Source organism: Saccopteryx bilineata, chromosome 6 (assembly GCF_036850765.1).
Source record: "Saccopteryx bilineata isolate mSacBil1 chromosome 6, mSacBil1_pri_phased_curated, whole genome shotgun sequence".
Lineage (NCBI taxonomy): Eukaryota > Metazoa > Chordata > Mammalia > Chiroptera > Emballonuridae > Saccopteryx > Saccopteryx bilineata.
In genome coordinates, this window is record NC_089495.1 from 110057183 (window position 1) to 110201361 (window position 144179).

At 42.2% G+C, this 144179-nt stretch overlaps 1 protein-coding gene across 1 annotated transcript; it reads left to right on the forward strand.

Moving 5' to 3' along the window:
- The first annotated feature begins 20513 nt into the window (after positions 1–20513).
- On the forward strand, positions 20514–117195 carry FOXO1 (forkhead box O1). The gene is made up of 3 exons (XM_066234275.1): positions 20514–21575; positions 112199–113554; positions 114007–117195. The coding sequence occupies exons 1-2, from the start codon at positions 20943–20945 to the stop codon at positions 113534–113536; spliced, it is 1971 nt and encodes a 656-aa protein (XP_066090372.1). The 5' UTR covers positions 20514–20942; the 3' UTR covers positions 113537–113554; positions 114007–117195.
- The last annotated feature ends 26984 nt before the right edge of the window (positions 117196–144179 follow it).

Genomic DNA, 144179 nt, shown 5'->3' on the forward strand with positions numbered 1-144179 from the left:
CAAACAACAAAAATCAGTTTCCTCACAGTTGTGGAGGCTAGAAGTCCAAGATCAAGGTGTCAGCAGGGTTTTTCCCCCCCTGAGGTCTCTCTTCTTGGTTGGCAGATGGCTACCTTCTTGGGTTCTGACACCATCTTTCCTCTCTGTATGTACTCTTGCCCTTGGTACCTCCATTCTTTACAATTTCCTTTTATCAGGACACCAGTGAGATTGGATTAGGGCCCACCCTAATCTTACTGCCCCCTATTTTAACTTAATCACATCTTTAAAGACCCTATTTCCAAACACAGTCACATTCTGTGGTTCTGGGAATTCAATACATGAATTTGGTAGTGGGGGTGTGTGTGTGTGCACATTTCAGTCCCTAAAAGTCAAGCCCCTCAGTCAAAAAAATCTAGATGTTGCCTGACCTGTGGTGGCGCAGGGGATAAAGCACGACCCGGAACGCTGAGGTTGCTGGTTCAAAACCCCGAGCTTGCCTGGTCAAGGCACATATGGGAGTTGATGCTTCCTGCTCCTCCTCCCGCTTCTCTCTCTCTCTCTCTCTCTCTTTCTCTCCCTTCTCCAAAATGAATACATGAAATCTTTTTTTTTTTTTTTTTTTTTTTTTACAGGGACAGAGAGAGAGTCAGAGAGAGGGATAGGCAGGGACAGACAGAAAGGAACGGAGAGAGATGAGAAGCATCAATCACCAGTTTTTCGTTGCGAGACCTTAGTTGTTCATTGATTGCTTTCTCATATGTGCCTTGACCGTGGGGCTTCAGCAGACTGAGTAACCCCTTGCTTGAGCCAGCGACCTTGGGTCCAAGCTGGTGAGCTTTTGCTCAAACCAGATGAGCCCGTGCTCAAGCTGGTGACCTCGGGGTCTTGAACCTGGGTCCTCCGCATTTCAGTCCGACACTCTATCCACTGCGCCACCACCTGGTCAGGCAATACATGAAATCTTAAAAGAAAAAATCTAGATACACTAACATCAAAGAAAATGCAACAGGTACCATTTCAAGGGAGAGGCTAAGAGCTTGGGAACAGTCTGATGGTGCGTACTAGCGGGAGTGCCCTCATATGACTGTGGGTGTGTATGGGTATCAAAGTACACTCAGGATTTTAAATTGAGTAAGATTTTGTGATTTAAAAATTTCCTCTAGTTTCTCCCTCCTGCTGTTGTCCTCAGCTGTCTACAAAAAGGGGGAAATGAAGGGAAGTGAGTGTAGGCTGAGGAGTCACTCCAGGACCACTGATGTCCCCCGACCCGGGACTAACTCAAGAAAGGTTTGTGAATCTCTGGGAAACCAAAGGAAGCATTTTACTCATTATGATTACTTTAATGATTTCTCTATTATGAGCCATTTAAAAATATTTTTTACCATTATGACTGCTTTTCTGATCATAAAGAAAAGGAATTTATCAGCAAAGTTAGCTAAGAAGATCCTTGGTAATACAAAAAACTTTTCCACTTTTAAATGTTTTTTTGGTAACATTTATGTTATAAATTCTTACCTTGACTGTGTAATTTTAGCAACTTCTTTTTTTTTTTTTAATTTCAGGTCCTCCTGACTTCTAATTTAAGAGGTTTCTATAGTTCTTATCAATTTTGTTAGTGACTAAATTTGTTGCAAATTTTAATTGGGCTGTGAAAATAAGGTGAATCTATGATATTTTCATAAAATCCTGGTGTGTAAACATAGAAACATGAGGGCATGTGCACCAAAGTGTGTCTGTGCACGCAGACACACACACACTCACACACACACACAAATGGACACATGGTTTTACAGTACAACTGCCAAGAATAACTAATCTAGGAATGACCATAGAATCTGATAATACACGTGGTTTCATGTATAAATAATTGATCTACACGAACAGACATGAATCTTTTTTAAATTATTTTTTATTTATTATTTATTTTTAGATTTTTTTTATTAATTTTAGAGAGAGGAGACAGAGAGAGAAGGGAGGGAGGAGCAGGAAGCATCAACTCCCATATGTGCCTTGACCAGGGAAGCCCAGGGTTTTGAACCAGCGACCTCAGTGTTCCAGGTCGATGCTTTTACCCACTGCGCCACCACAGGTCAGGCAGACATGAATCTTTTAAAAAAAAAAAAAAAAAAAGAGTTTTTTATCTGCCTGACCAGATGGTGATGCAGTGCATACAATGTCAGACTGGGATGCGGAGGACCCAGGTTCAAAACCCTGAGGTCACCCGCTTGAATGTGGGCTCATCCAGCTTGAGTGCAGGCTCACCAGCTTGAGCATAGGCTCAACAGCTTGAGCGTGAGGTCGTTGGCCTGACCATGGGATCATAGATGTTACTCAATGGTGGCTAGCTTGAGCCCAAAGGTCGTCTGGCTTAAGCGAGGGGTCACTTGCTCTGCTATAGCCCCCGGTCAAGGCACATATAAGAGCAACTAATGAACAACTAAGGAGCCTCAACAAAGAATTAATGCTTCTCATGGCTTTCCCTTCCTGTCTATCTGTCCCTATCTGTTCATCTCTCTGACTCTTATCTCTGTCTCTGTCAAAAAAAAAAAGGTTTTTTATGTATTGATTTTAAAGAGAGAGAGGAAGGAAGGGAGAAAGAGAGAGAAACATCAGTTTGTTGTTCCACTTATTTATGCATTCATTTGTTGATTCTTGTAGGTGCTCTGACCAGAACGGAACCCACAACTTTGGCAAATCAGGACAATACTCTACCAACTGAGCTACCTGGCCAGGTCCAGACATAAATTCTTTTTAATTTCAAAAGTGAATATTAAAATTAAGCTTTAGCTTCCTTCCTAAATAAATGTTTAAGTCATTTTTCTTTTTTTTTTAAAAACCAAACCTACAAAACAATAGATCCAGGATTTAGAAGTCATTATATTCTAATTATCTTTAAATGGAATACTTATTGTTGTTTCTATTGTCTGTATGTTTTGCATTGTTTTTAATTTTTTGTAGAACTTTATGTTTTCTCTTCATAAGGAAGTCACTTGTCTCCAATTTTTATGTTTTTGGAAGGCAACACATAACTCTTGTAAGACATGTTGGGGTGTCTGAGTGGGTTTAGTTCTTAAGAATTTCACCCAAAAGAAAAATCACAGAAAAACCAAAGAATACATTGTATCAATTCTCTTTTGCAATTGTTTTAGAGAAATTTGCTCTCTTGTTAAAAAGTTGTTGTGCTGCTTTCTATGATAACATTATCTGTTAAATTGAAGCTGTCAGTAACATCATTAGCTAAACTCCCCAAATGAGTAAGCTAACTTTATTTTTAACTGCTTTTTAATTGTCTCCTGAGACTATCAAGAATAATATAGTATAAGAGCATTTTTAAAGCCGTTAGAGCAAAGTTTTGGTCTATCAAACCATATAAAAACTTGGGCCAAAGGTCCAGAATTCTCAAGTCATTTCCATGTGTTTTTCTTTTGAAACTCAGCCGTAGGGCATGGATAGGTAGTAAAAATCCCTGAGCTTGAGACTTTTCCTAAATTCTTGCTATGACATTCCATGCATATTATACACATTATCTCTGTGAATTCACAAAGAATCAATCACTTGGATTTGGCAAATAATGTGCATAATACCCACACAGGAAGGAGCCCTAGCAGCATTTTGAATAATCGGGTATTTAGAAATCAGATATTTACCTAAGTTAAAATAGGTCTTTTTTTTTTTTTAATTTTTTTACAGAGACAGAGAGAGTCAGAGAGAGGGATAGACAGGTACAGACAGGAACAGAGAGATGAGAAGCATCAATCATTACTTGTTTGTTGCGCATTGCAACACCTTAGTTGTTCAATGATTGCTTTCTCATATGTGCCTTGACCGCGGGCCTTCAGCAGACCGAGTAACCCTTTGCTAGAGGCAGCGACCCTGGGTCCAAGCTGGTGAGCTTTTTGCTCAAACCAGATGAACCCACGCTCAAGCTGGCGACCTTGGGTTCTCAGCATCCCAGTCCGACGCTCTATCCACTGCGCCACCGCCTGGTCAGGCAAAGTAGGTCTTATAGTAACAAAAAAACCTACCCAAGAGGTTGTACCAGTGTCAAACAATAAATAATTCATCCCTGATTTCAAAGCACTTTAAGACATTATTTTAATCCTTTCAAAACCTCTTCGAGGAATGTAGGTGGCAAGTCGTACCAAGATAAAATTCAGAACTCAGAATAAATTGAATACTGCTTAGGGAATAAAAAAGCTTCTAGCTGATCACGCTTTGCTGGTGTCCTGACTGTCCTGTAAGATAGATCCACTGGTGATTGTACTCTTACAATATTTTGAAGGTAGAGCTCATATCATGGCATACTGGTTAAAATTGCTACCATAATCTGTCAGAAAGCCACTGTCATCCAGGACTTTCTGTTCATGCGAGTCTTGGCTGGAGACAACTTAGAGATGACATAGGGTGGGCTTACATACCCAGGTGAAGGCGTCCGACTCTTCTCCTCCTCCCTTTTGCCAGGCCTGTCAGGCTTCTGATAGGACTGTGTCTGCAATGAAAAGTGAAAAATCAAATTTAGTATCAAATATATTGGTGTTAAAGAAGAGAGAGAGCCTGACCAGGCGGTGGCATAGTGGATAGAGCATCGGACTGGGATGCCAAGGACTCAGGTTCAAGACCCCAAGGTCGCCAGCTTGAGCGCAGGCTCATCTGGTTTGAGCAAAACCTCACCAGCTTGGACCCAAGGTCGCCGGCTCGAGCAAGGGGTTACTTGGTCTGCTGAAGGCCCATGGTCAAGGCACATATGAGAAAATCAATGAACAACTAAGGTGTCTCAATGCACAACGAAAAACTAATGATTGATGCTTCTTATCTCTCCATTCCTGTCTGTCTGTCCCTGCCTATCACCTCTCTCTGACTCTCTCTCTGTATCTGTAAAAAAAAAAAAAAAAAAAAAAAAAGAAGAAGAAGAGAGAGAGTAGATTTGGGTGATTAACTGATTTTACTTGGTTATCATACAAAAGTTGGCATTAATCCTCAACATCTGCTTGTTGCAGTGGGGAAAATGAAAACAGCACCAGGTGTTAGACTGGTGGGTTCAGACCAGACCTTGCTTCAGCAACCTCGGTGCTTGAGTTCTGGCTGGGAAAGAATTCAGAGCCAAGACTCAAACTACAGTATAAGAGAAACTTTATTTAGAAAGTCACAGAGGTAGAAGAAATGGGCTTTAGGAAACAAGTTACAGGGGAAATAGAAGGATCCTGGAGCTTAAGAAAAAGTAGCATAAAGGTAATGGGTCTGGGGGTGGGGGAGGAAGGGCAAGGGTAAGGGGTAAGCAGGCATGTGTGCTCCAGGAGGGAGAGTCTGCTGGCGCCTAGGTCCTACGGGCTTTTAAGGGTGGAGATTTAAGGAAGAACCCAGGGGTAGATCTCAATAGCATATTCATTAGCTCTCCAGGTGTGTCCTTTCAGGGTCATGACCTCCACTGAAGGGTTGGCACCAGGGCAGGAGGTGCTTGGTCAGTGCAGTTGGTCCTGAGACCCCTGGAGTTGCTTGTCTGTCTTTGCTGCCTTTCTGGGCCTGGAGCTGAAACACAACCAAGGCCTGGCCTACCATCCTTGCTTTGGTGACCTTCTGTACCTGACCCATCATCCTTGCTCTGCTCATGTCTGTCTAACTGCCTATCACATGCTGACTCTCATATCAACTGGGTGCATTGGATAACATTCATTAAATGTCCAATAAAACTAGGACATCTGGAAATGGGAAAACACCAAGGAGTGACTTTCCTTTTGTGATTCACTGGCAATTTAAATTGTTCCTGGCTGAAAGAAAGGTAAGTAGCCATAGGTAAGCTCTTCTGACTAATACTGGCCTCTAGTCTATGGTTTGCAAAGAGGCCGCCTATTCTTTGATGTGAGGTTGAAGATGGAAGAACATAGCCTAAACTCTTGGATGAAGGTAGTTTTATCCGTGTTTTTTTCATGAAAACTGGGGGCAATCCGACAGCAAATTTTTCTAAAGATGCTTTAAAAATATTTCTGATGTCTTATGTTCATGTGGAGGGGTCACTTTCCATGTCACTTTGTGGTAGACTTCAAAAAGGCGAGGAGCCTGACCAGGCAGTGGCGCAGTGGATAGAGTGTCAGACTGGGATGCAGAGGACCCAGGTTCGAAACCCCAAGGTCGCCAGCTTGAGTGCGGGCTCATCCGGCTTGAGCAAAAAGCTCACCAGCTTGGACCCAAGGTCGCTGGCTCGAGCAAGGGATTACTTGGTCTGCTGAAGGCCCATGGTCAAGGCACATATGAGAAAGCAATCAATGAACAACTAAGGTATCACAAAGAAAAACTGATGATTGATGCTTCTCATCTCTCTCCGTTCCTGTGTGTCTATCCCTCTCTCTGATTCTCTCTCTCTCTGTCCCTGTTTAAAAAAAAAAAAAAAAAGGTGAGGAGCATGAGGATTTTGTTTCTTTTGTTTGTAATTTTTTTTTGTGGCAGAGACAGAGAGAGTCAGAGGGACAGATAGGGACAGACAGACAGGAAGGGAGAGAGATGAGAAACATCAATTCTTCATTGTGGCTCCTTAGTTGTTCACTGATTGCTTTTTCATATGTGCCTTGACCGTGGGGCTCCAGCAGACCGAGTGACCCCTTGCTCGAGCCAGCAACCTTGGGTTTAAGCTGGTGAGCTTTGCTCAAACCAGATGAGCCCGTGCTCAAGCTGGCGGGCGACCTCAGGTCTCAAACCTGGGTCCTCCGCATCCCAGTCTGATGCTCCACTGTGCCGCCGCCTGGTCAGGCTGTTTGTAATTTTGTTTATTGTCTCTTGAAAGTAAACCTTCCTTATAGCTTGGACCAATCATCAGCAACTTCAGTAATAGAGCTGGATTAGAAAGTGCTGAATAAGGCGCCTTGTGTGAACTGCAAACTTATTCATTTGTGTAAGGTCGGTGGGTAATGAGGAAAGGTCAAGCCTGGGAACTTTGGCTAGGACTGCCCACAACCAAGCACGAAAAGAAACTTCCCAGGAGTCCTTTGGAAAAGAGTGACACCTCCGTCAGCCAGTGAGATTTCACCATGTCATATTAGCTCAACCACCCTAGAGACCCTTTAAATATCTCTCACGCCAGTCGCCCCTTGCTACTTGCCTAACCTCTGTCCCGGGGCTAGGGAACCTCGTTGGGCGGGAAGCCCTCTGTACTCAATAAAGCCTTTTATTATTCCATACTTTGTGGCTCCGGCCTTTCCCTTCCTTTTTTCTCAGCGGGGAAAAATACCTTACATTTTGGTGCTGAAAACCCCCTGGGAGGAGTTGAAGTCCGCAAGGACTGCTCCTCTTCCTCATCCCCTCCGAGAAAGAACCAGGATCTCTGACCTTCCACCCACTTCGGCACAGGTGCGGTAAGTCCCCTGCCTCCAACCACCCTTGAGTTCTTTCCGCTGAGACTCCCTGTCTGGAAACCGTAGCTATGTCAGGGACCTCTTTCCGTTCTGAGTGCGTGTGTGCCTGTGAAGACATCCCGAGCACATCTACTTTACCTTATCCGTCCGTGGCCAGAGCTTGAGATTTGGGATGCCAGTTCTCAATTCTGACCATTCTGAGGACTGAGGGCGACTGTGGGTGCACAGGAATCTCTCTCCCTAAAGAAGAAGAAAATGTTCTTCTTCTCCGCTATGGCCAGGCCACAGAACCCACTGAATTAGCCCCCTGAAGGGACTTTCGGTTTTAAAACCCTCACCAATTTAACTATCGCCAAAAAAGCTGGGAGCTGGTTGGAGATTCCTTACATTCACGGCTTCTAGTTATTTATGTGCCCGTCCTTAATCTCTGTGCCCTTTTTCTGGCCAGAGAAACCTCACCTAAAACCTCCACTCCTGATCTTTCCTTCTCCACAGGCTCCCAACTCTCTCCCCCTCCTGCCTGACCCCCAGGGGCACCGCTCTCTCAGGACTTCTCTCTGGTCCCTCTGCAGACCTCTTTCACTTGTGTCTCTTCCCTCCGAGAGCCCCCTCCCCTCCCTTCGTGGATCCTGTTTCTTATTCACCACTACCAACTAGTCTCTCTTTCTCCTCCCCTGCTGGCCAGGAGCCCCTCCCTTCTCCACTGTGTTCTTAAGCCCCTCCTCTGTTAGGCCATTCTCCACCTACTATTGGCTCTTACAATGGTTTGCAGGACCCCAAGGCCTAATCCCAATTTTTTTGCAGGAAGTTCTGGCCCTGTCTTGCCTTTGGCTCTGGCGTTTCTGGCAGAATCTGGGTGCCGGGCTCCCCAGGAGCCCCCCTCCTCTTATTCCCAACCCCCAAACCACTATCTGAAACCTGTGAACACAGCATTTAAAGGTTTTAATGGTCCCAACTAGTAGAAACAGTTCAAGGCTGTTCGCCAGGCCCGCATGCAGCAGAAGGTACCGCTCCAAACCCAAACTCTTGTGGCAGCCCTGAGGCCGGCAGAGCAACAGCAGCAAGGCACAGGAAGTGCCTGACCCAAGTCCACACTGCAAAGAGGAATCCCACCAGCAGCTTGCTTTAAGTGTGGCAAGCAGGGTCACTGTCCTGGTAGGCTACCCATTGAGCCTTGCCCTGACTGCAAGCAGTCTGGTCACTGGTGGAGTGATTGTCCCTTTGGGCAACAAGTTTTTCCTCAGTGCCTCTATGTGGAGGACAAGCCACCTGAATGGGAGGCCAATCCAGCCAGGTGGGCATATCGCTCAAACTCCTAGGTCACGGCCTGGACTCGGAGAACCCAGGGTATGCTGCAACTAATGGGTAAGTCCATCTCATTTCTTGTGGACACGGGGGCTACCTTCTCTGTTTTGCCATCACACTCTGGACCTCTAGTTCCCTCATGGGTCTCGGTTATGGGAATGGATGGGATACCCCCTTTTTTTCCCTTTGTACACCACTCCTGACATGCAGTTTTGCCTCTAGCTTGCTTCCATACAGGACCATTGGCAGTCAGAACCACTGGACTCCATCCATCTCCAGCTTACCAAAAGGCTGGACCCTACAAATCCCCCTATTACTCCTCTTTAAAAAAAAATCCTTACAGGACTACATCTGCGAAGTTTCTCAACTCACGGTCAAACAGATGTTCCTCCTGACACCCCTCAAAGCCACCACCTTCCGATCTCCCCCTCCCCATGATGCCCCTAATCAGCAGGAAGTAGACAGATGAATAAACAGTGCCCCTATTCTATTTAACACAAAAGGTCAGAATGTAAGGTCGGTGGATAATGGGGAAAGGTCAGGCCTGGGAACTTTGGCGAGGACTGCCCACAACCAAGTGCATCAAAAGAAACTTCCCAGGAGCCCTTTGGGAAAGAGCGACACCCGTCATCCAGTGATATTTCACCTGTCATATTAGCTCGACCACCCTAGGGACCCTTTAAATATCTCTCACATGGGTCACCTCTTGCGACTTGCCTAGCCTCTGTCTCCAGGGCTAGGGAACCTCATTGGGTGGGAAGCGCTCTGTACTCAATAAAGCCTTTTATTATTTCACACTTCATGGCTCCGGCCCCTCCCTTCCTTCTTAGTTGGTGGGGAAAAATACCTTACAATTTGTTCTAACCTAACTCCAAGCTTCTGAAACTCAGATGAGAAAAAGCTTTTTTAGATAAAAACCCAATCCTAATCACTATCTTTGATGGGGATAAAGCTTAATAAAGCTGTTGAACTTGACTGGATGTGCCAGTAAAGAAAGTTTTGGAAAGATGTTGGTTGAATAAGTTTGTAAATATGATATATATATTTGCTCGCTTGTAGTTTGCATTGGGTGTAGGGGACAGGTTGTAAGCAGGTAGGGTCGTTATAGCCTAAGGGCTTAGTTAGTTGTTGTTTTTTTTTCCTAAGGCTTAGTTTTAAGGCTAAGCCTTTCCACCCTAAGTAACTTTGTATCAGAGACTTCCTTGTTTGTTTGTATACTGGATTAAAGGTTTTGATTTCTACACTATAAAATGGGGCAGAGGAGCCCATGCTGGAAGAGAGCAGAGAAAGGCCACGTGGAAGAGAGGAGAAGCAGCCAAGATGGTGGAGTGCTGAAGGAGAAGCCAGTTTGTGTAGAGAGAAGATGAGGAACAGAGGTGAATAAGGCTGGTGAGGTAGAAACCTTTGATTCTAGGAAACTCAGATAAGTCAGTGGCTTTGGGAGCCCTGAATAGAAAGAGAAGTGTTTTCCCACTGTGTATATTTCTTGCCTGCCAGGTACAAGCTAGCATTAAAGCTAATGGCTCACCAATTCTTGGCTCCATTGTTTCATTACCGTCTGTCCAAATCAAATTCGAACCTGCATGGGCCAGTTGGCTGTGATGGTGGCCAAGGCTACTGGCCATACAAAAGAGTTCCAGATAAGCCAACCATTCTGTTGTAGAAGGGCAGGTTGCTCTTATGGTGTAAGGTCTGAAGCTGCCAATTCAAACAAGCCAAAACTGCTAATGACTTGAAATCCCCCACATCCTTTGTAATACAAATGCAAATATCAGCATTATTGTTTTTATTTATATTCTACCTCTAGGCGTCTTTCATTAACATAAACTAAAGTGGTTTCAGGCAGAGCTCATTGCTGAAAATGATTCACCTCCCTATACCCCCCAAAAGTCCAAGTACCAATTATCTGGAAAAAAAAATTGAGTCATCAAATTCTGTATGTTTAATTTCTAGTCCTCTAGAAAAATCCCAACATTTAATGTAGGCTGAAAGTATGATGCTAAACAGGAGATGAGCTCTGGCTTTTGAGAATGGTAGCTTCATAATGATTGTACTTAGATAAGCTTCTAAGATAAGACCTTAGGTAAGTTTCTTAGTACTTTGTACCTCAGTTTCAATTTCTGTAAAATGTGAATCATAATAACTCCTATATTTTGGGTAGTTTTGAGGACTGATTTAGATGATAACCATTAAGTGCTTGTTTACTGTTGAAAAAGAGTCACTTTTATTAACAGTGGGGCATAAAAAACTTTTATGTATATATTCTGATTCCGTCCAAAAAATAATTTATGGCCTGACCAGGCAGTGGCGTAGCAGAGCGACGGACTGGGATGCGGAGGACCCAGGTTTGAGACCCTGAGGTCGCCATCTTGAGAGTGGGTTCATCTGGTTTAAGCAAGGCTCACCAGCTTGAGCCCAAGGTTGCTGGCTTGAGCAAGGAGTCACTTAGTTTGCTGTAGCCCCCTGGTCAAGGCACATATGACAAAGCAATCAATGAACAACTAAGGTGCCACAATGAAAAATTGATGCTTCTCATCTCTCTCCTTTCTTGTCTGTCTGTCCCTCTCTCTGACTCTCCTCTGTCTCTGTCACACACACAAAAAAGTAATAATAATTTATCGTTTAGAACTGAAAACAGATATGTACTTATATTTATCAATGTACACATTGTCTTGTTTCAGATGATATATAAATATGGAAAACAGGAGGAAGAGCTCACCAAGCTTAGTCTTGGATTGTGGAAAGTTTTTCTAGGTTGGAATCTTTTAGAGTGCAGGCGTGCAATGTAGCTGTCAAATGTTCTGTTTTCAGCTTGCTGTTCAAACACAAAATTATTTAAAGGTACAAGAAAAATAAAAATTTCCTCCAGCATGGTGTTACTGATCAGCTAGTTAGTAATTTCATTTTAAAAATGTTAAACCTTAGAATGTGTCAGTGTGTTTTAAAGTTTTTTTAACCACAAACTAGAAACCTGATAGCATGGAGAAATAACTCTCTGTTCATCTCTGTTGACTTTCTAGCACAGACGACTTTGCATATGGGTGAGCCCTGTGAGTCAGACATACCTGACATTTGATAAACTCTTACCTCCTGTTTCTACAGCGTAAATAACCCAGCCAGTGACTAGAGCTAACTATTAAAAACACATGTACTCTAACTACACAGTCATTACCTCTTATTATTGATTTTTATCGACAAATGACAAACAACATGGTTAGTTACTATACAATGCTAACAGTTTCTTCTTCCTTCATTCTTTCATTACTGGACTCTTAGGGATTTGTTTATAATCACATTCAACTCCCTTTCCCTGTTATAATGTTATGGAAATACAGTGTTTTGATTTGAAAAAACAAAACAAAACAAACCTGATTATTGTAAAATAGCATTTAATTTTTTTTCTTTCAGCAATTGATTCTTACTGCTTAACTTGAACATTCATACATATTAGTTTTCCTTTCTGCTAAAAAAATTGCACTTCCATCTGTGTTCTACATGGCAGCATTTTATAATTTAATACATATGTCCCCCTTTCTTGGAAGCATGTTAACAGCTTTAATATGACGTGAAACAGACATAAAATAGTGAAAACATGTTGTGCTTCAAGCATGAATGGAAAATTCAGATTTGTGACATTCTGAGAATTTGAGATTTCACAAGCCACCCATTAATTTTATGGCAATTCTCTAAGTCCTTTATGTTAGAAAAATCTTAATTGTAATATGTTTACAGTTTGGGTTATTTTATTGTCCCAAAGGTAAAGACCTAGTACTATTTAAATTAGGTTGGATTTCCTCAAATAATCTGAAAACTTCTGGTTAGAAAAGGTAATGTAGAAAGCAATGCAATAGAAGGCAGAAGGTTTTGGTGAATGAATTCCACGAGGTCTAAAATTCTAATCCCTGCACCTCACTCACTGTAGAACCTTGGGCAAACCACTTACCTTCTCAGTGTGTCTATTTATTTACCTGTAAAATGAGGGGTTTTTGTTAGACCAATAACAATTACTTGTAAGTCTGTCACTCAGGTACCACTACTGTTAACATTTTCAGCTGAGAGTAGCATCCCACAAGCTTTTAAATACTGTATCCACCAGCATTGTTGCAATTTTATTACAAATGCTTTGTCTACTTTATTTCAATAGATTAAATTTTTTTATTTATTGATTTGAGAGAGAGAGGAAGAAGGGGGAGAAAAAGAGACATTGGTTTATTGTTCCACCCATCTATGCCTTCACTGGTTGATTTTCACCTACCTGGACTGGGGATCAAATCCACAACCTTGGCCTACCTGCTTGATACTCCAGCTGAGCTACCTGGCCAGGGTTGTCCACTTTATTTTAGATGACTACATACGATTCTACCTTACAGATAAATCATTCTTTATTTAACCATTCTCTATTTTTGGTCATTTATATGATCTCCAAATATGTGTTAGACTTCTCATAGAGACCCAGGTAGTTTCACTAACCCTGAAAGTGAAGGAAGAGTTGACTGAAGCTGCGATTGGCTCTTCATAACAAAACTGCAGTGATTGAATATCTGGTTCATAACTTGCCTGGGGCTTCTCCCCAGCTACAGATTAGTAAGCATCATCTTTATTTGTCATAGACCAATAATATGATGTAGCCTGTGTCTTTTGTCCATTTGGAGCAAGATCATCCCAACTCCAAGGCTTGGTGGCCAGAGTTCACACTCCAAATCCCTGGGGATGGCACACTTATTTACATCTTATTATTATTATTTCAAGATGATTATGATAACAATACTTGAATATTTTTTCCTGCTTTAGCAGTCCTTGTATCCTTCAAATACTTTTTTGGTGTGTAATTGCTAAGAAAAATATTTCAGTATGCATTACTGATCATTTAAGAGCAACACAGTCTTAATTTTGACATCAAATATCATATAAAGAAAAGAATAATTGATAAACTCTAGGAATTTACTATCAAAACAATATACTCTAAGATGTATGACATCTGGCATATAATAGTAGGCACTCTCTATATATTTGCTGAATTAACAACAGAATCCAAAGGAAATTATCCCTCAAGAAGAATAGATGACTTCTTCAGATATTACCGTAGCACTTAATATGCCAGCTTTCAGGACATAGGTTTAAGAACCTAAATGTTGGGCTGATAAAATATATTATGCCCACTTTGTTAAAGATGGCGCTGCTCATATGGAAGCCCATTGCCTAGGTGATTACTTGGGATGGACGTGGTTATGTTAATATGTGTTGGGGGAGGACTTTCACACCAAAAGATTTTATAAGGAAGAGAGATCACATTGTTCTGAGAGAAGAGTGATTATGTTCTAGGAGGAGCCCATGCTGTAGGAGAGCAGAGAAAGGCCACGTGGAAGAGGCCAGGAGAAGCAGCCAAGATGGTGGAGTGCTAAAGGAGAAGCCAGTTTGTGCAGAGAGAAGGAGGTGTGAAACAGAGGTGAATAAGGCTGGTGAGGTTAGAAACCTTAGATTCTAGGAAACTCGGATAAGTCAGTAGCTTTGTGAGCACTGAATGAGTGGGTTTTAGAGCCCAGTGTGTGTTTTTACTTGCCCGCCGAGTTCAAGCAAGGATTAAAGGTAATGGTCCACCAGTTCTCGGCTCCATTGTTTCATTACCATCTGTCCGAATCTAATGCAAACCTGCATGGGCCAGGCTGCTGTGATGGTGGCTATGGCTACTGGCTTTACACTAAAGCTGTGTCTTTTCAGATTATTATTTTTCTTTCTTTCTTTTTTAGCAAGGGAGAGAGATGAGAAGCATCAACTTGTAGTTGCAGCACTTTATTTGTTCTTTGATTGCTTCTTATACATTTCTTGACCAGGGGCTCCAGACAGGCCAGGGACCCCTTGCTCGAGCCCTGGCTTCAAGCCATCAACTTCTGGGCTCAAATCAGCGACCATGGGATCATGGGAACATGTTGATGCCACACTCAAGCTGGCGACCACGTGCTCAAGCTGGTGACCTCGGGGTTTCAAACCTGGATCCTCAAGTGTTCCAGATCAATGTCTATCCACTGTACCACCACCAGTCAGGAAGATTATTATTTTCTTTGTGCATACTGAAGAAAGGCTGTTTTAAGTTGATAGCAGTACCTTTTACTAATTCAGACAAAATACTGGAAATAAGCAGTTTTAGGGAAAAGGGAATGTGAAGTATGATTCTGTGTCATAACTGAAAAATAAGCATTCAGGCTTTTCACTTACTCATTAAACTTGATTTAAATGATCTAGTGTGTGTGTGTGTGTGTGTGTGTGTGTGTGTATGTATGTATGACAGAGACAGAGAAAGAGACAGATAGGAACAGATAGGCAGAAAGGGAGAGGTGAGAAGCATCAATCCTTCGTTGCGGCTCCTTAGTCTCCTTAGTTGTTCATTGATTGCTTTCTCATATATGCTTTGATGGGGAAGAGGGGCTGCAGCAGAGCAAGTGACCCCTTGCTCAAGCCAGCAACCTTGGACTCAAGCCAGCAACCATGGGGTCATGTCTATGATCCCACGCTTAAGCCAGCAGTCCCATGCTCAAGCCGGTGAGCCTGTGCTCAAGTGGGATGTGCTGACCTTAGGGTTTTCAAACCTGGGTCCTCCACATCCCAGTCCAATGCTCTATCCACTGCGCCACTGCCTAGTCAGGCTAAATTACCTATTTTGATGAGTAAGAACTTAAACCAGGGATTGGTGTATGGCATTTTGATAGTGAGGGGTAAATGTAGAAATTTCAGCCTGGGAATTAATCAAAGGGAACCACCTCTGTCTCTCTGAAAAGAATGATACAATAATTACTCTGAAAACCAGGCAGAGAAAAGAATGCCTTACTTAAGGTGGTGTGGTGGGTAAGGCGTTGACCTGGAACACGGAGGTCGCTGGTTTGAAACCCCAGGCTTAACTGGTCAAGGCATATGAGAAGCAACCATGAGTAGATTCTCCCCTCTGCCCCCATTTTTTCTTTCTCCTCTCTCTAAAATTAATAAATAAAATCTTTTTTTTTTTTTTGTATTTTTCTGAAGCTGGAAACGGGGAGACAGTCAGACTCCCACATGCGCCCGACCGGGATCCACCCGCACGCCCACCAGGGGCGACGCTCTGCCCACCAGGGGGCGATGCTCTGCCCCTCCAGGGCGTCGCTCTGCCACAACCAGATCCACTCTAGCGCCTGGGGCAGAGGCCAAGGAGCCATCCCCAGCGCCCGGGCCATCTTTGCTCCAATGGAGCTTTGGCTGCGGGAGGGGAAGAGAGAGACAGAGAGGAAGGAGGGGGGTGGAAAAGCAAATGGGCGCTTCTCCTATGTGCCCTGGCCGGGAATTGAACCCAGGACTTCTGCACACCAGGCCGATGCTCTATCGCTGAGCCAACCGGCCAGGGCCATAAAATCTTTTAATTTTTAAGAAAAAACACCATATTAGTTTGTGAGATGGCTTCTGTGAGAATAAATTTCCTTTTTCATTTTAATTGTCCTTATCTGACAGGAAACATTTTTCTCCTCAGTTTGGCAATGGTTTACCAACTAATAATTGATAACCATTAGTAAAAGCCTTCAAAGCAAACAGCTACCACAAAAAATACTAAAGAAGAAAAGAAATGAACTTCTTTTAAAAGTAGAACTAGTGTCAACCTAAATACTTTGGTAATCTTCAAAGAGAAAACGTTTACATTTTTTACTAAAAAAACCCACTTCTTTTGTAATCTTTTTTCTTTCTTTATCTATCACCATCATTTTGTGTCTGCTTTTTAAATCTTTTAAATCAAAACAATTCCAGTTAGTGCAGAGCACAGTTTAATTAAAATTAGTAAAATCTTGGAGAGTAACACATAGCAAAGTTATTTTTCTTTATTGATTTTAGAGGAAGAGAGAAAAGGAGAAAGAGAGAGAGAAACATTGATCTGTTTTTCCACTTCTTTATGTGTTCATCTGTTTATTATTTATTTATTTATTATTTTTTACAGAGAGAGAGAGAATCAGAGAGAGGGATAGACAGAGACAGACAGGAACGGAGAGATGAGAAGTTTCAATCATTAGTTTTTCCTTGCATGTTGCAACACCTTAGTTATTCATTGATTGCTTTCTCATATGTGCCTTGACCGTGGGGCTACAGCAGACCGAGTAAGTCCTTGCTTGAGCCAGAGACCTTGGGTCCAAGCTGGTGAGCTTTGCTCAAACCAGATGAGCCCACACTCAAGCTGGCAACCTCAGGGTCTCGAACCTGGGTCCTCCGCATCCCAGTCCGACGCTCTATCCACTGTGCCACCGCCTGGTCAGGCTATTTGTTTATTTTTGTATGTGCCTTGACCAGGATCAAACCCACAACTTTGGCCTGACCTGTGGTGGCGCAGTGGATAAAGCGTCGACCTGGAAATGCTGAGGTTGCCGGTTCAAAACCCTGGGCTTGCCCGGTCAAGGCACATATGGGAGTTGATGCTTCCAGCTCCTCCTCCCTTCTTTCTCTCTGTCTCTCCTCTCTCTCTCTCTCTGTCTCTCCCTCTCCTCTCTAAAATGAATAAATAAATAAAAAATTAAAAAAAAAAAAAACCCACAACTTTGGCATGTCGGTACAATGTTCTAACCAACTGAGCTACCAGGCCAGGGCCATAACACAGCGTTTTATAGTGGTTATTCATATAATGAGATTACAGAGTATAACTTTATATCTGTGAATTGAGATTATTGATGAGAAAGCAAGAAAACTGAGTGCTAGCCCTGGCCTTGGGCCATATGGTCTTGGACAAATCAGTCTCTTTGTGCCTCAACTTTCAGATTCTGTGGGTGTAGCTGAAAAGAAAGTTTAGCTTGCCTTGGCCAGGTAGCTCAGTTGGTTAGAGGGTTGTCCTGATATGCCAGGGTTTCAAGTTCATCCCCATCAGGGCACATATGAGAATCAACCAATGAATGCATAAATAGGTGGGACAACAGAGCGATGTCTCTCTCTCTCAACTCAATCAATCAATCAATCAATCAAGAAAAAGGAGAAAGTCTAGCCCTGGCTAGAAAGCTCAGTTGGTTGGAGCATCATTCTGATGTGCAAAGGTAGTTGGTTCTATCCTCAGTCAGTGCACATACAAAAATCAACCAATGAATGCATAAATAAGTTGAACAGATCAGTGCTTTTGTCTGTCTGTCTTTTTCTAAAATCAATAAATAAAAAATAAAAAAAAGAAAGTTTAGCTTAATACAACCCTTATGGAGGGCAATTTTGGCGGCAGTCTTCAAATTTAAAAGTGCTAGTCCAGTGACTACTTTTCTAGAAATTCTTCCTATAGATATACTTGGACAGATGCAAACTGAGTTATATAAGGTTATTCATTACAGAATAGCTTATGGTAGCTAAAGATTGGAAACAAGTATGCTACAGTTCACCTGCTTCCTACAGTTCAGTAAATTGATACAGACACCACTTATAGTAGGCAGCTATAAACACCTTTTAACATATATTTTTATTATTTTGAACTATGTGTTAGGGACATTGGCCCTGTAGGTACTCTGTGTCTGTTTCAAGTCAAAATTTACAGAAGAGAAAAGTAAAGCAAGCAGTGACAAACAAAAAAAACCCAATTAGGCAGGATGGCACAGAATAATTCAAGGATCTGGGCAGTTTGTCAGAAAACTCCCTTAACCAAACCCTCACCCGATTGAGGCCCTGAAAAACCGTAATTTAAATGAAGGCATGGCCAAATTTGCAGCTGGCTTCGGTTGCCAAGAATGACCCACTAGAGCACCGCCTATTTGTAGGGTGCGGCCATCTGGATCCGCGACTGCCTCTGCAGAACTTAATTGGAAGGTTGAGGGTAGCAGCAGTTTGACTTTGCGACCTTCCTTTAAGCTCATCATCATAGTTACTGAGGTCCCCTAGCGGCTGGCAGAGGAGGCCTTTAAATTCAAAATTGATAACCAACGTCAAGAGACCACAAGAGGAAGAGGGTGTGAACCAACGCTATCCTCAATCCACCCGGCTCACAACCATACCCCCCCCCCCCCAACACCAGTAGGAATCTGTTGTGATAATGGATTATAGTTATATACGGGTCTATACTAGGGAAATGACAGTGCGAATGTAGAGGAAGAAATAAATCTCTTAAATCTCCAAACTTTTGCAAAAGAGGCCTAATTTCCTTAAGATGCCATTTTTTCAATTGTAGTTACCTGTAAGAAAAAGTTTTCCTTCCTTCCTTCCTTCCTTCCTTCCTTCCTTCCTTCCTTCCTTCCTTCCTCCCTCCCTCCCTCCCTCCCTCCCTTCCTTCTGAATAGGGAGCTGTCATTTTGGACAAGATATTTAAAACTCTACTGTCAATCTTTCATTCTAAGAGATCCCATCCCTCTGAAAGGAAATGCCTTCCATACTTCTCCTAAAAAAGCAAAGCAAAACAAAACAAAAACTCGAAAACTGTTTCTTTTGCTCCCTGAGACACAAGGGCCATTGTCTTTCACTGTTTGGCCCCACTGATCTCGCCTGGACGTCCTGAACCTGGAGCCCAGTTGGGGAAAGGTGGGGTGGGATGAGTGGGTTGATTGACGCACGTGGCAAGCAGCCTATATTACGATCGGGGGGTGGGGCAGGGTTGTGTGCCCCAAGGCTTTTGAATTTTTACTAGTCAACACCTCATCACTTCTATTCTAAATAGCAAAGAAATTACAATCAAACAGTTAAATTTAATTAGGGGTAAGTAATAAAGTGACAAGTTTCTCACTAAACGCGCTCCTTTTCTCCCCGCTGTCCCTAGACCAACTCCGTGAATAGCCCGAGGTTCCTGCCCAGGAGTGGAGGTTCCTACAGAGGGAATGAGGTCTAGGATGCCTTTGGGACTGTCTGTGCGTGTGACATAAGACTATATTCGCCCTTTCCCCTGATTTCTGGCCGTTTAGGTCAAGAATAGAATGAGTAAACCTGGCTGGTGGGTGCTGGGCCGGACGACTGGCCCCGCACTAGACCGAACCGCAGAGACTCAGCTAACGGGTGCGGACAGGTGGGTTCCGGGCACGGGAGTGGTGGGAGGGTGCTAGACAAGTGGGCTTGAACATTACAACCCCGGCGCCGGGGGGCGTGCGCGGCCCACTAGGGGCAGGAGGACTTGACAGATCGCGGAGAAAAAAACTCCCAAAACACCAAAACAAAATCTACGGCTGCCCCACGTTTCTTTGCAAAGAAATCGTGGGTGGAGCTCAGAGCCGGGCGATTGAGAATTCCGCAAGGCCTCCTCCGCCCGCCCGCCCACCCAGGGCCCCGGAGCGCAGCGTGTCCCCCCGTCCCCGGCTGGGTCGGGAAAGGAGGTCGAGGTTAGGCGAGCGACTCGTTCTTCTGGTGCTTCCCGAGTACACTCGGCTTTGCACCTTAGTAGTAAACAAAGTGTCGCTGTCGCCTACACGCTCGTTTGCCTCCTAGCAATCAAACACTGAGAGAGCGAGAGACTCACAGAAACACTTGAGAATTATCAGAAAATCATAACAGATCCAGAGAGAGAGAGAAGAGAAGAGAAGAGAAGAGAAGAGGGGGGGAGAGAGGGAGGGAGAGAGAGAAGGAGGGAGAGGGAGGAACGGAGGGAGAGAGGGAGAGAGAGGAGAGAGAGGCGAGAGAGGGAGAGAGAGGAGAGAGAGGGAGAGAGAGAGGGAGGAGGAGGGAGGGAGAGAGGGAGAGAGAGGGAGAGAGAGAGGGAGAGAGAGAGGGAGAGGGAGAGGGAGAGGGAGAGAGAGAGAGAGAGAGAGAGAGAGAGAGAGAGAGAGAGAGAGAGAGAGAGAGAAACACCCCACTGCTCCCCACCAACCCACTGCCGCCTCCCGGTGGAAAACCGGCCCCCACCCAGGCCAGTGTCCACTGGCTGCCCGGGCGGCGGTGCCACGCGCTCATTGGCTTCTTGGGCTGTCAGTCAGGGGTGGGCCGGCGCGCGCGCCGCCGCGGGCGGGGGGTGGCGGCAGATCCCGTAAGTCGGGCGGCCGCGTAGTAGCTGCAACCTCCGCTCCCGCAGCCACATTCAACAGGCAGCAGCGCCGTGGTTGCGCCGCGGAGGAGAGCGAGCGGCCCGCGCGCGGCGTCCGTCAGTCCTTCGGTCCGCGGCGCCGGTGCTTCCTGAGCCCGGCGACCCTGGCCTGCCGTCCCGTCGGTGCAGCGGACCCACAGGAGTCTAGATGTTGATGGACTGGTGAAGTTAAGTTCTGGGCTCGCGCTTCCACTTTGCCGCTCCCTCCCGGTTTCCGTCTGCTCGCGGTACCGACCTCGTCCCCAGTCTCGGACGGGTCTTCGCGCCCTCTCCCCTGTGGCCCCCAGTGCTGCGCTCTACTTCTTAGCTTTCTCGCGGCTGGGGGAGGGGCGGGGGTCACCATGGCCGAAGCGCCCCAGGTGGTGGAAATTGACCCGGACTTCGAGCCGCTGCCGCGGCCGCGTTCGTGCACCTGGCCACTGCCCAGGCCGGAGTTTAGCCAGTCCAACTCGGCCACTTCCAGCCCGGCGCCGTCGGGCGGCGGGGCCGGGAACCCCGACACCGCCGCGGGCCTGCCCTCGGCGACCGCTGTCAACGCCGACTTCATGAGCAACCTGAGCCTGCTGGAGGAGAGCGGGGACTTCCAGCAGGCGCCCGGCTCTGTGGCGGCGGCCGCGGCGGCGGCCGCGGTGGCGGCGGCAGCTGCCGCCACCGGGGGGCTGTGCGGGGACTTCCAGAGCCCGGAGGGGGGCTGCCTGCACCAGGCGCCGCCGCAGCCCCCGCCTCCCGGACCGCTGTCGCAGCACCCACCCGTGCCCCCCGCCGCTGCCGGGCCGCTCACTGGGCAGCCGCGCAAGAGCAGCTCGTCCCGCCGCAACGCGTGGGGCAACCTGTCCTACGCCGATCTTATCACCAAGGCCATCGAGAGTTCGGCGGAGAAGCGTCTCACGCTGTCGCAGATCTACGAATGGATGGTCAAGAGTGTGCCCTACTTCAAGGATAAGGGCGACAGCAACAGCTCGGCGGGCTGGAAGGTGAGTAGCCTCGGGGCGCACGGCCGGACCAGAGAGGGGACGCGGGGACCCCTATCTGCGCCTGAGGTCGCGGTGGGTCAGATAAGTGGCGGCAAGTTTGCTTGTCCTGAAAATGCAGGGCACACGTGCAGGGAGCGGGCGAGAATTGGCAAATGTGGGTCGTGGGCTTGCCCGGGATCGGTTGCGGGGACGAGAGTTGGAGTGTGACCGAGAACGGGCTTCTTTAAAGGTAGTGAAAAAAGTACGCTAAGAGGTGGCCATCAGAGCAGGCAGAAAAGTTCGTCAGTGAAAGAAGGGGTTCTCTGGGAGCTTCTCCGTCACCCACGGCCCTCGCGGACTTCCGCAGCTGCTCCTTAACCTCCAGAATCTCGGGGGTGAGGGTGCTCTTCTCCGCCCCACGGCGCGCGACCTCCCAGCCTTGGGGGCGCCGGGAGCCGTTTCCGCCGCGCTAGGCAGGTACGGGCTCTGCAGGGGGCATCGGAGCCCCGCCAGCAAGGATTTAGGCTTGCAGGTGGAGGGCATAGATAGGGCGCGAGTTTGTCTGTGGGGGTTGGCCGCGCAGTTTTTGGAGGCTGGTGTGCATTTTGCATTGTTTTGATTTTAACTGAAGGGGCTTTGAGTGCAGGAAACCCGGCGCGCCGAGCCCGAGGTCCGAGGTAGCGCATCTGACACGTGCAGTGGGGTGGCCACGGCCTGTAGAGCTGTGGCGCCGGCTGGCGTGGGGAGAGCTAAAGTTCAAGTGTGACCCTTGCGGGTGGAGGCGGGAGCTGGCGACAGCGAAGGAGGGGCTGAGGGTGCAGGAAGCGAGTGCCTTTAAAGGGCCAGCGCGGCTTTCGGCCCGGCCGCGGAACAGTGCGGCGGGCACTTCTCTACGCGAAGTACTTGGACAGTTGGCCTCGGCGGTGGTCCCAGGCCTTTAATTAGGCATGGATAAGCTCCACTGGGTGTCCCGGGCTGGGAACGTGTGTATCTTCGCTGTCGTTTTGCCACCTCAGTGTTAACACGGAGCACGGAGGTACAGATCCGAGGACCTCATACTGACTGTACAGCATAATAAAGATAATCATAATTTATATGTACAGTATAATCTTTGCTGCGCAATTGTTCCATCACGGTTGTTTTACATACAGTCATCCCTTGGTTATTGTGTGTCAAAAAGGTTAAGCTATTCATGTCGTGATGAAGAACCTGGAGAAGGAAACAGGACTTTTTATTTTTTCCAAAGTGTTTTGACGTTATTACTTGTAACCCCATACTAGGCATCCATGCAATTTACCAAGTGTTTCAAAAAGGTGAAGTGGCTCCTTAGTAGGTTTACAGTTGTACTTGAAACACCGAGTTTATTGTTGTATTCTTATTAATTATTGTATTATTTTTCATATGAGCAACTGTAAATACTTTTTCCTCACCCTGTTATCTTTTAAGGTCACAAAGTGAGGATTGTCTGCCAAACCTAGTTTTACTTAACATTTGAGTTTAACTATTTACTTGCTTATCTATGAATCTTACTTGAGCTTTGATAAAGCATTTACCATTTAAAAAAAAGTCTTTTTTTGCCATTTAAGGTACAGGTTGTAGTTACACTGTTCTTTTACTCTTCTTAGGTCTTTGGAAATGGCTACAACCTATTAAACTTGCTGGTGTGCTTTTCTTTAAAGGTAGAGAAAAGCAAAGTTTTGGGATGATTTTTAGTTTAGCCTTTCAAATGGTAAGTTAGGGTACTTACTATAAACTAATTTAAGTAATAGAACTTAAACTTTTAAGATTAATGGTTAGTTTAAAAATAGATAATAAAGCTAAATCATCCCTCAACCATTTTGTTATTTTTCCCAAGTGCAATTATAATTTGATTATTTTTTTAAATTAAATTTTTTTATTTTCTAGATTTTTATTTATTTATTTAGTGACAGGAGAGAGCTAGAAAGAGAGAGAGAGAAAGAGAGAAGGAGGGAGGAGCAGGAAGCATCAACTCCCATATGTGCCTTGACCAGGCAAGCCCAGGGTTTCAAACTGGCCACCTCAGTGTTCCAAGTCGATGCTGCGCCACCACAGGCCAGGCTGATTATTTTTTTTAAATTGATTTACCAGAGCTAGCAGATCTATTAAGTGGTAGGATTATCTGTCTAAACTTGGAGGCCCAATGGCAGCTCCCAGTAGAAACCTAGTGGGGTGTCGGGAAAGAACAGCTGCCATTCTCAAGTGAGTCAATGTTTCAGGTGAGATGAAGAGTCAGTTGAGCCCTGGTGGGATAGCTTGGTTGGTCTTCTTCCTCCTCCTCCTCCTCCTCTCTCTCTCTTAAATCAATCAATAAAGTAAAATAAAATAAAAAATGTCAGTTTGTGCAAATCAGATTACAGCAAGTGCATTTTCACTTTGAGTAAAAGGGTATTTTAAGAAGAAAAAAGAAACAACATGAAATGTTCTAACTCATAACTTGTTTTCTGGTTAAGAGTTTTCATAAAAATGAGTTACTTGTTAAAACAAAATTTCACTCAGATCTGAAAGACTCTTCTGTTTTAAAGATTCTGAAAAGGGAGAACTTCAATTCTAAAATGCAAATCCAACCAAAAAACTTAACAGTTTTATGTTTTAGGACTGAGGAGAGGCTGCTTTGGAACACTTAAGTATTTCCTGTGATTTACTACTGGGAATTAGAGACTGAATCTTTAATTAAATATAGTTTCTTGTGCTTTTTACTTCCTACGGCCTGCCTGAGAATTTGAAAGTTATTTGCATGGACAGAGTAGTTGGAAAGCTGTTAGCTTAAAAACTTCTAGTTTCTTAAATACTGGTTATCTTTTGGGGACATACTGGTACCTTTTGTATTTGTAGGGATGGTACCTTAAATTTATACTTGTTTAGCATTGGCTAAGATTGTCGTAAGGTTACACACCACAAAGTAGAAGCTAAGACTTGGAAAACCCGGGATCTTTTAAACCATGTGCAGTATTTATAAATAGTGAAACTTCATTTCCATGACCTGTTTTTTTTTTTCACATAGAAAGCTTTCTAGAATTTGGGAGTATTGTGAGTTCTGCCCCCCCCCCCCCCCCAATGGCAGTTTTGAGTTGACTCTTATTTTTGTTTTTTATATTATTTGGAACTCTTAGTTTAAAAGAATGCTTCAAATAAGGCTCAACACATGTTTAAAAAGATGTAAAATTAGCTTTTCCATCGTTTGGGTTTTTAAGCTGTAGGTGAGTAATTTAATTAGCCACAGAGATTCCCTGGCAGAAGATGGCTGCTTTCTTGTTGCAGTCACATTTGACTAAAAGAATCCTGGTGAGGCTAACGTCTAGTTTGTTACTGAAATTACCTTAAGGAAAACCTTTTTTACAGTCGGGTGAAAATTGTAATATGTGCCTTTGAAGGGAGCATGAGGAAAAAGAATTAAAATTGGGTAATGGGATTATGCAGCCAAGTGTATCTTATTTGCTAAAGGCTGAAAATTGTGTGGAACTGATGTGAACATGTCTTAGGATGAGATATTTTGTTCAGAAATTCTAAATTAGGTGCCAAGTATAAATGCCTTAATTGAGACTCATAAGAACTTTATTTTTATTGCACCTTTTTTTTTTTTTTTTTTTTTTTTTTGGCGAACCCTTGGGGAGATGTGGTGGGAGGGGTGGCTTCTATTTTTGAAGGATACCTAGCCTTTTTTTTTTTTCTTTTTAACGTGGCAAACTTTTGAATATTGGAAAAGAATCTTATGTAACTTCTAAAAAGGTTAAAGTTGGTGGAGACCTGAAAATTACTGAAATGCATCAGACACAAATATTGCTAGGTATCATGCGCTCCTTGCCCAGGGAATCTGAGCAGACTTTTGAAAGGAAGAAGAGGGGAAGTAATACTGATTGGCTAGTTAGAATTCCTAATAGGCTGGAAATATTTTTCCTGTCCTTGTGCTTGCTCTTCATTCAAGCTCCCAAATTGCATTCCTGCATGACTTTAAGAGAGCAGCTGTCTGTATTTGCATGGAATTTCTTTGGGAAGCCTGAACTATTTGTATTTTTCTGGAACACTCTGCCCTTGGAAACTACCCAGTGCCCTGGCTTCATGGGAATTTACTGGGTCATGGTGTTTTTTTATTTTATTTTTTAATTTTTTAAAATAGATTTTGGAGAGAGAGGAAGCGAGAGAGAGAGACAGATAGAGGGCCACAGAGAGACCAGAGTACTGATCTGTTTTTGTATGTACCCTGAGTGGGGATTGAACCTGCAATCTTTGCGTACCAGGACAATGCCCCAACCAAAAGAGCTATCTGGCCAGGGCAGCCTTTTGTTTTTGTTTTGGTCTCTGTGTGTGCCATAACTTTGCTTCCTGGAATACTCTTGGAAAGGCAACATAAACCCTATGGTTATTGGAGAGAGCAAAGCAGTCTGCAAATGTAAGGAGCATCAATGAGCACAGAGTGGATTCAGCCCTGCTTCTCTGCAGATCAGGATTTGCTTTGGACTTCATAGGTACAACTTGCAGATTTACCCAAAATCCCCTGGGACCTCCCTGGGTCAGATAACCATCTTTTTTTTTTCTGTGCATACAAAATTCTGAAGTTGGTGTGGTGGTTCTCAATTATGAACATTGAGGACCAGATGAACTTGAAAAAAATGATTATTTTGGTGTCTAAAGGATGCAGGTTTGTATTCTAATGGATATACAAATCCATTATAGTGTGGAAGAATTCTCCCTCTTTGCTAATTTCTGGTAAGGACTAAGAAAACTCATCAGTGGCACAGAAATTCTTTGCAGAGAATTTGTGTCTTCGAAGGAACATGAAATAATATAATACATTTTTATATGCTGGTGATTTCATAATGGTTCAACCTTATAGTAAAATTCTTTTTTTCACTGGCATTTTTACTCCCAGCTCAATCTATCAATAATTATGGCTTATCAACCTATCTATGGGTAAAGCACTCTAAATACTGAGTCTTCAGTTGAGTTATCTTTGCCACATGAGAGGCATTTGGGCCACCTTCCTTATTTAAATTTCCTTTTCATCAATTATATAGCTTTGATATAAGCTAAAAAAAATAAAAAGTTTTGCTGTTAAGCCAAGTAAAATTAGAATGCTAAATCTGTAACACCTTTTCAGTTTATTATTTAGTGAATTTTCACTTAAATGCATTATTTAAGGACAAAATTCAACATATCCTTTATTTCAAGCTGTATTCATTACAGAAAAAAAAAAAAAAATACAGTGAGACAGAACTGTGTGCTGGGCTTCTGTAGTCCCAAAGTCTGTGTGTGGATGATTGCCGAAGCCGCACTCGTTATGGTCAGTAAATCATAAAGGCTGGCATGATGGGGCTGAGTCTTCCTCTTTCTCATTTTCTATTGATGATCCCCTTTGTAGAGATATTTTCTTTTCTTGGACTCTATTACATTGTACTGTCCTGATCCTTACCCATCATTCTGACTTCTCTAATTGGTTTACTCATGATTTTCCCTTCTGTGCTCATCATGAGTATACCTTGGGGTTAGTTGTGGTCTTTTCCTCTGGTTCTCTTCTAGATAACTTACCCCTCTACTGTTCTGTGTCTCCAACTAAAGGCCATAAATGTCCCACTTTCACCTCAAATTCAACATGTGTAAACCCAAGCATACTGTATTTCCTGTTCCTCTTAGATGAGGTTCCTGTCTTGAGTTCTCAGATTTGGTTAATGGTCTGCTTAGCTCTTCCCCTAGTTTTCAAACCTGGATGTTATCTTCAGCACTCCGTTCTTACTGGTTCAGTGCCTGCTAGTCTGCTAACTCTTCTTTCTTCAAGTTTTTCAAACTTTCACATTCTAGCCTATAACCATTCCCCTAAATTAGCTCTTAATTCAGGCTTAGACCATCCCGTTCTGGGTCTTCTGTGCTTCTACTGGAAATTCCATAAATTTTGCTTAGTTTTCAAGGCTTAAGTTCCACCAACTTTTATTCTTGGCTGTGCTGGAAGGCATTTTTGCATTCCCTGAGTTAATGCTTGGTAAACCCTTTAATTCATACTGCTGTGTATTATAATTTAACTTAAATTCCTGCATGTTTTAGTGTCTCAGTTACATTATAAATGTATGGTTGGGGGAAATTTTTTTCTTGAAACATGGGCTTTTATATTTCAGCTTCCTGTGTGTTCTACATGAGCATAATGTCTATTGTGTGAGAATAAGTCTATTAATATAACTAAAGAACAGCAATTATGTTTTCAGAGGATGGTCAAAATATATTTTTCCCATTTGTTGAATGATGATTGTGTATAAGATATACCAGATGCATTTGAATGACAAAAATTATTCAAACTTGTGTACCCTTTAGGGAGATTAGATGTGACATGTAAGTAACTATGAATCAAGCAAGATAGGGTTTTAAGTACCTTCGAGAAAAATGGAGTTCTGTGTTGGCCATTGAGATGGGCCTTGAAAATGAAATGTTATTCTTCCGAGATTTTATTATACAATATTTTATACATTCAGCAAAGTTGATAGAATTTTACTTTGAACACCCATATACCTACCATCTAGTTTTGTTATACTTGCTTTATCATAAATCTGTCCATGGGCACATCCATCTTTCTACCCATCAGTCCATCTTATTTTAAAAAAATTTAATGTTACTGACTTGAGAGAGAGTAAAGATTTGTTCCTGTATGTGTCCTGATCAGGGATTGAACTGGCAACCTTTGTGCTTGGGGATGGTGCTTTAACCAACCAAGCTATCTGGCTGAGGCAGTTCATCTTGTTTTTTAAATTTATTTTTGGAATGAATGGACTGGCATTCATAAAGACATGAAAACAGAAAATGTCAGTTTCTCTGAGTGATGGATGCATTAAATACAGAAAATTTGAAAAGTACAGGTAGGAGAGTCTTGTCAGACTGAATTTGGAATTTATTATGAAAGTAGTATTGTGGTATAAGACCACATTTTCCTATGAAATTATCTTTGTTTTTGTAATAGAAGAAGTAAAAATAGGATTACATTTTAGTTTTTTAAATGCAGCTTCTTAGGAACACTCGTGCAAACATAAGAGGCCCATGAAATGCAATCTAAAGCCAGTAGTATACTGAATTTTTAAAAAAATTATTTTTCAATTTCAGTTTACATTCAATATTATTTGGTAGTATACTGCATTTGATTTAAACTGACTTACAGAGTTTGGTAATACATGGAACAGATTATGTAATAATATGAATAGTAGGCATTTACAAAATATTCAACGTTTTGCTTAGTCTGTTCTTTAAGATTAACTTTCATGCTCTGGGAGTGAATGATTCACACAAAGAAATCACTATTGAATATAATTGTGTGTTTTTTTTAAATAGAAATGATAATTCCTGAGATTGAAGTTAGTTAGCAATCTCAAAATATAGTTAGGGCAGTTGTGAGAGAAAGTTATATTGACTTAAGGTGCTTTAAAATTTAAATGACTGATTTTAATATTGCATTAGGTAAATGTTAGATATCATTGATATAATAGATCTTTACCCACTAACCCAAGTACGGGAATAAAGAAGATTATAATGAGATGTTCCATTGGATCCAGAGGAGGCTAAATTTGGGTGGGCTGAATCCAAAATTGATGCCAAGCAGCCCTGGCAAAACCGAATGTATTCAGAGTACTTGGAGATCTGAGTCTGACTAGGTTATGGTGAATAAGGTTTATGCAGTAAAAACTAGTATTGTGGTATATCAAAAGACACAAATACAGATTTATGAAAACTTATTGACTATTTTGGAAATAACAAGTATTGAAGAAATGTAGAAAGCTATTTTACTATCAGACTGTATTTTATTTAAGAGAGATGTTGGGGTTGGGGGACCGTGGAACAAAAGTAGACCGAATAGCTCACTACTGTAAGGTTTTATTAAGCTATCTTCTTTGTGGACAAAATACATTCCTAAGCACACTTGTGTCATGATGTCAGGGTAAACTAGTCAAACCTACTAGAAAGTAGTGTGGAATGTGCGAATCTAATTTTTTACCATTATTGTTTGGAGATAGAGTGAAGTTCAAAATTGCAGCTTGTCATTGCTCTTCATTCCATAAGTAGAGAGAAAGGTAAAACATCGTCCTTCAGCTTATATCTCATTTTGGTTCTGATATCGAAGGGGAGATGTGTGAGGTCTTGTCTCCCTTTAGGAGGAGGCAGAGGTCAATTTGTAGATCTTTGGGAGGACAGATTATTTCTATCAAGGTAACTTGTTCCTACTGACACAGTCCCATGAGTTGTCTAATTCTTAGGGACAGTGGATGGTACGTTTGTCTTCTCAGAAGAGAATGCCACTTATAAAGCATGTGGCTCATTGGTCTGCACTGTGGCATCTGTGACTTGGCATCCCGGGTCACCTGCAGCAAGCTCTGTTCCTCTTATACACCCCTGCAAGCTGGAGGTGCTATTTTTATTTATTGATTGATTGATTTTAAAGAGAGAGGAAAGAGAGGAAAGGGAACATAGTTAGTTGCTTCAATTTAGTAGCTTCACTTTAGTAGCTCCCTGATTGCTTGTCATATGTGCCTTGACCAGGCAAGCCCAGGGTTTTGGACGGGGGACTTCAGTGTTCCAGATCCACACTTTATCCACTCGGCGGCCACAGAACAGGCTGGAGGCTGCTACATTTTTTTAGTGTGACTCAGTTTCAACATCTCTGGATCTTTGAGACCTAAAAGGAAAATATTTTTTCTAGCATTTTCTTTCCAGATAATATTTGTTGCCTTAATTACAGTGTCGTTCTTTGTGTGGTTTAAGTTACAGAACTGGTCTTAATGCTAAACCCCATGATCCTAAAGTCTTCAACGCTGCCCCACTCATCTGATGAAAGCAAAGCTGTGAAGAGTAAGGGGGAGGGGGAAGATTTGAGTAAGCATCAGAGTTGAGAAAACCTGTTTTTCTGTTTACAACCATGATCCTGAAGTTGTTACAGAGTTGTTGCCTTTCCACTGCTGGTGAGGGGCCTCCCTATTGTTTGTTGACTTAAACATTTGAAAGTAACTAAGGGAACCTGACATCAGGAAGGGGGAAGGCTCAGTAGTTGCATTAAAAAGAAAAAATTTTAAAATGTTTATTTTACTGATGATTAGGGAAAGAGCAGGAGACATCTGTGCCCTGACCAGGGTTGAACTGGCAACTTCTGTGCAGGGCTCAGTGATTGCATTTTGTAACTGCAGTAAAAAAAAAGACTCCAAGAGCGTGATGATAACCCTCTAAGTCTTATTTGGACTCTAGCCAGGAGGAGGAAGTTGGGAGAACCAGTTTGGATTACGTGGGAAGATAAGGAAGATCTTGTTATTAGCTTGTTATTTCTTCAGTAGTTTTATCTGAGGCGTGGAAGCACTTAGTTTTGCCTCTTCAGTTTCCTGGCACCAAACAGTTTTCCTTTTTTAATCTAGAAAATTAGCGCATTCGTCCACTAGTACCTTGTCCCAGAAGCCTGTGTAAAGTGGATTGAGGGAAGATCAGTCTTGCCGGAGTGAGAAATCCCTGCAGACGGAATGGGAGGCAGGGTCTTGATCTTTGCAGAGGTGGTGAGCCTAAGGGAAAAGAGAAAAGGGCTTACCTGTCATTTTGCGTCTGATAAGAAATGCATTTGCGTTTCAAATCCATTTGGAGAGAGAAGTGATAATTGGGTTACGTAATTCCTAGGTTTGGAAATGTGCCCTTCAAAGCTTGAAAACAAAATAACCACATAAATGGTTATACAAGTAAATAAATACTTCAGACTGGTTGCGTGGAAGCAAGGTTAAAGTGGTCTGCATACGGTTTAACTAGAGACTCTTATTTTGGCAGATTCTTGAGGTAGTGACCCTCAAATGTGGATTTTATTGCACTATTTTGACAGGAAAGGGCTATTTTCCAGCTATTCTCATGTATCTTAAGTGTAGGATTGCGTTAAGATAAATACATCAAGACAGGTGCATTCACTCACCACAGTTTGTATCAGAGATGATATAGCTTCTTGTCTCTATGAGGCTTAATTTGCAGAATCACTAATTTGTCACACTAGTGAGGGTTCAGTGTCAAGTTTCAGCCAGTGGTTCTGTAATTTGAAGAGAAGCCCAGCTACTGTAAGGTAAGGATTGCATCACCTCTCTGCCGCAGGGATCTCCTTCTCTAAAGGAGGTTGAGGGGGAGGTAGCAGGGGGAACTTGAAGTTGTGCGCTCAGCAGCAAGCTGGGTGTATTTCACTAAACTTTTCCTAAACCTTTTCTCTGGATACAAGCCATCATGAAATTTACATACAACGAATGTGAAAACTTCCTTTGGACCAGCCTACTTTATGTAATGTGTGACTCCAAAGTCTCTCCTTTCTTCAGTCTTTGAGAATTTAACTTTCTTCTGGTGGCTCATTATGACATTTGCATACATTGAATGTGAAAGATTCTTACACTCTTATTCTCTGTTTCCTGTGTGCCAAGGTGGTTTTTTGAACCCTTTTTAAATTCATGCAATAGAATTATGTAGTGCTTAGATTTCTATTTATATATATAATACATATACTATAAACATTAATATAGTTATGTGTATTTGTATTAACATCCAGGCTTTGAGATTATAATGTAACATTGATTTTTAAATGCAATATTTGATGGTTTTTACATTTTAGAAGAGGTCACCAAAGTGGTTTTTGTTGCTATTTTTGTTCTGAAGTACTTTGGATAATTTAAAAATTAACACTAAAGAAATTTATTAGGGTTAAAAATTTCTGTAATAAGGTGTCTCGATTGGTGGTTCTGTCATGAATCCTTCTCCAGCTGTGATCCCATTGCTCTGTAGTTAGGCCTGTAATACTGTATTCCTGTATTTCTGGGATGTTTCTTTAAGGTGCTTTACATTTCTTTAAGTTACATTTTAACACCTTTGATAATGACTGAGAACACAGTAAAGAAAATAAATAAAAGGAAAGCAGAATTGAGATAATTAAAAAAAAAGTTAAAAACAATATTGGCTGTAAAGCCAGTAGCCACGGCCACCATCACAGCTGCCTGGCCTGTGTAGGTTCGCATTTGATTTGGACAGATGGTAATGAAACAATGGAACCAAGAACTGGTGGGCCATTAGCTTTAATCCTAGTTCGCACCTGGGAGGTGAGAAATACACACACAGTGGGAAAACACTTCCCTTTCCATTCAGGACTCTCAAAGCCACTGACTTATCTGAGTTTCCTAGAATCAAAGGTTTCTACCTCACCAGCCCCTCTGTTCTTCATCTCCTCTCTGTTCAAACTCTACCCAAACTGGCTTCTCCTTCAGCACTCTGCCATCTTGGCTGCTTCTCCTCTCCAATGCTAATTTCAGGAACTGAGCAAGAAAGCTCCTGGTCTGTCCCATTTTATAGTGTAGAAATCAAAACCTTTAAACCAATATACAAATAAGGAAGTCTCTGATACAAAGCCACTTATCTGAGACATAAATGGGATTCCTCATAAGAGTGCACCACCCCACATCATGCAACAGTCAAGGATATGGGGAATGTAAGGTTGGTAGATAATGGGGAAAAGTCAGGCCCAGGAACTTTGGCAAGGACCGCCCACAACCAAGCATGCCAAAAGAAACTTCCCAGGAGCCCTTTGAAAAAAAGCAACTGTCTGTCAACCAATGAGATTTCACCACCTCATATTAACTTGACCACCCTAGGGACCCTTTAAATATCTCTCACACAGGTCACTCCTTGCGACTTGCCTAGCCTCTGTTTCCAGGGCTAGGGAACCTCCTCAGGCGGATGCCCGCTGTACTCAATAAAGCCTTTTATTATTCCACGGGTTGGGGCTCCGGCCCCTTCCTTCCTTCTTTCTCAGAGGGGAAAAATACCTTACAGGGAAAAAAGCTTAGTTTTGAAAAGATCTTAGAATTAAAAGGGTAGGAAAGGCTTTAGTCTTAAAACTAAGCCTTAGGCTATAATGACTTTACTGGCTCACAACCTGTCCCCCACACCCAATGCAAACTATAAGTGAGCAAACATATCATATTTACAAAGTTATTTGACCGACATCGGCACAGACTTCCAGAATTACATTGCCCACTATTCAGTGTTGAAGGACTAGCTCCCCACTGTCTGTCTGTCCCTTTCAGAGATGGCCCTTGTTCATGATCTGAATTTCTCACTGTGGTGGCTAATTTAGGAGTAAATATTTTTAAAGCACTTTGTTCAGATTAGTTGAGTTTCGCGACCTTTAATAAGTAGTTTGAATATTAAAGTTCGTGTCATTGCATTTCTTAGTGCGATTGCTTTATTTTAAGCTAAAGGAGGTGAATATGTGGGAGATACAGAATAAAACAGAGAATTTTATATTGATATACAGTTGTAGCCCACATTTATGTTGAGTACTTTTTCCCTCCACAAATGATGGGCAGGTGAATATTTGAAGTTAATTTTAGTATTCATTACTTTTTTTTTTATTGATATGTGTGAGAGAGAAAGAGAAACGTCAATTTGTTGATACACTTATTTATGCACTCATTGGTTGATTCTTGCATGTCCCTTGACCGGGATCAAACCTGCAACTGTGGTTTATCAGGACAGTGCTCTAACCAACTGAGCTACTGGGCCTTATAAATTATATTTCTAAGAAAGAACTTAAAAGTAAATAGTGTGCCAAGTGATCCTATTTAACAATGTAAGCGATCTGGGGTGAAATCAGATGTTGAATGTATTCATAGAAAGACCCTACTTAATTTCTTTTGTGATGAAGTTGTGGTGTCATTTTAATTAAAGACAAGCTGTTTGTTGATGGCTATGGCTTTTAGATTAACCATGACTTCCACCTATGCTTATATAAAAGGCAAGGAGAGAAAAGGAAAGCACATTAACTCAAGGAAGTCCTGAGCTGAGACCTATTCTACTGCTATTGACAACCCAGGGTCCTCACTTAAGCCTCATTTACACTCCCCGCCCTCATTTGTGTTTCAAACAATTTTTTAAAAAATTGAATTTATCAGGGTGACACTGGTTAACACAGTTCTACAGGTTTCAGGTGCCTAATTCTACAGCACCTCTCTACAGCGTGTTGTGTGCTTCCCACCTCCCACCCTCCCCCACACCTCCCTGCCCCCCATCGAGTCTTTGTCCCTCACCATTTATCCCCCCATACCCTCCCCTGCTCCTCCACTCCTAATAATATTTCAGATTCTAAGATAATGAATGCATCTGAAGGATTCCTTTCGTGACTAATTCTGTGATCCTTAACTGTCAGTACACCTCTGGGATTCAAAATGGAGATTTCCTCTCACCCCCTTTAGTTACCTTCCTTATTAAATTTATTTGTTTGTTTCAGTGACTCACTTAAAAAAAAACCAGATGTTGAATTTTATTAAGCAAACTGTGAACTGCCTTTTTTGCACAAAAGTGCACCACTTTTGGTGAGTGTTCCTGCTGTCTTGTTACTTTGGCCTGAAACAAGTCAGCAGCCACCTTCCTGCAAGGCCTGCACAGGGCACATCACATCAGGATCTCACTGTAAGAGCATGATGACTTGCTAGACTACGTTTATTGTGCAAATGAACTTGAATGTCACTAGGACAGCCTGTGTAGGCCTAAAAACTTCTGAATTTTAACGCCCCTTCCATGTTTTTTATTAGGTTATAGTTTTTGGACTTATCATTACTTATTCTGACTATAAATATGTTAATAGTATTTTTGTTTGGTCAATTATGGGGCATGATCTTCGATGTCTTGCTTGGCTCTGCCCAGGAATTTGACAGCCTTCTATTTAAATGGAATCCCCTTGTTTTGTTTCCTGTAATAGTGTGGGGAATACACATTTGGCTGTTTGTACCAGAGGTGGAGGAAGACAGGAAACAAGTAAAATTGGAACACACAAAGAGGGCATTAATTATTTCTGCTGGGTGTGGTTTAATTGGCATGCTTTTTATAGGAGTCTGATTGCTTCTCAGCCTTTTGGCTAAGATATCAAGTGTTATAAGAGTCTGAGCCTTCAAGAGTGCAGAAAACTAAGAAAATGCTGTAATACTTAGTTTTTTTAAATCTGAACTTAGTTTTTTGACTAACTTGACATTTTAGGGCCTTTGAACTGTTTGCCTTTACGTACACATGGTAGAAAGAACTAAACTCCCTTCATGTCTTTTTGTGATGACCTTCCCCAGTCCTCTAAGTGTGCATCAGCCGCTCAGAGAGCTGCAAAAGGTACCACATTTGCACTATGACGGAAAAGAGGAATTTGCTGCTAATGACTAGAAGTTTTATATGGGTGATTATGTTTCCTGAATGTAATCAGAACCACAATTAAAAAATTAACCCTTTTGCATTGTTGTGAAATTCAAATATCTGAAGTTTGATGTAGAGCAAAATCTTAAAGCCAGTCTTATAGTATTTCCTTTTTAAAAGTCACAAAAGTCAGCTTTCACTTTAACTGCTTTAAATAGAAATCATAATCCCTTTCCCCCCTTCCCTTCAACCAGTCATTAACAGACTTGCTTTTTGTTCATTAGTTTTTTTAATTTCGCATCTAAGGCTAATACCCAGAGTACATTAGTTAAAAATGTAGGCTTGTAGTCTTTTCTGTTCTCAGTTATCTACTAAATGAAGACTGTCAGATGTAGCCTTCTGCATTTTTGAGGGTATACATCTGAATGGCATCTATTATAAGGTCACTTTATTCTGATCATCTTCTGTACCCCTCTGTACTTTTTCAACTCCTCCTTTGCTTTTTCCTTCTAATTTTTAGCACCCTCATTTAAAATAGTTGATTTGAATAAGTTTCTCCCACCTATTAGTGTAAATTAGGTGAAAAGTTCCTTTAAAGGTCCTTCATTGTTGGCTCTACTTTACCACAACCCTGTTGTGTTTACTACTGCTATTGGGAATGGTCACTGAATTACTAATAGATCTAATCCCATTCAGAAGTATTTACTGTCTGACAAGCTGTCTGTATAGGAGTTATCTTTTTTTTTTTTTTTTAAATATATATATATATTTTTTTAATTTTATTTATTCATTTTTAGAGAGGAGAGAGAGAGGGAGAGAGAGGAGAGAGAGACAGAGAGAGAGAAGGGGGGAGGAGCTGGAAGCATCAACTCCCATATGTGCCCTGACCAGGCAAGCCCAGGGTTTCGAACCGGCGACCTCAGCATTTCCAGGTCGACTCTTTATCCACTGCGCCACCACAGGTCAGGCAGGAGTTATCTTAAAATGTTGGCATTCCCCTTTAGTTCTTGGGTTTTGGCTCAAAGGGTAAGTTTATTTGTGTAAAAAAATGGTGTGAAGAATTGTGGAGTGAACACGCTGTAAAACTACCACTTGATTTAGGGACCATTTGGATGTTTTGAGACACTACTACATCTCACACTGCTGAAAGTTGATTATTTTTTTTATTAAATTTATTTAAGGTGACATAGGTAATAGGATTATATATAGGTTTCAGGTATACAGTCCTATAATACATTATCTGTGTATTGTGTTGCAGTGGTTTTCAACCTTTTGTACATTTAGGGACCGGTGAAAATAGAATTGTTTCCGGGACTGCTAAGGCAGTAATCACCCTGAGCATAAGCGAATTCGACTAAAATCCTTGGGTCTATAATCTTCATGTAACTTTACGGTGATTAACTCTTTTTGGGACCAGGATGAAATTTCTGGTGGACCAGTCCACAGACCAGTGTTTGAAAAACACTTGTATTATAGCTGTGTTCCCTATACCCAATTCAAGCCTTCTTCCATGACCATTTATCCCCCTCTTTAACCTTTTCTACATCTTCACAAAAGTTTATTTCTATATTGAGCCTGTGTGTTCACCTATTATTCCTTCCCTCCCATATAACCAGCTTGTTTCTGGTTCTGGATTTAGGAATTATATTGAATTAGTTTATTTTCAGGTACATGAAACAAACTCCCATCATTGTTCTTTTTCCAGGTAACCAGTCCTAACACCAGAGGTCCCCAAACTTTTTACACAGGGGGCCAGTTCACTGTCCCTCAGACCGTTGGAGGGCCGAACTATAAAAAAACTATGAACAAATCCCTATGCACACTGCATATATCTTATTTTAAAGTAAAAAAACAATACGGGAACAAATACAATATTTAAAATAAAGAACAAGTAAATTTATTTATTTTTTTTATTATATTTTTATTTTTTTAATGGGGCGACATCAATAAATCAGGTTACATATATTCAAAGATCAACAAGTCCAAGTTATCTAAGAACAAGTAAATTTAAATCAACAAACTGACCAGTATTTCAATGGGAACTATGGGCCTGCTTTGGCTGATGAGATGGTGAATGTGCTCCTCTCACTGACCACCAATGAAAGAGGTGCCCCTTCTGGAAGCGCGGCGGGGGCCGGATAAATGGCCTCAGGGGGCCGCATGCGGCCTGCGGGCCCGTAGTTTGGGGACCCCTGCCTAACACCTTAATGAGTCCTTCAGAAGACTTAGTTTCCTGTATGTTGTCAAAACCCAGAACCCCAAAGCAAGTCTGTTTTGGTGGGGAATGGCCAGTGAAGGACACAGTAGGGTTGGTGGTCCAGGGACAGCGTGCTTCTGGTAGGGTTGGATGCTGTGCCACCCTTTGACATAGAAGAGAGGTGAAAGGATTTGGGACCAGCGTGGCCTGTGTGGAGTGGAAGCAGTGTTTGAGGATGGTGCTACTGTATTTCACACTGGGTATGAACGTGCTACCAGTCCCACATTGAGCAGGCCTGTAAATGGAAGTAACCCTGTGTATTCTATCTAGTCCTTTAAGATAAAAATCTGTAAGTACTGTGTTTGTCTGCCTGTCTTGAAAGATACTTTTGTTAACTTCAGTTTATTGGTAAGTAGGCTGGGAAGTGAAGAAAACAGCTTTTCCTGTGTTGGATCATCTTGATGTATAGATGTAAATTTGCCCTGACCTGTGATGGCACAGTGGATCAAGCATCAACCTGGAGCACTGAGGTCACTGGTTTGAAACCCTGGGCTTGCCTGGTCAAGGCACATATGGGACTTGATGCTTCCTGCTCCTCCCTCCTTTTCTCTCTCCCTCTCTCACTCTCTCCTCTCTAAAATGAATAAATAAAGTTTTTTTTTAAAAAAGGTGTCCAGCCTGACCTGTGGTGGCGCAGTGGATAAAGCATCTATCTGGAAGTGCTGAGGTTGCCGGTTCGAAACCCTGGGCTTGCCTGGTCAAGGCACATATGGGAGTTGATGCTTCCAGTTCCTCCCCCCTTCTCTCCTCTCTCTCTCTCATCTCTAAAATGAATAAATAAAAAAAAAAAAAAAAAAAAAAGGTGTCAATTTGCACTGAATTGCACTCCCTGATCCATCCCATTTTGTGATATCTAGTTAACCTGTATCTGACTCTTGGGAGGAGAGAACCATACCAGGGTGCAGAATGAGTAATCACAGCCATATTAGCATTACTGTGGTGTGTAATGTCATCAGCTGTTCTCATTGAGCTAAGAACAAGTGTCTTTGTACTTTCCAGTGGTGAATTTTGAACTCTGTCTCTAGTCATGGTCAGCAAATTCTGCAACCTTCCTGCTCCATCTCTGTTTAATGTGGAAATTATTAACTTTGAGATTAATGGTGTTGACTGACTTCACAGTTTGAAGTTTTAAATTTTAATTTGTCTTAGAGAATGTGAAATCATGATCTAGAGTAGTCTATATTAGTAAAAGACGTTAAAACCAAAGGATGGTATGACTTTGTGCTTTAATAAGGATGAGAGAATGCTGCTATTCCCTCCTCTCCCCCCATATTTTGGATGAATAATTTTATAGATGAATAATTTTATAGATAATTTTATCTGTTGTTTACATAGATTTGAGCCAGTCAAACCAAGTTTTAGGGAGTTGAGATCTCCAAGGCTAAGGGCTGTGCCCTCCTATAAACCACTTGGGAAGTGCCTGAGTGAACGCTGAATGTGTAATCGGGCACATTCTTGGGGGCTGTGTGGATCTCACATCAGGAAAGTTTCTCCAGCTCCATCCGCTTTGACTCTTACTTGGTTGTCCTTTCATCCCCCACACCACATCTCCCTTCCAGTAACTTTTCCCCTTCTGTTGGAGGCAGCAGTGTTCCTATTCTGTCAGTCCACAGAAAGCTGTATCTACTTGATTCCCATTGGGGTGAGCTGAGTAGAGAGAGGATAAGGGTCCTTTTTTAATCACAGATTGATGGGGATGTGTTTCAGTTTTCTTCTGTCTTGATTTCCCCACCTGTAATTGTGGTCAGTGATAATTGGCCAGCCAGTGCCAGTTATCTACAAAACTTAAGATCCTTGTTTATTCTCTCAGACCCCTAGAAAGATGCCCCTATCGCATTAGGGTGTTCCAGAACTGATGTTGGGGTCATTTCAAAGCTATCAGACTTCCGTAAAGCATTTGCTTTTTACAACACCCTTATAAGCCTACCCTAGGCCTGTAATTCTGCAGTGAATATTAGGAGTCCTGGATTCAGTTTCTCGATTGGTAACCTGATAATTCATATTTAGAGAAGTCTTATCACTCACTGTTCTACTAGCTTCTTCATATGTAAAATGAGGTTAATGATACCACTGGAAAGTACTTGTAGGGCAAGTTGAGGTGCTCAGAGCAGGAAGCTGTATAATTATGCCATAATATATGTACATTTTAGTATTAGCCAATGGTAAATACCTTGGCCATAAACTTGGACTTAAAATTCAGAGTAGTTGGGAGTCTGGGGCTTTCATTTTTTGTTTATGGGTTATATGGAATATTTTTAAAGTAAAAAACAGATCAAAACCAAAGAAAGCCAAAACACCAAACTAGACCAAACTTTTTTTATTAATTCTGCAGCAGATTTGATAAGGGCATTCTGGAAGACTCGTTTTATATTTAGGAAAAGCTTCTGATGATGTGGAAAAATACCTGACAAAATGAAAGAGTAGAATACAAAATTGTATATAATCTGATTCAGTTGTATGAAGTATTTTTCAATTTCCAGTTGTGTGAAATATCTGGAAAGAAATTCTGCAAATATTGGTGGTTGGTTTTTGGATTGTATAAACTTGGATAATTTACTTGTTCTTGATAGTTTGCCTTACTTTTATTAGAAGCACTAAGATTTTGAAATGAAGTTTGTAGTTTTCTGCCCTCTTCTCTCTGAGAGAATATCGGTTCAAGCCAATGTTGATTAGTTATACTGTTATACTGTAAAGGGAGGATAAGAGAATTGGAATTAGGCTTGATATGTATTATTTAACTGCATAAGCATATAAGGTAAATATCATTAGTATTCCCGTTTCTTACATGAGGAAACGGAGACACAGTGTTAAATCATTTGCCCAAGGTCACACAGTAAGTAGTGGAACCAAGATGCTAGTGGGTTCTTACTGTATATCTCAGACTCTTTAACCACTTCACTTTCCTACATGAGAGAGATGATTATCTTTGGAATCTTGGAGAGAAAATAGGAATTTAAATTTAAGTTGGAAATATGAAGGCAAAATAAAATTAATAGGTTAGATAACTCAGTTAGTTATTAACAGAATCTAAATAATTAATGCACATGTCCACAATCCTAAAACAGAAGCTTTGCTGGCTCATCCAGCTATAGGTAGTTAGACCTTTAAAGATGAAACACTACTTTGATAGTCTTTGGGTTAGTGAGTTTTCTTGACCTCTGAGGAGGAATACATTTGTATTGATGACTAATGAGCAGTTGGGAAAAGTTGACTCAAGTGACCCAGTCATGGCTTACAGTGTGGCAAAAGGGAGTTGCTCTATGTTTTCCTTACCAGAGAAATGGGTGGGCTCTATCTGTTTTACTCTGGGCTCTGTCATTCCTCCACATACTACATAGAAGGAGGAAAAGTACTTGATTTGGACAGGAAGATGGACTCAGCTTGTTGATGCTTTAGGGGCTGACAAATAGAACAAATACTGGCCCCATTTAGACAGAAAAGACTTTGTCCTTGGTGAGCTTAAGCTTCACGAATGCTATTGAGCCCTTATTTAAGGGACAAGGATGAAGTAATGTACTTAAGCTTTCATCCAAATTTTATATGAAGTGCTGTTGTGTTACCATTGGAAATGTCTCCAAAAGGAAACTGAGGCTAAGGGAGGCTATGTAACTTGCTCCAGACCTCCCTCTTGGAATTGGTGGGAGTATGGGGATGTCAATGCCGCCCTTTCTGCTAGTCCATCAGTTGGCCTGGATAACTCCCAGGATTCCCCTTGCTGAGAGAAAGGCTTTGGCTTGGCTTTGAAAGAAGCATGAGGAGAGAAGTGTGGTACAGAGGCAGTGATAGCCCTGGCTTCAGAGGCAGGTATTGCTTGACTTTGGATCTTGCTTCCAAATTTGTTCATCTTCCCCATCTCCCCATTTAGATTTTAAAAAATTACGTCGGCCTACAGCGATTCTTTCAATTGCTTTTATATATGTTGCTTGTATGAAGTGGTGGTACATTAGATTTTTCCTGAACAAGTAGTTTGTAATGGACAGGATTTGTGTCATTTTAGCATGGGATTATGTAGGAGGTTATTGATACTTGTTTTATTAAAGTAATGGACTTTCTGTTTACCTAAGTAAGAGGGCTCCTTGGGACAGTGGTGTTTATAACCTGGAGTACTGTTACTAAATCCATTCAGGCTTGTTGAATTTAGCAGAAGTTTGGACAGGTCAACATTAATTACATATAGGTTTTGTCATCGGTAAAATGAGAATAATCCTTTTGGGATTGTTGTGAGAGTTGAAAGATTGGGGTTTACCATGTAAGAAGACAAAGTTTATCCCTGTTCTTGGTCCATTTTATCTGCAGAGATTTTTTTTCAGATAGAAAGGAGCAAGAAAAGAATGCTAAGTAGTTCTACATTCTTCCTGTGCAAGACTAGGCCAGTGATTCTAGCTGGCTCAGGGACATTTGACAGCCTGGGTAACGTTTTTGGTTGTCAGAATTTGGTGGTGGTGGCGGAGTGATTTGTTCCTGGCCTCCAGAGGGAAGACCAGGATTGCTGCTGAACATACAAGAATGCTCAAGGTGCACCGCCGACAAAGAATTACCTGACCTCAAATGTCAGTACTGTTAAGGTTGGGAAATCCTGCTCTATGCAAACAAACTAATCCTTTTTTTTCTTATTAAAAAAAAATTAAAATTTAATTAGAAATCCCTTGATTTTTTTTATCTACTAAATGACTTCACAACTTACAAAGAATTCTTATGCCGTCTGGCCTCAGCCTACCGTGAATATAGAGAAGCCTCAGTTCTCATCACTGTCCTAAGAGGGCATAAGTTCACTGCCTCCTGAAATCCCAGGTGCCTGGAACTCAGCCCGGCCCAGCCCACTGCAATCCTACACCTCTGTGGAGTGGCTGTTGGTCACGCCCCACTCCTGCTGTGCTTCCTTTCTTCTGCCAGGTGACCTCTTGCCTTCTGCTTTGGGAAGATTCCCTCCCAGTTGAATGGGATCTCTGCCTTTCCTTTGATTCCTCATAATGGCTGTAGTTTTTCTCATAGGACTTTGGGATTCGTCTCTCCTGGGACTACTAGCTCTTGAGGACAGAATTCTTCCCTTTTCTTTCCTGGTCCCAGGAAACGCCTAAGTACCTCAGATAATGGGTATTACATAGACATTTAGAAAATAACACGTACCATTTTTCTTGACAAGGATATAAAAACAATTCATTTCATAATTTGTCTTCCTTATATCACTTTGATATTCCTCTGTAGATGATGATGATATTCATGTTCTCATCTAGCTTGACATGTTTTTCTAGAGCAACCTTATAATTGTCCAGGCTTTTAAATCATCTGGTTCACTGTTATTATTGTACTAACCTAAGTTAAATCAGTTCATGATATTTCTAATATTGGAAAGGAAGAGAATCTACCATAGTGTTCCTCTATTCTCTATCACTGGACCATGCTGGCAGAAAAACAAATTTTCAAGAATTAAAAAAACGGTTAAAACACCCACACCCGCACACACATACACACAGTAAAATGGACAGACATATCATTAAGTAATGGAGGGTGTGTAAAAAGGTGTATCACAACTTGGAGATGATCCTAATCTGTGGTGCTTCAAAAATATTTACTCTGATCTTTAGTTAATGTATTTCCCCATGTATAACATGCACCTTAATTTTGGGGCCTGAAAGTTGGAAAAAAAAGTATCACACAAGTTATTGAACTCAGGTTTTATTTGTAAAATTCATACAACTCCTCACACTGTCAAAACTTCCATCCATTAGCTTGTCTTCATCTGTGTCTGATGACGAATCACTGTCTTCATATAATGCCCTGTCCTCAGTTCCATCTATGGCATTTGAAGTGCCACACTAATACAACCACTGTATGAGATGCACACAGTTTTTAAAACTCAAATTTTTCCAAAAAAGGTGTGTCTTATATATAGGGAAGTACGGTAATTTATAGATTAAAAATAAAATTTTTCTGAAATTCGGTAGTATCAGTTATCTGAACCAAAGATTTGATAGTTAATTTCATAAAGTCAGTAGTTGCTGAGGAAGTCAATATTCTAGAGTAGTTAAGAGTTTGGATTGAATTCTGTCTTTTTTAAATTTATTTTTTGACAGAGACTGAGAGAGACAGGGACTGACAGGAAGGGAGAGAGATGAGAAGTCTTCATTGCTGCACCTTAGTTGTTCATTGATTGCTTTCTCATATGTGCCTTAACCTGGGGGCTACAGCAGAGTAAGTGACCCCTTGCTCAAGCCAACGACCTTGGGCTTCAAGCCAGTGACCCCCCGCTCAAGCTGTTGAGCCTGTGCTCAAACCGGATGAGCCTGCTCTCAAGCCAGATGAGCCCGCGCTCAAGCTGGCAACCTCGGGGTTTTGAAACTGTGTCCTCTGCATCCCAGTCAGACATTCTGTCCACTGCGCCCACTGCTTGGTCAGGATGAATTCTGTCTTTCGTACTTAGCAGCTTTGTCAGTTAGGCAGTCAACCTTACTGTTCTGTAAAAAATGTAAATAGTAGTTCTAAGTTGTAATAATTAAATTAAATATGAAATGTTCTAGTGCAGTGTTTGGCATGTAGGAAGTGTTTTATAAATGGTAGCTATTATTACTTTAGCATAGAACAGAGTATATAAAAGGCAGAAAATATGAGACTGACATTTTTTGAGTTGGTTTAAATTTGATAGCTGGGAAGGGAAAGACTCAGGTCAAGGATGAAGTCCCAACTTGGGCCTTTTGTAAGACTAGACGGACTGCTGTCTAGTTGGGAATTTTATGTCTGATTTTAGAATCTAGACTTCCTTTACTTGTGAGTGAAATTCTTGTCTATACTTGTTTCCTCATTTATAAATTGGGGTAATAATGATTTAGGTTTGCTGTGAGAACTGTATAAGTTAATAATACATATAAAGTGCTTAAAGAATAGTGCCTGGCACATGGTCAGTGTTCCAGAAATGCTATTTTTTATAATTACTGTCCTTTATTCAGCTTATACTTGGTGCTTAGGCTTGTAGGTGTTTCATTCTCACAGCAACCTTTAAAGTACGGTAGCTTCTTCCTAGGAGGAATTGAGAAAACAGATATTTTCAGAACCGATATTTTTCTGAACTTTTATTTTGTTTACTTAATATGGAATTGGGCTGAAAGGGTCTTCTGTAAGCATTTCTAGTGTCTAATACTTCATTTCAGGCAGATAGAAAAATGCCAGATGCCCGTAACATAAATGATTTATATGCTTAATTGATTATGACTCATAAACATTGTGAGTTAGATTTAGAGGCTTAGATTTTAGTGAATGATGTTACATTGCTGTCAATTTTTTTTAAAGACATTGAGACCAAAGCCACTTTTCTTAGTAATATACTTAGAGTGACTTATAAATTAATATGTTTTCCCCTGCAGCTTCTTAGGTTTATATTCAATTTATTGAACATGGCACTGCTCATTTGTTAATGTCTTAAGTATAGTGAGACAATTATATATGCTTGTATGTGGTTGTATAGACATGAAACAGTTACTTGCTGAGTCTTATGCAAATTAGTCCAACACAAGGCAAGTCTTTGTTGTGTCATTGGGAAAACTCTAAGGGGACTTTGCCACTGGCATTTTTATTAGAAAAGTGAAGCTTCTTTAAATTTCACTGTAAAATCACATAGCTGTAGAATATCAAGCCTTGGTATCCTATCACATATCTATTTATCATGTGGGCAAACAGTTTGATGTTCAAGAGCTATTGTCAGGTCCTAGATGGTAAAGGAAATTGAATAACTTCATACCCAACCTTAATAGTGAGTGTTTTACTTGGTATAGGACTTTGTAACTTCTTTTTTACCCTAAGTGCTTGCACAGCCAGGTGTGTCTTCTGATCGTTGCATGATTTGTGTTACTAAGGGAGCTGCTGAGGAAGTTGATTATAAGGATAGTTGTGAATTTCTTTGCTGTTCAGAGAGTTACTGTGACTAGGGTATCTAGGTATGGGATGGATAGATAACCATCATATTTTTTCATAATAGCTTAATTGAGATATATTTCACATGCCATTCAGTTAACCCGTTTAAAGGATACAATTTGGTGGCTTTTTAATCCACAAAATTATGCAACCATCACCACAATCAACTTTAGAACATTGTCATCTATCCCCCCCCTCCCCAAGAAAACTGGAACCATTGCCAGTCCCTCCTAATTGCCCCCTACCTTCCAGCCCCGGGCCACTAACTAGCCATCTACTTTCTGTCTCTTCACTGTGGTTTTGTTTGCCATTTTTCTGATGGCTGATGATGTTGAGCATCTTTTTGTGGGCTTATTGGTCATTTGTATATTTTTGGAGAAGTACTATTCATATTTTTTACTCAGTGTTCATTTGTGTTGTTTTTATTATTGAGATTTAAGAGGTTTTTATATGTTCTAGATACAAATCACTTATCATAAATGATTTGCAAATAATTTTTCCTCTTCTGTGGGTTCTTTTTTTACTTTCTTGGTGTGCTTTTTTTTTCTTTATTTTTTTAAGTTGTAGTTAAAATATATATAAATTTGCCAATTTAACCATTTTTTCCATTTTATTTGATTTTAGAGAGAAAGGGGAGAGAGAGGAAAGAGAAACATTGATTTGTTGCTCCACTCATCCATGTATTCATTGGTAAACATTTTTTTTTTTGGTATGTGCCTGGATTGGGTATCAACCCACAATCCTGGTGTATAGTATGGGACAGTGCTTCAACCAACTAAAGTACTCTTTTAAGCTACACACACACACTAGTTCAGTAGCATTAGGGAACTGTTATTATCATCCATGTCCAGAATTCTTTTCATCTTGTAAAACTGAAACTGTTTTTGTTGAACCGTAACTCCGCATACCCTCCTCCAGTCCGTGGTGACCACCATTCTGCTTTCTGTCTCCGAGTTTGGCTGTTGTAGGTCCCTCTAGGAGTCATACAGTATTCGCCCTTTTGTGCCTGGCCTGTTTTACTTAGCATTAATGTCTTTAAGTAGATATAGCATTTAGCAGTATTTTCTTCCTTATTAAGGCTAATATTTCATAGTATGTATGTACCACATTTTGTTTATTTATTTAATGGATACTTGAGTTGCTTCCAGGTTTTGGCCTCTGTGTATTACTGCTATGACCACGGATGTAGAAATGGTGGTATTCTTTGATGTACAAAAGTTTGCAGTTTTGATGACATTCAGTCTACCTAGTTTTTTCCTTTTGTTGCTTGTACTTTTGGTGTCATGTAACTATTGCCTAATCCAGTTTAATGGCGTTAGTTGTTACATTTAGGTCTTTGATCCTTTTGAGTTGCTTTCCTATTTTGGACACTGTGAGGTCCTTTCCTATTTTGTGGAATGGTAGTTCTAAACATACCTTCTGTTGTTTGGTCTGCTTTAGTTATGCTGTGAAGTTGGAACATCGTCTTTCCCAGGGAGCCCTTTACCTCCACAGTCTGTATGCGCCCATCTACAGGACCCCAAGTCTGGCCTTTCTTGGCCTCACTGGATTGAGAGAGAACTCTGCAGCGAAAACTTTGACTATGATTTTTTTTTTGTATTTATTTTTCGTTTTCAATTATAATGGCTTCATTCTTTCTCACTTACCCTCTCAACATCATTTACATTAGGCAGAAAATTCCCCTGAGCCTCAGTAAGCCTCTTTGGGAATCAGAAGTCACACCTGTGTGGGGCAACGCCTCGCATTCTGCTTCTGCACCACGGTCCCACAGGGGGTGCAGGAGGGATCTGGATGCTGCCCCTTCAGGCACCCGCCTTCCATTGAAGAAGTGTAAAAGATTTCAACAAAGAAGATGACAGGGTGTTGTTGCCCAAGCGTGTAGCCTTCACAGTCCTTTCCTTGTTGACCACTGCCGTCATCAGATGCAGGCCTTCCCTGGTTTTCCCAGTGTTGACAAGAAATTTTTGCTTTTTAGTAAGAACAAAACAAAAACAGCTTAGACTGTTTTAAAGGAATCTCCCTGGCATGCATGTGTATAAACTACATGCAGATTTTCTATATAATCAGGGATTCTCAGGGTATTACTTTCCCTTGCTGTTTAAATGAACAATACTTGAATTCCTAGAACAAAATGTCTTGCATTTTGTCAGATCTGGGGATCTTGGTTTTAGCTCATTGCATTTTAAACCCCTTTATATTTTGGAGCTAGAAGGGTGGAAAGATATGCTTTTAAAAAGTGGTGAGCATTATTTAGTATATTAAAAATAATGTGATGTAACTTAAAGGTCTTAATACACTATGTGTTACTGGGCTTGAGTGCTGAGCATGAGAAAAGTGTGAACCCACGTACTTGTTCTTTCTGGAGCCTTCTTGACCACTGGTTGCATCTGCCTTCTAGGTCCTCTGGTTTCAGAATGCTATATATACACTCACTCCCCTGGCTCTCATTTAATCACTCTAAACCTTACCTCTTTTGCTTCCTCTTAAAGAACCCAGTGCTGGAGAAGGGGCCACAAGGAGCCAGGTGCCCCCCAGGGAAACGAGATTTCTTTGGTTCAGGCCCACAACCAAGTATGTGAAAGGAGGGCCTTCATGTATTAATAGGTTGTGAACGGAGTTGTAGGCATTCTGAACCTATCATTATGAGGCCTCTTCAGTGATTATGGGCTAATTGTAGTTAGTACACTGTTGAAGTCCAATATTGAGCGTTCATGGTGTGGAAGGCTGGCACGGAAAGATGAGTCTGTCACACTTGAGGACATAGGATAGCATAGGTGATTTTATTCACAAGGTGCTCTTGTGATGAACATGGGAGACTAGAGGTGGCCTCACAGAGGATCTGTAATTGGCACGGTGTGAGTTCAGGGGAGAGGTGAATCTTCTTTAGAGAAGGAGCTGGGCACGGCTTTGGGGAGTAGGTGAATTTGTGGAACTTCAGATGTGTGGAGGAAATGACCCTGAACTCTGTTTTGTATTATTTCAGTTTACAGACCACTCCCACACTTTCTACCTCAGTTAACTTGCATCTCAGTCACCCTGCCAGTTCCCATGAGCATCTTGTCAGTAGGTGGCCAAAATCCCCATTTCACAGATGAGGAACTGGGCTTTTAATTGAGCAGTGATTTGCTAAAGCTGGAATTTGAGTCTAAATTTTATTTATCCCCTTTCCAGGAAGTAATATTAGAGTTAGCAAAAAAGCAGAAGAAAGACAAGCTCTTACAGTACGCTGAGTGCAGGGTTGTGGCAGGGAGTGGGGAAGAGTGCAGGCCCCGGTGAGAAGGCCACACAGTTACCGGGTGTGTTGAGACAAGTGGTGAGCGAGTCCACGAAGACGCTTTGAGCATGTGTGTCTTTAAGAAATTGCTTTGTTAAGGTACTGACATACATGAACAACACATATTTAAAGTGCACATTTTGAAAGATTTGACATTAGGTATGTTCTTGTGAAACATTACCACAATCAAGATAATGAACATCCATCGCCATGAAGAGTTTACTTGTGCCCCCTCAAAGGGCTTTGTTTAAAAAAACAAAAACTTCTTTTGAAATATTTTCATCAGATAAGCTTAAGGAATAATATGAAGAACTTCTATACAGCCTTTATCCAGATTCACCAGTTTTTAACAATGCCATATATGCTTGCATTCTTATGTATATATGCATGTGTATGTGTACGCTGTAATGTTTTCAGTGTGTATTTCCATAAAACAAGAGTCATGTGTATCCATGGTACAGCTATCACATTCAGGAAGCAGCATTCATACAGCAGTTTTCATTCCATGCTCCATTTTTGCCAGCTCCCCAGCAATGTCCTTAATCGCAACTTTCTTTTTCTCCTGGTCCTGGATTCAGGGCAGGGTTACACAGTGCATTTAAGCTTTACCTTTCATTCATCTTTTTTGATTTGAACAGTTCCTTGGTTTTCATCTTTCATGAAGCTGAGAATTTGGAAGAATACACAGCAGTGGATGGGTGGATGCGATCCGTCTAAGCTTGGGGAAGATGAACAGGTGTGAAAAGAATGGGGGTGGCTGGGAGAGTCGGAGGCAGCGGTTCTTGCTCTGATTACGAGAGGCTTAGGTGTGTGGAGGAAGTACTGACAATTGCTTGGCTGTGTATAGACCTGGAGAAGTGCAAAGGTGATTGTAGGGTTAGAACACTCATGATCTGGAAAATTAAATAAAGAGGAGCCTGACCTGTGGTGGCGCAGTGGATAAAGCATTAACCTGAAATGCTAAGGTCGCCGGTTCAAAACCGCAGCCGTGTCTCGTCAAGGCACATGTGGGACTTGATGCTTCCTGCTCCTGCCCCCTTCTCTCTCTCTCTCTCTCTCTCTTTCTTTCTCTCTAAAGATTCATAAATAAAATCTAAGAAAAAAGGAGGGAGGAATAAAGAAAAATTGGCAAAGGCAATTTTATGTCCCCGAGTTGTTTGTGTGTGTGCGTGCATGTATACATATACGTATATATGTGTTTCTTAATTATTACTGGACATTACAACTTTTAGAAAGGTGAAGTTATAGAAGCTTTGGATCTGTGGCCAGATGATGAAGTTCATTGCACGGTTGACAGTTGAAGTCATCCCTGAGATCATGTTGATAGCTGGTACCGTTTAACTTTAGATGGAGGAAACTATCTTTTTTTAAAAAAAATTTCCATTAATTTGAAAGGGGGTAAAAGAGGTGGTGGAGGGGGGAGAGAGAGAGAGAAAAAAAGCATCAATTCATTGTTCTCTCTGTTGTTCCATTTATTTTATTTATTTATTTATTTTTGCATTTTTCTGAAGCTAGAAACAGGGAGAGACAGTCAGACAGACTCCCGCATGAGCCCGACCGGGATCCACCCGCACGCCCACCAGGGGCTACGCTCTGCCCACCAGGGGGCGATGCTCTGCCCATCCTGGGTGTCGCCATGTTGTGACCAGAGCCACTCTAGTGCCTGAGGCAGAGGCCACAGAGCCATCCCCAGCGCCCGGGCCATCTTTGCTCCAATGGAGCCTTGGCTGCGGGAGGGGAAGAGAGAGACAGAGAGGAAGGCGCGGCGGAGGGGTGGAGAAGCAAATGGGCGCTTCTCCTGTGTGCCCTGGCTGGGAATCGAACCCGGGTCCTCTGCACGCTAGGCCGACGCTCTACCGCTGAGCCAACCGGCCAGGGCTTTTGTTGTTCCATTTAGTTGTACACTCATTGGTTGCTTCTCATATATGCCTGGTGAGGGATCGAACCCTTGACCTTGGTACACTGGGACAACACTCTATCCACCGAGCCAAGTGGCCAGGGCTGTCTTCTGGCTTTAAAGAATTAAGGCTGATGCCAACTTGGGCAGTCTTGGTGTGCCTAGTTTAGGGAAAGTCATGGGTCATTGTCTGCAAATGAAAGTAGGCATCTTTCCCCAGCTGAAGGAGCATACGGAGAGTTTCATATTGAGATCTGGTTTTGGAGAGGGAGAGGTATGGGTGGGATTTACAACTTTGTTATGTAGCCTAGTTATCATTTCTGTGCGTGCTTAATAGTTCACTAAGTGCATGGAGTTACCCCTCTGTATCTTCCATCTAGTAGATTCAAGGAAATTTGGAAATCTTCATTGACATTGAATTATTTTTTATAACCCTTGTGATATAAACAACATTGCGGAGTGTAGGGCAGGAGATCTGACAGTTTTAAAAAGTGTTAGGTTTTCCATTTTCTGAAGTGTTTATCACTTATATTAAACCATTATAATAGCCTAAAATCAGTTATTTTACTTGGTTCCTTTGTCAGTAGTTTTGGGAATATTGTATCCTTTAAAGTTTTCACAGTGTTTTAAGTAGTGGATTAGTTAAGAAGACATCCTGTTATGAGAATGTCTGCTGGGTAGGCTTTTCTTTTTTTCTCTCCTATTGAAGTATTTTCTAAAATAGTCTTAGGTTTTAAAAAAGAGGAGGGTAGTCAAGATGAAATAGGCTTTCTCCTTGGTCCCTGGTCGGTTATAATTTAAACTTTTTTTTCATTTTCAGCATCTGTTAAATAGAGATGGTAATCTGTACTGTCCTGGATTACTTTTGATAGTGTACATGCTAAGGCATTTTTTCAAATGAATATAGGAAGGTTGTTATCTTTATAATGTACCTATCATGAACTGTGTTTTCCTTTAATTTGTACCTAAACTATGTTAAAGAGGTAGTTAGCTGCCTTATGTATATTTACCACAAGCTCATATAAACAGTTTTTCCCTCTTTGTGAAAATTAGACTATCTTTTTAATTGAGTCTAAGCTAATGGAGATTTAAGTAGTATTATAAACTCTGTTGATAGAATTTTCTGTTGGGCCACATATGGAATTTGTGCTCTTATACGGACACTTACTGAACAATAGTCAGAATTTGCTGGATTTCTTAGAAAACGAATTCATTAGCATTGGAGATTATAAGCAGTATAAATTGTTGGTAATCGTATTTATTTTATTTACTGGGAAGGAAATCCCTTGAATTAAGAGTTTTTGGATGACACATTTAGTACTTAGTCATTAGAACATTTGTGCCATGTCAGAGTAGTTTGAGGTAAAAATAAACACTATCAATATGCCATATTTATGGTAGTCATGGTAATGATTTTCTTTTGGGGGGGGCTTGAATCTAGATTACTATATTTCCCCATGTATAAGACACATCTTAATTTGGGGGCCTGAAATTGAGGGGGGATATGTATTACATAGTCATCAAACTTAAGTTTTATTCATCCTAAAATTCGTACAACCATCCACGCGAAAAATTAAGAAATGCAAATAAAAAATATACAACCACTGTATAAGACGCACCCAGTTTTAGACCCAAATTTTTTGAAAAGGGATGCATCTTATACACGGGGAAATACGGTAACTTACTATATTTTGTTCCTTTTAATTTTGTATGGTAATGCCATTGCATTAAAGCTTTAAGCAGTTTTGTCTTTAACAGCACACTTTATCACAGGAAATGGTACTCGTGATTTCTACTCAAATCTATCCAATTAAAACTTTATGGCCCTGGCTTAGTAGATAGAGCATCTGCCCAGTGTGCAGACGTGATCTCCTGTCAGGGCACAGAGGAGGGGTGACCATCTGCTTCTCTTTTCCTCCCTCTCCCCCTTCTCTCTCTCTCTTCCCCTCTTGGAGTCAGTGGCCGGGTTGGTCCAGTGTGTCAGCCTTAGGTGCTGAGCCGCAGACAGAGGTCTGTCTCACAAAGACAAAAACAAAAACAAAAACAAAAAACAAACCTTTATATACTACTAGACTTTTTGTTACTTTTTAGTAACATTTGAAAGCATGGTTTGTAATTGGTTGACAAAGAGTTTAAGAATATAAGCTCAAATCCTCAGTGCTGAAACTGATACTGTTAAATTTTCTACCTAATGGATTGCCAGACATATTCTTTGTTACATACATAAATTTTTGTTTTTTAACTTTTCCATTGGAGGATTAGAGGAAAGGTGAATAAATGCAAAGTAAGTGTGTACAGACTCTCAGTGAGATAGTTATTTCCATTACTGAAGCAGTCTCACTGGAATTTATAATCATATGTTTCTTTACACATTTACAAAAAAAAGATATTAGATTGAGAGAATGGGTAATTCTCTGTACACTTTGAAAATTTCCAAAAAAAATTATAGTGCTGTTGATAAACTTTCAAAGGTATTAAACTCATATACAGTGTCTCCCTGCCATGTGCCTGGCTAACCAGTGTTTAATTTGTGGTGAGATGGTTACTCTGGTCCTGATTCCCAGACACCTCCTTCAGTCAGGGTACCATTCTCACAACATGAATCAATCGAATTTTATAAGCGATAGGATAAGTGGACAATACCTGGGAAATTATATATTTGGCGATGGTACAATTTTTAGATGTTCTAAAACAGAACATTACTGTAGGTTCTTGTAAATTTTTATAACCCTTCTGTAGTGCAGTATTTCTGAATGGTCTTAGGAAGTTTATGAGTGATATGTTTTGGCAGTAATGTTATTTGCTAACAGCTTTGATCTTATGACTGATCTGTTTTTTGTTAATGGCACTGATATAGTAACAATTCCAAGGTGTACAAGATCTTACAATGGAGAGTAGGTCACATCACTCCGGTTTCAGCATCTCCTACAGAGGGGCAGCTAGTCTTTGTTTCAGTCTCCAGAGATGGGGACCTTCTTGACTAGTTTGTAGACTAGCTTTCATTTTCTTTATGGGATGTACTATTTATTAGTATCTTTCTTAAAGTGTGCTGGGAAACAGCTCACCTAGTCTTCTAGCTAGGATGTGGACAGTTGAGCACGGTGGAACTTTTAATTTCCTGTGGTCTGGAGATTGTAATTTGGCTGATGCAGCCTAAGACCCTAATAGCGTGTTCACTATCTCTCTGATGGTTCATACAGAACTTGCAGTCAGCAAACATTGTTTTGACTACTTCCAAACATACTTTCCTACATATTTTTTTTAACCCAGCATTCTGATTTGTCAGTGTAATCTTATTTTTTATTTTCTTGCTTTTCTCATTTTGCTTCTTGTCACTGGCAAGTTTGTTGGTCTGCCTCCTCGCTATTCATGTGCTGCACAGAGATATATGTACAGAATAAAGAAGGTTTATTAATAATAGCAACAGTAAGAACTCATGCCCTGTGTGATTCCTGCTGTCACTTAGAAGAGCCTATATTCATGGAGTAGCCTATCAATGGATTAATATCTTTATGGTTGTGTATATATATCTCTTTTTTTCCTGAGAGAGAGAGGGGGGGGGTGCATCAACTTGTTCCACTTAGTTGTGCCCTTGATTGCTTCTTATATCATATATGCCCTGACCAAGGCTCCAACCAGTGACCTTGGGGTCAAGCCAGCAACCCAGGCTTGAGTTGACAAACCAGTGCTCCGGGATGATGTTCTATCCACTGCACCACTGGCCAGGAAACTATGGTTGTATTTTTGATAGTGGCGAAATGTATTTCAATATAATAGTTGTGTTATTTTTCAAAAATCAGTTACCCTTTTACCTTTACCTGTATTTTTTGTTTTTTAACTTTTCCATTGGCGGATTAGAGGAAAGGTGAATAAATGCAAATTAAGTTTTGATTTAGTAGTACTCTTAATAAAGGGTATGGTTTCAGCTTAGAATTTGACTGTGTAACTGTGTTACCATTAGCATACCTTATGCATGTAAAATGATTGGCATAGTCTTAAATCTTTGAATTTAGCTCTGGAGGCAGATAATGCCCTGGGGAGTCTCCTCCTATCTGAAGAAGTTTCTTAATGAGCTCGCTTCTTCCTCCATGCTTACTTATGGCTCTAATAATTCTTCAGGAATGGGCAAAATAGGAGGAAACCAGAAAATAATTTTTGAAAAAAATTGATTGCTGTTTTTAGAGATACAATGAGAGAAAGGGGGGAGAGAGAGAGAGAAAAGAGAGAGAGAGAGAAGTAATCATTTGTTTCTTCACTTAGTTGTAGACTCATTGGTTGCTTCCCATATGTGCCCTGACCCAGGATTGCACTCACAACCTTGCTGTTATGGGAGGACACGAACCAGCTAGGACCTGGAAGATAATTTTTAAAGGATTGAAACTTAACCAGTAACAGTAATAACAGAGAGCTAACTTTTTTTAAATCACTTTATATGCTAGGCATGGAGCTATGTGCTATCTGTGCCCTGTCTTTCATCATCACAACAATCCTGACATAACTCCCTATTAACTCTGTTTTACAGTTGTGGAAGGGGGCTCAGGAAATGGACTTGTGTGGAGTTGGCAGAAGGCTTGGCTAACCTTTGTTTAGATATCTTAGACTTGGGAAAGGCAGATTTGCCCTTGCCAAAGAAGAAAGACACTGCCTGGCGAGCTGGCGTTGGGGGTGGGGGGGGGTGTATGTTGAGTCTTGGCCAGTGCAAGCAATGTTTTTTTATTTTATTTTTAAATAAATACCTCTTCTGTACATCTAGCTCTTTCCACAGCTATGAAATTTGAGGTTTTTATTTTAGAATGAAGGATGTGTCTTTAATGGGATATAGTCTTTTAAGTAAATGTCAAACTCATTAATTAATAAGGAGAAATTATACAGATCTGATGTAATACTGTGTACAAATAATTAGCATAACATTAATCCATCAGATGTCCTTTGAGGAGCCTCAAACATTTGCAGATAGCCACCGGTCTCACAAAGTACTTGAGGGTTTTTAAGGAGTGGGAAGAACCCCGTTTGGTACTGCTTTCTACTCCTGGAATGCCAATGGAAATAAAAGTCAAGCTTAAGGTGTAGATGAGCTAATGAGATAACTACCTTTCACCGAGTACTTATTTTGTGCTAAATGGGAAGGTATGCCCCATCTATACAAGGTAAGTAATGTTTCACTCTTCAAAGTAGAAATTAAAGTTTGGATATTTTAGGTAGATAATGTAGTTAATTAAAAATATCCATCTGGAATCAAGTCCAGGTCTGTCTTTGAGGCTCTTCCTTTTTTTTTTTTTTTTTTTTTTTAAGATTTTATTTATTAATTTAAAGGGGTAGGGAGGAGCAGAAATCGTCAACTCATAGTATCAATAGTTGCTTCTCATGTGCCTTGACCAGGCAAGCCCTGGGTTTCAAACCCGTGATGTAAGCATTCCAGGTCAACACTTGGTCCACCACACCACCACAAGTCAGGTTAAACCTCTTAGTTTTACGTTTATTTGACTATTCTCAGATTCGTAACTCTACTCTTCAATAAAAAGACATTTACTCTTCTTCTGCCTTCATCACCTGACAAAACCTCATTCTATAGTCTGAACCCAGCTCCAGCTCTGGGGAGCTTGGAAGAATGAAGAGTGTTCATTTTATCATGAATTGGTATTTATACATGTACATCTAAAGTTCTTAAGTCTTGGAACTACTCTGGAAAGAATATTGAAAATGCAGATGAGGTAGTTTTGACAGGCATGTCACATGTTAATTTCTGTTTTGCCAACAAAAGAATGAAGCTGAAGTGGTTGATTATTTGTTCAGTGGCCTAAAGTCTGTGTGAGAACTAGATTTCTTCACTTCTTGCTCATTATGATCATAGGCTTGACACTCTAGAGCTTTTCATTCTCTCCAGAGACTTGAACCTATAATATATCTCATTTGTCCTGCCTGTGTTTGGCATAGGAGGCCCATGCTTTGATTGCTTAGGAACTCTGGAATTAATTAAATCCTGTTTATGCTTTTGCTTTCTTCTTAGTTATGTTTTAACATTGTTAAAATAACTCTTTTTCTCCTCTTTTCAGGTCCTGATCTTTTCCCCTTCTTTCCCCCTCAACTCATTTGATATTTTCCCTTTGTTCCTTCACCCAGATATGAGGTGGTGGGATGGCAGTGGGGTCGTCCTTGAGGCCTCTGTGCTGTGACTCTGTCTGGGCTGGAACTGACTTCCCTGTCTTGCCCTTGGATACCAGGGACCTTTTAATTTTTTTTATTTTTTTATTTATTCATTTTAGAGAGGAGAAGGAGAGGCAGAGAGAGAGAGAGAGAGAGAGAGAGAGAGAAGAGACAGAGAAAGAGAAGAGGGGGAGGAGCTGGAAGCATCAACTCCCATATGTGCCTTGACCAGGCAAGCCCAGGGTTTCGAACCGGCGACCTCAGCATTTCCAGGTCGATGCTTTATCCACTGTGCCACCACAGGTCAGGCCACCAGGGACCTTTTATCTGGTCTTCTTTGCTGTCAAAAGAATCTGAACTCTGCTAAGTCGCCTTTCTTGTCTTTTTAGTCATAAACATCCTTAAGACCCTTTCATCTTTTTAATTCCCTTATTCATTAGGGGTAGACTGTTCCTTAAAAATACTGTTTCTCCTCCTATCGTCCTATTTGGGATTCTATGCAGGGAACGAATACTTTTGTATAATATCTTAAAGGTCTATTCAGTTATTTATTGCTCACAAAAATTAGGGGATATTTCAAAACGAATATGAAGCGATTAAAAACATTTGTTTTTTTTCTTTCTATTAAACAAGATAATCAGAAAAGCAAACGACAAGTCAAAGAAAGTTGTTTGATTTTGCAAATGAGATGCAAAACCAACTTTTATTTCATTGGTGGAAATGCACGGTACAAAAGGCTGAAAGTACTGGAGTATCTGCACGTTCCCTGATCCCCTGATTTTGTGAGCAGTGTGTTTTCTTGTAAGAAACTGCCACTAATGAGTTGAAGTTGGCCCTCGGGGTTAGTTGCTACTTTTTCTACCTGTTCCCCCATCTAACTGCCACTTAGTGCCAATTTATTCTTTTCATTCTATAGGTCTCCTTTTCAGGTCTTACTATTGTGTTTCTTTCCTCTGGCATCCACCCTAATGGAGCATGGAAACAAAGCTTTATTTTCCCCCTGTACTTCAATCTGGTTCTGCCCCCTGTGCTAGCTTCTTTTTATTTTTTAAGTTTTATTTATTGACTTATTAGAGAGAGGAGAGAGAGACAGAGAAAGGGGGTGGGGGAGAAGCGGGAAGCATCAACTCGTAGTAGTTGCTTCTCTTGTCTATGCCTTGACCGAACAAGCCCTGAGTTTCAAACCTGCGACCTCAGCATTCCAGGTTGGTGCTTTATCCACTGCGCCACCACAGGTCAGGCTGTGCACTAGCTTGTAACACTTAACCTGTTGTAATAAGTAACATTTCTCTCATAGTTTTGCGGTGCTACCAAGTAATTCCCCATTAGGAAATGACCTTTCTGCTGCTCCTACTAGTCACTCTACTGATGGACCTTTTGCACTTCTCCATGTGCATTTTGCTCTTTACTGAGCCTCTTCCAAAATTCTTCCCCCCAGCCTCTTCATAAGACCCACACTGTCTCATCTTCAAGACTCATTTCCCCTGCAGAACTTTCTAGAGGTGCCTGTTTTGACTCGTGTCTTTTTTTAATCAATGTTTCCATCTTTCCTGCATGTTTTCTTCAAATACTTGCCCCTCTGCAGAGATCTCTGACAATTTTTTGTTGTGTGTGCAGTATTCTTGTTTCAATACGGGCTACTAAAGATATTGGTGTTCCATATAAGTACATAGTCCAAATAACTTTAAAACATTTTTTAATTCAGGAAGACCTTTTTCTTTTCCTTCCCCATCTAACATACTACTTAATCAGCAAATTCTGACTTTTCTACCTTTAAAATATATCCAGCTTTCTTTCCACCTGTCACCTTCTTTACTGCTGCCCCTGGTCTGAGCTGTACAGTTTCTCCTCAGTTATTAGCCATGTCTTCTAACTGGCTTCCTGCTTTGGCCCGTTGCTTCTCTTCAGCCTGTTGCCTGCAGGGCCAGAGACTCTGCTGGGAGCTACCCCCGCTGCCTGGCCCTTGGTGTAAAGGATGAGGTTGCTCCAATGGCTTAGGAGGCTGCCTGGTCTGATCCCCGGTCATTTCCCTGATCTCCTTCCCCTCTTTTTCATAATCCTCTGATCACATTGACCTCCTTGCAGGCCAAGCATCCTTCCACCTTAGGGCTTTGGTTATTCTTATTATCATCTGCCTCTGTTTTAAATGCTCTTCTGCAGGTATGTGAATGGCTGACTTCCTTCACCTCGCCTCCTTTAAGCATATGTCACTTTTTCATGTGTCCTTCTCTGACTGCTCTGTTGATACTGTAGCCCTAGCCATCGGCAATATGTCCCACCCACTCACCTCTGCTTTATTTTTCTGCTTGTCATCTCCCCTCTAGAGCATGGGCTCCACAAGGACAAGAATTTTGTCTGGTTTGTCCATTCCTTTGAACCAGGACATAGTAGGTGCTCAGCAAGTGCTTTTTGCATGAATGTATTTTTCTTGTACCTCTGAGTTCACTGTTGCTTTCTGCCTTACTAGGGTGACTCCAGGGGCGGTCATTGGGAACGTCCTCCTTTTCTGTCTTATAATGCCTTCTGGGGCTATTGAAATATCTCTTTGTAACTGTGTATTGGTTGGTGTCCTAGACACTTAAAAATGGTCTGCAAGCTAGGATGGAGTGAAGTTCTCAGGAGACCCTGTATAACAGAGCGTGTTGAATAACTGCTCTTATTTTGTACAACGTTAAAATCCAGTAGGCTCTACAGGAGGGTCTGAGCTGGGGGTCTCTGTGCTGCATAGATTAGTACTCTGCTTTTATCATTTCCTTTGGCTCCTACTTTCTGATTCATGTTTGTCCAAATAGTCTAAATGTTTTCTAAACAGCTGAGGTTGTTGGCAGACTGGCCAGCAGACAACAGGGTTGTTACTATATATGTGCTTTTTCTCCGCAAGGCCTAGGGCCTGGGTCTCCCACTAACTGAGTTCTCCAGCATCATTTTCACTGATGAAAAACCCTCTGTATAAGAATTTGTCCTTCAGTTCTTAGTTTTCTTATTTATTTGCAAAATGAGGCAGACTAACTATAGTTTCAACTCCTTTGTATTGTACTTTGGGTCTTGATAGAGGTCAGTGTGGTACCATCACGTTGTAGGATCGTGCTTTGAAACTGAGGGTCATAGTCCTGGCAGCGCTCTTGCCTTTCTGAAGTGGACTCAGCGTCTAGTCGGCACTGATCCTTGTGGTTAGTATATATCCAGCCCCGACATTTTCAGTCACTGAAGGCTGTCGCTGGTGGGGACCGAGCATACAGTAAACAGTGTGACTTAGAAGCGTCCTAGCAAGGCCCAGGGAGCTTTCACTTAACCACTGGCTCCAAGTTCGTTCCTTGGGACTTTTCCAACATTTGTCTCTGTGTTGAATTTTGTTCTTATTCCTGAAACAGAGTGGCCACTGAAATCAGGAACTAGAAGTGCTGGAAAATACCTTTGGAAACCACTATGGTGGAGAAGAGGTAACTGCCACTAGTTCAGATGCTGAGTTAGATGCTAGTTTATTTCTTTCTCTTTTTTTTCCTCTTAAGGAAGAACTTGTTATACTTTCTCTTCTGTCTGTTAAAGATCTTCACAAGCTCTTAGAAAAATGAGCCATTTTTACCATGAAGGTCCAAGTTGACTTCTTATGAACTGTCCTGCCAACCCTGGCTGCAGGATCCTGACGGAAGACCACAGAACTGAGCAGGCGCGCTCCCCGCAGTCAGTGAGGTGCTTCTGCTGTGGCCTGAGCGCATGTTTGTTCAAGTGACCTGAAAGTGCTTCCTCTTTGGGGACCTGTTTTAAACGCAGATGCTTGCGGCCCACTAAGCTCAACCAAGTGAGAAGCAGGAAGTTCAAATTCATAGTGCCTGTGACTTGGCCGCACTGCTCACACACGTATCAAGGTCTTAAATCAGAGAGACTACCATATACAGTAACACTCCAGTTGCCGATGGCAGCCGAGTTGCTGTTGCTGTGGGAACTGCCACTTTGAAGTTCTAGACTTTGATGTGACTATAGTCTCAGACTTAAAATTCTTCTGTGTGTGGTAACTTCATTTTCTTTAAACACCAAACTGAAAATAAAAATTGATTTAGATTGGGGAACAGTTGGAGGAGATTGTAAAGGGAGGAGGAGGCCTCTTGCAAACCACATGTAACTATTTAACATCCTTCTGTGTCTAAGGAGGAGAGAGATGACAGGCCACTGACCTTTCACTCTCTCTACTAATTTTTTTGAGACAGAGACAGAGAGAGGGACAGATAGGGACAGACAGATAGGAAAGGAGTTGAGAAGCATCAATTCTTTGTTGCAGCTCCTTCGTTCATTGATTGCTTTCTCATATGTGTCTTGACTGGTGGCTACAGCAGAGCACCTTGTTCAAGCCAGCGACCTTTGGGCTCAAGCCAGTGACCATGGGGTCATGTCTATGATCCCACGCTCAAGCCAGCGACCTCGGGGTTTTGAACCTGGGTCCTCTGTGTTCTAGTCCGATGCTCTTCCCACTGAGCCACTGCCTGGTCAGGCCACTCTCTCTACTGCTAACTGTTCCTCACACAAACCCTGCCGCCAACACACTTGCTGCCCCACAAAAGACTGTGTTTCATTGACCTACTGATAAGTCTGATGGAGAAATAAGAGTTTACATACCTAGGCGTTCTTTTTAACCAGAATCTCAAAGTTCAAATACTTGGGATCATCTAGCAGATTTCTTAAAATTGTGGCTGGTTTTAGTTCATTGGCTTTGTGTTGCTGACAAAAGAAGTATGGGGAAAGGGAAGTAGAGTTTGTGGGTCATTTCCTCTTTAAAAAGTTGCCATTAAGAGTCAAGATCAATTGATATACCAGTCAATGGAATTGACTTAAGAAAACCGACAAGAAATTTTTTGCCTGGGACTTTAAAATTTTTTGGCCATTGAAGTTGTAGGGTCAACTCATTTTTCCAAAGAAATCTTCTTAGATGTACTTGAACTTTGAACTTGTGTGTGTGAATGTATGTGTAACACACATACACATATAGGTATCAAGAATTCCTTCCATTTTTTTCCTTAAGATTGAAGGCCTGAGTTATCATCCTGATACTTAATTTCAAAGATGCATGGAGGCCCTATGACATATTTTTCTTCATAAACAGCACATTCTTTTGATATTTGAGTGTCTGTGCTGTGCTCTGCTGTGTGCCTGTTGTACTCTGTGTGGTTTGAGCTTTAAGAACCTTACTGGAGAGGTGCTGAGCCCGGATTTTGTCTGTGAGACTCCAGGTCTCCACTGTATGACAGTGAATAAACGGAAGATGGCGGCGTGGAACTTTTAAGTGCAGTGCCTTCTCTGACTGGCCTCTAAGAGCCCAGGATAGACCCTGTCCTTGGTAATTACTCAGCAGGCAGAATAAAACTTTGCCCCCAGGTTTTAGTTGTTTTTGTTTTTTTTTAACTGTTGATAACACTAGAGCTGTGATGGGGGGCGGGGGAGGAAGATAGGGCTCTTGAGAGTGCAGTGTTTCTGCTTTTTAAACTCATTAGTACTTGAAAAGAAGAACACCACCACACTAGAATACAACTTCTGTTTGCCGATATGTGTTCTTTCCCCATTCATGCTTAGGGGCACAAGAAGAGTCAAATGAGAAGGGAAATGGGGAGGTAAGTCAGTGGGAACTCCTAGCAGGTTTTATTACCTGTCAGCACTATTATTTCACAGAGATAGGAAAGAAGGATGGCTTTAATTCTCTTCATGTAATAAATCGACAGATTTTTTTTGTCTTTGAATGTATTAAACACCGAGAACCTTATATTCTAAGTTAATTGGTCATATTCTGAAATATATACTGTATGTATCTAATATAGGCTACAGTGATGATGTCTTGTTAAAAGTTTTTATTTTTAAATGTACAGAATCCACGGTATCACAAATTTGGGTACATTCTGAAGTGGTCTTTAGAACCCGTAAGGTCCCGTAGAATGTATTTAAATAGCGAGAACAAACTTCTCTATAACTTCTCACTCGTTCTAGTAATTTTATCTGCGGACATGAAGGGTTTTGTAGTCTACGTACAAGTATAGATGTCAGTGAATAAGCATTCATTTTTGATGATATCCCTTTCCCCCTAACTTTTAGTTGAGAGCTTATAATAACTAAGACTTGGAATTCTGGAATATATGTATGTATTTTTGTATAAATATGCTTAGTTTTAGAAAACGTGGCAACTTAACAAAGGACAGTGAAAGATTCTGGCTGTCATTAACAGCATTATCATGTGGTTGACTGTTTAAATAAGCAGTACTTTATCTTGAAGTGAATGTATTTAATTGGTTATCTTGACCTGCCAGGGTGTTTGTTGGTCAAAACCTAATTTTCTTTCTGACTGTTTATATTATTTTTCCTTCTAGATATTTGTGAGGTATTGTTTTTATAGTTTATATCGAAAAACATGCCTTTTCTTTTCAAAGTGGATTATAATACAGAGCTTTGTAAGGAAAAAAAAGTCAAATTAAAATGGTAAGGCAGGATGACTTATTTTTATATTTTCCTGTAAAAACAGCCTCAGTTAAGTGAGCCACAATGAGCTATGATGTATTTCCTCCATCAGGATGGAAAATAAGCCATTTATTATTTCAGGTCTGACTCACAGTGAACCTGCTGACACTGGGATGTTTTAAAATCATAACCATAAGGAGCAGGTTAGGGCAGGGACTTGGAAGCTGGGTTGAGAATTACCTGCTTATTACTGTGTTTTACAGCATGGATGCTTTAGGTTTTCTGGCACAATGTCCTTAACCTCACACATTAAATACCCCCTTGTTGTACAATTATTACTTGCCAGTTTTAGATGGTGCCAAATAGACAGATGCCTCATCATAATTACCACTTTTTAATTTCCCTGTTACAGACATACATGGTCATCTCCCACCCCTTTCCCCAGTATACTGCTCTTCCTCCCCACACCCAGCAGTTAATAGCAACGTGTGGGATTGCAGAGAAAACCAGTTACAGTAGAGGACAGTGGTCAGATTTGTCACACGGTAATAGATGTGCTTTATCAATACAAGATTAGTAGTGGGTCAACGTAACTTTGCGGTAGTTAACCATCATAAGTAAGTGATATTTTGAATTTTTGACAGTAGCTGTGTTGTGAAGGTGCCCGAGTGCCATTGGTGTGGAGTCACAGGTATGGCTGACGCTGCTACATGGCCGGTTTTCGTAATTGAAAGACATGCTAGGTCCAAGGAGAAGTTAGTAAAAATAAAAGTGTTTGGTTTTTCCCTTGACCTGAGTTTACTAAATCCCTTTGGTTCTATCCATAGGCGCTAGGTTAAGAACTCTGGGCCTTGAGGGACCTCCCCCCCCAAGACTATCTTCAGGCATCAGTTTGGATATATGCAAACACAGTCTTCTCCAAAGACAGTGCTATTCTACTGGTTTGGGTTCAAAAACGGGGGAATGTTAGATTTGGTTTTCTCGGTCAAATGCTGGTTAACTGTCTATAGTCCAAAATGGACAGATCAGCCTTTATATTCCTAAGGAGATAGCACTATCTTGACATCAAAAGATAGATGCCTTCAAACCTGTGTTTTCTGTAGTGTTGCCAAGTGGACTCAAACTAACAGGTATTCATGCATAATTCTGTACATACACCAGGCATATAATACTGATATATGAAACATGGAAATGGCATACTTTCAAAAGGAGTGATATCCTTCTCATTTCATAAGACAGAAGAATAAAGAAAGGGAACAAAGTACCCTTGCCATGGCCAGCAGAGGGAAAAGAAGCGTAGGTTCCCAGTCTGTCCTTCTCCCCTCCAGGTGACTGGATTGCATGTGCTTTAAAAAAACTTTTATGCCACCAGTCTTGCAGTTTTCTTCCATTAACCATTTTATTTCTTTTTTTTTAAATTGAATTTATTAGGGGTGTTACTGGTTAACATAACTGTACAGGTTTCAGGTGCACAATTATCCAACACATCTTCTGTACACTGTAATGTGTGCCCCCCAACTTGTCCATCCCCATGTCATCAAATGTAATATTATTTCAAGTCTACCGAGCTTAAGAAATTACAGAAGATATTGATAATTAATTAAATCAGAGTAGTTTTTAACATTAAGTTATATGCTAGAATAAGAAATTTGCTAAATTGAAGGATATTTACATTAAGTAAAACTTTAAAAAGATAATAAAATCAGTGTATTTTATTGTTTATTCCAGCTAAGGGTATTTTAAGGCAGTCTATTCCCTGCCTATCTGAAAGATCCATTGTATAAGCTGAAAATGATCTTTAATAAATGAACTGTGATTGTGAGAAATCTTACTGCTTTGACGGGAGAAGGTGGCATTTCGTGAGGCGATACTGAAAGGCTTTATTTTTCTCTCACATAATATCTAACTTCAGAATCAGTAAAACACTTAGAGATGACATTTTAATTTGGAGTCATGTTCTTTTTGGGAGATAATTCAAATAAAAGAAGGTCTTGAGGCCCTGGCTGGTTGGCTCAGTGGTAGAGCATCGGCCTGGCGTGCAGAAGTCCCGGGTTCAATTCCCGGCCAGGGCACACAGGAGAAGCGCCCATCTGCTTCTCCACCCCTCCCCCTCTCCTTCCTCTCTGTCTCTCTCTTCCCCTCCCGCAGCCGCAGCCGAGGCTCCATTGGAGCAAAGATGGCCTGGCTCTGGGGATGGCTCCTTGGCCTCTGCCGCAGGCGCTAGAGTGGCTCTGGATGCAACAGAGTGACGCCCCGGAGAGGCAGAGCGTTGCCCCCTGGTGGGCGTGCCGGGTGGATCCCGGTTGGGTGCATGTGGGAGTCTGTCTGACTGTCCCTCCCCGTTTCCAGCTTCAGAAAAAATACAAAAAAAAAAAAAAAAAAAAGGTCTTGAGAAATTAGTAAAACAGAAGTGAAAAAGAGTAAGTTTTTGTTTAACAGGGAGCTAACTAATCCTCTGAGGGGATACAATAGTGACAGATGACCAGAAATTAGCACTTTTGACTTGAAGAATAGGACGTCATATCAGTCAGCTTTTGCTACATAACAACCTCAAAATATCAGTGGCTTATATCCCTATAAGCATTTGTTTTTTGTTCACATGTACTGCACGAAGTTGCTTGGGGAAGCTCAAGGTTTCTTACTTTGAGGCCCAGCCTGGAAGTTAAGTAGAGATCTGTTCGTCTCATGGTGGTGTCAGATGTGCAAGTTCCTTTTAAGCTCTGTTGGTGTCAGTTCACTAACATATCTCAGTAGCCAAGTCTGCAGTGGAGGGGGGGGGGCGGGTAGGAAGTGTACTTCAGCCAGCCAGAGGCCACGGAGATACCTACATGGGAACAGGCAAGACCAACAATTCTATTTACCACAAATGCTGAAAATGTTAGCAGCTGAAGGAAGCATTTGGTAATGAGATTATATGATACTACCTTGTTGCCTTTGGTTTTTCTCATCTCCTCTGTCCCAAGAAGCACGAGTTCAGCATTTCGTATGACTTTGGGCTGAATTGAGCATGTCTCAGGGGGCACCTTACTTATCAGGTAAGGGGCAAGAGAGAAGGAAAGAGAATGGAGCTGAGATTTAGGAGATCTGGATTTTAAATATGGTTCAGCTGAAGACCTGCTAGGAGCCCTCAAGCAGTTCACCTAATTTGTCTCTCGGTCTTGGGTCACTTCTTCTATAAAATGAAGGTGTTGGCTTAGTCTATTGCTATAGTTCATTCTACCACTAGAATTGAGATTTCATTTATTGGCCCTTCTGGTTCACCTTTATGTTGCCAAGTATCAGAAGGATATAAAACTTGGAGAACACCCAAGGGCAACAGAAATGACTTTAGTAGCCAAAGGAGGTCAACTAGTGGATGAAAATAAAAGCAATGAATGTGTAGGGATTTATGATCTATATATATTGTAAATAATGTGGAATGAGGACGTACTGAATTCTGTATTTGGGGTTATAGACTCCTTCGCTTGATTTAAATTTGCTGAGAGTGGAGGCAATATCAACTTGATCTCTCCTTTTCCCATCTATCCACCCATGCATTCACTTACCCACCCACCTACCCACTGTGCCTAGTACAGTACCTGACATCAAAGAAGAATGTAGGTTTTCTGGAGCTGGTATGTAGTGACTAGGATGGATAGTTGTCTGCCTCTGTTAAAGTAGTTCAAAAATTGCAGCACTGATGTAGGCATCACATTGTATGACTGCTTGCGGCGTCTCCGGCTTTGTGCTAGCTACTCTGGGTGTAGGGCAAGGAAACATGGTCCTTGTTTCTCAGTTTTAGATTCCTTGCAGTTTCAGCACCATATGTCTCCTTCTGAGACTGAAGCTTGGACCAGGCACAGGGGGGACTTGCAGGAGGCAAGAGTGACCTCTGGTCAGGAGAGACAGGAAGACCTCACTCAAATGAAGTTTGAGGGATTAATGGAGCCTGTGGGCACAGTATATTTTGGGAGCCTGACTATAGAGTCTGAGGGAATGGCAGGATGAGACAAAGCTGCAGAGGTAGGTGGGGCTCTGATTTGAGTATCTTGTATAAACTTGAGCTTTACCTAATGGTAAAAGAAAGCCCCCAAGGAATTTTAAGCAGAGCCGGGATGTGATCAGATAGGATTTTTTTATCAAGTGTGGATGAAGGAAGGACACTAAGATGGAGTATGGCTTGGGAGGGACGGAGGGACAGGGGAGTACTGGCAAGGACAGAGTTTGGCATGGACATTTATTTCCACACCTTGCCTCAGGTTTTTGTCACCCTGTCTCCTCCCCTGTCCTTCCGAAGAATAAACATAATATGTGGTCAGTTAAAAACTTCCTTATCATAAGCCGACAGAATCTGCAGTACTGCTTCTGAAATGTTGCTGTTCTTTGAAAGTTTTTTTTAGGCTAGATAGCTTCAGGTGACAGGAAGGGTGTGGTATAGTCTCGGTGTTGAATGGTGATATAACCTCAGTTTGGTAAATAGTCAATTTGGTATGTTTGAAACCACGTTGGTTGTGCAAGTGTAGATGCTATTTTGTTCAGTTTTTTATAGTTTGTCTTGGTATCTAACATTTGGAAAAACTGTTTTTACAATGTTTTGGTTAGGTAGACAGTGCCTTTCTGTAATTCCACTGTATATCATGTCAGATTTTATTATTGCTCAGCCCGTATACATATTCGAGATCTGCAATTTTCAACCCTTTTCATCTCATTGCACATATTAATTACAGAAATCCTGCGGCACACCAAAAAGTATATTGTAATTTTTGCTGATCTGACAAAAAAAATAGGTATAGTTTTGATTTACCAAAAAAAAAAAAATAATAGCAGTTACCTACCCTTTTTTGCTTCAAAGTGACTTTTTAAAAAAATCAGGTGACTATACCTGTATATAAAGATTTCTGGTGACAAGAATTAACGAATCAGACGCAACTGTGTTATGCGATGTGACCAATAAGATGCAACTCTGTTATAATACCTATACGTTTATGGTTCAAGAGAGGGCATTCACATGCACGGCTATTGTTGTGTTGGCTGTTGTCATTTTTAAATTTGACCACCTGAAAGAAAAGAGGTCAGTGCCCTAAACAGTCAGGTATTCAGGTATTGCATGTTTGAAAATGTTTTGTGGCACACCAGTTGAAAAATCACTTCTAGATTAGGTTTATGCGTACCAGCTTTAAAACACTTGTCAGCTGAGGTTAGGAGACATCTCTTAGTGTTTAATGTTGGCAGCACTTTTGGTATAATTTGTGACATCTTTTTACACACTTGTTGGTTATTTTTGCCAGCCCTGCATCTCCATTGGTCATCAGTGATGTTACTCCTTCAGTAGGTATAGTCGATAATGACACGACCACAGTCTCTCCCTTAAGAGGCTAACAACTGATATTTAAATATTATGGGCAAGTGAGTAGAGAGGAATGTAAAGGGGATTGATTACCTTGGATTTCAGGGACTAGGAAAGTCACATTGGGTTGGAAGCACTAGGAACAATATGGCCCATGCATAAGAGGAGCGCTGAAGTTCAGGTAGAATTTCAGCAGGCGGAGGCTGTATTTTGGGCCAGGAAGGGAAGAGATTCGGAGTGGTAGGCGCAGCCTCCCAGGGCTGGTGGTGGGGGAGGATGGTGTGTAGAGGAAACGGAGAAATGGACCGTCGTTGGAATTGGATTATTGATAATGCTGGAAAGGTGGAGGCCCTGTCCCCATCACTTCCACCTGAGAGGAGGGAGCCGTCGAGCCAGGGAATGTTGTTCATATGTATACCGCTGACAGCAGTACTGTTCAGTTCGCAAGTACCAACTGTGACCTGCTGGACTGTTTAGACTTGTAACTGAGCATCTGCAAACAGATTGGTATTATCTTAAAAATATCCTGAAAAAGAGCAACTGGTTCCTTGATCAGGAGTTACAATCATACGATCAAGCAGTGAGTTTTATTTTTTTTTAATTTGCTCCTATAGACATGTACTGCTGACTTTTAGAGCTTTTTCTACAGTGTGGTTTTGTGACTAAAATGAGGACTGGCTAAGAGTTGATAAAAATATTAATAAGCACTGGAAAGTTTGAGTTGCCAGTTTTGTTCATCTGAAAGCATGTTAAAACAACATAATTTCTTTTCCTGGGGATGCCTGTTCCTTGACTGTTACAAACTCAGAGTATACATTTCAGTTTTAAAAATGTCAAATCACATTTTTTTTGAGAAACTGATGAACATTCTACCCAGTTTTGTTTATCTGAGTTTTAGTAAATCAAGAACTATGTACCAGTTTTTAACTTCTGGAAACAGACCCCAGGTTTCTATGGCATTCAACAGATGTGATTATTCGTAGCAAAATCTGCATTCCTGAAGCAGTTTCAGAACCAGGGCAAAGAGTTTGTGTCAAACAGGAACCAGTTGGATTTTAGAAAGGCGTTAACTTATAGCTGTTTTGCTCTCTGTGATGTTAAATATAGACACTTTTGGTTTCTGTCTGGAAAAAAATAACATCTTAATGCAGTGGGGTGTAGTTTGTTCTATGTAGGACTGTTTTTAGGGATGACAGTAATACTATATTTACAAATATGTGAGCAAATGAAGAGCTGTCTGGTGTAGAGCCAGTATTGCCTGTTAGGACATTTCAAAGCACTTGTGGTATTTAAGTAGTGTTACCTTTTAGTCATCTGCAGTATAGATTGTGTGTCTGTCTGCCTTTTTATTGATGCTGGGGGTTTGGTGTCCTTGCCTAGTATCATTATGACTCTGGGCTGAAGGCATCTGAGTCAATTCTAATGTAGGTAAAAAGAACACAAAGGGAGATGAATATACTAAGAAAACTACATACAGACTATAACATGTATTCCAAAGCCTAGGAGAATTAAAATATCTGGCATCAAGCTAATTAGGAGATAATTGACAGTTATGTGCAGTCATACGTGCAAATTAATTAGCATGTATATACATGCATATATATATATCACTATTTAGATTTTCCAGAAGATTGACTTTGAGGAACAAGTAACATTCAACTCTTACACATTTAAAGTGTTAATATTAGTGCTTCTTGGCTGGCAAGTCTTTATTTTTTAGTGGAAGTTGCAACAATTCAGGTTTATTGTATCTCATTCAACATAAACCAACCATTTACAAAATCCATCCCATGTGTAGTCGTCCCCTTTGGCACGGGAGGTTGCGGTAACTTGGTCGCACCGGCGTCTGCTGGAGCGGCTCTGCCCCAGTGCACACGTTCACCTGGCTCTTCGTTCTCTCCGTGCCTCGCGCTCTGGCGCTGGGACTGCCCGGGCCACTGTCAGTTCTCAGAGCGTCCGTTTTATTTGTATTCTTCTTGGAAGTCAGTTGTGTTCTTTCAGATATGTTTGTGTAGTTGTGCTCGTTTTCCTGATTAATAAAAATTAGCTATTAAGTGAACCCATTAAATATCAGTGAAATAATTACAGGAAAACTAAACTGAACACTTTGGAAAGACTTAAATTGCTGTGGTCAGACCCCTCTACAAGGTTGGAGGAAAGTACGAAGAATTCTGTAGTTGGATCGACTCTTACTGCACTCTAAAATCAGAATTGTAAGTCTTCGGTGACGGTGCCTCATAGGTTTATAGGAAAGGCCTTGCCTCAGTGGAAAGGTTTTAGCCCTGGCCGGTTGGCTCAGGGGTAGAGCGTTGGCCTGGCGTGTGGAAGCCCTGGGTTTGATTCCCGGCCAGGGCACACAGGAGAAGCGCCCATCTGCTTCTCCTTCTCTGTCTCTCTCTTCCCCTCCCGCAGCCAAGGCTCCATTGGAGCAAAGATGGCCCGGGCGCTGGGGATGGCTCCATGGCTTCTGCCTCAGGCGCTAGACTGACTCGGGTCGCAACAGAGCAACGCCCCAGAAGGGCAGAGCATCGCCCCCTGGTGGGCGTGCCAGGTGGATCCTGGTCGGGCGCATGTGGGAGTCTGTCTGACTGCCTCCCCGTTTCCAGCTTCAGAAAAATACACACACACACACACACACACACACACACACACACACACACACACACATGTTTTACTTTATCTCAAGCACATTTATATGTAAAATTTTAAGGTAAATGGTTAAGGCATATATATCATTTAAAAATATTCTGTACTTTAACATTTTATTTTATTATTATTTTTTATTTATTTTTGATTACTTGACCAGTTAGAGTTTTGGTCTGGTTTGGATTGGATTGGATTGGATTAAATAGCAAACATGTTTTGACCTAATGGCCATTGACATTAAGAGCATTGACTGCCAAAAGGCACATCTAACCTACTTTATTTGGGAATAGATGATTTCTTCTCGTTACCTTCTAGAAATTACAGCTTTATCTTAAGCATGTGCCGGGAGAAGTCTAAAATGCAAATAAAAGGCGTCAGCCTAGAAAGAAGTCGAGAGACATAAGGGTTCATAGCTAATACCTTCAATTAAAGCTGGGGAAATGGCCTAACAGTTGTGTAGCTGAGTCACTGAGGAGGCAGAGTGTGAGTGGGTGAGTCAGTGTATGTGTGCTTGTGTATGCAGTGTTCACAGTCACTCCTTACTCATCCCACACACAGTTACCTCTTAATTGGGACCTTTGCTTATCAAATAGATGAGTTTGGTAGTACGGTTTTTTGTTTTGAATTTGGACTTTTTTTTACGTATGTCAGCTAAGAAGGATGAAATGTTAATCTACTCCCAAATCTCTGGTACAGACCCTGGAAAAGCCTTAAAATGTTTGGCACCCAGTGGCCAAAGGTGGTGTGTTGGGGCTGTGTAAATCATGCCCGTTCTTTTAATTGAGATGACATTAAAAGAACATTTAGGCCCTGGCCTGGCCAGTTCACATCTCAGGTTGGATTCCCAGTCAGGGCTCACAGGAGAAGCGTCCATCTGCTTCTCCACCTTCTCGCTTCTCCCTCTCTTTTCTCTCTTTCTCTCTCTCTGTACTCTTCCCCTGCAGCCATGGCTCGATTAGAGTGAGTTGGGTTGGCCCCTGGACGCTGAGGGTGGCTTCATGGCCTCCACCTCAGGTGTTAATAAAAATGGCTCTGGGATGTGAGGGCGATCTGGCTGCAACATCTGCCACCCCATTGATTGCCAGGGTTGATTCGGCTGATCTGGCTGGCTAGGCGGGTTTCCCCTTTCCTCCCTCACTGCTCCATGTGCGTCCCTCCCGAAGCTGCGTGCTCGGTCGAAGAGGACAACCTTCCCCGCTAGAGGAGAGGACTAGAGGAGAGGACCGTTCTTCAGTCAAGGGTATACGAGTAGCTGCGCTCCCCTGCTAGAACCTCCAAACAAGTCTCAAAATGGCTCTGGTTGCAATGGAGCAAAGGCCCCAGATGGGCAGAGCATCGCCCCCTAGTGGGCTTGTCGGGTGGATCCCGGTCTGGGTGCATGCGGGAGTCTGTCTGCCTCCCTGCCTCTCACTAAATTTAAAAAAATTAAAAAAATAAAAATTTTAAATGATTTATGTAGAAAAACATGAGTGTTAAAAAAGCTATATTAGTAATTGAAGATCAGTATCCCTCCATGGGTGTTTGAAATAATCCTTTATACGGCTTATGAATTTCATTGTCTTTTACATTTGCCATGAATATTGCTTGTCCATCTTCCCTCATCCAATTAATACACTTAATCCCTAAGGGATCTGTATTAATGAGTCTTATGTGTTGAGCTTAAATTCTTTTCTTGTCCCTAGAAATGAGACTAGTCAGAAAGAGAAATGGCTTTTCAAATATTCTTTGAAACCTTTTATTTTTCTTATATTCCTTTCAAAAGTTTCTCTGTACAGAAGCTTTAGTTTTTTTGCAAATGACTACTTTAAATGCTAGAGAATATGTTCAGATTCACTGTCCCTTGGTTGTTTATGTCCCTGTTTCTTTGCCCAGATTCACCTTTAGAAAGTGAGGGAGAGGAAGCATAAGCTCCCTGCAGTTAAGGAATAGGTTGGTTATTTAATTTGTAGTTAGTAATACAAAGTTTAGACAGACTTCCACATGCGCTTGACCAGGATCCACCCTGCACGCCTACTAGGGGTGATTGATGCTCTGCCCCTCTGGGGCGTTGCTCTGTTGTGGCTGGAGCCATTCTAGCGCCTGAGGGCCTGGAGCCATCCTCAGTGCTGGGGCAAGCTTTGCTCCAGTGGAGCCTTGGCTGTGGGAGGGGAAGAGAGAGAGAGAGAGAGAGAGGATGGAGAGGGGGAGGGGTGGAGAAGCAGATGGGCGCTTCTCCTGTGTGCCCTGACCAGGAATTGAACCCAAGACACCACTGAGCAAACCGGCCAGGGCAAAAGTTTAAAAATTTTTATTAATTTATTCATACCATGATGGGACTTAAAATAGATTAAAATGAAAACCAGAATGCTTGTCCTTTTTGCTGAGGTTTATGTGAATTTTTCTGTGTGTGATTTCTGCCAGTACCTCTATGCTCTGAATGCTGTGTGTGTGTGTGTGTGTATGTATGTAAGCTTTTTATTAACAATAACATACATAGCCCCATAGAGTTCTAATTACCTTATTATTATTTTTAAGTTTCATTTATTGACTTTTAGAAAGATAGGGAGAGAAAGAGACAGACAGACATGGACCTATTGTTCCTCTCATCTTGTGTATTCGTTGGTTGACTCTTGTATGTTCCCTGACAAAGAACCCACAACTTTGGCATTTCGGGACAATGCTCTAACCCAATGGTCCCCAAGCCCCGGGCCGCGGACCATTTGGTACCGGTCTGCAGAGAAAGAATAAATAACTTACATTATTTCCGTTTTATTTATATTTAAGTCTGAATGATGTTTTATTTTTTAAAAATGACCAGATTCCCTCTGTTACATCCATCTAAGACTCACTCTTGATGCTTGTCTAGGTCATGTGATACATTTATTCGTCCCACCCTAAAGGCTGGTCCGTGAAAATATTTTCTGACATTAAACAGGTCCGTGGCCCAAAAAAGGTTGGGGACCACTGCTCTAACCAACTGAGCTTCCAGCCAGGACTAATTACCTTATTTTTTAATCTCTAATATTTTGAAAATGTAGCTAAATCTACTGGTGTTTTTTTTTCTAGATTAGATAACAGGTCTGAACTGAAGATCTTTGGTGATACTTCCTTTTCAAAGTATTTATCAAATGAAGGTGTTACTCATAAAATTATGCTTGTACAAAGATAAGCTTTTAGTTGTTGCTTTTTTTCAAAAGAATGGGAAAGCAAGAATAACATCTTTGAAAATGTGTACCAAAAAGTACAGTCTGACCAAAAGCCAGACTTCTAATAGGAATTCCAAAATTGCGTTTTAGTGAAGTATCAATGTTTAGTGCACTGGGCAGTTCAGGAGATTGGCTTGTTGACTTGCTAGTTTTGATGAGATCACATTTGACTTTAAATTTGTATTATAGTAAAAAAATGATCATTAAAGAAAATTTGAAAAATGGAATAGTCAGATATATTTCCCTTTTCTTTCCAGTTTTACTGAGATATAATTGACATTGCTATATAAATTTAAGGCATACAACATGAAGGTTTGATTTACATACATTGTGAAATGATTACCACAGTAGGTTCGGCTGACAGTCATCTTTTCAGCCATATTTCTTTAATGAAAGAAAACTTACTCTTTTAGCATGCTTCCATGTTCTTTTCTCTCTATTGTTTTTTAAAAATCACTACTTAATGCTACATATAGAACTTGCAAACTTGCTTTTTATTAATAGAGTATGTTCAGTCAGGAAATAATATAAAATATCATTATTGATAACACAATGGGCAGTGACTTGAGCCAGTAAAAACCAGCCTCAAAGTTAAAAGCTCCATTCTTCCTTTAATATTATCCTCACCGTTTAGAGAAAACAATCATGCTTCATCTTAAGGATTCTTCTCATTTAATATCTCCCAAAGACTGGGTTTTAAGCAATTCAGCAATTGTCATGTGGTGGAAGTTATAGTCTGGTGAAGGGGGAAGGTGAATGCAAAGAAGAAAAATGGGGTGATTGAGTTATAATCTCAGCTGGTGGGATAACTTACTACACAGACTAGACCCACAGGCTCATGTTTTCAAACACCCTTATTGTCCAGACATGAATCCCAGGGGTTCTGGTTTTCTTTCTCTTTTCAGGTTGTGTTTGTAGTGGATTTCTTAAGGAAGGACCACTGTGAATTGGTTGTTAATGATCTAGAATTTATGGTGGTGAGGAATGCTAAGTAAAAATCTATTAGACCCAGTTTGTACAGAAATTTGAATGCTAGGTGTAATGGCTTGCCTTTAAGTCATCATTGATGATATGCAATTGTGTTAGAGCCTTGAATATGAAAAGCACTTTTTAGGAGTAAATTAGATGGGTTGGAAGCTCCATTAACTCTTTCAAAGTACTAGGCTACTATTTAGTTTACCCAAACAATAATTTACTAAGCTTAGCTACCCAGACAGTAATTTGTAAAGTAATACCTTGATGATGCTAGGAGTCCTCAGTGAAGCTTCTGAAGTTACCTTGTATTTTCTTGGAGAATTTAATTTAGTATTGACAATGTTCTACATGTGAAAGGTGGCTTTTCATTGAATGCCTATTGCAGGAATTGCTGCTAAATTTATAGTAGGATCTTTTGATTGTTATCCTACTCCTATTCCTGTCTCTTTTTTTTACATATTCATTTTTCTTATTTTATGTGAGTATCTAGCAAAGTTCAGCCCTGTACTTTGTGCTGTTTCCTGGTGGTTTCTTCTCTTCTCACTGGCGTCAGCCAGTTGCTTTGATGCAGACACGTGCTTTCTGGAGTCCCATTTAGTTCGTGGTTCTTGACCTCCCCTGTCTACCTCTCCACATCTTTTCTCCTGAGCTTTAGTTTTAATTTGTCAACTAGCTGGTGACCAAAATGGCTAGCTCACTGTTGCCTTGAACTTATCTTCCTTCCTGAAACTGGCTTTCCTTCCTGGCTTCATTATTTTTTTTGAATAGAACTACCTCCATTCTTTCAGTAGTCTCATCTTGGAGCCGTGGGAAACACTCAACTCCCACCTCCATAGTGGAGCATTAAATTGAGACTCCCTCAGAGTTTTGCCTCTCTCCCCTTTCCTGTGGCCCTTAACCCTCTCACACCTGGACCACTGCCTGCATTTGCCTCTAGTTTCTTCCTTCATTCTCCTCTTGCAAACTGGGTTGTTGAATTCCTTGACATAACACTTTAGTTCTATCATTTCCCTCCTCAAACACCTCCAGACACTCTGTGCTGGCAGTCAAGGCCACCCATCATCTGAAAGATCCATCTTCCTTTTTCCTTTGAGAAAGACAGGAATGGAGAGAGATGAGAAGCATCAGCCTGTAGTTGTGACACTTTTTAGTTGTTTGTTAATTGCTTCTTATATGTGTCTTGATGGAGGGGGGCGCTCAAGCCAGCGACCCTGGACTTCAAGCCAGTGACCATGGGATCCTCCTGATGATTCCACAATCAAACCTGTTGATCTCGGGGTTTCTAACCTGGGTCCTTAGTGTCCCAGGCCAACGTTGTGTCCACTGTGCCACCACTGGTCCGGCTGGAAGGCCCACCTTTCCAGCTTCCTTTCCTGTAAGTGCCCTACCAGCCCACCTTTCATGCTCTAAAGGCAGGGGTCAGGAACCTTTTTGGCTGAGAGAGCCATGAACGCCACATATTTTAAAATGTAATTCTGTGAGAGCCATACAATGACCCGTGTACGTTACGCATTATCTAATAAAAATTTGGTGGTGTCCTGGAGGACAGCTGTGATTGGCTCCAGCCACCCACAACCATGAATATGAGCAGTAGGAAATGAATGGATTGTAATACATGAGAATGTTTTATTTATTTATTTATTTATTTATTGTATTTTTCTGAAGTTGGAAATGGGGAGGCAGTCAGACTCCCTTATGCACCCGACTGGGATCCACTGGGCATGCCCACCAGGGGGCGATGCTCTGCCCATCTGGGGCGTTGCTCTGTTGCAACCAGGGCCATTCTAGCGCCTGAGGCAGAGGCCATAGAGCCATCCTCAGTGCCTGGGCCAACCTTGCTCCAATGGAGCCTTGACTACAGGAGGGGAAGAGAGAGACAGAGAGGAAAGAGAGGGGGAGGGGTGGAGAAGCAGATGGGTGCTTCTCCTGTGTGCCCTGGCCGGGAATTGAACCCGGGACTCCTGCACACCAGGCTGACGCTCTACCACTGAGCCAACTGGCCAGGGCATGTTTTATATTTTTAACATTACTATTTTTTTTTATTAAAGTTTTGTCTGCGAACCAGATGGCAGCCATCAAAAGAGCCACATCTGGCTTGAGAGCCATAGGTTCCCAACCCCTGCGCTAAGGCACTCTCCTCCATCCAATTTTCCTCATTCTGTTTCCCTAGCAGGGCATTCCCTTTCCTCTGTCCACATACATCCTCTAGAACTATTTAGTCTAAAGGTCAGGCTCAGAAAGATACATTCTACACAATTTCATTTCTGTGAATTGCAGTCAACAAGCAAAGCCAGTGTATGTGCTAGAAGTCAGAATAGTGGTTACCCGTTGGGAAGGGGCTTCTGACTGGTCGGAGCCTCTTTCTAGGGTACTGGAAGCGCTCTGGGCGGTGGTTACAGGGATGTATACAAATGTAAAAAATTCATTGAGCTCTCCTCAGCAGTTTTCAGCAGTTGGCTCTATGTAAGTTAAACTTTAGTAAGACATAGATTTAAACAGTGTCCTCTTACAAGGATTGTGATAATATTTATAAAATGCCGAGCACAGAGTCTGGCACCTGGGGAAAGTCCCATTTATCTTTCAGTTAGACCAGGGGTCGGGAACCTTTTTGGCTGAGAGAGCCATGAACACCACATATTTTAAAATGTAATTCCATGAGAGCCATACAATGACGCATGTACGTTAGGCATTATCTAATAAAAATTTGGTGTTGTCCCGGAGGACAGCTGTGATTGGCTCTAGCTACCCGCAACCATGAACAAGAGTGGTAGGAAATGAATTGATTGTAATACATGAGAATGTTTTATATATATATTTTTAATTTTTTTAAAGACTTTATTTATTCATTTTAGAGGGGGGAGGGGAGAGAGAGAGAGAGAGAGGGAGAGGGAGAGAGAGGGAGAGAAGGGAGGAGCAGGAAGCATCAACTCCCATATGTGCCTTAACCAGGCAAGCCCAGGGTTTTGAACCGGCGACCTCAGCATTCCAGATCGATGCTTTATCCGCTGCGCCACCACAGGTCAGGCTGTTTTATATTTTTAACATTATTTTTTTATTAAAGATTTGTCTACGAGCCAGATGCAGCCATCAAGAGCCACATCTGGCTCGCAAGCTATAGGTTCCCAACCCCTGAGTTAGACGAAAGTAGTTGTTCTCACTCTGAATTGTGTAGTAGATATTCCACAGCAAGACTAATTTTACAAATAATTTGTCCCTGGAGACTATTTTTGTAATTTTTTAATGTTATGTTTTTCACTTGAATCTTATTGCCATGTTTATTGCTCAGTTACTGTTGTTTATTTAACATGGGTACCTGCTTTTATTTTTGTTTGTAGTGTACATTATTATTAACAGAAATAGTGGCAGTGTGGCATGTTAGAAAGCTGATAATGAATTTAAAGATTCTTCCCTGCCCCCAAATATTGCACACATCAAAAACAAGAACTTTGAATTTTTTAAAAAAGTATTTATACACCAAGCTTAAGATTGGAGTTATTTCTGAGAGTATTCTATCTAGTTACCAGGGAAGCATTCATAAATGAGACTTATGAGAGAGAATATTACAACTCAGTGTAAGGAAGACTGAGAGCTGTTACAATGGGCTTAAATAACAATAGTAATAATTATTATTATTTTGAGCGAGAGGGAGAGAGAGCTTGTTGCTCTACTTCAGTTCACTCATTGATGGCTTCTCATATGTTCCCTGACTGGGATTGAACTGGTGAGTTTAGGATCAAGCTGGTGACCTCTGCACTCCAGGTCGATGCTCTGTCCACTGTACTACCACTGGCCAGCTGCTTGAATGATTTTTAAATAAAACATTTTATGAGATGGTGATTAGCAGACTTTAATGTACATGTGAATCCCCTGAAGATATTGTACAAATGTAAGTTCTGACTCAGTAGGTGCCAGGGAATTAGGAGGTTCTGCATTTTGTAACCAGATGCTAAGTGGCAGTGCTGGTCCTCGAGCAGTACTTAGAGTAGCATGGAGTTAGGGGTATATTTAGTTTTAGAGATGTGATATTAAGGCAAAACAAGAGCAACTTAGCCTGTAAAAACTCCACAAATTTGGGGTGGACAGGGACCATGTGAGCCACATTTATGTACCTATTCCTGAAAGAATGCATTCAAGAAAGTATTAACTCTTCATTTCAGGTGTTGGTGCCGTGTGTTCTCTTTTTATTTTATTTTTTTCTTTCCCATGCTAGTGGGCGAACCTGGTTGATTTCATTAATTTTTGTTCCCTCTTGCAAATAATGCTATTATCAGTGGAAATGGTCATGAATTCAGTGAGAGATTTTAGGGAAAGAACTTTAGAAATAAGTTGGAACCATTTGTGAATGCCCTGATTAAAAAAACAAAACAAAAGAAAATAGACCAACCACGCTAAAAAATACGCCAGCAACACTCGGCCTTTCCCCATTTGTTGCTGCATGCAGTGACAGCGCTTGAGAAGAGCCACTGCTGTGCTGGGCGTCATCTGAAGATCGGTTCACCACGCAGGTTCTCCCACTTGCTGCGGGTCAGTTTCTTTTCCCCCTTTCTGAACTGCGACGTCTTTTATTGTTGCTCCTTTTCACTTGTCACAGTCTGGGCTCAGTAGAGGATGGTTTATACCCTGTCAATCTTTAACCTCTTGTCAGCCTATGATTTGAAACTGAGAAAAATCCAAGTTACAAATTGAAGATGAGATTGTCCCCTTTGATGCTGGGAAAGCAGCGCTGGCAGGGGACCTGGCCCAGAGCAGAGCAGAGCCTGCACCCCGCCCGCCTGAGCCTGCACCCGCCCGCCTCGCAGGCTGTCAGGAAGAATGTAGCTCTGCCCGCTGGCTGCTGGACGTATTCCTTTCAGTTTGGGACTAAATTACCACACACACACATTATTAAATTACTTAATGATGATTATTGTAGCTCACCTCTAATCCCTTTGAAAGAGCCCATTCAGTTCGAGAGGGGTGTGTGGGCAGAGTCGTCACACTGGTGAACAGGGGCCTCAGATACTCCTTGGGACGTGGGCTTCAAGGCTGGCTGCTTCTAGTCTGACCTGATTCAGCAGAAGAGTCACATGGAAGCTCAAGGGACTGGTCTTTGTAGGGCAGGACCCTTCACCACGGAAAAGAGTAGGGTTTCGGCCTCACTCCTGACTCAGCGTTGCCATTTACATTCCTACACAGGAGACCTTTTTGTAAAAGCTGTGATTAAGGGCCTCAGATGGTAGGCTATAGTTTCAGAGTGGCACAGCTCAGACTGAGAAAAATGGGCTCCATGTTCTCTGTCACAAATGTAATTGAGCTATGTAAACGGTTCAGGTAACAAAGAGACCCCTCTGTTATCCCCCCTCTTATTGGGGAGATCTCTGCTTTAGAGAATGAGAGAGCATGCAGGAAGGCTGGTGGCCATTAACTTCTTTCTAATATCAAAACCTGTGAGACATTACCTGTAATGAAAATAAGAACAGCATTCCTAAGTACTTCACAGGGTCATTGTTGGGATTGATTGAGATAATATGTATGGAAAGACTTTGGAGTTAAGCGTTAATCACACCTACTGATTTGTTAATAGTGGTTTTCCTCCCCTGTGTGATCAGGACTCAGCCTGCAGAGAGCGGGGCATGACCCCGCTTACACCGGGCTGGAGGAGGCCAGTTGCTGTGGCTGAGGAAGGATGTGTAGTGGAGAGGTGGGATGCGGGGAGAGGCTCCCCTCCTACTCTTTGCGGTACTGTGATGTCTTGTTTTTGAAATTGAGTTTATTAGGGTAACACTGGTTAACAAAGTTACAGAAGTTTCAGGTGCCCAGTTCTACAACACAGATCGTTGCACCATATTGTGTGTTCAGCCCCCTAAGTCAAGTCTTCGTTTGTCTGCATTTATTCCCCTCTGCCCCCTCTACTCCCCTGCTGTGATATCTTTAGACAGAATGGCTACTTGTGGTGGAAAGGCAAGGGAGGATTGATGGTGAGATGGCATGGGGCGGTGAAGAAAAAGGCTGGGCATTTCCCAGTCTTTCTTTCTTGAATATCACAGTGCTTAGATGAGTACATAGGAATCGAGAATTATCAGTGATGGGAATTACATATGCTGCTGGCATATGAGATGTTAGCTTGCTGAGAACAGAACCTACCCAGTGATATATATACATATTTAGCACAGTGCAAATTGGGATTGGTTGGCTCAGTTAGAGAAGGTGGTCCTTTGAATCTCAGTGGGCGAGCCACTGAGCTGCTGCGCACTTGTAGTAGTACATGACCTTACTCTAACCTCACTAGGTGGGTATTGTCTTCATTTTATAGCTGAGGGAAACAAATTTAGAAAGCTTAAGTAATTCGCCCAAGGTCACATAACTAGTAAATGGTAGGGATTTGAATCTAGACCTCCAAAGCCCCATACACTTCATAAGACAACTTTAAAATTATTTAGTCTTCAAATGTAGAATAGCCTACAAAGACTGTAAGCCAGTGTTCAGGAAGCTTGCATTTCTCCTAAAGCACACAAGGGCATGGGGAGAAATGGTGTCAGGTATTACTATTAATATCTGCCTGGGTTAAAGCAACCCTACTCCATGGTCTTGGCTCAGGCTTTTCTATGGTCTCTCTCTCTCTCTCTCTCTCTCTCTCTCTCTCTCTCTCTCTCTCACACACACACACACACACACACACGCACGCACACACATGCACACACACGCCTACCCACGCCTACCCGCCTCAGGACTCCTGGAAAACAACAGTGTCCATTTGAGAGAAAATTGGCATGGGTTTTCTTTTCATGTAAGGAAAGATTAGTTTCTATGCAAATGAACACTGGTTTCCTTTGGCCACTGATGAGGAGTTACATCAGGCTCCATAACTACAGCCTTTACTGTCTGTCCCTTTGTTGTATAACAGATACATAGGCTGAAATTTTCCTCCCTAAGCCCATAACAAATTGTTATATTAACCACCATGCCTTATATTGAATTTTTTTTTTACTTATTTATTGGACGTGAACCTCTCCCCCCCCACCAAAAAAAAATATTGTTGATATTTCTACAGAGCCTGTCACTCACCAGCTTGAAAAACATGTCTCTATTTTGTAGCCAGCAGTCCAAGTTGTGAAATAAACATATCTTGAGATGTGGTTTTTGTACCTCATATCTTTAATGACCTTGTTACTTTTAAAGCATGGTTTATGGACTGAGCTGGTGGCATCAGCACCTCCAGGGAGCTTCATCAGAACCCAGGCCTGATCCCAGGTGTACTGAACTAGAATCTGCATTTTGAAAACCAGGGTGATTCCTGTGTATGTTTAAGTATGTGAAGCACTGGTTTTTTTATGGTACTGGTTCCCTCCAACTTAATAAAGCTTGTTGAGTGGAGGCTTTTTTTCTTCCCCACAAAAATTGTTTCATGAAAAAAATCTTAGTTTTAGAGGTAGGCCCTGGAGAACAGAAGTCTCAAGTGTGGCTGGTTAGCACTGAGGGCTGTTTTGCCATTTCTAGCCAAGTCTGACTTTATTAAACTCCTGAGATTACGTCACTTCAGTTTTCTGTTTGTCCTGCGCTTGTACTCTATTTTCAGTGCAAGGCTAGTAGTGTGTTCCTTTATCTGGTCTCTTTAATAAGAGTATAAAAATTCATCACCGAATTCAGACTTACAGTAATATATCTCATGTTGATACCATGAAGAGGGAAGCCCGTGAACCATCTGTGTTACCCAGATGGCTCCTCTTCTGCTGCGCGCCCTTCTCTCCGACCTTCCTCTTGTGCTCCTTCTCAGGGAGAGTGTGAGGTTAGCACGAGGCAGTGTGAACCTCTTCATTTATAGCCAGTGCATACTGCCCTCTCAGCAGCTGGATTTGGGCGACTTAGACCTGATTCCTGTCACTTACTGGCTTTGTGAGTGTGGCCTCTGTTTTCTCACTCCTGAAATGAAGGTGCTGGATTTCAACACTCCACAGCTCCCTACCAGCTCATTTCTACCCTGTTCAGCCAGCTCTTTTTTTTTTTGAAGCTGGAAACAGGGAGAGACAGTCAGACAGACTCCCACATGCGCCCGACTGGGGTCCACCTGGCACGCCCACCAGGGGCGAAGCTCTGCCTACCAGGGGGCGAAGCTCTGCCCCTCCGGGGCATCACTCTGTCTCGACCAGAGCCACTCTAGCGCCTGGGGCAGAGGCTAAGGAGCCATCCCCAGCGCCCGGGCCATCCTTGCTCCAATGGAGCCTTGGCTGCGGGAGGGGAAGAGAGAGACAGAGAGGAAGGAGGGGGAGGGGTGGAGAAGCAGATGGGTGCTTCTCCTATGTTCCCTGGCCGGGAATCGAACCTGGGTCCCCCGCACACCAGGCCAACGCTCTACCGCTGAGCCAACCGGCCAGGGCCTCTTTTTTTTCTTTTATTTAGACAATTTTAATGGGGTGACATTGATCAATTAGAGTACATAGATTCAGAGAAAACATCTCTAGATCATTTTAACATTTGATTATGTTGTATACCCATCATCCAAAGCCAAATTGTCCTCTGCCAGCCAGCTCTTAATTACCGTGGTCACCTCTGCCCTTCCGTTCCTTTTTATTCCTCCACCCTGTCTGCCCTGCCTGCTGCTGGGCCCCTCCTGCCCTCACGGACCCCCTTAAAGTCCAGAAGAGCATAGAGGTGATCCGTGTGGGTTTTCTGTGCACTAACCATTAACTATTCAGTGGGGTAGAGTCCATGTTTAAGGACTCAAAGGTGAACTTGTGTATTTATTTTGAATATTATTCACCACTTGACTCTCCAGGTCTCTTGGGGCTGCTTTAAGCAGAAGATACCCTTTATGAAATATTACCTCTCTTTTCCTCCCCATTTTTAGGGAGGAAAGTTACTAAATCTTTTTCACAGAAATTAGGAAATCTTGGATCATTTTACTATTAACTAATTGTGTGTGTGTTTGTCAAGTCAGCCTTTGTCTACGGAGGTTCATTAGGCAGTGCTTTGCAATGGTGACAGCGCAGCTTAAAATATTTAATTGAATATAAATTATTGCCCTGACCAGATAGCTCAGTTGATTAGAGCAGCATTTTGAAGAGCAAAGGTTGTGGGTGCGATCCCCAGTCAGGAACAGATTAGTGTTTCTGTATCTCTCTCCCTCCCCTCCTCTCTCTCCAAAATCAGTAAATAAATTTAATTTAAATTATATCAGCCAGTTGAGTTTCACTTGAAAGCCAATGAAACATCTAATTAAGGAGCAGAGAAGGATCCAAAGTACTTTTTGTTATATTGGGATAGATTTTACTAGAAGCCAGAGCATTCTTATTTTTTTCCTTTAAGATTAAAAAAATAATGTTATTGATTTGAGAGAGAGAGAGAGAAACATCAGTCTGTTGTTCCACTTATTTATGCATTCATTGGTTGATTATTGTATGTGCTCTGACCAGCGATCAAACCCATAACCTTGGCATATTAGGATGATACTCTAACCAATTAGCTACCTGGCCAGGGCTTACAGAGCATTCTTTGTAAAAATCTGGAATGATAGCAAACAACAAAAAACTAAATCTTCCCTATTCTTTTTGCCTGTCATAGAAATAGAACCAGCTCTTATGTTGGGGTGTTTAGTAGTTTGTATTATTTATTCTTAGGGTTCAAATTTGAAATTGATATAACTTTTTAGGGGGGGAGTTTTTCCAAGTGAGAAGCTGGGTGGGGGTTGGGGGTGGGGAGAGGCAGTCAGACAGACTCCTGCAAGCGCCCAACGGGGATCCACCCGGCATGCCCACCAGGGGCAAAAATGCTCAGCCCATCTGGGGCGTTACTCCGTTGTGGCTGGAGCCATTCTAGCACCTGAGGCGGAGGCCATGGAGCCATCTTCAGCACCCGGGACAACTTGGCCCCAGTGGAGCCTTGGCTGCTGGAGGGGAAGAGAGAGAGAGAGAGGAAGGAGAGGGGGAGGGGTGGAGAAAGCAGATGGGCGCCTCTCCTGTGTGCCCTGGCTGGGAATCGAACCCGGGACTCCTGCACGCCAGGCCAACGCTCTACCACTGAGCCAAACGGCCAGGGCTTGAAATAATTTTTTAAGTGCACTGTGGTAATAGTGTTTCTTTGCAGCACATATAATCATTTTGCTAAGCTTTGTCACATTACTTAAGTAGAAAACAACGATCGTAAACTGCTGTTGAAATGTGGGAGTTCACTGTTTTCTAATTATTTTGTTACGTGGGTGACCCAAGGTTCAGTACCCCTCATCTTTGAGTCTGAGATTTTTAAATGACCTCATTCAAAATGTTTTCTTCTATTCTTGAGACATAGTTGATATTTTAGCGGTGTTAAGTTTTTTATATACATCACTGTTATGTAGGCTGCGGAACGATTGCTTATTAGATTAATAATATCATAAGCCATATACCTTTTTTATGTTTAATAATGTGAAATGCTCTCATACACTCCTTTAATTTTGATACTAGACAACAAGGGTTAGAAAATGGGAAATTTTGAGACTGTGGAAATTGAAATAAGAGGGAGTAACTTAAAATTCTTTACAGTGATTGGAAGTCTGGTTTCCTACTTATGCTAAGTATTATAGAAAGACAAAAAAAGGTAAGGAGTTTCAGTTCTTCAGAAGCGTACTTCCCAAGTTCTGGTGGTAGAATTGGGGCTATTCAGAAAATGTTCCTGAGGAATGTGGTAATCAAGGCACCCTCTGGTTTAGTCTGTCTTCTTCCCTGCCCTCATTGCTGTTCAAAAAAGCCAGTGTTCTTTGTTCTAAATCTTTGGAATTGATCTGATGCTTTTAAAAATTAATGCAACTGCCTCAAAGATACTGTAGGTCTAGTTCAAAAAACAAATTGTGTAGTGAGAAGGAAGCAAGTTTCTCTGTGTCCTGAGTTCTGCTACCATGCAGAATAGTTAATATCTACCGTATTTCCCCATGTATAAGACGCGCCTTTTGGGGAAAACATTTGGGGTCTAAAAAACTGGGTGGATCTTAATACAGTGGTTGTAGATTGTTTTACTTGCATATCCCACTTGTTTTTGTGCTCGTTGCTGAAGACAGTGATTCGTCATCAGACACAAATGAGGACAAGCTAATGGATGGGAGTTTTGACAGTGATGAGTTGTATGAATTTTATAGTGAATAAAATATGAGTTCAATAACTTTATGTAATACTTTTTAAAAAAGTTTTGGGCCCAAAATTAAGGTGTGTCTTGTACATGGGGCATCTTATACCTGGGGGAAATATGGTACCCTGCAGAGTATTTTTAGATGCTTCTGTTGCCTCCAACTTGGTGGTTTACCAATATGGGGTTCTGTTTTTCTAGACTCACAGAAATTTTCCTGATTTTATAGGAGTTGAAGGATCTTTGAAGGAGTCTGAGAAAGCAAGGCTGAGGCTGTGCCTGAAGTCGCCGGGCTAGTTAGTGGCACCAGGTCGAGCAGAGTTCTTTGGCTGCCCGCCCACTTCGTGCCCTCCAGCACAGTGCCTCTTCCCAGCTGCGCCCCTTCAAAGCAAACCGAAGGCAGTCTCTGCCTCCACTCTGCACCTTGACGGAGGAACATTTCTCTGAAACTTGATTTACTTTAACTCTGGAAGGGGTGGGCATTTGGATAATGGTCATTGGAAAGAAAACTCTTTTAGGAATGGTAAGTGCTCAGGGTCTTTATATAAGAAGGAATCCAGGTGTCTCAGCAAGTAGTGGATTTCCCTATTTGGGGCATTTAGGCCATGGTGTAAATTTCTCTCATGGTGGTTTTTGTTTTTTTTTGTTTTTTTTTTTTGCATCATAAGATGTCATTAGAGGTCACTAGGTGTTACTAGTTGTTAAGTGATAGTAGTCTAATCCAATTCCTTGTTTTGTGAAAATAGATTTTTTTTGTTTATCCAAGTGGGCTTCCTTTTCTCACTGTGTTGGAATAGTCGTTCTTGGACAGAAATGATGGCTCTTAAATCTCTCTTGTTACATTTTCAGACTTACTGTGAGGTTGTAAAATAATACTGTTGTTACTGGGAGGAGTAGGGTAGGGACCACAAGCAGCAGGGAGAGATAGGAGAGATGCTGCCATGGGAAAAAAATGCAGACTTTTACTAAAACTGACTTCTTAATTGCCAGTTATAGCAAAAGAGTAAAAGCACTGTAACTCTTGAAGGTACTGGATTTGTGTCTTCACATTGTTGTTTCTGAGCACCCTTCCAACATCTGTTTCAGGTCTTGTTCAGTTACGCTGTAGTGACCAGCCTGGGAGTCTGACTGCTCTTCCTGGCTCGACTCCTCCGGGTTTGGAACAGCTGAGCTCCCTGTACAGGGGAACAATGGGACTCCTGAGAACGAGTCTAGTTTTGCCATGCAGAAGTTGCATTTCCTCTGTCTTAACTTCAAGACAGTCACTCTGTGGCTTTGAAATTTGTTCTGACACAGAATAAGCTCAGAAGATTTTGTTAATCTCTTCTGATTTATTTAGGAAGCAGCAGAGTTCATTACTTATGTTAATGTTAATGGTTGTTAAATAACCAAACTAGAACATGTCCCTCCCTCCCTCCCTCCCTCCCTTCCTCCCTTCCTAAATTGAATGCTATGAGAAAGTAACAAAGACCAAGTATTTTGCAACACAGATCCTTGAGTTTGACTCCACAATACTATTATTTCATACTGCTCACAAAAATTAGGAGATATATATATATATACACACATATATATGTGTGTGTGTGTGTGTGTGTGTGTGTGTGTGTATATATATATATATATATTTTTTTTTTTTTGGTATTTTTCTGAAGTTGGAAACAGGGAGGCAGTCAGACAGAGTCCCGCATGCGCCCGACCGGGATCCACCCGGCATGCCCACCATGGGGCGATGCTCTGCCCATCTGGGGCATCACTCTGTTGCAACCAGAGCCACTCTAGTGCCTGGGGCAGAGGCCACAGAGCCATCCTCAGTGCCCCGGCCAACTTTGCTCCAATGGAGCCTTGGCTGCAGGAGGGGAAGAGAGAGACAGAGAGGAAGGAGAGGGAGAGGGGTGGAGAAGCAGATGGGCGCTTCTCCTGTGTGCCCTGGCCAGGAATCGAACCCGGGACTCTTGCACGCCAGGCCAACGCTCACCACTGAGCCAACCGGCCAGAGCAGGAGATATTTTGAAAAGAATATGAAGTGATAAAATATCCCCTAATTTTTGTAAGCAGTATATTGTGCTTTAACTTGAGGTTTTAGTGACACTTAAATACTGTTTCCATTATTAGCAAGTTTTAAATTTTAAGTAAATTGAAGTGCAAATAAAAGTTGTTTTTAAAAATAATACTGATTGTGCTTTTGAGGTTTTATTTATTTTTTAATTCTGTGTCTTTATTGGTGAGGAAGTCTTGATTAGTGAGAAAATACAAATTTCTGCTAGTTTGTTTTTGTTTCGACTTGATGGGATTGGACTGACCTGTTAATGAGAGCAGATGGGAAATTTTGAGGTTTCTTTTGGTACAGAGGTTTCTCTTGCCATTGCTTGGTGCTCCCTCTTGACTGCCCCGTGGGCAGTGTGCCGTCAGCGGCACTTCTAGTTAATCCCTGTCTTGTTGACTCAGGTTTTGCTGTCTTTGTGAGGGACCGGCCTTTTCTTCTACCAAAGAGGGTTCCATTCCGACTTCTCTGGAGAAGACAGTATGTTTGAGGCCTACTCTGAGGAGGCTGGTGCCTTCTGTAGGTGTGGGCTGAGGAGATTGATGGATAGCTGAGATAAACATATCGTTTTCTAGCTTCCTTTCAAGTGGGGTCTTCTTAGGATGACTTTTTGACTTGGAGTAAATTTCCTTCCAAATTCTATACACTCTTCAAATATAAAAATGAAAATGTATTCCAAAGCATAAAAACATTTATTTTTCCTGGACTTTGGGATTGCTTCTGTTAGTGGAGGGTTTAAAGACCTCATTTTCACTTAAGTTTCTTCACTAACTCAGTGGAAAATGAAAATGTAGGCAGGAAATTTTATTTCACTTGTGATATCACCGGGCTTATTCAGATTCACGTGAAATGAAAGTTGAAGTCCGTCTTCCAGATACACCTGACTTTCCTGGGAAGTGAAGTTCCGGGAATTGTAGCCAGCGCCTGTCCTAGGAACATGCTATGCATTTGGAGAGGAGAGGGGGGTGATTAGCCCTCCCTTAGTTCTCCACTGTCAGTTTCTTTAGGATAAAACTAACATTTATGTAAATGTAGGATTTTGTTTGCCTGAACCCCCTAACCTTTCATTGATTTCCTCTTGCATTTTAGGAGGTAACGGGGATATGAGCATAATGCAGTATTCTGTACTCCGCATTTATGTAATTTGAAGGTTATTTGAACAATCACAGTTGTATCCTGAATAAGTTGGTATTTTGGTTCTCTTTTGTATGGAATACGCCATAGTTTATTTAGAGGTTGGCCGAGGGAGCACAGAGGCAGAGACCCATTTCTACAACCAAATCATGGCCGTTTTCAAAGGCAGGAAAGGCTGCTGTGAACACCAAAGACAGTACTGTAATCGGAGGGGTTTCATAACTAACGTCCCCTGAAGTGAAGACCTCTGGTCATTTACCGTTCCAGACCATTTGGTAGGGATGACAGAGACACAGGAGGAATGGTACGCCTCCGTTGGCATCCAGAAGAGCACGCAGGGCAGTGCCGAGTCCTTTGTTCACAGGTGGCCGTTTTCCGCAAGCACTTGATGGAGGTCTGGGGTTTGTCTCCTGAGCTGCATTGTAGGGGCAGCGCTGCCTTCGGAACAGTGTCAGTAACCATCACGATGAGCACCGTTTTCTCCGTCCACTCTTGAGTCTTTCAGCCAAAATGGCTTTTTATTTGACCAGCGTACTCAGCCATGTAGAAGGGATGAAATTTGGATATTTATTTTTAATTTGAAGGGAAGGGGTGAAGTTTATGTAAAGAGCTCTTTAACTTCTCTGGATGTTTCCGTCACTTTTGTATCCCGCCTCTGATGGGTGCCCCGGGAACTTCGCCCTCCGGCTTGCTCTCCCTCTCTCTCTTCACTGACCTGAGCCCTTCTCCGAGAGGAGGCTCCGGCAGGCGCACGCGCTCTGGGCAAGGAGGCGGTGGAAAGAGTATGGAATAATGAGTCTTTCCGACTTTGGGTTCAGCAATTTAGCGTCGGTGCAGTAGGTGGAGTTATTTTTGGAGCCCCACTTTGAAGATTGCTATTCAAAAACTCATCTGTCTTGCTGGTTGCCAACATTTCTGGTACAAATATTGTCATTTGCTCTTGAGGCAATCTGCTATTTCAGTCCTAGATGCAGTTTTGTAATATGCTGGGCAGAATAGTAGAGAAAAAATATCTTAAGCAATGGTATAATCTGCGGTTTAAAAACACTTTAGCAGTGTTTCTAGTAAGAGGATTGTTCGGCGTGTCTCCTTTCCTTGGCTGTCAACATAATCTAAATTCGTTTTTTTCTTATTCACTCCAGCCATGATTTCTTGTCCTGACTCTGTGCTCACCCAATGGAAGGGTGGAGGGCATGGTTAAAAGACTGAAGGAATATTTCTTTAAAATTGCACCCTATGAAGGTTTAGTGCACTATGTTCCATCTGTTGATAAGAAAGTAATTTGCTCAGAAGTTAGTTGGTAAAAAAAAGTGGTCGAACATGCTACTACACATCCTTTCTCACCTGCGTCCTTTCCTCTTCTAGGCGGCAAGGGTCACATCTGCCACACAGGGCACCTATGTTGCAGGTGCAGAAGTGGGAGCTCCCTGAAGGTTATGAGATCTCTCCAGAAACCCTGGGGAGGAAGCTGTTGCCACTGTTCTGTTGGGCCTTATCAGAAAGCCTTTCCTAGAGAGGGGAAGCTGGTCCTTAGGGAGCTGTACATTTCTTTCTGTTTCTGTTGCTTTCTCATTGTCTCCCCAGCTTAATGCATAGCAAGAAATCCATTTTACAGTATGACTCAGTGTACTTGCGCACACGGTACAAGAGCCTTACAAAATAGTACTGTACTTGTATGCGAGCCATGCCCTACTTTACTAATTTTTAAAAATACTGTTCTCTACTCTCTCTTTTTTTGGCAGAGACTGAGTCAGAGAGAGGGACACATAGGGATAGACAGGGACAGACAGGAAGGGAGAGAGATGAGAAGCATCAATTTTTCGTTGTGGCACCTTAGTTGTTCATTGATTGCTTTCTCATATGTGCCTTGAGCAGGGGGCTATAGCAGAGTGAGTGACCTCTTGCTCAAGCCAGTGACCTTGGGTTCAAGCCAGCGACCTTCGGCTTTAAACCAGTGACCTTTGGTCTCGAGTTAGCGACCATGGGGTCATGTCTATGATCCCACACTCAAGCCAGTGACCCCGTGCTCAAGCTGGTGGAGCCTGTGCTCATGGATAAGTCCGTGATCAAGCCACGGACCTCAGGATTTTGAACCTGGGTCTTCCACATCTCAGTCCAATGTTCTATCCACTGCACCACCACCTGGTCAGGCTCAGCTCTCCTGATTGACTCATTTTTATGGATTGTAATCCAGAGTGTTTAACCTGGATTACAGGTTAAACCTCAGGTTAACCTGAGGGCTTTCACATTTATTCTTTTTAGACCACAAAGTTATGACAACAGCGTTGGAGTTAGTAGCGAAGAGATAGATGCATCCATATGTAGGAGGCAGGCCCACGGTCTTGGAATAAAGAGGAGGGAGTTCATAGTTCACCCAGACACACGCTGAAGGATTTGGGTTGGACTAGGAATGAGATGTAGCCCCTCTGTGGACTGGTCTCCAACATGGAACTACTCTAGTTAGAAGCTGTGTACTAGATAACCCTCCTTGGAAGATGTTTGATGTGCTTCGAGCCTGGAGCCTGGTGTGACAGATCAGCCAGGAGAGTTTTGCAGTGGTTTGGATATCTTTATCATTTAGATTTTTCCTTCAGCCCTTGGGGACGTGGTAGCTGCTTGGTGCACTCTGCTGGGTGGGTGGGTTTCATGCTCTCTTCCTCTGCATTCTCCCGAGTCGGCTGGAAGACCTTTGATCCCATGAGAAAGTGCATGCCATTCCTCACTTTCTCAGAGCAGGTATGAAGTCCACCTGCACCCAGAGTCAGACTGTTGTCAGAAATGTAAAGAAATTTTAGGTGATACCAAGAAATTCCATAAGAAATTATTGCCCTTTCTCTGCAAAACAGGAGTGGTTGAAGCATTTGTGATCAGGCTGCAGTTTTGTTCCTCCCACTGAGCCCCTGACTGGCCTGCTGGTGTCTGGAGCAATGATCTCGTAAAGACTTTATGTAAAATTGGCTGTGTGTATGTCCAAAGGAAATACTATATATTAAAGGGGAAAGCGGGGTAGGAAAATTTCAGGAAATTGAAAGGTGAGGGTGATCACTAATGAGGCTTTGGTTTTTGTTCTGTATTTTTTTTTCCTGAAAAACAATTATGATTTAAAAATTGGTCTCAGAACAAACTATGTTGTATTCATAACTTTATAATTGTTTTAAACATCCTTTCCTAACCATTTATTAAGTAATGTAATGCCAATAAGTTACCTTTTATTATATGGTGTTAATGACTCTACATATCATTAACAGCATTTCTCAAACTTGCCTGTTATATGAGATACTTGTTAAAATATTCTGGGACTTTACCCTCTTCCTGTTGAATCAGAATCTATATGAAATAACAGTTGAGCTATTTTCTTAGTGTATTAGAACTAAAAGAAATGTTGGATATGAAGCTATTCCAGGTGTCGCCAAACCTGGTGATCCTCAGTATGGTGACTTTTACACAGATCTCTGGGCCCGCCACTCCATACCGAGTCCTAACCACTGAGCCCAAGGGCTTTGGTGTTTCTGTTTTCAGCAGGCTTCCTTACCAGATTTTGATTATTAGTCTGGAGTAGTAATCAGTCATTTTTTATTCAAACTCCTTCAGCAGAGGAAAATTGATTTAATGTGCATGGTTGCTGGGCTAGGCATTAGCAGATCAAGAAACTCTGTTCTGATATCTATTGATTCATTCAAAGAACATTTATGTCTCAGGTGCTGACTAGGTAAGCGAGCGTGGGCAGTTTCAAGATGAGTGAGCAGGTTCTCTGCCCTTGAGCATGAATTGTTACTCAGCCTTTCTCAGAGGGTAATTTCTTTGGGGGGTGGCATGAGAACCATTTGGGGAACGTCTTCAGACTGTATGTAGTCCGATGGCAGCTATCAGACGGGCCTGTGCCTGCTTGGTAGAGGCAGCCGTAGAGGGTGCCAACTCCCTTTCTTCCCTTGTTTACTGCCCGCCAGTTTTTCTGTTGTATCTTTATGAAATATTCCAAACATCTAGGAAAGCACAGAGGCATAGATACATAGTACCCAAAGGCCACTACCCAGTTTTAATAAATATCACACCCCTGTTGCTGTAGTTTTAGACTTGGTGTGTTGGAGGGCTCTTTTCCTTTGAGAAGTCTGCCCCCTGGCTGGGCTAATATATTTGGGTCCATAAACCCTACATAGTAACTCCTCCCCTTTAAAATTTACATAAATGTAAATTAACATAGGTATCATCTGCAGTTTCTTTTTTTTAAGTCAGCATTATGTTTTTGAGATTTATGCATTGTTTTTACATGACCTGACATGGCCTCATATTTTACAGTAAAATCAGAAAATTGAAGCCACACAGCTTGAAAAACCTTAATGGAATAAGATGCAAGAAGATGTGGGTGGGAGAGAGAGAGAGCTTCTGTTGAATTTTTAATACAGGACATTGTCATCCGTGGGAAAACTAATTTGAAGCATCCTATTTTCAATAGCCCCGTCTCAGCTTAGTGAAATTAATTGCATGCTGTATGGAAGTTGTTTTTATTTACTGGAGGTGTGGGTTATTGCAGTCTGGTCCACACGGGCGAATGTAAGAGCTGTGACATGAGACAGGAAGCAGATGGGGCTAATTCAAGTTCTGTTGATGAAGAAAGGATGACCGATCAAGGAGCAGGTGGTTTCCCAATTTAAACACAATCTGTACTATGTATAAGGACCGCCCTCTGTCAGTTTTTGTGCCTGCCTTTCAAAGGTGAAGGAATGTGTTTCAGCCACAAGTGTGAAGGCTGTTGTGCTCCGTGTTTTGTTCACCTTTCTGCCTTTAAGCAGTGTCTCCAGGGTTTATCCAAGAGGACGAAGGGATCACAAAACCAGCGTGCTCCATCCCAGTGGTGCTCCGTCTGTTAGGCCCTAGAAAAGCCTAAAGCTCTCTGTGCATTCTCCAAGAAAGTGCCCAAACATTTTATTTTATTTTATTTGTACTTTTTCTGGTGCTCCCAGCCCCTTCTTCTGGTGGATTTTAAAAGGTTGGTGGCCAGGTCTGAAGCCATGAAGGCTTGTGTCTGCATGTTGGCCGGACTGAGGGGAGTGCTCTGTAGAAGGGTGTGCAGGTGAGTGCTAAGAGGTGCTGTGGAAGCAATGTGAGATGAAGTGTCTGAGCTTAGGGCTGAACTTCTTTGGCTTGGTTATGCCCTGGATGACTTTCACCTTCAAGTGACAGCCTCTCTTGTTGCTACTGCTAATAGTGGTTGGATAAACATTAAGACCCGAGTGCTCTAGACATGTTTTGTCTCACGAATATACCAGCACAGGTTCTCTGGGAGTTTCTGCTGGAAGGTGACGTGAGGTTTGCCTTGCATGCCTCTGAGGCAAGACCTTTGCTTGACATTTGGTATGTATAAGGACTTTGTGTGATAATCTCGTTTTATCCTTATAAAAGCCCTTTGAAGTGGCAGCTATTACTGCCATTTTGCTGATGAGGTGATGAAAGCATGGGGTGGCTCACTGACTCAGCCAGCGTCACATTAGGACTGGGTTTGAGTCCAGGTTTGTCTGAAAACAAGCCCATGTTTCTTGGCTGCTATATTCTACTGTTTTGTGTAAAACTATTACAAAACTTTGTGTGTGTGTGCGTGTGTTTCCCTTCCTGCTTAAGGAAAGAGCTTATTGTTTCCTAGAAAAACAAAACTCTTAGGATATAGTTTGAACTTCCATCTTATTTGATTATGCTTGTGTGTGTGTGTGTGTGTGTGTGAGAGAGAGAGAGAGAGAGAGAGAGAGAAAGAGAGAGATGATACATGTCCTCGTACTCGGTAGGAAATCAATTTTATTATTTTTAATGAATGCACTGTTTATTCCCCCCAAAGGAAGTAGCTTCATTCTGATTATGCAAGTTATTAGTGCCTTTCTTTCAACAACAGCAAAAAAGACAGCATGTAAGGGTGAACTAGAAAGTGAAAATCCCCATTACCTTCACCACTCAGGAACATTATTTATTAGGATTGTCGTGTAAAAGAAATAACAGCATAAGGCCCTGGCTGGTTGGCTCACTGGATAGAGCGTCAGCCCAGTGTATGGATGTCTTGGGTTTGATCTCCAATCAGGGCACAAATAAGAAGTAAGCATCTGCTTCTCTCTCCCTCCTTCTGCCCCTTCTCTCTCTTTTCCCCTCAGACAGTGGCTCCTTGGTTTGAGTGTTGGCCTCAGTGCTGAGGATAGCTTGGTTGATTTGAGCATTGGCCCCAGAGCGAGGTTGCTGGGTAGACCCTGGTTGGGGCCCATGTGGGAGTCTGTCTCTCTCTCTCCCCTCCTCTTACTAAAAACAAAAACAAAAACAAAACAAAACAGTGCACAGACCCCTTATAACTGGTAATAAAGGGCACCATGGGTCAGTGCTCTAAAAACTGTGCCAGCACCAGTCAGCCAATGAGGTAGAATTTTTAATCAGAACATAGGAAAGTTCTAAGTCAACAGGATCATGCTAGGACCAGTTGTCAGGGCTGTTAGTGAAGATCCACGAAGTGTAGCCTGAGTGACAGCTGTACTGTTTGGCAAAGGTGAACGTAAGGAGCTTGGACCCAGACAGCATGCTGCTGCGTCCTTGTGGGAGTTTGACAAGGCACAGCCCCTGAGTGAGGCCGTCTGCATCAACAGCCCTCTCCCCAGCTTTTCTAGCGTATTTGGTGTCGGCTTCGCTTGCATTTGTTGTTCCCATTAGATTGGCCTGTGATGGGGGGCAGGGCAGGGAGGGTGGTGGTAAAGGTGCAGTTGGCAGACTGGGAATTCATAGCATTGATCACCTTGCCTTCCTTTTAGCAGAAGCAGAATTTTCTTTCTTTTTTAGTGAGAGGGACAGGAAGGGGGGGAGAGAGATGAGAAGCATCAACTCACTTGTAGTTGTGGCACTTTAGTTGTTCATTGAGAAGCAGAATTTTTACACGAAACTCTTTTATATATTTTGAAGTAAGTTGTTCCACCCAGGCAGAAATGATTGATTATATTTTGCATTGAAATCTTGAACTAACAAAGCAAGTCCAGCTTCTTAGAATTGGTATTTATTGGACATGATACTTGATGATTTTTCTTTTGTTTCTCTTTCCTTCTCCCCCACTTCCCAGAGGATCTACCTGCTTTCCTCCTTACCTAAGCAAACTGTTTTAAGAGTTGAGTGGATATCACAAGTTTACAGGCAATATTTTAAAATCCAGAAGGTAGAAATTGAGTTCACAGAAGTGCTTTGTTTGCTGTGGTATGTTTGGTGGGAGAAGAATCGGTCCCAGCAGGAGGAGGGAGGGAGTGGGTTTGGACAAAGTGCTGGGAAACATGAGGAAGGTACTGACCACAGGTGTGATTTCTCTCACAGGTGTTCCTTCCTCAGCTGGCTTCCAGAAAGATGATCGCAGTATTAAACTTGGTGACCTACATTTTACAAAATCTTTGAACCATCTCCTGTTCTTTCTTTAATCACTAGTAATATAATGACTTTTAAACTTGGTTGCAAGTTGTATAGCACTAACTTATTTTGCAACAGAAGGAAAGAAGGGAGATAGAGCCAAGGCATCTGGACTGTGGAAGATGAATGGTGAGGGTAGGTTTATACCCACAATCAATCTCTCTCTCTCTCTCTCTCTCTCTCTCTCTCTCTCTCTCTCACACACACACACACACACACACACACACACAATCAAATTCTGATGTGATAATCAACCATAAAAAGTTGAGTGCCCAAGATTTAAACCTGTTTCCTTTGTGTGAATGTGTGGTGCCTTTCACGATGACAGGTGTAGTGGGTTGTGTATGTGTGTGATGGGGGGAGTGTTGTATGTAGAATTATGGGGGAGCCGAAGGTCATGTCCCTTTATCCTCACACCAGTGTAGTCCAGCCATGTGTCAGTTTAGTCCCGGATCATAAGCACCTACCTGAGTACTGACTCCTGGGCTAACTCGTGAGTAATTTGTGTTATAGTTTTCTCCGTGTTTATGTTGAACAGTGCATGGCTACATTTAAGAGCATTATTTTCTTTAATTTCCCTTTAGCTGTTTTGAAAAAAACAACTTGAAAAATATTTTGGTTGATCCTAGACAAGGACCTCAAGAAACAAAAATAAACCATTCAAAAAGTAAGGACTGAATTTGTTTGCCAAATGTTGTAAATGATGCATGAAAAAACCCACTAGACTGTGCAAAGGGAGAATTTTAAAATCTGTTTTAGAAACAAATGGTCCCTGCTTCAGCATCTTGCCCTCCTCTGACTATAAAAAATCAGAGACTTTGCCATGAGTTTCAAAACAAGCAAGTAGTATTCAAGTCTTGAGGTAAGAGCAAACAGCGGCTTTCATTGAAAACTGTGATTTTCAGAGGGACAGGTAGCTGTTTCTCATGGCTGCCCTCGCCCATCACTCTCTCCACACGAGCTGCAGAGTCATCCTGTGCGTGGATGGAGCCACGCACACCTCTCCTGGTGGGAGGAGCTGAATCAAAAGATACACCTCTCCTGTTGGGAGGGAGGAGCTGAATCAAAAGATACACCTCTCCTGTTGGGAGGGAGGAGCTGAATCAAAAGATGGCGCCTCCCTCAGAGGCTCTCGCTTATCAACAAAAATTCCTTTGCATAATAATTCAGACATCCACACGTAAATTTTTGAATAATCAAAATTCCTGCTTTTCTAAACAGAGCACAAATTGTCCTCTCCTACCATCTCGTGGGAAGTCAGGTCAGCTCGTCCCTCTAGGTTCCAGGTTATAACTTGATTCTGATCTCTCAGTTGCTCTCCTGTGCATTACATGTGGGATAAAATACATGCTCCTGCTTTGTTTTTTGAAGTCTCCTACCTTATTCCCCCCTCTTCCTGAGTCTGAACTCAGATACAGTCACTTTTACCTCTTCTTTCTTCTCTAGACATGTCTTGTTAGTTCTCCCCCCCCTCCCCCCAAACTAACAGCTAATCTTTATTAGGCACTTCACACACCGGGCAATTAGTCCAGTGATTCAATATGGTAAATATTCTAAAATTGCACACTACCCAGCTTAATTTATATTTACTTTGAGGACTAAAATGGTTATCCAACATATTCAGTGTATTAATGAATTATTTGGTGAAAATGTAGGACTTTTAAAAGACGGTTAGAATATAAAACATTTTATTTTTGGCGGTAGGATTGCACCAAAGAATGATTGTTTCAGACTGTGTTCAGCCACTAATAGTTCTTCATTACAGTCTTACCTAGGTTGTCCGAATTCATCTAAATTTCTTAGTAATAAAAAAGTGAAGACAGTAAGTTAATACTAAACATTGCTCATAGTTGTTTATATATCTTCACTAATGGGCTAACAACTTCTAGAAAACCTTGCTTTTGTTCCTGAATATCAAGACTTTCTAAAAGATTTCTCTAATATTCTTGAAATTATCAGCATCTTTTACATTTTTTAAATATGCATGTGTAGTTTCCAAACATATTCTCATTTAATCTTCACACTGCTCCAGTGGGTTATGTGATGGGGAGGTGGACATCACCTGACTTGCTCCAATTCACATATGGAATAAATTACCTTGGACAGAGTACAAGACCTTGACTTCTGGGAAGATCCTCATACCATATTGGCAAATACATGTTTTTAAGAAAGTGGAGAAAAGGCAACCTGAATATACTAATGTACATATCGTGGTAGAAATTATAGCTGGGGTTCAGAGTATCCTTGAAAGCAGTAGCTTGGAAGAGATACAAGCATTTGTACTGTGTGCAAGAATCCATTTGTATTGTGTGCATTTAAAAATGATATTCGTAACTACCAAAAGTAGCTGTGAGGTTATTATCTGTGAGGACTTAAAACATAGTTTTGTACTTTTAATTTTGGGCTACACTATTATTGATGTTTCCGAAGAGGACATGAGTTCAAACTGTAGCATTAGGCTAAAAAGTTTAACACAAGGGAAATTTTCCAGATGGTAAGGTTTGCTAATCACTCAAGTAAGGATCCTTTTTGTCTTGACTTTGCCTCTTCTCTCTGGACTGTGGACTAGCCTAGCCTAGCCTAGCCTAGCCCTGGGGCTGAGCTCAAAGATAACGAAAACCAGTGGCTTCATAGTGGGATGTACCCAGGTCATCGAAATCTGGTTCCAGGGCTGACTCAGCTTGGAGCCTTCCAGCATACTCTGAGCCCAGGAAGGATCTCGGTGGGAAGCACATTTCTCCCATGGTGGCCTTAGTCTTGACTGGAGACCTGATTTAGGCTTCAAGTCCTGGTGGGCAACATTAGCATAAGTGACTTCCTTCTGGTACAGTGTCAGTGACAACACGGGAGTTGAGACGGACGCTTCTCAGGCTGCTTTTCTGTTCAGTGGGTGCAGATTTCTCAGACAGGTGGAGATGCTGCTCCCAGTGCTGACCCTGGGGAGGAAAATGGTCTCACAAATAGGCACAGCACTGCACTGTGGGGGGCCGTGGACAAACGGTGCTAGTGAAGTTAATCACAGGCCTCTGGTGTAGAGGTCTGTGCTGGTAGGGAGGTGTGGTTTAGCATGAACACATGGAAGACCTCGAGGGTCATGATATTTGTAGGCTTTTACGTAACTTAAGGAAAGCTGAGTTCCTGAAACATTTCTTTGGGGTTCTCTTGGAGTCGCTGAAGTGGGCTCCTGGTGGTGCTGAAAGAGTCTTAGCTGTTTGGAATGAAGGTGTGGGAAGTAGCGCTGTTACAAGCATAGCCATTGTATTGCACTTAGCCTCATTACGTATTTCATAGGTGGATACTGTCTGAACTGCCTTTTTTACAAACTGAAGGTTTGTGGCCACCCTGCATTGGGCAAGTCTATTGGTGCCATTTCCCCAACAGGTTCAGATAGTATTTTTTAGCAATAAAGTATTTTAAATTTAAGGTATGTACATTTTTTAGCCATAATGGTATTTCACACTTAATAGTATAGGGTAAACATAGCTTTTAACTTTTGTGTGCACTGGGAAATAAGAAATTGTTGTTACTCACCTTATTGTGAATTTGCTTTATATGGTGGTTTGGGTCAGCCAGTGAGTTTTTATAGCTAATTGACTTGGGACCAGCTCTTAAGAATTTTTGGTAGGTAGCCACAAAACAGTATATACTAAGCAGCCACAAATCATTGTTGCATTAGGCTCCTTAGGCAGAAAAATGGGCAAACGAATTGGTTTTAAGATTCTGTATAACTAGGAAAACTACATAGCAAATATAAGTAATTTAGAGCATTATGGTTTTATTGCAATTTACTGTTCTTTTTGTATTCTGGATTTATTGTATTTGAGTTCCAAAACAGAAAACACACATAAACCTAGATTGTACTTTTTAATTCTGTTGACTAAGTGTAGCAGTTCTTGGTAAATAGATGATGCATTCAGTAGATTCATTTCCCCTAGATTTTCCAGACAGCATATTTAGGATAAAAACCAATTCTGGATGGTACATCCTAAAGCGAGGAGATAATTCTAGAGATTTTAGGCTAAGTTTCAGTGTTCTTGCCTTTGAATTTATATTCATGAAGGCTTTTTTTTGTTTTTTATAAATAGTTTGGACACACACCATGAGTAATATTTATCTAATATGAACAGGTTTAATGGGCTCATCACTAACTCTGACAAAATACTTTAAAATTCATTTTAGTCCTCCAGTAACTTTAGAAAATGTTAAAATTGATCAAACTATTGCTGTGATACTAAGGTTTTTTTATATTAAGTGAGAGGCGGGGAGGCAGAGAGACAGACTCGTATACGCGCCCTGACTGGGATTCCCCCAGCAAGCCTGCTACAGGGCGATGCTCTGGCCGTCTGGGGCACTGCTCCATTGCTCAACAGCTGAGCTATTTTAGTGTCTGAGGCAGAGGCCATGGAACCATCCTCAGAGCCCAGAGCCAACTTGTTCCAACCAACCCATGGCTGTGGAAGGGGAATAGAGAGAGAGAAGGAGGAAGGGGAGGGGCGGAGAAGCAGATTGTTGCTTCTCCTGTGTGCTCTGACTGGGAATTGAACCCGAGACTTCCACACACCAGGCCAATGCTGTACCGCTGAGCCATCTAGCCAGGGCCTAAGTTTTATTTTATGCCTAATTTAAGTTCTTCATCAGAAGAGAATAAATTCTATTCTGTTTGTTTTTTATTTTGTTTTCATTCGTTCTTCTGATAGCCAACTACATAAGATAGTTAATTGCATTATAAAGAGGTGCATTTGTAGAGCCATTGAATATTAAGAGAAATGGGATGACCTGTAAAATAGGCAAAGATTTTCATTAGGAAACATCAGACTCATTTCAGGAATAAATGGCCTCTTATTACTTTGTTATAGTGGAGCCCTATGTGTGTGAGATAGTCATAAGGCTAGGGCAGCAGAAGTCTGCATCTAGGCTGTTAATTCAATAGAAGTTTCAGCCTGACCAGGTGGTGGCACAGTGGATAGAGCGTCAGACTGGGGCGCAGAGGACCCAGGTTCGAAACACCTAGGTCGCCAGCTTGAGCGCGGACTTATCTGGCTTGAGCCCAAGTTCGCTGGCTTGAGCAAGGGGTCACTCGCTCTGCTATAGCCCCCTCCCCCAGTCAAGGTACATATGAGAAAGCAATCAATGACCAACTAAGGATACTAAGGAGCTGCAATGAAGAATTGATACTTCTCATCTCTCTCTCTTCCTGCCTATCTCTATCTGTCCCTCTCTCCATCCCTGTTACTAAAAAGAAAAAAAAAGTTCCAGAAAGGATAGACTGCTTTGGGTCACCAGACTGGCAGGGCAGGGAGTTGTGCTCTGTTCTATGGACTTGGCAATGGCTGGTCTATCTACTACCTGGACCTTATTAGCCAGGCTTGATGACACTCATTGTAGAATTGGCCTTGTTGGCTTGTACGGCAACATCAGGCCCAAGTGTATGACGACATGAAGAGGTCTGGTTCCAGAGTTAAACAGGGGTGGGCATTAGCAACTCGTGTGGAGGTTATAGCAGGAAAATGATTAAGACAAGTGACTCATGCATGATGTGGAAGAAAGGAAGATGCTTGTATCAAAGGTTTCTACCTCGCCTGGATTGTCTGGGGTTTTGTCTCTTAGGTTCCTTGTTTCTGACAGTGTCTAAAGCACATGGCATTAAATGGTGTAGGAAAGACTTCCACTTTTACATTTTGAAAATTAAGGACTTTGCCCTTACTTTTATAAAATAGTGACATTTTTTGAAATGGGCTTTTCCTGTAGGACATAGCAAGGGAAATCACTGCTTTTACAATTATGACCTGAGAAGCAAAAGCTTGGGATAGTTTAGTATCGTTAAGTGAATTCTCTGTTTCATTCTTCCAAGGTTTTTTCCTTAAATCCTATGTGTACGAGTTTATTGGCTGATATGTGACTCTGAGACATTTAGGCTTTGGACTGATCTGAGAGTTAATTCCAGATCAGGCTGTGGAGCACAGGATTGCTTTCCTTGCAGGGTTTCCTACTTGCTCCTCCTTCTAGGGGAAGTGTTTGTATCCTACTTCCACAGTCCTGTTTATTTCTTACTCACCTTTTTATTAAACATTTTTTGCTACAGTATGTTTCTGAAATCCCCCACCTCTTGAGGGTTCTTTGTGAAGTAAATGGTGGTGGATAACTAGTGTGTGAGAAGAGATGAGAGGTAACTATGTTCGAATAATAATTGCTGTTCTGGATATGATATAGTCAGTCAGTTGGTATAACTCCCTCTGGAGTAGCTTTTTGGACACACATGTATTCTAGCATAAGTCTCCCCAAAAGTTCATAGAACATGCTAGTTAACCATCAGATTTTTAAATTTAAAAGCATAAGAGGAGAAAACATTTGTGTGTGTGTGTGTGTGTGTGTGTGAGAGAGAGAGAGAGAGAGAGAGAGAGAGAGAGAGAGAGAGGGGATTGCCGCTCAGTTGCGAGGACATAGAAGCAAGCCTGAGGAAGGGTTTTTAATCCAGTTGTAACCATTCATGATGGCTTAAAAATTCCTGTTTACATATCCCTTTACTTTCTGTCCCTAAGTAATCAGCCTTTATTTCCGCAGCTTTGTGCTAGGTTATGGGCACTTTCCATAGTGGTGATGCCCTTCACACCCTCATGGTCCTGTAACACTCTTCTCTTTCATGGATGTCAAGACTGAGCTTGAGTGAGAGCAAACAGCTCCCGTAGAGTGGCCCACAGTCAGTCTGGTCTTGGCTCTACCTCAACAGAAAAGTTACGTTTGTCTTCTTGGTGTACTATTTTACATAATCTCCCACTTTTTTTTTTTTTAAGTAGAAGCTGCTTTAATATATTATCCTTCCTTTGGAATGATCTGAGTCAGAGATAAAACTCTATTATATCTATCTCTCTATCTACCCACCCACCCACCCACCCACCCACCCACCCACTAGGGAGCTATAGCTAAGATTTGGCTTGGTATGACATTGCCTTTTTTTTTTTTTTTTTTTAATTTAGAGAGAAAGAGAGATAGGAAGTGAGAGAGATGAGAAGCATCAACTCGTAGTTGTGGCATTTTAGTTGTTCATTGGCTCTCTCATATTGTATATGCAAGCCAGGGATCGCATTGCATATTCTTGATTCTACTTTTACATTCTTCTAGGAATAAAGCCCCATGTGGTTCTGCTTTTTTGTAAATGAACACATAAGCTTTCCATCTGCATTTTAATCTTTCTGAACTCTGTCTTTCCTAATATAAAATAAGGGTGTTAGGCCGGATCTCTGGTGGGCAAACTGCAGCTCACGAGCCACATGTGGCTGTTTGGCCCCTTGAGTGTGGCTCTTTCACAAAATACCACGTGCAGGCGCTACCTCGATAAGGAAGGTACCTACCTATATAGTTTACGTTTAAAAAATTTGGCTCTCAAAAGAAATTTCAATTGTTGTACTGTTGATATTGGGCTCTGTTGACTAGTGAGTTTGCCGACCACTGGGCCAGATGACCTTCCCAGTGCCTTCCTGCTTGAGAGTCCTCTGTCTGTCATCCGGGATTACTGGAGAAGCCTGAGTCCTCAGTGCAATTATGGGGGAGACTGGCCTTTTGGAACAGTTGATGTTTAGGCTAGAATGATAGGTTTCTGGGAAATGAAATCCACGTTATGTGTAAGTCCACGTTATGTGTAAATCCACGTTATGTGTAAAATACCAAATTTTACAACACTTTAAAGATGAATTTATAGGCTATAGTGATAATGTGTGTCCCTTGATATCACTTGTAAGAAGAACTATTGGCAAAAGGTCACATTTTCTGTTTGCAAGCAAAATGGATTATTTTGCAAAGTTATTTTGTTAGCAACTCTAATGGGAATTCTTTTGAATAGAGACTATTCTTACTTTCTCCTTGGTTTGTTTTCCCTTGTAGAAGTGCAGGAAGAGATGGTGTGAAAGAGGAAGCAGGAAGAGGGAGGAAAGTTCATATTGGGCAGCCGCAAAACAATCACACACATTGACAAAGTTCACAGAAATTAGAGAAAATACTTTTGGAAAAGTCTAGTTTATCTAGCATTTTGAAAGAATTTCTAGAATCTCTAGAACAACAAATTCATTTAGTCATGTGTTCCAGTGTCTTGGAAATTCTCTTGTTTGACTTGGTGACTGGTGCTCACACCCACACTCTCCCAGAGCGACAGCAGCTTCAGGCCATTGTGGCCTCTGGGGGCCTTTCCATTCTCCTTGTGGGTCCCCACAGCCTCCTTATACAGGCTTTCCTCAGGGCGACATTCACTTCTGAAATTCACACTTCAGCTGCTACCACAAAGAATAACCATTAGAATTAAAGCAAATTGTGTTTTTAAAATTTATTACCCACTGAGTCAGAAAATGAGTTTTGTAAACTAGTGTTTGTAAATAGAACTGTTTCTACTCCCACAAGACGTACACCTTAGTCCTCTAAACCTTGGTGAAGGCAAGGAGCTGGTTTCCCCGCTGGTGGGGGTAGCGTGCGGGGCGCGCAAAGCTTGGTCTCAGTCCTTGCTGGGCAGTTTGATGTTCTGAGCCTGAGTTTTCCTTTTTATGAAACTGAGCCAATAACACCTGTCTTCCAGGGGGCTCCTCCAGGGATGGAATGAGATGATATATTAAAAGTAGTTTATAAACTGTGAAGTAATATAGATATAAAGGGTGAAGGCCGAGGGTCCTTGAACAGGTTGTGTTCAGGTGCTGGTTTGGTTTGGTTTGGTTTTGGTTAAACACGGAGACCGGAGCGCAGCAGTGATGGGTGGGAAGGGCCAGGTCTGAGAGGCCCAGATACCCACGGGCAGCTATGGGACAGGCTAGATCAAAAGATAGGCCTGGTTATAGCTCCGATCAAAAGATAGAGTTCAGGAAGGCAGGGGTCCAGGGATACCCAGGATAATGAGAAGTGTCAGAGCAGGGGAGGAGAAGAGATAGGCAAATCTAGGGCTAGACCAGGCCATTTCTACAATCCAGGATGGGGGGGGGGGGGAGAATTTGCTAGACTTGACTCTGGGGTTGTTTTTGTACCCTTGGTTTTCTTTGTTGAGGCTTCTGGTCTACTAGCAGTTGACAGTAATAGGCTAGTGGTCTTAAATGTGTTTATATAAATTATTACCCTTTGTATATTACATTGTTCATTCATACTATACCAATATAGTGAGTATTTTATTTAACATTTGCAAATGTAAACTTTTAAAAAATGAGATATAAAGTAAATGAAAGGTATAAAGATTTCTTTTTAAACTTTAATGGCTTGTCTGATTATTGCTTTAGACAGTGGTGGGTGCGAAGACCATCCTGGGGAGGGCAGTTCTGTCTGGTTCCTCCAGGGTCTCCAGGGGTCACCTTCTTCTTCAGCCGTAACTGTCCCCTTAGAGATGCCAGACTGTGGCCTGTTGAAGTAGCCTGGCTCTAATACCTGCCAGTTCTTCCCTATAAAACGTTGGCTGCATCCAGAGAGCCCACAGCTGTGTGTGATATCCACACGCAAGGCTTGGTGGCAGCTCCTTAGAAAGACGTGAGTGTTCTGATGGCACCGAGCAGCGTGTTCACAGACCAGCTCTAGTACCTGAATTTCTATGTTAATACTTGTGCACCGCATCTGAGATACTGTCTAGTGCAGAAGTGCTTTTCAGCTGCCAGTTCACTGTTTTAATTCTTACCTCTAAACTGGTCTCTTTTCTAGTTACTAACAGTAAAAGCCTATACTAGTAGAAACAGCAAGGTATGGTTATAAAGAAATTATACTAATGTTTATAATATTAACCAATCTCTAGAATATAGGCATGTTATTTTATAGATGCCATCATGCTAATAATAAGAACTAATATTGACTGAGGTAAGCACTTAACTTGTGTTATCTCACTTATCTTCACCACAGCCCTGTAAATGTAAGACCTGTTAATCCATCCAGCAGATAACTTGAGTACCGCCTTGGTGTTGGAGCTGGGAGAGTACATTGTGCAAGAAGACAGACCAGGTCCCTGAGCTCATGCAGCTTATAGTATAGTGGGGAGCCAGACATGTCCCAAGGGACCAGATATAGCAGAATCATAATTGTGGTGAGTAGACAAGGTCCTGTGTTAGAGAGCTGCAAGATGGGTTGGGGTTATCAGGAAATGCTTCCGGAAGGAAGGGACACTTGAGCTGAGACCAAAATTGGGGGTGTAGGGGGAGGTAGGTTTGTGATTTGGGTGGGAAAAGTCGATGCTCCTGGATAGTCCTTTGTGAATCAGTTTCTGTCTTGACTGTGTATTTAGGTGGACTTGTTCTTTCCCTAGGTAGATCATAAAACACCTAGAGGGGAGAAATCTATATCTAATTCCTTCTTTTGTCCTTTGCTGCACGTAGCAGAAAATAGGTCCCAATAAATGTTACTTGGCATGAATTGGTCCATGGATGGGTGGATGGATGGGTAAAAGGTGTATAAGACATTACATATTCCTTCTAATGTTTTTGAGATGTTAATCAGCAAACAGTCATTGACTGTATGTATCTTGGGTGTAGAGCATGTTAGGGAATTTGAAATTAGGAAATAAAAACAAACTTTAGCCTCTTGCCCTTTAAAGAGCTAGGAATCCAGCCTACAGAGCACATAAAACAGAACACCTGAGAGTTAGAAACAGCCAGCAGAGCAAGTTGAACAAGCAGTGCATACCGTGTCCAGGATGGCCCCCACCGATGTGAACCCTGGAGTTGATTGGACCAGGCTTCCTGAGAAGAGTGAACTGCACTGCTTGGGGTGGCCAGGCGTGAAGATGGCAGGGTCGAGTCGGGGAGCAGGTTGCAGAGGGGGAGGTACGTTCATGGGGAAAAAAGCCAGCCCTGCATTTGCAGAAAGCCAGGGGTGCAGAGAAGTACAGCTAGTGGAGAGGACATTTCTTTAATGGCGTCATGCAGAAACTCAGGATTTGGGGTAAGTGCTTTGCAGTTGGTGAGTTCTCTGACCTCACACCCTGCCTCTTTCTTCACATACTAGTTAGTTGCCATTGTTCGAGAGCTGACTCGCTCAGAGCACCTGCGGTGCCTGTAGTTGCTGCGCGGCTCCATGGACAGACCATGCTTTCCTCTGCCTTGACCACTCTGGGCAGAGGCTTACAGACATAACATCGTTAAAGAGCAACACATATTCTTACAAGATTTACCTATTCTGCACCCCCACTGCCCATCCCCCTGGAAATCCTAGCTGCTTTAGTGTCCTGCCGGCTGTGTGAAAAACAGGAATTTATGTAACAAGCCCTACACAGAAAATCTTTTCCTGATCGGAAATTTTTTTTTTAATTGTTGGCAGAGTTAAGAGACAGCTCTGTTACTCAAAGAGTGACCTCAAATGTCCTCTTAGAAAAATATGTGGTATGATGTTTTGATAAGTAAGGACTTCTGTGGGACCTTTTTGTTTTTTTAAGTCTTAATGACTGAGTTAATGTATGTCTCATTTGTATTGGTGAATGCTTTCTGATTTTTTTTGTGTGTGTGTGACAGAGACAGAGAGAGGAGAGAGAGGGACCAGACAGACAGGAAGGGAGAGAGATGGATGAGAAGCATCAATTCTTCATTGCGGCCCCTTAGTCTCAGTTCATAGATTGCTTTCTCATATGTGCCTTGACTGGAGGGCTACAGCAGAGCGAGTGACCCCTTGGTCAAGCCAGCGACCTTTGGGCTCAAGGTAGCGACCATGGGGTCATGTCTATGACCCTGCGCTCAAGCCGGTGACCTCAGGGTCTCAAACCTGGGTCCTCTGCCTCCCAGTCCGATGCTCTGTCCACTGCATCACCACCTGGTCAGGCTGCTTTCTGAATTTTTAAAAAATATGTCATTGTCGTGTATTCTGCAGTCATATTTAAACTGTCCCCCTGTTTCATTTGCAAATGATCTAATCTAATTATAAATGTGGAGGAGCGGCGCCAACCCGGTCCCCCAGTCAGTGAACACAGTCCGGAAGCTACTACTCAGGAGGGTCTTTCCCCTTTATCACTAACTAACTGTGACAGGGACAGAAGTCAAGCTTCCTTTTTCTTCATTGTATGTTATCTGTGTGTCTGCTGTGTTCAAACAACAAGGTAGTCATGCTGGAATAGTGTATAAATGCCCAGACTTTCACCATGTAGAACGTGCCACAGGGTCCGAGTACTAGGCTCCACTGTGGCCTAACCCGGGACAGGCTGGCTTCTCTGAGGAGGAATCTGGAACTTGGTTTGCTGGTGTTTGTTGGCACTGCAGGTGAGGCTGTGTCTCTGGGCGAGCGCACACGTGCATTCAAGTAAAACCTTCCCATGAGGGAGTGTCCAGGTAGTGGACTAGGACATTAGAGAAATGCAGAGTGCATTCAAGTAAAACCTTCCCATGAGGGAGTGTCCACGTAGTGGACTAGGACATTAGAGAAATGCAGGGCTCTGCCTCTTTTAGGGAAGTCTTGAGTTTGGATAGATCCACAGGTGAGAAGGAAGAGGAAAGTCTTTAGAACAGAAGGAGCCTCCCTGTCAGGTGACACACCTGCCCAGCATTCAGGCTGAAGACCCCGTTGAGGGCCATGTCCGACCCGCACTCTGTGTGCCCTGGCAGAGGGCCTGTCACATAGCTGCTCTGTCACAATCTGTGGGTGGCATGTACTAGGTACAGTACAGAGGGTCAGAAGGCATTCTGAAATGTGGATTTCTCGGTTTTGACTGTCTGGCCTCATTCTGGCTTTTAAATCTCCTTTTAGAAAAGTGAGACCACCTTTTCTGCCTTCTTTTAATAAGAAAAACCTTGAGCTTATGGTTTGTGTTAGAGCTCTCTGGCCTTGTCCTGCCACACACAGGCTTTGTTCTGGCTCAACAATTGGTATGTCGATGGCATGAATTGTTGGCATTGTGACTGCATCCCTGGGTGACCGCAACTCCAGAGCCTTATGGTTAAAGAAAGGGGCCTCAGGTCCAGGGCTAGGTCCACTGAGCCTGGCACCCGCGTGGCAGAGGAAGCCGGGGAAGTCTGGGAGCCATGCACTCAGCCCTGCCCCCAGGGTTATCGGACTTGGAGAATCCCGCTCCTGGACGTCGGGTGGGGCCTTGATGGTGGACACTGCTCAGTGAGCGGGTAGTGAGTCTGCTGTGTGTCCTGTCCTGTGCTGCAGGCAGAATGCTGTGAGACAAGATCCTCTGTCTCAGGAGCCCACTGTCCCTTTGCTAAACGTCCCAGAGGCTCCAGCTGCTGGCAGTCCTGTGTGTCCCGTAGGGGAGTCAGATGGGGGCTTCCTTGTTTGCAGCCCAGCTTCACTTCCTGTGCTGGGATTGAGACTGTCTCCAGCCCCTTCATCAGTTGTTTAGAGTTGTGGGTTTGTATCTGAACTACCTGTCAGCTCCTACTCACACCCCAGGGAATAGGAGGATGGGAATGGGGCTCAGACGGATATGCGGTGTCCCAGACTTGGGATCTACTACATTCTTCTCAGTGGCTCTTACCATGACACCATTGAGCATTTTACATGCCATAACTCATTTAATTCGTATAACAGCTCAAGGGTCTATTATTTTCTGTTTTACATATGGGAAACCCAAGGCCCATAGGCGCCAAGCAATTTCTTTTTTTTTTTTGTATTTTTCTGAAGCTGGAAATGGGGAGAGACAGTCAGACAGACTCCCGCATGTGCCCGACCAGGATCCACCCGGCACGCCCACCAGGGGCAAAGCTCTACCCACCAGGGGGCGATGCTCTGCCCCTCCTGGGCGTCGCTCTGCCGCGACCAGAGCCACTCTAGCGCCTGGGGCAGAGGCCAAGGAGCCATCCCCAGCGCCCGGGCCATCTTTGCTCCAATGGAGCCTTGGCTGCGGGAGGGGAAGAGAGAGACAGAGAGGAAGGGGGTGGGTGGAGAAGCAAATGGGCGCTTCTCCTATGTGCCCTGGCCGGGAATCGAACCTGGGTCCCCCGCACGCCAGGCCGACGCTCTACCACTTAGCCAACCGGCCAGGGCACGCCAAGCAATTTCATGAGGTTATGTAGCCAGTGAGTAGTAGAGCTAATTGTCCTGGGGGTATCTGGGCACTGACAGTCATGGAGCTGTGCTCCGCAGGCTGAAGCCTCCGCTCTCTGTACTCTCCACCCCGTACTCCTTTCCAGGTTGGACAGAGAATAACTTTGGATTCAGTGTCCTTATTTTAGTTGGTACATTGTGCTATGGTTCTTTTGGGGAGGTGGGGGTGGCAAATAACACTTGAATTTAAAATTTTCTTCTTTTAAGGAGTCAATTCAACTTTCTAAAATAAAAGGAGATTCCATTTTTCCTTATATTGACCGGTATTTACCTAATGGACTTAAAGGGTGTAAATGAGTCTAAGTCTTAAACAGTTTAACAGTTTTCAGACTTTTAATTTTTGACCAAGAATATATGCTGCTTCATTTTTTTTTATAATCATGTGGGCCTAGAAGTGCAGAACTTCTCCCTGTAAGTAAATGGCATATGTGCAGTCTAAAGAGAATCGGCAGTAGTTTTATGGGTAAGAGAATGGAAAGAGGGTTTGATAGTGCTTTGTTAGGAAGTACTGTTTGCATTGCACTGTCTGTAACTAAACAAAATTCAAGTGGTTTCAAAACCGGTTCCTATAATATCTCTATAAAAGATAGTTACATAAACGGAGGTGTGTATAATGCATATTTAATTTTGTTCCCTTATTAAGATACAGATACTGTTTTTGAGATAAGATCCTATTTTGCCTGTACTTGTTTGGGCCCTTTTGTAGTGGGGTTCAGAACCACTATGACTGTATGGATTGGAATCTGTACTTCATATAATTGGAGAAGTACTTGTGTTTCTAACACGATGTTTTGCCTTACAGAATTCAATTCGTCATAATCTGTCCCTGCACAGCAAGTTCATCCGTGTGCAGAATGAAGGGACTGGGAAGAGTTCCTGGTGGACGCTCAACCCAGAGGGAGGCAAGAGCGGGAAGTCTCCCAGGAGAAGAGCTGCGTCCATGGACAACAACAGTAAATTTTCCAAGAGCCGAGGCCGAGCTGCCAAGAAAAAGGCCTCCCTCCAGTCCGGTCCGGAGGGTGCGGGGGACAGCCCAGGGTCTCAGTTCCCGAAGTGGCCCGCCAGCCCTGGCTCTCACAGCAATGATGACTTTGATAACTGGAGTACATTTCGCCCTCGTACTAGCTCAAATGCTAGTACTATTAGCGGGAGACTTTCCCCCATTATGACCGAACAGGATGATCTCGGAGACGGAGATGTGCATTCTATGGTGTACCCACCATCCGCTGCAAAGATGGCATCTACTCTACCCAGTCTGTCAGAGATAAGCAATCCCGAAAACATGGAAAACCTTTTGGATAATCTCAACCTCCTGTCATCACCAACGTCATTAACTGTTTCTACCCAGTCTTCACCTGGCACCATGATGCAGCAGACACCTTGCTACTCGTTTGCACCACCAAGCACCAGTTTGAATTCACTCAGCCCAAACTACCAAAAATATACCTATGGCCAATCCAGCCTGAGCCCTATGCCCCAGATGTCAATGCAAACACTTCAGGACAACAAATCGAGCTATGGAGGTCTGAATCAGTATAACTGTGCACCAGGACTCCTGAAGGAGTTACTCACTTCTGACTCTCCTCCTCATAATGACATCATGGCACCAGTTGATCCTGGGGTGGCCCAGCCTAACAGCCGGGTTCTTGGCCAGAATGTGTTGATGGGGCCTAATTCGGTCATGCCAACATATGGCAGCCAGGCATCTCATAACAAAATGATGAATCCCAGCTCCCATAGCCATCCTGGACATGCTCAGCCGGCCTCCGCAGTGAATGGGCGTGCCTTGCCCCACACAGTGAGCACCATGCCCCACAGCTCGGGCATGAGCCGCTTGGCTCCGGTGAAGACAGCTTTACAAGTGCCTCTGCCCCACCCTATGCAGATGAATGCCCTTGGGGGCTACTCCTCGGTGAGCAGCTGCAATGGCTATGGCAGAATGGGCATTCTCCACCAGGAAAAGCTCCCCAGTGACTTGGATGGCATGTTCATCGAACGCTTGGACTGTGACATGGAGTCCATCATTCGGAACGACCTCATGGATGGAGATACATTGGATTTTAATTTTGACAATGTGTTGCCCAACCAAAGCTTCCCGCACAGTGTCAAGACGACAACACACAGCTGGGTGTCAGGCTGAGAGTGAGTTAGTGAGCAGGTAAGATCACTCCAATATCAAAAGACCTGAAAACAAAACTTGAAAGAGAGGGACCGTGAGGACAGTGGCTCGCCATGCGTCTTCCATGGTTGGGACTTTTTTGATGTCAGTTGGCTGCCTCTTTCAGACACACCTTTTTGTCTTCATTCTTCACACTTTTTACAGCTTATACATTTTCCTTTTGAGTTTAAGCATGAGATCTTCCTGTAACTGCTTTTAAGATTTTCTTTTGATAGATGCTGTATCTTTTTAGTAGCACTTCAGTAAATGAATACATTGGTATAAATCAAATAAATCCCCCATTGAATGATTTCAGAGCTGTTTGAGAAAGTTCTGACCACTAACTCCCACCCCCACCCCAGTATGTCTGTAACTCTAATATGTTAAGTTGAACTGATTTTAATTTGGCTCTATTTTTATTGTGTGTATGTGTTTTTCCCCCCGCTCCTTAGGCTACACTTAAAAGTACTTCAGATCGTCTGACAGCAGGAACTGAGAGAAGTCCAAAGATGTCCTTCACCCCATCTTTTCGTTTTCTCGGAAAAATAAAAAGCCAACCAACCAAAAAAAAAAAAGAAGTTTTTTCTTTTCCTTTCGTCAGACTTGGCAGCGCAGACACTTTTCCTGTGCAGGATGTTTGCCCAGTGTTTGCAGTTATGTGCTGCTGTAGATAAGGACTGTGCCATTGGAAACTTCATCACAATCAAGTGCCAAACTCACCATATAACTGCAGAAAAGACTTCTGGATCCTGGTGTGCTTTCAAGTTTTGTATATAAGCAGTAGCTACAGAATTGTATTTGTGTGTATTTTGTTTTTTTAAATATCCATTTGATCCAAGGAAAGTTTATACTCTTTTTTGTAATACTGTGGTGGTCTCATGTCTTTGAGAAGTTAAACTTTTGTTTGTACTACCTGCGCTCTGCTGAACGGACGAATCACAGAGAACCCAGCTCTCCGTTCTGCACCTCCACTGAACAGCGTTGGACCTGTTCATGTTGCCACAAAATTCACATGAGAACCAGTAACCTGTTACCAATCTGCTGAATTAACAGACTTGTCAAACTCCTTTGGGAAAAAAAATCGAGTAAATGCCAGCCTTGTACAGGTCTTTTCTATTTTTTTTGTTTGTTTATTTTGTTACTTGCAAATTTGTACAAACATATAAATGGTTCAAATTTCCAGATAAATGATTTTTGATGTTACTGTTGGGACTTGAGATCATTTTTGGAATAGATATTGAACTGTAACGTTTTCTTAAAACTATAGTCTACTTTGTTACAGTATGCTTGTAAATTTGTGGAATCCCAGATACTTGACAGCATCCTTGATTTTTGTTTTGTATTCTAACTGGATTAGTACTAATTTTGTACATGCTTAACTGGTTTGTACACTTTGGGATGCTGCTGGGTGATGTTTCTGACTAATGCTAAAAGCATTGTAATTATTACTCAATATTTCTGGCCCACTTACGGCAGGAGAGTGCTGTATAGTTAAGGACATTCTGCGTTTCATGTTTAGGAGAACATGTTATGTTTTAATGTATGTATTTTAGAGAAATTACACCTGCTTCTGTTATTCTGTGAACTAAGTGTACTACAAAACATTGAGTGTCTGACAGGTGCCTTCTGCCTGTCATTGCAGTCACTCCTGGGGGTCCTTGGAATGTCTGTAGATCAGAATGGGACATCTGCATCTAAAACAGGACTCCTTTCTCCAGCGGGGGTTCTGATCAACAACCATGTTAAGTTGAGCTTCAGCTGGAGCTTTTTTTCATAACTCCTTGCTCCTGTTTTGGTCTTGATGGAGGTTGGTTTTACCACTGCCTTGAAGGGTTATGTGAACATTCAGTCCTTCATCCCTCTTTCCCTTCTGTCCTGCAGATTATATACTACACCATGGAAAGCAAGTCCAAAGGGGGGATTTAAAAATGGGACCTCAGTGATTTGTAGAATGCTTTGTGTTCATGAGTACAGATGACTACCAAATTGGGGCAATTAATTTGAGAATCAGCAAGCCAGCTGCTAGTTGTTTATTTGAATTCATTTCAAAAGCCTTTGCATAAGTTAAGGTTTCTTTAGCCTTTAGCAACCTGAACTATAATTCTGATCATTATGTATTCATACTTTACTGTTACCTGTAACTGACACACAAGTTAACTGGAGTTGTGTCCCACTGACAGCATTGGTATTTTCAAGCCATGTGGATGCCCGAAGTTAGCACAATAAAAGGCACCGCCGAACAAAAGTGTTCCTATTGCCTGCTTGAGAAAGCTCTCATTTCTATGTACTTAGCCCAGATCACATTTGCTTTGTCCTGTCTGAATTGCATCTCTGTTTGCTTGGTTTTTACTACATGTTTAACAAGAAAACAAGTGTCCCTGATCAGTTTCCTACAGGAGGCCAGCTCTATGGTAAGCTTCTCATTGTAATTTCTACAATTTTGAAAATTAAAAAACCACCTCTCACCATTTTCATTGTTGGCCACTCCAAAATCTGTCTGGTTTTAGAAATCCTAATGCCTCTCAGGAGTGCCTCCTGCGGGTGGAACGGAGCGTGTGGGTGCAGAGGGCTGGCATCTCTGCTTCCCCCGCCACCTGCCCTTCTCCTCCGTGAGCCTCGAGATGGCTACAGCCAACATCATGGTTAAATTCTTACCGCCTCATAGTGGGACTTTTAAAATGATGTTTCTTCCTCCCAAGTCTGTGTAAATATCTTTTTTTTTTTCCTTTCAAATTTTCCTTTGTGTTGAAATTCTGACCTAATCCTGGGCAGCCAGCTCTCTGAGGTACAGCTCCAGTGAAAGGCACCTTGTCTATTTTGCAAACATTGTGTGACCTCTGGTGATTCTTCTTCTGTATGAGTACCGACTTTCTGGAGTAATTACTGTAGTGTATCAGTTATTGTACATGATTGCTTTGTGAATTGTGCAAATGATATCACCTATGCAGCCTCGTTTGATTTATTGTCCCTGGTTTGTACTGTTATTAAAAGCATATTGTGTTATAGAGCTATTCAGATATTTTAAATATAAAGTATTGTTTCTGTAATATAGGTGTATGGAATATATTTAGGTAACAGACACATTACATGGAAAGTTCTGCTTTGACAAACTGACAAAATTAATTAGCAAATGTTCTATCCCAGCGAGCGGTAAATCATGGAACGTCCCAAGAAGAGAGGGACACTTAAAATGGAAACAGTTCTCCAGTCCAGTTTAGCCTTGTCCAACCACTGCGTCTGTGTTACCTGTCCTCCCGCCTCCCCACAAGTTTTATATTCAGCTCTTAAGAGTTCTTAATTTATAACTGACTTTTAAATGAGAACTTTCTCTTTTGATTTTAGTTTGGGAGTAATCATTCAGTAAAAGATAGTGTGGCTTATGCAGACAGCTGCGGGGTGTGACTCTTGGCCTCCTTGAGGGTGGTGCGCAGCCTGGCACTGTGGCCAGGTGTGGCCGTGTTGTCCTGTCAGTCACGCCCTCCTGCGTTTTGCTAGTTGAGTTTAGTAACAGTGTAGATTCCATGTTCCTGTCCAATGTTTTCTGAGAAGTGCCTGATGATGCTGATGTACTTAGAGACACAAGAACAATCTTCACTATTATTGTATAAAGCCATAAATGTACATAAATTATGTTTAAATGGTTTGGTGTCTTTTCTTTTCTAATTGTACAGAATAAGCTTTTTATTGGGATTTAAAAAACATGTTTTGCTATCATTTGAGTTAAACCTTGTTGGCCACAGTGCCATGGTTTATTCATATCTGTTATTTCCTTTGGAAAATGGGGAGAACAAATCTCCAATAAGACCATAGCTCCCTAGAGTTAAGAACAAGAAAATCCCTAAGATGAATGGCCCTGGAGTGTGTTTTACTTAGGATGTCTCAGAGCACAATTTGGTACAGTAATCACTATAGACCGCGCTGAAGGGAAAACACTGAAGAGGCAAGTTGGGAGGTGAGAGCTAGGAGGACACTGGGCAGCTGAGGGGCGTGAGGAATGGCTTTCAGAGGCCACATGTGTTCCTGTCACTGCTTCATGCACCTTGCTTTTAAGTGGTCGCAGGCTTGAGGTTTTATAGGTTTGCTGTTTTCACACAATGCCCTGAGGAATGAGCCAGGATTAGATTAATGATGATTAAAATGCATTTTTAAACTGGGATGAAGGTCATTCTCTCCTTGCTTGACTCTTTTACTGGGCAAGTAAGTGTCTAAATGAGTTGGAATAGCAACAAGGAGATACAGTACTGTCATGTTTATATGTTTAGACGCAGGAGGTCAGTCAGTCCAACTTTCACAGTTTTTTCCCCTTGCAGTAGTGGAACCCTTTCTTTAAAAGACATGATAGAATCTCAGAGTGTAGAACTGGGAAAAACAAATTTAAAAAGCCATCTATTTCCAGACCCTGCAGCTCATAACGTCAATGCAAAAAACTACTGATTTAGTCCAAATGCAGAAAAACACCTTGATTGTACTGCTAAAACAGGGGTTGGGAACCTATGGCTCACGAGCCAGATGTGGCTCTTTTGATGGCTGCATCTGGCTTGCAGACAAATCTTTAATAAAAAAAAAATAACGTTAAAAATTAAAACATTTTCATGTATTACAATCCATTCGTTTTCTACTGCTTATGTTCATGGTTGCAGGTGGCTAGAGCCAATCACAGCTGTCCTCTAGGACACCACCAAATTTTTATTGGATAATGCGTAACATATACGGGTCATTGTATGGCTCTTACGGAATTAGTATTTAAAATATGTGGTGTTCATGGCTCTCTCAGCCAAAAAGGTTCCCAGCCCCTGTGCTAGAACTCTCATAGTGCTCTTTGCATGTACACAAAACCATGAATCTGATGTCATTCATTGAGACCAGTTTCCAAGTTTTGTCTCACTTGATAGGAGAGGAAGCAATGAAGCAGGATCTATGGGGATTCTATGGGCAAGGCAGAGAATGCCTTCCTTGCATGGTCTCTGTAGTCTCCTGCTGTGACTAGAGAGTCAAGGCAGAATCAGGACGTGTATTTAGGATTGTTGCTTGACCCGTGAACTAGTCACAGTGAAGGACTTTTCTGTGGCTATTATCTCTCGGTGTTTGAGCTGACCTGACGATGATGGCGCTAGAAAGACTGGATGGTGCGATCAGGTAAGTTGAAGACTGTTCCAAGAGATACATTGCACGAAGTGGCACTTGAAGCAGTCCATGTCACATATACTCATTGAACCTTGTGTCTTCTATGGGTGCTCCTCATGATGTCATGAGCCTGCAGCCAGGCTGGGCCTCAAATAAGGGTGTGTATTCCTGGTAAGATTCCTTCTTCTAATTCACTAAATTATTTTGGTGTAAAAAATTATGCTGGCACCCTGGCTGATCGGCTCAGTGTAGAGCATCGGCCTGGCGTATGGAAGTCCTGGGTGTGGTTCCCAGTCAGGGGGCACAGGAGAAGTGACCGTCTGCTTCTCCATCCCTACCCCTGTCTTCTCTCCCTCTCCCTCTCCTGCAGCCATGGCTTGGTTGGAGCAAGTTGGTCCTAGGGGCCGAGGATGGCTCCATGGCCTCTGCCTCAGGCACTGAGATGGCTTGATTGCTGAGCAACAGAGCAGTGGCCCTGGATGGCCAGAGCATCGCCTGGTAGGGGGCTTGCTGCGTGGATCCCGATCAGAGTGCATGTGGGAGTCTGTCTCTGTCTCCCTGCCTCTCACATCACTAAAAATGCACGCACGTGCGCTGGTGATAACAAACATGGGCTCGGCTTAAGTAACAAATGGGCGAAGTGTCTGGAATGGAAGGGAGGTGTGTGCTGGCATGAGAGGAGAAGAAAGGTAGGAAACTGCAGAGTGGTATGGGCATGTAGAGTTCAGAAAGAGCCAGAAGGTTCTGCAGGTGGCTGGTTCAGGTGGCTTTCCGTGCAGCCCGCTCGCTTTGGCAATATGGCTGTGAAAGGAGGAAGCTCGAACCACCTGTTACAGAAACAAGGACATTGGGGCAAACATTTCTTAGCTTCACTGGTGACAGGAAACTGTCTTTGCTCCCTAGTGAGACCAAAGGCTGAAGGAAATACATCAACATTAGTACCTTTTATCAAGTTCACGTTTTCCAAAAGTGAAAGTCTCATTTTCACAGGAAACCACTGGTGGAAAGTAGAGGTTCACATCCTCCAGGGAGAAAGGACAACTTTATGAGGTTTGTTATGTCCATCTTACTCATTTCGTGAGCTCCAATCCCAGAGAAGCAACTCTCAATTCTGTAACACTTAAAAGTTACCTAAGATTGTAGCCTAGGAAGCCATGTGGGTTTTGTTTTTTTTTAATTTATTTAATGATTTTAGAAAGCGAGACAGAAACTTTGATCTGTTCCTGCTTGTGCTTTGACCGGGGATCAAACCCACAACCTTTGGGTATCAGGCCAGTGCTCTAGCGAACCGAGCTGTTCAGCCAGGGCACCGTGTGGGATTCTTGCTAAGAGTTTCACAAACACTCTTGGTGTTGTAATAGTACTGAAATTTCCACAGCAAGATGATCTTGGTTGAGACGGCTGCTTGGACTAGGGCTCACCGCGGACCATTTTAAAATAGGTCTCCATTCTCTGACGCGTGGGGATAAAGAAGAGATTGTTTTGCATTTTAGTGCCAGGTTCCAGAGCAGGCCGCTGCTCAGTCCATGCTGGCGGCAGAGACACTTGGGGAGTCGGCAAAGCAGGACGTCGTTCCAGTGCTTGGGCAGGGATTTCCTAACAGATAAGGGAAGTCGAGGATAACTCCTGTTACCTGGTTAGATGTGAGATTAGAGGATGAGGTAATGTCTGCAGATGGCTTCCTGAGTGCAAATGAGTTACTGTCAGCATAGGTAATAGTAGCCTTAGGGATTTGTTTCCTTCGTGGGACTTCGGGACCTGCGTTTCCCTGCAGGGCAGGTGGGAGAGCTGCTCGGTTCTCATTATTTCTCTGCATCCTCCTGTGCAGCCCTTTATCTCTGAAGCCTGGGAACGTGGGACAGTTGACCAGGCCCAAACTCCAAAAGAGTTGGAAGCTCTCTCTTTTCTTGATATTATACAAGTATTCCTAAACTGTAAACCTATTATACAGGAGTGGACAAAAGTAGGCTTACCGTTGTACAACAAATAAATAATACAATAATAAGTAATAATACACGAATAAACTTGTGTACTTCGAACTGTAAACCTACTTTGCATGCCCCTGTATGCCCAGTACAAACTAGTTGTGATAATCTATTTCCCAAGAAGCTCTTCATGACCCCTACTAAGAAAACTTAGAGACATAGACAACTTGGCTTTGACCTCACCCAAGTCATATTACCCAGTAGACTGTGGGGGGACGCCAACACCGTGTGCCTTTTGTAGTCTGACTTGTAAGACCGGGGAGAGGAGGAGAAAAGGCGGACTGATGCTGAGGGGCTGCAGTGGGGTGCTGGGACCCAGTCGGCCAGTTCATAGGAATCGATGCTTAAATTTGAAGGAACTTTGTGAGCTGATTTTAAATACCATTATTTACAATTAAATTAGATTATTATTAAATAAGTTATATTAAAAAACTAAAGGCAGTAAATACTCAAAGCCAATTACAACCTAATGTTCTACATTTCATTCTTGTCTGCTCCTGAGGTGTTTAAGTTGGTTTTATTTACCTCTGTGGTGGGACGGCCATGCAGTAAGTCCTCACTTTACATTGTTGATTGGTTCTGCGACTTTTAAGTGCAATGGCTTATAACAAAACTGATGTTAGCGTAGGCTAATCGACATAAAAGAGTTGAGTGCCTATGGCACCTCATCAACAGTATAACAAAACATTATTTGTTACTCGAGCACCAGTTGTGTAATAGTGTGTGCTACTATCCGTGCTGAAGCTGAACAGGTTCAGTTTAATGTCCTTTGTACAAGGGTAAGAAATAGTTTAACAGTAAGTTACATCAGTTACATTTATGGAGAGATGTATTAAGAGAAGAGTTAGTGGATTGGGGTTTATAGGGAAAACAGCCATGTTAGGTTTACTCACTGGTTTCTTGGCTGTGAGCGCTTTGCGCGATTAGTGCCTGAGCACATGGCAGAAAGCCACATGTGTGTCTATGAAGAGCTATGAGTGCTTTTCCTCTATGGTGATTCTCCCAGGTCGCTCTCCCGCCACTGAGGGTTCGGTTCCCTGACGCCCTCAGCCGCCACCGTGGGGGCGCTGTTCCCTGACGCCCTCAGCCGCCACCGTGGGGGCGCTGTTCCCTGACGCCCTCAGCCGCCACCGTGGGGGCGCTGTTCCCTGACACCCTCAGCCGCCACCGTGGGGGCGCTGTTCCTGATCCCTTGCCCTCCACTGGGAAGAGCAGGTTTTCCTTTGTTTATTCGCCCACCTGTCTCTGCGAGCCTCTAATAAACAGGAATGGCCTGACACCGGCTTTGCTGTTCTTCTACCGTCTGCCTGAATCCAGAGTGAACCTGTCTGGCCTAAACCACCGGCATTACAGGGTATAAGTCCATTTGTTAAATCCTGACCGAATTGCCACCAGCATATATGTTGGCTACAGATAAAAGAGTTTGACAGAAATCAATGAAAGCATTCTGTGGGAATCAGTTGGCCTGATGGAATTCACAGAGTAGTGTATATAATTTGTAAATTGTATGTCACACATTCTTTGTATTATCAGTAAGTTTGTGATGAACGTTTGTATGTATGGATAGGCATGCATTACTTCCCCCACAGAGCAGGTTAAACATCTGCGGAGCACTGCTTGGGTATAATGAAAGCACTAAAGGACTGGTGTTTGGGTGATGTCGAGGAACAGGTAGAATGGGAATAAGGGTCCAATATGTAAGTCATGGCAGCAGGTGACGGAATCAGTGAGGTTTGGGGCCAGCCGTAGGGTGGAAGAGGTCAGGGGAAGATATGGCCTGAAGATTGCATGGGGAATGCAAATTAGATTTCAGAACCAAGGGGACAGACAGCCAGACCTCCAGTGAAGAGGAAATCTTCAATTCAAATGCCAATGCCTTCATTAGGGGAGAAGCCAGGGGCAGGTTGCAGGTAGAAGTCAGTGACTAGGAAAGTACGCAGTGAAGTAGCTGGATGCCCCGCCTAAGCATAAACATAAGGTTTTTATGTTTTGTTTTTTAAATTTTTATTTATTGATTTTAGTGAGAGAGGAAGGGAGGGAAAGAGAGAGAGAGACGGGAACATGTATCTGTTCCTGTATGTGCCCTGACCGGGGATTAAACCGGCAACCTCTGAGCTTTGTGACGATGCTCTAACCAATGGAGCTATTCAGCCAGGGCAACAGAGGTTTTTTAAAACACAAGGGTAGAAGAGGAAGATTCCGGAGTTGGGAAAAGAATGCAAAAGGATGCTAGTTCTACTTTTGAGACTCCCCATGGTCGGTCAAATGGAAACAATGACACTTAGTTACTAGAGTTACTGGGGGAATTGGTGACCTGAGAGTTAAGGCCCCATCTCAATGCCTACGACATAAAAAGGGCTAAAAAAAATAGGGCTGACCAAACATTCTAGTTTGCCCAAGACAGGCTTGGGCAAATTGTGTCTGGCATAATTATTAATAGGTTCTCTTGTCACTCTGAAGTGTTTGGGTTTGAGTGGTTAATTATATGTTCACCCTAGCAGCCTACTTCTTAGTTAATTACTCCCAGAGCCTTCACCTCTCAGTGGACACACCTCCAGCCCACACTGGATAAGAGAACTCGGGCCCTCTGAAAGAAGCTGTCTCTTGCTGGGAAGTTCTTTTTCGAAGGGAATGCTAGCCCCATGTCTGAATAACACAGACTGAAGTTTTATCTGTGGCATGCAAAGTCCTTCCTGTCTTCCTCTGCGTTCTCTCCTCCACCTCACGCACCAGTCACACCTGACAGCTATTCGCTTTTATGTTTCCAGCTTTTCACATGGTGGATGTTTTATTTGCCTGGGATGCCTTTCTGTTCCTCTTCTTATCAACAAGGTACAGCTGCAAACATTCCCCCACCCTCCACACCCGAACCCGCACAGGCTGCTCCTGTCAGAGTAGTTACTTGCACATGCAGGCTAGCTGAGTTTCAGGCTTCCTTTCCAATACAGATGCATGTAGCCAAATAATAATAACTCTCTATAGTCCTCCCCAGCCAGCCCTATTGCCATCCTACTTGAGAAGTTCAGAGCCAGGCCTGACTAATTTGGGTCCTCACCAAACTCCCAGTGAGACTAAAGCAACTGGCCAGTGCACTTGACCGCTGGACGTGGCCAGTGGCATTCCTCTGGTGAGCCGGTCTGCGCCTGCCAACATTCCGACAAATTTAAAGCAGACCAAGAAGCCCAAGGTATTTTGACAAGTCTGGAGCTGCTATTCACTTTCTTCAACTGAGGGAAGTTCAAAGGCGAGAGAGGGGATATGGCCAATGATGAAATGCCTAAATGGGATGATTGGTTTCCTTCCAGCCGGTCATCCCCATAGGCCACATAATACTCCTTCCTGTATACCTCTTCCCGGGACCAAGGGGCCAGACCCATTGCCTCTGACTTGGTTCCTACCTCCAAAGAAAGTAACCAAGTCCGAAATGCGGTTTATTAGCTTACCTCCTGAAGAGCTGCACATCTATAGAAATTCTGATTGAGCCAATCTGCAGTCATTGAAAAAGGAAAAAATCAACAAAGGCAGTTGGTCATTCTTAGGTAGTTGTGGATTTGTTTACATAAAACCTCACCTAAGAAAGACAAAGTTTGTCATTTGTAATTTTTGCCTTAATGTTATGTCATTGGGTTTGTCTCCAACTGGGATTGGATAAAATACATGGATTTTGTATTCTGGTTTTTAAATGTTATTTTGAAATTATTAGAGATACTCAGATTTTTTAAATAAAATATTATTTTGAGAGGAAGGTAATTATTTTCCTTTACAAGACATTATTTTTTCCTATTTCAATTCACCACACCTACCAAAACAATGACTTTGTAAAAAGAAGATATTTTCTGAAGTCAGGCAATTCTTTTAGAAATTCTTGTGAAGTTATGATAAAACATCTTAAATAGGAAATTTCATTTATTCTTGTATCTTATGAGATCTCCAAAGTTCTTACAGCCCTATGGGCTATATGTTAAATTAGTGTTATCTTTCAGGGTCCAGTTTCCTTCCAACCCCCCTTTTCTGTCTTAATTGGTATGCCATTAGAAGCATGAATAATTTTTTAAAACCCTGGATGGCTGGAAGCATTTAACAGCTGTATGGAATCTCATGTAACCATCATGTGCCTTTTTTATTTTTTGGAAACAACAATTGTCCTTGTCTTTTGCAAGAAAATCACATGTTTAAAAAAAAATAGATGACGAGCAATAATACTGTTGTCACGTGGTTACTGGCAGGAGTAGTAGGGTTAGTTAGGGAGGAGGACATAAGAAAAATGCGTTCTCGGAACCCTCCACCACATCAATCTGTAAACCTTTCTGGAGTAAATTCCCTTTGTCATTTTTGGGTAAGTAGAAAAAAAAAAAGGCTTCAAAATGATTCCAGCACTGGGCATTATGTTGTATAATGCTTTTGGAGTCTGAGTTACCTTTCTTTGCTCAAAGAGTTGGCTCAAAACCCAGCCATCTTCCCTCTGCTGGATCTGAGTGTCAGAGAGACTGATGTGAATGCAATGAGTGAAAATTCAGTCATTACTATGGACAATAATACTCCCTCTGGGATTAGAATTTCTTAATACACTTGACAGCAAAAAGAAATTTGAATCAGCTTTGGAATCTAAAAATCTAAGCGTCTTGAAGTGAAGTTTGCCTCTGTCTGGTCGGCTTGCCACCGAGGGTGTCAGAGGGCCTCCTGTTACCTTTTGGAATCCAGAGAGTGCATGTCCCAAACATGAAATGTTTGAAAGCAGCAGGGCTGGCCATTAGAATTGAGTGTTTTTCTGTGAAATGAGCCGATGTTTTCTCCAGGGCAGTTCTAAGTAAGACTTGTGGAGGAAAGACCATGATTAAAAAAGTGGATGGGTTATTAGGAAGTGCTTTTTATTCAAGAGGTTTTGTGATTATAGTAGCACTTTGCATGTGCAGTATCTTCTGGAAGGATGCCAGATGTCTGCAGTGCTATTTCTTCACTGTCCCTGGGAAATAAAGATCAAAGCAGACCCACTCTCCATGGACCACTAAGGGAAATGTCCCCTGGATGGGTGGGGGTCAGTTCCTGGAGACCCGAGGATGTGTTTCTCATAGTGTGGGCTACTGATGGTGGGCAACAGAACTATTTGGGAAGATTTGTAAAAATACAAGTTCTAGGTCTCCTTCCCAGACCTACAGGTTCAGCATCTGGGATGCAGGTTGTGATGGCTGAGAAATCTGCCTTTTAACTATCTCAGGTGATTTTTGTGGACTCAAGTTTGAGAACCACACGTCTGTGGAGATGCTGTAACACTTATCACTGTTCCCTCATCCACCCATTCATCCAACAGGTAAATCTCTCCAGAGCACTTACTGTGTAGTAGGCCTGATACTGAGTGCTAGGGGTTCCCTGTGACAGATACATTACCCACCCTTGTGAGCTTCAGTCACCTTCTCTCTTCAGACATGTAGAAAGGTTTAACAGAAAGACACCATGGAGCATTCTTTAAGAATAGCCTGCTTGGGTCAGGTAAACACTGGGCCGATTGATAACTGGCCCTGAAACTCTAAAATTTCCACAACCCATCAGAAGTTTTTACCTGCCTAACCTGCTGTGAGTGCTGAGTCAACTGGCTGAACAGACTGGCCTCCTGCCCTCTAGTTGCATACAGACTGAGGCCTCGGGCTCTCTTCAGCACGGGGTCAATCCCTGGATAACACTGTGGAGCAGCACCAGAACGCCTTTAGCCAAGAGGCAGACCTGGACCAAGGTCGACTTTATCCATAGTGACCAAGTGGCTGAGCTAAATGCTTCCAGGTCTGAGGACAATAAATAACTCAGTCCTTGTAGGGTCTGTTTTCCATGGAAATGAGGCTTTTTTTTTTTTTTTTTTTTTTTTTAATTTAACATAGCTGTAGGAAAGAAGCGGCTCATCCTGTAAGATTTGTGAGGACACATCAGCTGGGCCCAGTTGTTTCGTTGAGATGAGTTTACTATGTGGAGCTCTGTGGTCCAGGCTGGGCAGACCCCACCTTTCTCCTGGCCTGCTGCAGCTCCAGGGTGAGGAACCCCTTCCAACTCACTGGGGAGAGGCAGCCCGTTCAAGATGCCCCGGGGCAGGGTCACACTGCATGATAATGCATTGACCCTTCATTTGGGTGGTGCCCTCAGGCTGAGTTGCTGCTCCTGCGGCTGCTTGGACTTTTTCTATTTTGTTTGCTAAGTGACCCCAGAAGGAGGACATAAATATCAGTTGCATGAAGAGCTATATCCAGTTCCACCTTTCCTGATGCCTCAGGGTCATCACTAGACTCTGACCGAGACAAGTTGTTGTCCAGAGATGTCCTCAGGGCTGTCCAGGTAGATCTCTGTTGTTGGACTCTACATCCCTTTCTCTTTCCCTCCTCTCCTCCATTTTCTCTCTCCCTGGACAGCTCTTTTTCATGGAAAATTTAAAGCACAAGCAAAAGTAGGAAGAATAAAAAGTGGAATGGGCCTCAATATACTCATCACCCAGGTTAAATAATCATCAACTCATGGCAAAACTTGGTTCATATATATTCACCCTGAACACTGGGTTATTTGGAGAAAACTCAAGGTATCCTATAGTTTCACCTGTTAAAAAATATGTTTCTGTGTGGGTACATGTAAAGTTATACAGGTAAGAATGCTTTTGTCTGACCAGTGGTGGTGCAATGGATAGAGCATTGACCTGAAATGCTGAGGTCCCAGGTTCAAAAACCTGAGGTTGCCGTATTGAACTCAGGCTCCTTGGCTTGAGCATAAATTGCCAGCTTGAGTACAGGGTTGCTAGCTTGAGCAAGGGGTCACTGGCTCAGCTGCAGCCCCTGCCCCTGCCCCTGTCAAGGCACGTATGAGAAACAGTGAACAACTGAAGTGCTACGAGTTGATGCTTCTCATCTCTCTCCCTTCCTGTCTGTCTCTTGTCTTGCTAAAACAAATAAGCAAAAAAAAAAAAAAAAAAAAAAAAATCCTTGTAAGTTTCAAATATTTTTATTGACACATAGTCGACATATATTCAGATCTTTAGAACCAGTCAGGTAGTTTGACAGCTGCACATCAAGATGCATCATGGTTTTAGCATTTCATCCCTTTGTGTCCCTTCTCAAGTCATCAAACTACCATTGATCTGGTCTCTATTGCTACTGCCTATTTTTCCTATGCTAGAATTCACAGAAATGGGAACACATACTGTACCTTTCTGCTCCTGGCTTCTTTCCCTCAGTATTATTTTTTTTAATTCATCAGTGTTGTTGTTGGTATCGGTAGTTTGATTCTTTTTTATTTTTGAGGAGTATTTTATTGTGTGGATGTGCCAGTTGGTTGATTCATTCTTCTGTTGCTGTACATCTAGACTATTTCCAGATTTTTGACTAGGACAAATAGCTGCTGTAAAGATTCTTGCACAAAGTTTTGGACATATATACTTATATTTCTCTTGGGTAAATACCTAGGTGTAGAATTACAGGATCATGGTATATTTAACTTTTTAAGAAAATGTCAAAGGATTTTCCAGAAGTGGTTGTCCCATTACAACACTTTCACCAGCAATGTATGAGACTTCTACTGGTTCCACATTATCTGTAAAAGTTTGTAGTTTTCATCCTTTTAATGTAAGCCATTCTAGTATATGTAGTGGTATTTCATTATGATATTAATTTGCATTTCTCTGATGATTAATGATGGTGAACCCTTTTTCATGTGCTTATTGTACATTTGTATGTCTTTGTGAAGTATCTTTTCAACTATTTATCCATTTTTTAATTGGGTTGTTTGTCTCTTTATTATTGAGGTGTAGGAAGTCTTTATATATTCTAGATTCCAGATACAGATGTTGTTCTATCTATCTATCTATCTATCTATCTATCTATCTATCTATCTATCCATCCATCCATCCATCCAGGTACAGTTTTTGCACATATTTCTCCCAATCTGCTACTTACCTATTTTCATGATATTGTCTTTTTAACTATTTTTTTTCCAGAGACAGAGAGAGAGTCAGAGAGAGGGATAGACAGGGGTAGACAAACAGGAACGGAGAGAGATGAGAAGCATCAATCATCAGTTTTTCGTTGCGACACCTTAGCTGTTCATTGATTACTTTCTCACATGTGCCTTGACCATGGGGCTATAGCAGACCGAGTGACCCCTTGATGGAGCCAGCGACCTGTGTCCAGGCTGGTAAGCCTTGCTCAAACCAGATGAGCCCACGCTCCAGCTGGTGACCTTGGGGTCTTGAATCTGGGTCCTCTGTATCCCAGTCCAATGCTCTATCCACTGCGCCACTGCCTGGTCAGGCATGATACTGTCTTTTGATGAAAAATACTTTTAAGTTTTGATGAAGTTCATCCTAATTTTTCTTTTATGGTTTGTGCTTTCTGTGCCTTCACTGATAAATCTTTACCTACCCCTGTATTCTCTATGTTTTATTTTAATCACCTTGCTGTTTATATATGATGTCAACAACTATAACAAAAACATAAGCACAATACCTTATCAGGCATAAAGAATAAAAAAATTCTTAATATTATCAAATACCCATTCAGTACAATGTTCATATCTTCTCAGTTCTTTTTTAATTTTTTTCTAGTTTGCTTATGCAAATCAGAATTCAGTATTTAAATATTGCTATTTTTAATATGTCTCTAAGAATTTTGAACTCTTTTGAAGAAACTGCATCATTTGTCTTGTAGAGTGCCCAGCAGTTCGAATTGTGCAGATGGTATTTTCTTAGCGTCGTTTAGTATATTTCTCATCTCCCATATTTCCTGAAAACTAGGAGTTAGATCTAGAAGTATGATCATATTTAGGTTCAATTTTTTTCAAGAATACATCATAATATTCTGAAAAAACAGGGAGAAGTACATGATATCTGATTGTCTCTCTTTTGTATGATTTTAGCAGACATTAATAATCATTGCTGTCATTATTTTATTAGGGAGATAAAATGATAATTATTCTAATCCTATCATTTCTTCTAAATTCATTAGCTGAAAACTTTTATGTAGCATCTTCCTTGAAAAAATGATTTGGATACCCTGTGGAATTTATCTTGAATAGTGCTTGAAATGCCAGTGCTTTCAGAGTTATTGATCTCCTTTGTATCACTAGTTTTAAGTTTTTGCCCAGCGTTAGGCTGACGTTGTTTATTAACATTTACAATAACAATAATCACTATATGCTGAGCACTCTGGGGGTAGGTTCTAACCTGAGCACTCGATGTATTTCACTAATCAGATATTCTGAGGTAGAAATTATTACTCATAGATCCTCATGGCTTCCACCATAAGATAATAGATTTATTTAATGATTTCTGCTCTACTTCTGCATGGGTTTCTTCCTGGCCACTGTCTCCACTATAGATATTTGGAAGACTTTCCTCCTCTTTTAACTTTCAAAGTTTGAAAAGATTAATACCATTAAATGCCTTTTCCTGTGTGAAAAATATTAATTCAAGATAAACACTCATATAATAGGATGTTGATTATTCCCATTAAAGTTGAAAGAGAAGGGTCATGGCTACAGCATGAGTAATCCCAACCCTGGGTGCTTCTGATTCAAGCCAGAAACTTAAACAGATCTTTTGCCCTTTACAAAGGCTCCATTTCTTCCTTGGTAGAATGGAAAAAATAATAGTGGACCATGACTTGTTGCCAAAGAGGTGTTTCCCACTACAGACCAACTGGAGACAACTTGGGTAGATGGTAGGGTCTGTAACTGCGTCCAAATAAATATACGTGAACAACATCCTAGAGAACACACCCTTCCTGGTGAGAGTCCCCATTTTTTTTCTTCATAGCTTCATGTCTTTTCAGAGGAAATGATCTAAGTGACTGGCTGTTTGAAGGAAATTATTAAGCAGAATACTTAAAATTGGCTTCGACTTGAAAGAAGGAAGCGTTTAAGAGTTGAAAGACAATTGAGCTCATGCTACATAGCAGTCCCTTTCACAGGGACGCACACCATAGCTCCCAGGCGGAGAGGTTCGCACTCGCTTTCTTAATTGGAGGAGGGAGATCATTTGTTGTGTACCAGGCTACTCATGACTCCTGCTTCCTGGACCTTGACTTCATTCCACAAAAATATCAACCACATGGCCAGCAGCTTCTTCTGTCTTAGCACATGTAACTCAGCTATGAGACAATCTTTCTTGCCTCAAAACCTTACCACGTGTTGCTGTGGGCTTTCTTGGAGTTACAGATACATCTAGTACAAGTTGACCAGTCTCTGTTGTTTTAGGTCGGGAATTCTCTTTTACGTAGAATGATTAGGCATCCCAGTTTCCCCAGTATTGCCTCAATTTACGCTTGTTGCTCATTGTCATTACAGTATTAATGGTACAATTAATAGTTATTAGTAATTCGCTTTCAAATGTGCGCTACTTTTGCTGATGAATCATGTGGTCCCTGTTTATACACAAGCGCTGCACATTTCCTTTCATCAGGCCTCAGGCATGAGATGGTGGAAGTGTGCACTCCAGGGGGAACGAACACAGAGACAGCAGCTTAAGCAAAAGGCCTCCGGGATCCCCCCGGATGACAGAATCACTGGTGTTTCCATGAGGTCTCCCTCTGATATGGTTAATGAGACTGAGAGTGCCACCTTATTATTTTCTGGACATGTTACTTTTGATAACTAGGAAACATTATTTTTCACCTGAAGTCACTCCAAGTCAACTGTGATGCAGCCCGCTAAAGCCATTTTAGCAAGACTGTAGCAACCACAATGTCTCACGTTAGGCTGTCCACATGGATGTGCAGTGCAGTCCTGCAGAAGGAGGCAGGTGGTCATGGATGGGTATAATATTCCAACAGCTGTCGTCCAGCTACTGAATGATAGTAAGAGCATGTGATGGCTGAGGATGCTGTCCACTTCAGACAGGTATCTCAGTGCTCTGTGTCTAGGAGTGGACCAGCAGAGTCCAGACTAGCCAAGTGGCAAGGGAAATTCAGCTCGATTTGACACACAAACAAAAACAATCTAAGATTTACTCTTAAGAGTCCTGTATGGGATTAGCCTGAATCAGGAGCAGAGACTGAACACAGCTGAAATAACCAAGCACACGGCCTAACTGTGGCTCTGGAACCCAAATAAAGAAGAGCAGATAAAGAGCTGAGCTCCTGAGTGAGCTCAGCTTAGGGACCGCTTTTGGATGCACATAGTTATTCATGAGTGACTCTACTCATTATTCATATGTTCTCACAATGTAAGAATAAAAATAAATGATCTGAAAACATTTTTAAAACTGAAATGTGTATAAATATTAAGTATTATTGAGAGTCAACTATATTTGTGATATTATGTTAGGGGCTGTAGGAATGAAGAGACCAGTAAGACATGATTCTTATTTTCAAAAAACTTATAATCTAGGAAAGAAAAACACAGCAACCCAAAAGAGCCAAAGCAACAAAAAAAATAATGGTAGTATTTATAGTTAATATAATTTATATCTAATACATTGTACATAATTTATAACAAATATAATTATATATTCTTGGCATATAATTATATAAGTATATAATTATAGTTAACATTAATTTTTTTTTTTTTTTCATTTTTCTGAAGCTGGAAACAGGGAGAGACAGTCAGACAGACTCCCGCATGCGCCCGACCGGGATCCACCCGGCACGCCCACCAGGGGCGGTGCTCTGCCCCCCAGGGGGCGATGCTCTGCCCATCCTGGGCGTCGCCATATTGCGACCAGAGCCACTCTAGCGCCTGAGGCAGAGGCCACAGAGCCATGCCCAGCACCCGGGCCATCTTTGCTCCAATGGAGCCTTGGCTGCGGGAGGGGAAGAGAGAGACAGAGAGGAAAGCGCGGCGGAGGGGTGGAGAAGCAAATGGGCGCTTCTCCTATGTGCCCTGGCCGGGAATCGAACCCGGGTCCTCCGCACGCTAGGCCGACGCTCTACCGCTGAGCCAACCGGCCAGGGCCTAACATTAATTTTTATATAAAATAAATACCCTTGAGTTCATAATGATAACTATAAATGATTTAAATAAATATGTGAGAAGGGGGGATAACTACAAAAAAATTCTTTTTAAAACTTTTATTTTTCAAAAAGTTGACATGCAATATATTCATTTCGGGTGTATAATATAGTGATTAAACATTTATAAAAAATTCTAATGAATATACCCAGAGGGAATAAAGGGATTAAAGGTTGCCATTAGTATATTGTAATAATTGCTGCAGGAAGATCCACGATGGATGGTAAGTTAGATGGCAAAAGTTTAAGGAGGAACAGAAAATTTACATAGTCTCAAAGTATCTCCCCCTCCCCAAATACTTCCTAACTATAAAAAAGGAAACAGTGAGCTTTAGTGGAGATTCCTGGCAGATACCACCTTAGCCAAGTGATCGAGGTTGACGCCACCAGTAATGAGACGTACCGACACCATGTATTGTTGACGTGATATGCTGAGAAGGGCGCATCCGTCTGTGGTATTATTGCTGAGAATGAATAATAACCTCAATCTAACAGTGTCAGGGTCACGGAAGACAAGGAAACACAGAGGAACTGTCTCAGATTGGAAGATATTAAGGAGGCACAATGATTGCAGGCAATGAGGGATCCCAGGTTGGATCTTAATGGGAAAAAAGGGCATTGGTGGAAAAAACTGGTGAAATCCAAATAAAGCCTGTAGTTTATGTAACAGTGTCCAACAAGTGTTGATTTACTGGTTTTGATGATTGTGCAATGGTTATATAAGTCCTTAACATTAGGGAAAGTTGGATGAAGCTTTTTCAAAAACTCTGTGTTACTTTAACAACTCTTCTGTATGCCTAAATCATTCCAAGATTAAAAAGAAAAACAAAAACGGTTAAAAATGTGTATGTGCCCAAGAGCTAAGAGTAAAAATAAGTGCCACAAGCAGTTTGAAAGTGAGCTTGACTCAGTCAGTGCCTCTGGGCTGGCGCGGGGAATGAGCTGCTCCCCAGGGTGTGAGCTGCAGACTGGTATGGAGGATGCGGACTGCGGGTGGGCAGCCAGGAGTGCCTGCTTGGGCAGGGAGTGCCTTGCATTCAGCCAGGCCTCAAAGGCCTGGGGCATTTGGATATGCAGTTTTGGGCAGAGTAGGTGAAGTTTTAAGGTAGATGGTCTTCTAAAGGTCCAGTCCAAAGCACAAGGGCAGGAAAGAGCAGGAAAAGGATGAGTGGGCAGGTCCAGCTGGAGGTCAGCAGCCCTGAAGAGGGAAGATGGACGCCAGGTTCCCTTTGCAGCAGGAGTGTGGGAGCTGGAAACCAGGCCACGGTTGCCGAGGACAGTGACTGAGTACCCATGTGGGATTTCACTCACCAAAGGAATCAGGGACACAGAGCCTGAACCTGTTTCCATTGCCTCAAAAGCAAGTAAAGGTGTGTGGGAACAAATGGAGTCTTTTTTAAGGCCTTTGTGGAGGCTGAAGCCTCGGTAAGGAAATGACCAGGAGACCAGTAGAGGGGTGAAATCCAAATAGAGGCAGAAATGGATTCCCAGTCCATAAGGGCATTTGTTCTGTGAACACAAGTTATGGGGGAAGCCAGTGTGGCCTCCTTGGCTACTGTGTGCTCTGTGCTTCTCTTGTGGCATAAGGATTGCTGTTGTGACACGGAACCTTACCTGCTCAGAGAGAAAATAATCTTTTTCTGAGTATTTTTATGAAGTGAGAAGCAGGGAGGCAGACAGACAGACTCCCACATGCGCCCAACTGGGATCCACCTGACATGCCCACTAGGAGGCGATACTCTGCCCATCTGGGATATTGTTCCATTGCAACTGGAGCCATTTTAGTGCCTGAGGCAGAGGCCATGGAGCCATCCTCAGTGCCCGGGCCAACTTTGCTCCAGTGGAGTCTTGGCTGTGGGAGGGGAAGAGAGAGACAGAGAGGAAGGAGAGGGGGAAGGGGGAAGCAAATGGTCGCTTCTCCTGTGTGCCCTGACCGGCAATTGAACCTGGGACTTCCACACGCAGGGCTGACATTCTACCACTGAGCCAAATGGCCAGCGCAAAAATAATCTTGTTAGATTCTTTCACCTCCTGGGAACCAGCTCCTGGGTCCAACAGGGTCACTGGTACCAGGGGTGGTCAGGAAAACTTCTATGGGTCCATTGAACACCTGGAACAGCCACAGGGATATAGGGTACTTGGCCTAATTCCTGTCACTCCCAGTGCAAATGCTGTCTCCTGTCTATAAAGCAGGCTGGGATTCGGTATGAATGCTCCTCTAAAAAAATGTGCTGGCTTCTTAACGTCACGGCTAGACAGACCCCACTGGGCCTATTTGCTCTGCCTTTTCCTTTGCTCCCACTTGGTGTCAGGAGATTTGGGGAACTTCTGACTCATCTTAGCAATGACTGTGGTCATTCTGCTGAGAAGCCATGTCCCAAAGGAAGAGGCAAAGGTAACCAAGGGGCTGGCGGGCCCTGGGATGACAAGCTCAAATGGGACTTTATGGCTGAGTGTGATGGAAACCATGACACATGATTCTGGGGTGCCGGGCAGTGCTGGTGGGTGGGTATTTGGCCTGGCTTGTGTTTGAACAGTCTGACAACAGCTATAAGGTTTAGCAACTATGAGGTTTATCAGGTACCGCAGGACTTTTGCACGTAGGTTAACCCTGGGGTCTCTCAACTAAAACTTCAGCTTTAAAGAAGTCAAGTAATAGCATGTACTTAGAAAAATAAATGCTTGAGCTGTCCACATCTCCAGTTTTAGAGACTATTCTGAAAGTGAGCAGCCCTTCCATTCATTAATTTTCTAAAGAAATGGACATTAGATGTTTTGTCCATATTTCTCTTTTCAGGGGTTAATCCCTAGATGCTGGATAAATATTCCCTTGACCTTCTGGGGCCTAGTGTGTTTACTTGAGCCCATGGCGTACAGTAAAGTGAAATCCTTCATGGAGAGCGGTTAGCAAGACTATGGAGAGAGATTAGTCTGGCCTCCTCTCCCCTGCATGCCTCGGGAACTGGGAGAGGGATTCACCAAACCGTGGGGATTCACAGAGATCTAGACATCGTGTCCCAGCACATGTGCAGTCTTGACCTGTGTGTGTGAGTGTGTACGCGCGCGCGGTCGGGGAGCTATGGAGGGCTTAGGGAGGAGTGGTTGGAGGGCTGGGATCTGTTCTCAGACTCGGTGTTAAATGCTGGCTCCTCCTGGTAAGTTATGTAACTTTGGGCAGATGTCCTCACCCAGCCAAGGCTTCCTCTCCTCCCTGATGAAGAGAGAGAATAACGCCTCCTCTTCTGGATGGTGGGGCCCAAACAACACGGGGACTGGAAGCGCCCTGCACACACGGGGCCCAGTGCAGCCTCGGTCAGCGTCACCTTCCCCCAATATCCCGCGAGGCTTTCTTTCAGCCTTTGCAGTGAGGCAGAGAGGACCGTCATCATCCCCAAGGAAGGATCCTAATGCGAAGCAGCTTGGCCGTGGACACAGAGCTGAGGTCTGTCTGAGTCCCTGTCCTGGCTCTTTCCACCAGCCAGGCTGCCTCAGCGGCTGCCGGTGTCTGTGTGGGCTCCCGGGAGGCTTCCGCAGAACTTTGAAACTCTTTAAACGTCTTCATTATTGCATAAGCATCATTGGAAAAACCTGTTCATCAGACATGAGCCCTGCCAGCTCATCCACCAGCCCAAGCACTTCATTTTCTAATTTTTTTTTTTTTTGCCAGTGAAACAGGCTGCAAGATTCATCTCCAGTTCTATTTCCCACAAGTCTCAGTGTTCGGAACAATCCTTAGGGCTGTTTCTGGTTGAAATGTTCTATATGCCCGGCAGGGTGCTAAAGGCATTACCTGCATTATCTCATTTAACCCCTGTGTCAAGCCTGAGGAGGAGGGTGTTCTCAGTCCTGTTTCCCGATGAGGCATCTGAGAGTTAGAAAAGGTAAGAATGTATCCCAGCTTGTTGAGCAGAGCCCAGCTGTCTGCAGGTCACGTTTTCTACCACCACATTGTGTCACCAGACAAACTCAGAGGAAACATTGGGCGTTTTCTTTAGCTGAGTGTCCAGGGCAAGTGGCAGGATGGCCATGTTCAGATGTGGAGAAACAGTTTACATGCGTGCCAGGTGTAACTCGACACAGGCCACACCTCACGTAGCTCAGGGAGCTGAGGGTGATTGAATGGACTAACACTGTTATGAATTGAACGACACCCCTCAAACTCTTTTCTGGATCTGATGACTCTGAAATAATCCAGGATTCAAGGAAAAAAGAAGGTTGGAATGGAACAAATTGTGTAAATCAATGAGCAACCCTTACACAGAGCAATTTTATTTAGACTCTCCGGATCTGTTTTACCAAAATTTGCAGGGAAATCTCACTTCTGCTCAGAATCTTCTTTTTCTAGTGTTACTAATGGATGCATAAGCTCCGACTTCCATTAAACAGTGTGAAGTATCTTCCTTTAAAAAGAAGCCAGTTAATGGGTCTAGCAGTCTTACTTCACCAAACTGAGTCTAGTGAATGGCATGATGTCTGCGTGAGGCATGAGGACATTTGAGCATGAGTGAAGCACGCTCAACTCAGTGCTCAGCAGTTCAACTCCCATTGGTGTGGTCATGTCTATGTATTGGTAGTTGGTTTCCGGTTTTGTCACAACATCCCTGGGGTGGAAAGCAGTAGTTTCAACCTTCATGTAGTTTGAAGACATGAGACCTGAGTTATAGGGTTGTTATTTATATGCCATCTATTCACGCAAGGCATTTGCATTAGTATAAAAAGTGGAAAGATAAGAAACATTTGGGGCTCTGTCAATTTGTCTCAGTGATTGGCCTGGTATGCAAGTCATCCTGGGTCTGATCCTTGGTCAGGGCACACATGAGAAGTGACCATCTGCTTCTGTTCCCTTCCTGCTCCTTCTTCTCTCTCTCTTCCCTTCTTGTAGCCAAGTGGCTCGATTGGTCCAAGTATAGGCCTCAGGCACAGAGGATAGCTCTAGCTCAGTGGATTCAAGCACTGGCCTCAGATGGGGGTTGCTAGGTGGATCCCAGTTGGGGCACATGTGGGAGTCTGTCTATCTTTCTCTCACTTAAAAAAATTACAAAATTAATGTACAAAAATTGGTTGCACTTTTATACACCAATAATGAACTATTTTTTTTAAAATTTTTTTAATAATTATTTTTATTTATTTATTCATTTTTTTAGAGGAGAGAGAGAGAGAGACAGAGAAAGAGAGAGAGAGAGAGAGAAGGGGGGAGGAGCAGGAAGCTTCAACTCCCATATGTGCCTTGACCAGGCAAGCCCAGGGTTTTGAACCGGCAACCTCAGCATTCCCAGGTCAACGCTTTATCCACTGCGCCACCACAGGTCAGGCCAATAATGAACTATTGAAAAGAGAAATTAAGAAAACAATTCCATTTACAATTGCATCTAAAAGAATAAAATACCTGGGAATATATTTAACCAAGCAAGCAAAATATCTGTTTTCAGAAAACTGTAATATTGAAGAAAGAAATTGAAGAATATACAAATAAATGGAGTAATATACTATGCTCATGAATAGGAGGAATTAACATTGTTAAAATGTTCATATGAATCAAAGCAATTCAGTTATTCAATATAATCTCTATCAAAATACCAATGGCCCATAAACCTCCCAGAAGAAAATTTAGGCAGTAAAATCTGTGACATTTTTCTAAGCAATAATTTTTTTCTGATATATCTCCTTGGGCAAGGGAAACAAAAGAAAAAAAATAAACAAATAGGTCTACATCAAACTAAAAAGTTTTTGCACAGCAAAGAAAGACATCAATAAATCAGGCCTGACCTGTGGTGGCACAGTGGATAAAGCATTGACCTGGAATGCTGAGGTTGCCGGTTCAAAACCCTGGGCTTGCCCTGTCAAGGCACATATGGGAGTTGAAGCTTCCTGCTCCTCTCCCTCCTTCTTTCTCTCTCTCCCTTCTAAAATGAATAAATAAATAAAAATTATTTAAAAAAAAAATAAATCAAAAGAAAAAAATCTACTGAGTGGAAGAAGATATTTCCCAATGATATATCTGATAAAGGCTTAATATCCAAAATTTATAAAGAACTCATACAAATTAACACCAAAAAACAAATAAATAAACACAAACTCCCACACAAATAATCCAATTAAAAAGTTCAAAGTATACCTGGATTGAGATTTCTCTAAAGAGGATACACAGATGGCCAACAGATATATGAAAAGATGCTCAATGTCACTAATCATCAGATAAATCCAAGTTAAGACTACAATGGGATATCATTTCATACCTGTCAGAATGGCTATCATCAATAATTCAACATCAAGTGTTGGCGAGGATGTGGAAAAAAGGGAACACTCGTGTACTATAGTGGGATTACAGATTGGAGCAGCCACTACGGAAAGCAGTATGGTGATCTCTTAAAAAATTAAAAAGAGAACTACTTTATGACTGAGAATTCAACATTTTGGTATTGGTCTGAAGAAACCAAAAAAAAAAAAAAAAAAAAATGGGGACGATATATGCATCCCCATGCTCATTGCAGCATTATTACAATAGCCAAGATGTGGGAGCAATCTGAGTGTTCACTGAGAGACGAATGGATAATGAATAAGTGGTACATTATATACACAATGGAATATTAGCCATAAAAAAGAATGAAATCTTACCATTTGTAACAACATACTTGGACTTGGGCATTATGCTAAGTGAAATAAGTAAGACAGAGAAAGATAAATACCATATGATTTCTAAAAAAACAAAATAGACAAAACCGAAACATACTCATAGATATGGAGAACAAATTGATGTTTGCCAGATGGGAGGGGTTTTAGTGGATGAGTGACAAAGATGAATGGATTAAGAAGTGCAAATTCTTAGTTATCAAAAGAGGCACAGGAATGCAAAGTCCAGCATAGGGACTATAGTCAATTATATTGTAATAACTATGTATGGTGTCAAGTGGGTGCTAGACTTATCTGCATGATCTCTTCTTAAAGTATATAAATGTCTAATCACTATGTTGCATACCTGAAATATAAATATTGTATGTTAACTGTATTATAAAGTGAATTTAAATAAATAAAAATATATTTGTATATTTCAACTGATAGCTTGCAATTATTCTTAGTGCTGCATATATTTGTTTATTTATTTTAAAGTAACAGGTTTTTTTTTAAGTTACAGTTCTACTTCAGAACAGCCACATGGACTATTGAAGCTATCACAATGTTCACTTCTCATGCCTCCCACACACATTTTGATTTCCTCATTGGTTCACATTTTGTTCATTACAGTGAAAATCCACTATGTGCCTGCAGCATGACAAAAATCAACTTATAACACTGAAATAATTTCAGCCTACATGAAGTACACTGCTTGCATATTGTTTTCTTTGCTTGGGTGGTTCTGTTTTCCTGAATTCATTGTGAAAGGAACATCTTTGATCACCTAGCAATAACGATCTTTTATTTATGAAAATTATTCTTCAGAAAAAGAGATTGTATAGGATTGAAACAACCAAACTTTTTAATGTGTGAACTGAATTCAATAAACCTGCTTTAAGAAGACAATTAGGGACAACTGAATACATTAAGAAATGATATTATGGAATTATTATTACTTTTCTTGGGAGTGATAATGTATCTGTTGTCATGTTAAATTTAAGGTTTTATGCATTAGAATCAATGCTGAAATATTTACAGGTCAAATAGTAGAAGGTCTGGGATTGGCTTAAAATACTTCAGAAAATTTGAGAAATTGATGAAGCAAAAATGGCAAAATGTTGATAGTAGTTTGGAGACAGACCATGAGTTAATTTTTACCACTTTCTTGACTTTTGTGTGTGTTTAAAATTTTCCATACAAAAGCAAAAAAAGAAAAAAAAAAGAAAAATATTTTTTATGTCTGTTTTTTAAACTTTCATATTACTTGATAGAAGCAAAAATAAGGGGTTGTCTAGTTCACTATTGGACTTCTGGAGTTTAAGTGTCCTAGTTCAGAGAAGAAGCATCGCCCAGCCTGCCAAAATGCCTGGCTGGATCCCATTACGATCCTTCTCCAAAGCACGCGGCACCACCCACTGTGGGTTTCACCGGGGACAAGATCAAGCATGACTAAAAGAGGGGTGAGCTGACAGAGCAGAAGGTCTGGGTTCACACCACCTTCCATTGATAAGTATAATGATGATCTTTCATAAGTGTAATAAATATAAGTGGAAGGATCTTCTATGTCATTTGTGCTCTGTCAATCTCTTTTATAAGCTGGGACTCGTTTTGAGGGTTAGAAATAATGCATAGATAGTATCTAGTGTATAACTAAAGCCTTATAGACTAGAAGTCATTATTAATAAAAAGCTGTTCATCTGCCTGCTCTAGGAAATGGTCCTTGTCTTGTGTCACAGCAGTCACCCAGCCAGAAGGTGAGAGTCATGTTATGGGAGAAGTGTTCCCTGGGAGTTTATCTTTGTTTGGGAGGAGGAATGGCTCCTTCCTGCTTGTTTTCTTTCACAGGTGCCCACATTGCCCTGAACTTCTACCCGTTATTCCTTTTATGCAAGTATGGTCATCAGTCTGCTGTTAGCACTTGGGTTAAGAACTGGAAATACATGCTTGTTTTAAGGAAGCTTAAAATGTCTCTAAGACATTGTTTCATTGTTGAGTTGCCTCTTATTTTATTTTGCTCTTTTGAGATCTGCTGCCCTGAGGCCACATGGTTAATCAAGTGAGAATTACTGAAGAATCCTGACCCCCTAAAATGGGGAATCTGCTCCTTGCAAAGTGTAGGCATATACTACTACTACTAACAATAATAATAATGATGATGCCATTCATGGATATGTTTCAATGGTATTTTAATTATATATATTTTTTCTTATAAAGTAATATAACATGAAAATCCACTCAGTTCTTTTATATACTATTTCATTTGTCTACTTTATAAGTACTTTTTTGGTTTTTTAAAAATCTGTTTTTTATTTAATTTTATTTATTCTAGTGATATTCCTGTGAATTAGAGAGATGAGAACTAGATCATTTGGACACAGAAAGGGCCAAGATTAAGGATGTCATTCCATACACAAGACCTCACTTCCACCCCAGCCATCTATCCACTAATTAGACCCAGGCTTTTCCATGGGCAGATTATAATCACCCATTGATCTTGAAGTCATGCCTAGTTAATTTCCCAGCTGACAACTGCCACCCTTTCCCCTCCCCATGGGAATTTCCCAAGGGGACCTGGCCGGCACTGACTCAGCCAACCCACACCTCACCCAGCCTTGCAACAGCTGCCACTTCACCCACCCGGTACACTTGAAGGAAATAAAAAGTAACACCTTGTTGAGAAAGGGCTAGGCCTCTTGCCATAGATGATACTGCCTCCCACTCAGCAGTTGGTGTCTTGTTCATTTGGACTCACAGATCAGTTTGAGTTTCAAGGACCAGAACTGGGGGAAGAAGCTCATTTCCTGGTGGTCTGTGAGAGTAGTAGAGGTTTAGTCTCTGAATCCCCTACTTCTGTGCTTGGGGATAGCAACAGCGAACACAAGACTTGTTTGAGGATGTTTTTGAGATCAAAAGTCAAAGGCAGAGAGCCTTTCATTGACTAGCAATGCTTCCCTATTTTTATCAGTTTGAGCTGGATGCTAATAAAAGCTATATTATTTATCAAGCCTATGCCATGCATCAGACACCATACTGAGAAAAACATCATTCTGTCTGTAATTATAAAGCCCCCAAGGATCCAGTTGTGAATAATGCTCTCCCAGTGCTTATTGTAATCTTCTGGGGGCAATAGCCACCGAACAACTGTTTATTTGATTACAAGGGAGCAAAGCCCTGTAGAGGGAAGTCCAGGGCACTCTGAGAGTCTATAACTGACATTACTTCATTTTGTTCTCACGACAGCTTGTGAAGGTTGGTAAGTTATCCCTCATTTTTCTGACAAGACAATGATGTAAACTTCTTAGTGAAAGGGAGTGCTGGGATTTGACTCAAGATCTATCTAGTGCCAGTGACTTGGTGGACTCTTACCCTATACTTAATGCTTACATAGTGAAACAAAACTGCTGCCTGACCAAGCAGTGGCGCAGTGGATAGAGCATCAGACAGGGATGCGGAGGACCCAGGTTTGAGACCCCGAGGTCGCCAGCTTGAGCGTGGGCTCATCTGGTTTGAGCAAAAGCTCACCAGCTTGGACCCAAAGTCTCTGGCTAGAGCAAGGGGTTACTCAGTCTGCTGAAGGCCCGCGGTCAAGGCACATATGAGAAAGCAATCAATGAACAACTAAGGTGTCGCAATGCACAATGAAAAACTAATGATGGATGCTTCTCATCTCTTCGTTCTTGTCTGTCTGTCCCTGTCTATCCCTCTCTCTGACTCTCTGTCTCTATAAAACAAAACAAAACAAAACAAAAAACAAAAACAAAACTGCTAACACTTGTTGGGAGTACACATATTCTGCAAGTTTAAATTTAGCCACATCATTGTTGTATTAGAAGATCAAATGTTCATACCCTGCAGAGAGGCTTCAAGGGACCTGTGAAACTCTATGAAAATTTTAGGAGATACGTGCATGTATTTCTTGGGAGAATCCCTAGATCATGCAACGTTCTCAAAGGGATCAATGACAGCGAAAGTATAATAGCCATTGCATTAGTTCATGTATTCCTAGCCAGGTTCCCGACCTTGGTCTCAGCCCATGCAGCAGGCAGCAGAACAAACCCAGTGCAAAAAGAGGTGGGTGTTTGTTGGTCTGCACATGTTTTCAGGGTGTTGGTATAGATGATCTAGAGTTCATCCATGTCCCAGTCTTGCTCTTTCCCTTTCCCTGCCAAGTCCTGTGGTTGGGACAGGTAGAACAGATGGTATAGATCTCTCCTGGGACAATGAGACATTTCCCAGTATACCTATTCCACAGGTGCAGTGGTGCCACATAATGCAGCATTTCAGATGTTGTATTAATTTCCAGGGCTGTCCTAACAAAGTACTATACAACCTGGGCAGTTTCAAACAACAGAAATGTAATCTATCACAGTTCTGAAGGCCGGAAGTCTGAAATCAAGGTGTGGGAAGAGCCATGATTCATCTGAAGGCTCTAGGAAAGAATCCTTCCTTGTTTATTCCTAGCTTCTGGTCATACTTGCTAATTCTTGGTATTCCTTAGCTTGTAGCTGCATCACTCCAATTCCTGCTGCTTCTTGTAGCTGCCTTTCCTCTGTCTCTGTGTCCCCCCAGACTTCTCGTAAGGACACCAGCATTCTAATGGGCCCACTCTAACTCAGTATTACTTCATCTTAACAATTACATCTGGAAAGACTCCTTTCCAATTGAAGCCACAATTTGAAGTTCTGGAGGTATACATGAATTTTAAGGGGACACTACTCGACCCAGTACAGATTTTTTTTTTGTCTTTGTGTTTTGCTAACACTATAAGTACTCCTCGGGAAAGAGCAGTAGCATCAGAAACTTTCTCAGTAGCTTATATACTAATGTGGATGAATTTATCAGGTATTTTTCCAGAAGCATGTTCCGTTTGGACAAGTAGATATGAAGTTTCTGGGAATTTAGGGGTGGGGAGAAGATATAAAGCTCCTAGCAACT

What these genes read in the sequence shown, in the direction of transcription:
- FOXO1 (XM_066234275.1), top strand. Translation starts at nt 20,943, where the DNA reads ATGGCCGAAGCGCCCCAGGTGGTGGAAATTGACCCGGACTTCGAGCCG. An exon ending in ACAGCTCGGCGGGCTGGAAG is followed by an intron (nt 21,576 to 112,198) that starts GTGAGTAGCCTC and finishes TTTGCCTTACAG; the next exon opens with AATTCAATTCGTCATAATCT.